The following is a 144,179-nucleotide window of genomic DNA, read 5'->3' on the forward strand; positions in this document are numbered from 1 at the left end:
AGTCACAAGGGATCTATGAGCACTGCTGTGAATCCAAAATAAGCAATGCATTACTGTTTGATACAGCTGAGCTATAAATATATTACTTCAGAAAAATCAGGCTCTCCATTACACCTGGTTACCAGAGTGGAAGCATGGCACTAAAACATCCTTAAAGAAATGTAAACAAAGTAAACAAAGTCATCCTTTATAACAGAATAAGCAACTAACCATCTTAATTGCTGCTATGTTTCACCACTGCAATAAGTTTGGTGTGATGCTGATTTGCAATCTGTCTCCAATTTGGAAAAGCTACACTGAAATTTGTAAAATTACTGTTTTGCTTCATTTCAAAAGTGATGCAAACTATTACTTTTATTTGCAAGAGAATTCTTTTTTTTTTTTTTTGCGCCAGGAAAGAAAAGATTTTTTTTTTTGCACACAAGAAGGGAAAGTGCACATAAGAAGGGAAAGTGACCCAAATTGTAAAGCAGCTTTTGCTTGAAATCACCCTTGATTTAAAGACTTAGCGGTAATTAATTACATTTATTACAATGCATGAAATCCAAAGAAATATATCTCAAATTTGAGTTATGTGTAGCAGATAATGTTTTTTTTTAATACCATTCCAACAAAATATTGGTAGTGAGTAAAGTATCCAACAGCTATTGGGCCTCATCCTATACTCATTGAAACAGGATATTTCCATTGATTATGTATTTATTTATGTAGTTGTAAAAACCAAAGGTCCCAAACCAAATTGTATGAAGCATTTTAGAGGCCCAAACAGGGACTGGGTTAATACTGTAGTTCCAAAAATATATAGCCAGTAGCGTAACTGGGGACCCCACTTAAAGTGCAAGTAAGGCCCTGGGCACAGACTATAAGGCAGTGCCAGAATCCCTCTCCCCTGCCATTCTTCCAGAGCAGGGATAGCTCTGCATAGCAGTGTATCCAGAGTGGGGGCAAGAGGCTAGTGGAATGGTGGTCGCACCATAGGAAGTCCTTGCCACAGTATGCACAGCCCTGCACCCAATAACTTCTCTGAGTAGGACAGCAAACAGGTCACAAAGAGAAACTTCCAACCTGGGAGTGACTCCTAGCATAGGTGACTGGTGCTGCCTTAGTTGCGGGGGCCCATGCCCCCCTGCAAACAGTCCCACCAACCGGGGTGGGTCCCCCACAGCTGATCCTGCTGACCAGGTGTTCTGTTGTGGGCGCTCCTGCTGATGGCTGATGGCTGTGGCTGATTGCTGAGATCACTGCAGCCACTTCCAGGAGTGGCTGTGACCACTTCTGGGAGCAAGCATCAGCCAATCACTGCAGCCATTCCCAGAAGTGGTTGCAGTGATCACAGCAATTGGCTGGCGCTTGCAGAGGAGGCACTAGTGCTCTCACCTGCCCCCCCTGCCTATTGCCTAAGCTGCAACAGCAGCTCATCAGGGGGTGCACCAGCACTCTCAGGAGGTGTACATATATGCCCATGCACCTCCTATGCATCGCCGCTGCTGCCTTCTGAGTTGATCCTTTTAGGAGCAGCAGCAGCTCCCTTCACTGTGTATAGAGCCAGGACAGCCCCTTACCTGCCACCATCTACAGTGGTTGGCATACCCCTTCCCTACCCTGAATTGGCTTCTTAAGCTTGCTAGGCCTCTTTGTACAGTGAGCAAGCTCCTGAAGAGCCTATGCTGCTATACACAAATACATAAGAATGGTGCCCAATAATGATGAAGCATGGAACATTATTTACACTTTCAATTATGGAGACAAAGATACAGAAAGGTTAACATGAGAGTTGCCCACCATCACACAGGAAATTCTTGGTAGGACCAAGAGTTGAACACAGGCTCGTTGACACCTAGTTCACAAGATCACTTCAGTATAGAAAGTGTGACAAACTAAGAGCCCTGCCTTGTAGCTATTACTGAGATGACTGGTATAATTCTACCAAGCTACTGCAGTTTTCATTATTGGAAGTGTCAAGCAGTGTGAAACTAATATGGCTGGATTTAAAGGAAATAAATTATAGATGCAGGGCTGGCTCAACCAGGTTCTGATTTCAGCTGATCTTTTTCAGGCAGTTTAAATCATCACTATGTTGGGCTACCACTAAAGTTTAGTGAGTTTGATTAAACTGGAACACTTCAGGAAAATTAGAAAATGGGTTCTGCTTTCTCTGTGATGTAATGCTCCAATTTTTAGCCCTTCCCTTGCTTAATATCTAGGTGAAAGAAAACATTCAGACCTCATTGGACATCATAACCGCTGGAGAAATATATTTTCATATCCCAGTAACAGATATAAATATATAACAAGGGAAAAACAGGATTGAAAATTCATTTCATCTACCTGATTGACTAAGAAGAAAGATTTAGATATTGCTATTAGCTAGGAAACTTGGAATCTTCCTTTGTCCTGATTCTGAGCTCAGTTACATCAGCTGTATTCTTATGTAACTCTAGTGGCTTTGCTAAAGTTACTTCTGATTCACACAGATGTAACCAAGAATGGAATCAGACCTAATTTGTCTGATGAACTAAGAAAACCTCAATGTCACTGAATTTCCAGCAGAAGTGTGCCTCGAATTAGATAGCAGCAGAACTTAGTGGTTCAAGCCCATTTACTGCATTTTTATTTTGTTTGACTAGTGCAAAAATGGCTTTTGTTCTTCTTCAATTGCTGCACTTTATTCTTTCACTGATGCCACAAAATATTGAAAATGCTATGCACAAAAATGTGCAAGTCAGAGCCTGTTCAGGTGATAATGTGAAACTGGAGTTCTTTAAGCAAGCAAACTAGGCCAAGAACAAAATGAAGTTCAACGCAAGTATTGTGCATATCTCAGTGATCCGTTGGGCTTGTCTACACTAAAGTAGATTTCCCATAATACCTGCCTTTCGGGTCCCTGAGCACATAAGAATGTAACAAGTGCCATTCTGGTTCATACCAATAGATCATGCAGTCCAGTATCCTGTCTCTGATAGTGGCAGAAGTGGATGCTATAGAGTAGTGGTCACCAACCAGTGGATCTTGATCCACCGGTAGATCTTGAAGTTTCTTGCAGTAGATCTTGGAGCTTCTTGGAGTCGATTTGAGGCTGGATTGCGGTGCTGAGTGCCCAAGTGCATGCATGCATGCATGCATCCCAGCCCAGCCCAGCAGATCAGTCTGTGGGGAGGGAAGGGACAGAGGCTAGATTGAGGCCCCCATTGTGAGGGGCAGTGCCACAGAGGCAGTAGCAGGGGTAAGTTGATTGGGGCCTCAGTTGGGTGGGACTTACCTGCTGGGGAGGTGCACCCCCAAATAATTTTTTCTCCCTCTGCCTCGATCTGCCCCCCTTCCCTCCCCATAGACTTACCTGATGGGCAGAGTGGGGGAGGAGGGGGAGAAGGTGGAGGCACATGGTAGATCTTGGGTTGCTTTTAAATGCCAAAGGTTATCTCTTACTTGAAAAGGTTGGAGACCACTGGTATAGAGGGAGAGAGCTGAACTCCTATTCAATACCCACTCTGGCATCTGCCATTAAGGATGCCAGAGGAAATATCTGCAAATGTTCTGTGGGTGCCCCTTGATTGTAATATTCTGGGACTCAGTGAACAACAATTCCGTTCACTTGGTCCACACTCTTCATGATTTTATAGTTACAAAGGAATGATTGAAATGGGGCATATAGGTAGATACCATTTGAATTAGCTTTCCTTTCAGCAAGCCTTTAAGTTGGATCAGTCTAAACTACTTCAGTCTACAGTGTGGATTCTGGTGCAAAAACACACGTGGATCAAATCGTTCTGCCCACCTACCTTTCAATGAGCTTTGATTGGAACACTGACTCTGTTGCTTGTCAGGTGAGCTTGAATTGGAGGAACAAGATAACAGTGTTTCCCCAAGCTTGAAATCAAGCCTCCAAGCTCAAAATAAAGTCTACCTAGCTGAAAAATCCAAGTGTGTTGCTCACAAATAGACTGTATACATGTTTACATGACCACATGTCCAAGCTTCAATACCCATTGAAATCAGTTGGGTTTTGTCATTGACTTCTTCTGTAGAAACAGGTTTAAGTCCATTACCAATACTTAAAATGGTGCATGTGTCCTTCCAAATACTTTGTCTATCAAAGGAAAACATCTTAGATAATGAATGGCTGCCCATGACAGGTGAATTGATATAATTATTTTAATTTTCCAGAATTTACCCTCCTCATTAGCAGTACAAAAAAAGGAAAAAGAATGTATCCTAGGGAATGACAAGGACTTTCCAGTAGCAAAGAAGAAAATAGAGAATGACTTGAAAGAACTTACCAGTGTCTGTGGCTACAAGCATTTACCATCCAAACGTGATCATATGCACCCAAAGGACAACCGTAATGTTTGCTTTTTGCTCTGAAACCAGCTCTCAGCATCACCATCGATTTATGGAAGCACTCAAATTCTGTAAGAAAATTTGTCCTTGGTTTGCAGGGAATCAGCGCAGGAATGTTGAAATGCTCAGAGTTTTGAAATATCTGCAGCATATCATTTTAGCACAGCACAATTTTAACAGTTGCTTAACAGGGCAGCTCATTTCTTCATTCTTATTGGGGCCATTAAATAAAGACCCAGTTATGACCATATACTGACGCACATAGTTAACTTCCATGTGAGTAATCCCTTCACTTGAGATGTTGGTTTATTTCAGTTCTTCACAAATTAAGTTGTTGAGTAATGGCAAGCAGCAGTAATGAGGATAGCAGTAACTGCATTTGAAACAATGGAGACAGGTAAGCAAAGCTGTGCAAGGAGGACAGTCAGCCTGCAACAGATCGGCCGCTGGTGTATTAAGTTTGAATACCTAGCAGGGAGGATAAGTGGTTTAGCTTACAAAGAGTATCAAAGTAAAATAACAAAACCAAAAATGGTGGCTTGTAAAAATGATGACATGTGAGCAATGAAATAGAACAAATCCAGCCTAGGCATTTCTATGACGACTCTCACTAATCTGAGTACTTGTCATTTTTAAGGCATTTATCCTCACAACAGCTCTGTGATGTAAGAAAGTGCTCTTATCCCAATTCCCAGATAGGGAATTGAGGCACAGAGAGACTTATTGGCTTGCCCAAGGTCATATAGGAAGTCAGTGGCAGAGCAGGAGATTAAAGCCAGATTAGGTTCTAGATTTGTACCATAATCACTAGATCATCCTTCCTGTTTAAAATACAAAAAAGACCTTTTGCATCACTTCCACTACATGGCAAAGAAGCACCCAAAAGGTAGAGAATAAGTAGAGACCTGCCCCTTTCTTTTTTTATCATGTTATGTCACCTTCAAAACAGATGCAGGATAATTATTTTTCTCTCTCCTTCATTCCTCCAACAATAATATCTTTTATGTGGTACACCTGTGTACAGCATTAATACTTGTTCTAATCCCTGCCCTACTCTGTTCATGGACCCCGTGGGTTATAGCAAGATAGAAGTAACCTACATTTCCAAGAAAGTAGGAAAGATATTCATAAAACTATTTTAGTACAAAGAAGGGAAAAAAGGTAAAAAACAGTACATTAGGATAGACCTAGATATTCTTCAGTGTACAGGTGACAAAAACACTCTTAGGACAGATCAGGGGAAGTGCTTCCAGTAGAGAGACTATTGCAGAGGACTGTTGTAAGAGGGCTACTCACCCAGCTTCCTTATCAAGGCCAGTCAGCTCTGTGTTCATGGTTTTTAGCCAGTTTATTTTACATGGAGCAACTTTGTCCCCACAATAAACAAAACAAACAAGCACACAACAAAATCAAAATCTGGTGTCTGTCTTCAGACCTTGAGAGAAGCATTCCCCCTGCTGTGCCTCTCTCTAAGCCTCTTCTCCCCCATGTACTTTCTTCTTGCAGCTTTTAACCCTCTTCCTGGGTTCACCCTCAACTGCAGCTCATGACCAGCCTTCCAGCCAGGTAGACTATTAGCTGCTAACCACCTGGGTTTCGGTTCCCTTAAAGCTGAGCACCTTCTCATGTCCAAGATGAGGCTTTGCTGGACTTGATGACCCAGAACTCTCTTCTAGTCTTGAGTGCATCTTCCCACAATCACATGATAAGGAATCCATCATTTCAGGTAGCTTTGCACAGTCATGAGCAAAGTTCATTATGAAACAATGTGCCAATAACCAGTGTTATTCCAGCTTTTATCATTAACCGTAATCATTATTACAGCTCATTAGTTAGGTAATACCTTGTTCTAACGAGTTCAGTAAAACTGACTCGGGAGCAAAGTACATCAAATATAATTTTTGTTATCAGACATCATTTTCACACTTTTTCTGCCATAGCATCTGAATCAAAATATTTTATAAAAGTTTTCCAGATGACAAAATATTGGTTGCTTTATTCTTCTTTCATGCCAGGCAGTGCTTCTATAGAATCATAGAATCATAGCAATAGGGTCAGAAGGGACCTTGTAGATCTTCAAGTCCGACCCCCTGTCTGGGCAGGAGAAAAAACTGGGCTCAAATGATTCCAGCCAGGTAGGCATCAAGCCTCCTCTTAAAGACCCCCAGGGTAAGAGCCAGCACCACTTCCCTTGGAAGTTGGTTCCAGATCCTAGCTGCCCTAACTGTGAAGTAGTGCCTTCGGATGTCTAATCTAAACCTACTCTCTAACAACTTGTGGCCGTTATTCCTTGTTGTGCCAGCGGGTGCTAGGGGAAACAAGGTCTCTCCCAAACCCTTCTGGTCCCCCCTAGTGAGTTTATAGACAGTCACCAGGTCCACCCTCAGCCTTCTCTTGTGAAGGCTGAACAGGTTCAGATCCCACAGTCTCTCATTGTAGGGTCTGCCCTGTTGTCCCCGGATCATGCAGGTGGCCCTCCTCTGGACACTCTCAGTGTTGTCCACATCCCTCCTGAAGTGGGATGCACAGAACTGGACGCAGTACTCCAGTTGTGGCCTGACCAGTGTTGCATAGAGGGGGAGGATCACCTCCTTGGCTCTACCTGAGATGTACCTGTGGATGCACGACAAGGTCCGGTTAGCCCTACCAACCACGACCTCGCATTGTCGGGCCATGTTCATCTTGGAGTCAATAATGACTCCAAGATCCCTTTCTGCCTCCGTACTCTCAAGAAGGGAGTTTCCCATCTTATAAGTGTGCTGCTGGTTACTACTGCCCAAGTGCAGCACCCTGCACTTGTCAGTATTGAAGCGCATCCCGTTTTTGTTAGCCCACCCCTGTAACCTAGCCAAGTTTTGCTGCAGTCTTTCCCTCCCAACTAGTGTGCTCACCTCACCCCAAATGTTGGTATCATCAGCGAATTTAAACAGGTTGCTTTTCACCCCGTCGTCCAAATCACTGATAAAGAAATTGAACAGTGCGGGCCCACGGACTGAGCCCTGGTGGACTCCGCTGCCCACTTCTCCCCAGGTCGAATATGACCCATTTACCACCACCCTCTGAGTACGACCCTTGAGCCAATCTGCAATCCGTCTGACTGTGTAGGCATCAATGCCACAGTAGCCCAATTTTTTAATGAGGATGGGGTGGGAGACGGTGTCAAAGGCCTTGCTGAAGTCTAGAAAGACTACATCAGCGGCAACACCTGCATCCAAGGCTTTTGTGACCCGATCATAAAAGGCAATCAGGTTGGTCTGACATGACCTGCCCCTAATGAAACTGTGCTGGTTGCCCTTAAGCATCATCCCTGAAACCAGCTCATTGCAGATGTGTTCCATGATGATTTTATTAGAGAGTTTCCCTAGGATTGAGGTAAGACTGACAGGCCTATAGTTGCCCGGGTCCTCCCACCTCCCTTTTTTAAAGATGGGGACCGTGTTGACTATTTTCCAATCATCTGGCATCTGGTCCGAGCACCATGAGCACTTGTAAATCCATGCCAAGGGCCCTGGAATAACCCCTGCTAGCTCCCTCAACACCCTGGGGTGGAGAGCATCTGGACCTGCTGATTTGAACACGTCCAGCCCCTCCAGAAGCTCTCTAACCCGATCCTCCCCAACCTGAGGTCTGGAGGCATTCCCCTCGAGTCCATCTTGTATCACAGTGGGGAAGTCCCGGTCCCTGCCCAAGAAAACAGAGGTGAAGAATTGGTTAAACAGGTCTGCTTTCTCCTCTGGTGCAACCACCATATTGCCCAGAGGATCTTGCAGGGGCCCCACATTTCCCGGTGCTTTCTTCATCCTCCCTATATATCTGAAAAAGGACTTTTTGTTATCTTTCATTTTGGATGCAAGTCCTAGCTCTATGTCCACCTTAGCTTTCCTGACAGCCCCCCTACAGGCCTGAGCAGAGGAGGTATACTCCTCTTTGGAGATAGCACCTCCCCTTCCACCAGTTGTATGCCACCGTTTTGGCAATCAGGCATTCCTGGTCACCCTTGGTGAGCCAGGGGGGCTTTCAGACACTCTTGCCCCCCTTGCTTCTTGTTGGGATGGTCACCCCTTGGGCCCTGAATATCGTCTCCTTAAGGAATGACCAGTCATCTTGGGCACTGAGTTCCCCTGCTCTCGAGATCCCCAGCGCCTCTCCCACTAATCTCCTCAACTCTTTGAAGTTGGCCCTCTTGAAGTCTAGGGCTACTGCCTTGCTGCAGGCCCTTGACACCCTGGCCAGGACCAGGTCCAACAGGGCATTTCCCCTGGTGGGACTCTGCACCTCCTGAATTAAGTGGAGGTCCTGTATCTTGGCCAGAAACCTCCTGGAACGGTCTGACCTGGCTGACTGTTCCTCCCAGCAGATGTCTGGGTAATTTAAATCTCCCATGACAACTACATCCCTTGCCTTCAGTGTTTCTGCAAGCTGGCCTGAAAATTCCCGGTCTAGCTCCTCCCCATGAGCAGCACATCTCGTACTTTCTGCTATTATGCAGTAAATCCTGTATTTTTAAAGACCATTAATTATTATGCATCTTCATAGACCTCCAGGCTAAAATTACTTCTTTTTTTACATCCTGTAACAGGAAACAAGCATAGGCAACTGCAAGCATCAGGCATATCCATAATCATGTAGCCTTTTTATGTATTTTCTGGTCAGCTCCTTGATGTGGCATCATTTTCATTCAATTCCACAGCCTTTCAGTTTCATCATTTCATGCCTTAGTAATATGTCTTGCCTAGCTTTGCTGTTTTGTTTGTTTGTTTTTGTTTTCTTCACTTTTGCATACAGTATTTCCAGCATGGAACATGACTGGATGTCAGTTTTTCATAAAACTGAAGTCAGTTTTTCATTAAAAAATGGAAAGATTTGAGCACTGGGTAGTTCCCTTTCATTTCTAGGCAACTGTTTTAATTTTAATGCAGCCCCAGAATAATTATTGTTGCCTTGTGGCTCTTTGATTACCCTATAGCGCATGGGATCAATTGGAATTCCAGTTCTTTGAGGCAGCAGTTTTCCGTATTATGCAAAGTGCTGCCTTGCCCGAACAAATTGGCAGTCTTATTAACAATCTCATTAAAGAGACACAAATGAAATAAGGTGGATCAGAGGGAGAGAGCCATCAGAGGAGGGTTAGACTGATGAGGTTTTCAACAATTTATTGAAACCTTTACTTAGCGTCTCTTGTTCTGACCTGGAAAAGTTCATTCAGAGTTTTACCTGAAAAAGGAATGAGGAGAGGGTGCTTTCAAAAGGAGCAGAGTCATTTTACCGGCAAAGTTTTAAATGGTGGTTTGTTTTTTCCTAATCTGATCAAATGCAGTTCCCTTGAAGAAAATAAGGAGAAAACTTACAAACATTTTTTCCATGGACACTTTGCACGAATCGAATGCAAATGGCCCAATGAGGATCTTACTGAGGACATAAGAAAAATAGCCATTTGCAAATATTAAACACATTTTAAAAGGCCTGATTCTGCAACTCATATGCCTATGAATCCCTTATGCCATGAGGAATTGTACTGAAGTCAGTTGTGTAATGCAGGGCAACCCCCAGAACAGGTGCCAGAGTGTGGCGTGGAAAGGCATTTTGACTGGTGCACATGTCTCGGGGTGGATGGTGGGGAGGGGACTGGGCCTGTACTACCACAATAAGGATTGAGTCACTTGGGGCTTCCCACTATCAAGCCAACATCTTACAATTCAAGGTTGTGGGTGTTTTTGGCACTCTGCCCAAAAATGTTGCTGACCCCTGGTATAGTGTATTCCATCAGTAAAGGCCTGAAGGAAAATATTAATTTTCTTGTTTTCTTTTCCCTTCAAAATTGCAGGGGGAAAAATCTATTTTTTTTACGTGAGGTTCTGTATTCAGTGCTACATGAGAAAACCCATTTGACCTTATATCCTGTGTATGAACTGTTCAAAAATGGCTCTGCCTCTTTAAGAGATAGAAGTCATGTATCCCGTTGGGAATCTTGCTGTCAAAACCAGGCTCCTGGCTTTAGGCATTGATTAATATATCTTGTAAATAAAGCCTATTATTTGGACATTCTTTTGGTCCATTTGTAATTCACAGTCTTTCGCCACACATAATGCTATCTGTGTTGAACTCTGTGTAGAGGGCATTGCAAATTGTTAATAAATCTACCCTTTAATACATTTAGTTAGGCAATAATTCAACAAAAGGCAAGTATGTTATAATGCAATTGTTGTAGCCAAGGGTTACTACAACATTTGAAACACCAGCAGACTATGATCCTTCTGAGAAAAAGAGTTCATAACAGCTATATCCTCAAAACTTTGCTTATTGATATAAAATTATTGGGACAGAACAGTTGGCACAGAAAAGCAATATTGCTCAAAGAAGGTTGCAACAAATACCAACCAATACTAATGTTGAATGTTTTAATAAACATATAAACACTGTTTAGGATGTAAAATTCCCAAATCGATTAAATTAATTAAAAGTTATGATTAATTTTTATACCGTAAAAGCAAAAAAAGTTCTGGCTGGTTTCATATAACAATAAAAATACTTTGGTCTTCATTGTAAAAAGCTAGAGGAATAAAACAGAGCATTTGCTCAATAGGAAATGCTGTAGTAAACTTTCAAAAGTTTTCTTTTAATCCTCCTATCTTTGAATGCCTATAACTATGCAAAATATCCTCCTTTGGGAATAAAACTCCCCAGCATGGATAAAAGATGTGAGAGTCGGTGTCTGTTCCCATTTCTTCTACAGATACTTTTCTCTGTAAAAGCTGGAAAGCTGCCTGCAGAAAAGGTTGGAGAAAAGTTCCCCCAGGACCAGAACTGCTTAAGTTGTCATAGATGGATCTACGCTAGTCTCGTGGGCCTGCTGGGGATTGACCCAGGGAAAAAAATGGATCCTGTCAGGAACAGGACCAAAATGCATGACTGCTACTGTAATTATTCTTGCACTCCAGCATGTAAATGGCCCTGGAGAGGGTGCTGTAGCTTAAATCTGTGCACAGCATTTTTCAGTTGTCAGGAGCTGTGTTAGTCACCAAAGAAGTCCAGAAATGAGAGAGCATAAAGAGGATTTGAAGCCAAATTTTGCCCCATCATCTTTGGACTGTGGCACAATATCTGCCAAGTTTTTGAGGGAGGTAGGGATTGAGAAAAAAACCCCATTCTTTAAGCTATATTTGCATTAGGTTACAATACAAAAATGTTCTGTGTGTTTTAAAGAGATTCTAACTATGGTTTCTAAACTGGATATATTTACCAAAACTAGATGCAGTTTGAAAGGTGAACCTCAAGTGAAGATGATGAGGTTGTAAGTAAATGATGAACTGATTTCTAACTATGATTTCTAAAATACAGACATAAAAACACGAGCTATCTATTTTTAGTACAACTGCTTTACTGCAAAAGGTTTGTAGAGGGGCCTGGCAGCTAGAGGCTGACTTCTAGGATATCCTGGGAGGGCAATTTACACCTCCTCTTCAGATAGGCCTCTAAAGGTTATTAGATGCTTTTGAGCAATTTGCAGATAAGGTTCTTTGGGTGAATCTGGTATCTTTTATTAGACCAACTTAAATAGTTGGAAAACAATTATTAAGTAAGCTTTCGGGTTCAAAAACCCTTCATCAAACTAAGGAAGTGTCAGCAGTTGGTGTGTGCTCTTCCGGGATGGAATGAAAAGTAAAAAAGCCAGAGGCCGGGCTGGTATGCATACAAGACAGATAGTCAGTGAAAATGTAGATGGAGGAGTCAGTGGGTGAGAGAAAGGCTGGGGTGGCGGGGTGTGGAGAGAGAGAAGGGGATGAATAGTGGAGAGATACCTAGGGAGTCTGTACTGCTGCAGTACAAAAGAAAACCCCCCACAAATCACACACTGCTGGTTATGACATATCACCCCTCCCTTGAACCTGTATGGAAAATTCTCAAACAGTTGCAACCCATACTAGAAAGAGACCCTATTCTTAAAAAGATCTTCCCAGAGCCACCCATCCTAGCCTTCAGACAAGCACCAAACCTCACTCACCTCATCACCAGAAGCAAACTTCCTCAGGCCCAGAACACACCAAATGGATCCAGACCATGCCAGGACAAGAAATGCAAAACCTGCCAACACATCTCCACCACCCCCACAATCACTACACCCCACAACAGAGCCATCAGCATCCCTGCATCTTATAGCTGCACCTCCAGAAGTGTAATATATCTCATCAAGTGCACTAAAAGCCCTGATGATAATACGTAGGAGAGACCAAACAACAACTGCACACCAGAATGAATGCACGCTGGAAATCTATCAAAGACAGGAATACCCAATTACCTGTGGGGGCACATTTCTCACAAGGAAACCACTCTCTCGCCAATCTCTGTCCTGATCCTCAAAGGAAACTTACAAAACACTTCCCAAAAATGAGCCTATGAACTCCACTTCATCAACCTCCTGGACACTAAAAATCATGGACTAAATATAGACATTGGATTTATGACACATTATAACCTGCCTAACATCTGACACCCCAGGTATCTCTCCACTATTCATTCCCCTTCTCTCCCCCCCCTCCCCACCCCCAGCCTGTCTCTCACCCATTGACTCCGCAATCTCCATTTTCACTGACTTCCTGTCTTGTATGCATGAAGCTCCTGGAGCCTGATCCCAGCAGACGGGTTGTATGGGGCCCCAGGGCCCAACCCTGGCTTGCAGGGTCTGCAGACTGGCCCTGCACCCCTCATCTGGCCCATGGGGCCAAAAGGTATAGTGCCACTGAAACATAAGTTTTCAATCACTGTTTGTGGACTTGCTAATTCTTTGAAGAAATAAGAGAAAAGTGGATCTCTCCATTAGTGGAAGATTATTTTTTTAAAACGGGCTATGAGGAAACAAGAATTTGGCTCCTCTTTAATAACTTTAACCTATCATGGACTCTGATAGGTTTCAGGATCAGACAACTATTTCTAGGCTACTCAAAACCCAGTGTCTCCCCTTGGTCTGGTTTTTTTTATGTGACCAATATATTTGGCACTTCATAGTTCTGTCTCTTAAATCCTATACTCTTCAAGGTCTTCATGAAAACAAAAACTATGGAGTGAAGATAACTTTTGAAAAAAATGGCACTTATATTTCTAAATTGGCCCATTTGAGAAAAATCAAATTGGAAACAAACCTGGGGTTTTTTTACATCTTCAGAATCGTGGTATTGCACATGACAAAATGAATGGGTGTATCTAAGGCTAAGAACAGACATTCAGAAAGCTTGAGGCAGAATCAATCTAAGTTATGCGGTTTTCTGTATGCAGCATAGTTCAATGGGTAACAAACAGAATGAATACACATTCACTCTTGGAGGGGGTGGCATGCAGGCTGCCTGCACTGGCCAAGGCCAATAGGTTGGGGGAGCTCCTGCATGCCTCCCAGCATGCCCCTTGGGCTCCCTGGGTTGCTGGAGACTGCCAAGCATAGTTGAACTCCCAGGCTACACCCGATTGGCTGCCAGGGATGGGTTAGCACTCCCCCCGTCCCCTGCCACATCATCTGTCAGCCACAGGCATCTGTCAGCTGCAGGCAAGCCATGCAGGAGGGGAAGGGAGGTGTCTGTGTCCTTTCATGATTCCCATCACAAAGCACCCCACAATGTACATACAGACCTGACACCGAGCCACAAGAAAATCTGTGAGTGGGCACAGCACCATGGAGCCTGGCTGGGCTGATGGGCATGGGTGAGGATGCCCCCTACCACCCCCCACCGGGCACCACACACTGCCTGTCTTCAGCTGACAGATGCCTGTGGCTGACAGATGACGCAGCAGGGGGTGAGGGGAATGCTTGCCTGTGCCTAGCAGCCCAGTTGGATACACAGCCACAAATTAGAAAGTAGCTTTACATAAATAATTACTTGCTAGCTACCTGAAAATGTTATTATTCCTTTAAAAAAACTCTAATTTTGAACTGTGGCTGAGAAGCATGTGGCGGTTATACTCCATATTACTATATCGCATATAGATGGATGCGATGGCCTGAGGGGTGCTAACTGAGATTGATTGAAACATCAGTTTGGTTTAATCCTGATGGTTGCAAGAAAGGAATATAAATGGTAAACAGAGAGGCAGTGCAGAATGAGATGGTCAATAAATAAAGCACTCGCGGAACTCTAAAATATCACATTTCACATGAACTATGAACTCACCTAATAGTATCTGTGCTAACATAACTGTGATCCATATTTTTCATGACATTTTATTAAAGTAAGTGTAACTTTTTTTTTCCAAACCCATGGTCACAACTGCTATTTTTATATGGTTCCTTGGGAAGCATTTCCTCCAGATGAAAACTATGATTTTTTTTGCATGAATGGAATTGAGATTTTTTAGTTTTAAAATGATGCATAGTAATTAGGGCATAAATTATTTAAAGGACTCATAGTTTAAGGAGACATAAAACCCAGCAGGCAATTCAATTCATGGCGAACTCCAGGGGATACTGGTGGAAACAGGTGGAAGTGAGTATTTTATAAGACTTGAGGACAAGCTCAAGGGCTCAGGAGATGGTGGTGTGTAGATACAAACTGGCATTTTTCAATCTAATGCTGGTTTAACAAGCTGCATGGGAAACACTATTGCACTGGTGAGCATGTCCCCTATGAGGCAGACTGAACCCAACACTTCTCATTTAGAGCTGCAGATGGGAGCAGGCTGCTAGCTCTGTGAATAGCTTTTTCTAGCTTTCATCCTTTTGTGCCTTGAAATACCTGCAGAGAATATAGAGAGTGAAGCCCAATATCACAAATAGTATGAAATCAAAGCAGAGCAAACAGCATTTTGATAAATAAGCCAAGCTTGCCAGCATGTTTGTTTGTTAATTGGGCAAATACTAAGACTTTGCTGCAGTGAATCTACATAAATGTGGACTGCTGAGACTGTAAATAGTGCTAAAATCTCTCTGTGGTACTTACCTTGGCTTCCTGTTTCCACAGAAGATGTTTAATACTAATTTTTCTTCATTATCCAAATGTCATCCAGTTTAAAAATGACTTCTCAAATAATGGCACACATCAACACTGAAAAAATGTACAATGCTTTTATAGGATACATATACCAATTAAACAGAATCATAGCTCTATTTTACTATCTGTATTACAGTGCAATGCATACAAAACTATGAGCCTTTCTGTCTCTTCTTCTCATTAAATGTGGGTTTTCATTAACAAACAGTAACAAATAATAAATACATTTATAACTGATAATTTGCTGGACACACTTTGCTATGATGTAGCTACAAATCTTTAATCACTTGAGTAGCCCATAGTCATACCAGCAGACACAGACGAGCTGCAAGTATGGTTAAGCATAAGGCACAATCCTCTGCACTAAGGGGCCAGATCCATGAATCTGTTCTATTGTTCTCAGAACAGCTCAGCTAACCAAAAAATGATTTTATCATTTTTGTTTCATTTTTGTTACCTGCCAAGCTAATTCTCTAACAATATGTGTATTATGCCAGTTTCCTGTGACCTCTAAGAGACCATTCAGACATTACATTGCATCTTTGCTCCTGTCTCTGAGATGTGCATCAAAAGAAGGAGTGGCATAGAAACTGCAATTCTTTTTTACTGACAGATTCCTCTGTATTGGGAGGTTCAGCCAATGGCTCATTAAGGCAAATTTAAGGTTGCTTTCACAGTGGAGCTTAAGTGGAGCTAAACAGGTAATTTAAATACTACATTCTCTCCAGAAACTGTCATTAGAGAGCTTTGAGGAGGATAGAAATTCCATTTTGTGAAAGTTTGGGAGAGTCCAGTATTCATCTTTGTTCCAATTAGGAACAAATCCCCCAGTGTTGAAAATTTCCAGGAAAAACATGTTTTTGGTCAATAGAGGGGCCATCTTTTTCAATATCTTTGAACCTTTACATCTTCATGATTTATGACACAATGCAATTTTAATATTCAGAATGAACAATTAACACATTTAATTCTCAGGGTATCAAAAAAGGGATTGTTTAATATTGTTAGAACTATTTTTATTTTTTATTTAAATTAAATATCAGTGGTATCATCATGATTTCTCAAAGGACCAGATTCTATCCTACCTATTACACACTTAAGTGGCCTTAGGTACTTAAGTGCAATTCTATGCCACCTTGCTCAAATGCTTGAAAAAAATCTATCAATGCATCTATTTTTCTAAAAATCTACATCTTACCCTTGAGATTGAGTAACAAAAAAAGAGCAAGAAGGGGGAGGATCCACCCACTTTTCATATTAACACCTTTTTACTCAAGCAGGATAGAATAGGATCACACTTAAGCACTAAAAGCACTTTTATACATGCTCCAGGGGTGGGGTGGAGGTGCTTTAATTAGAGTGGCCAAAGATCCTCTCTACTGAAAGTGCCACAGGATCCCATATATCAGTAGCCCCACACTTCAAAATGGCAGCAGGAGTGCTTGAATTAAAGCTCCTTCAATGAGCTTTAGTTCAAGCACCCCTGCCACCATTCTGGAGTTCAGGGATGCTGATACATGAGACATGGGAGGCTGCTGGAGCACGGTAATTACCACGCTCCAGCATGCTCGGTTAACCGAGTCTGCTCCAATGCACTGTAATTACAGTGTCTACAGGCACCCTACAGCTTGTCTACAGGCACCCTAAGGCTACTTGCACATCTACTATTTGGAATAGAATCTGACGTGAAGTGTTTCGATTTTGAATGAATAGTATTCACTGACAGAAAATGCTTCCATCAAAGCTTTTCCGAGAAATTCTGTTTAGTTTCTGATTTATTTGGTTTCTCTTGGCAGAGAGCACCTGTTGGTTTTTGACAGTTGACTCTGCCATTGGGACCAATCTGAAAACTGTCTTGGCCTTAACTCGCTGTAAAATAACTTGAGCAGAGAGACTCCATGAAGGTGCCAAGTATCTTAAAGATGCAGATTTTTTCTTTCATTATTGTTTCCACTTATGCTGGTGTATGAAGCTATAACTGGGCCACCTGTATATAACTCTTTGCAAAGAGTTATGTAGCCTAACCAGAAACTTCCTAATGCTTCTGCATATATGATTAAAGGGCATTCCAGAACACAACTGGAAAAAACTGTTACTTCTACATAATGACTGAATTAATGGCTACACTGAATCTTTCCATTATGTATCAGGTTCATAATATCAGTAATGGAGCTGGCAGAAGTTATTTGGTGAACACTGGGCATGTCTACGCATGCACTCGAATGCACAATAGCCTATTTTACTGCTCATTAAAGCATCATGTCAAAAACTGTGCTAATATGCTAATGCACATTAAAAATAGGCTACTGTGCACTGTCAATAAAAAAGTATGTGCTTTCACTACTGCACATTAGAGCAGCCTATACATTATACATTTATTTAGTACCTCACATTAAAGGTACTAAATTTAATGTTCAGTAGCAAAAGCACATTAATGAACATGTGGATACACCTAGTAAGTTTGCTGAAAACTGTCAGGTTGTCTTGAAAATATTCACATCCCAGTTAAGGCAATCTAATGGGAACCATGAAGCAGAGAACTGTCATGAGTTTTCTAAGGTGGGAGACTTTTTAATATTCAGTACTTGGTTTGTTTGTTGTATGATCTTACATTTTCATCTATAGAACCATGTCTGTGAGTCCTACAAATTTTAGTCAACTCACTGAAAAATAAATGATGTATCAGTGTTAGTCTCAGGGTTGCCCCAGAGTGAGTGTTAGGCTGAGGAAGACGAATGACCTGTAAAGCAGAAGATGAATAGGCCCTGATAAATGTATTCCATCCTTAGCTGACCCAGAACCATTGGAGTCGACAGTAGTGGGAGGCAGATGTGGGGAGAAGGAATGGTGGTCTTTAGTAAAACATGTTCTCCCTGGGGAAAATACAGAAGTGACTTTGTGTAGTATCCAGTTTATTCTGTCATAGTGTTATCACAGGTGTCACCATATTCTTTGTTTTTCTTAAAGCCCTGGATTCCAGATTCAGTCACTTCCATGAGAATGTCAGCTTTCATTCACAAAGCCAATATCTAGAGCCAAAACTTGAAGACATCTGGGATGTGTTGCTGCTTTCATACCAGCAGAAGCTTAATAGCAACTTGAAGGAATCCAGCATTTATTATTTTTAAAGGAGGCCACGTACAGACATTCATTTTATCCTAAGAGACTTGCTGCTCTCCCAGGAAAAACCAGAAGTATACAGATGTTAAGGATTTTTCCCTCAGAGCACAAATGGCCTGTTCAGGAGAAAAATAACCCAGGAATAGATCACTCCCATTCTTCCCAGGTTATTTTTCTCCTGGAGGGGCCATTTTTGGTCTAGGAGAAAAATCCTGAACATCTGTGCACCCATGGTTTGTCCTGGGAGAGCAGCAGCTCTCCTAGAAGAAAAGACTGTCTATATATGGCCAAAGTCTCATGACTGCTAAGACAATTCCATGATTTTTTAGGAACCAACTGATTTCTGAATGTTTGAGGTTGGCAAGAGGGGATTCCCTAGCTTTGCATCTAAGCCCCTTGTTATAGCTCCTTAAATCTAGGGCCCCATGTGCTCTGCAACTGCGTTGGATCACTGACAGGGGTGTTTCACACTTATGGCGAAAGGGACAGCATTTGCCCAAAATTAAAACTGCACAATCCAATGGAAAACACCACTACTACTGTGGGAAAGTACCTTGCAAGAAATTTTATAAGTGCTTTCTATAGTAAATCATTAAAATCAAGCTGAAGTCAGTGGGGAAGAAAGGGAGTCAGTATAGGCAGATTTTGGTGTTGTACCTATACAATACTTATGATGAATTGTATAATTTTGTAATGTAAAATAATACTGTAAGCAGTTAGGGCACTGTTCTCCTTTTATAACACAGATCAGATTTCTGCATTGCAGAAACCCACTTAAAAGCTGTGGAAACCCCTAAAGAATTGATTATTTTTTAGGCATTTGGTGGACTTGTGCTAAAGCCACTAAACCCAGATATATTTCTTTAACTAAATTTGCTCGTATGTAAGTGATACTACTTCTAGTAAGGAGTAAAATATTTTTCACTGTCCTGGAAAGCCTGGGAGCTTGTATAATAACTTATATAGCAAGTACTGTGCATATTCTGATAAACATAATACTGCCACTAATAAGTAAAAATATTTTTCCTTAAAATGTAAAGATTAAGCAGGACTGGTGTTTACTTCTCTGCTGACGTGCGATGTTCCATTTAATTAGAAAATGCTGTTAAACATGGAGATTCTTCTTTGATTAATAAACCCACTTGCTGTCTAACGGTTGATTTCTATTTAAACCTTTCAAACATTGCCAGAAAACCTATCCTATAATTTTCATAGTTGCCAAGAGGATTTGGGCATCTATTAATTTCAAAGGAACCTGTGCATTGGAATCCCCTAGGCTGGGCTTTTCAAAGCTACCTTCATATGATGCTGATGGTATTCTTTTTATTTTTCTTTGTGATAAGTCATTCTAGATGGTTCCTACTGTTAATCACATTGCTGTGCCAATGAGCAAGCATTTCTGGTTGCATGCCCATTGGGTTTTTGATGCCACTCATAAGTGCTATGACTCCAGTCTCAGTCCTGCCCCCACCCCCAACCTGGGAGGGGTGGCATACCATGGGAGGGTTTACCCCATTCCTGGCCAGGCTGGCTCCATAGTAGGAAGGATTGAGTCCCGGTGCCTGGCACAAGCCCCCTAGGCTGCCTGGATTATCACTAAGCCTAAGTACTGTCCTAGGGCACCCACATCATATAATGATAAGCTGATAAATTAATCATAAAGTGATCAAGCTCTGTCTTAAAAGCAGATATTTTCATCTTCACCTTTGTTGGAAAGATATTGTGGCATTTCATCGCTCTGGTAGTTAGACCTCTTCCATATTTGTGACTGGTTTGTGTTCATCTGATCTTGTTCTAACAGGTCAATTAGTTAAATGTCTATTAACTTGCTTATATCATTCCTTTTTATTTACCCCTTTAATGTATTTATCATATCATATTTGCAGTTGTTGGCTGGCTAGCCTTATTCAGGTATATAGCATATTTACAAGCACCACTGAATGGTTCAATTTCCCCTCAGATTTATGAAAGCTTACTTTTGTTTCAGAAATCACTAGCATCTTAATATCCAAAGATGCTCTACATGGCTCATAAACTGTCAGCATAATATGTTGGATCCTTTGGATACCTTTGCAATCTTTACTGAGTTTCTCTGATAGTTGTGTGTTAGGGTATGGGGAATGGACCCTAAAGATGAATTTTGCTTTATGTACAAATCAACTGCTGGTAACATATGGATCCCAAAGACAATTCAAGAACAACAGTTTTAGACTATCAACATGCCTTCTGTTATTTTTCAACACCTACCCGCTGACTTCTAGTTTAAAACTCACCTTCATTTTTAAGCTAGTAAGTACTGCCTCTCTTTAGTTTCCCAGGCATTTAACAACATTCATTATGACAGATTAGATCAGATTGTCAAACCAGTGGCATTTCCTTTTTTTCATTGTGGTTCTCAGTTGTTTTAAAAAAATACCTTCACTTTTGTTAGAAGACCACAACATTCCTTTTCTAGCCTTTTCTCAGGTTTTGGGCCTGTGATAAAGTACTCTCTTGATTCAAAGTGCGACCCCGTCATGTCAATAGGACCAACGCAACTATGAATAACATGTGGAAGTAGTTCCTACCTTCCTTATCTCTGCTACTATAGTTATTTTCAGTCTCTTTAGCAGCCTAAGTTTACCTTAGTGGTAAATTCCCAGGGGGGCTTGTTGGTATTTTTCAATAGTAAGTCTATTTTTCCAGCTTGTCAACCGGCACTGACATTATGCAGTTCTTTAGTAGGTGTTCTTTTGATGGATAATGCCCTGGTGACACAAGCCAGAGCAGCAATGACAGAAGCAGAAGCAGCTGAGGTGGTAGCATGGTTTTTAGTGGATGAAACAGAAGAACGTGCAGAACCTGTGAGAATGTGACCCATAGGAGAAGCTGTTGCCAAACTTCTCTCCCTTTTATGACTTTCCCCCTTTCTTTTTCATTACGTCTGACATTTTTCTGAGATGGAGTTTTGTTAACTCTAAGTAGCTTACAGCAGTGAACATGGGAAACAAGGGTCTGTTGTGCTATGGGACATGGACAAAGAAAACATGTGAAGACACTTGCAAAAAAGACACTTGGGCTGGACTTGATGATTTGGGCTAGACTCGATGATCTTCCAGGGTCCCTCCCAGCCCTAATGTCTATGAAATCTATGAAAAAATGGAGACGGTATTGGTGAGTTAAGCTTAGTCCTATGGTGTGTTTAATGCCCATCATTGCACTTAGAGGCTAATGGGAGCTAAGGATGCTTTGATCCTTGTAAGTTGCTCAGCAGGCAGAATCAAACCCTAAGTTTGCCATGAATTTCATATGCATTGTGCTTAAAGCTTAGAGCAATTTTTTTTTATTACTTTCATTGGGCAAGAGGGTTATCAGAGCCAGAATGATTCGGTCCTTGATTTCCACTCAGAAATTAAAATTAGTGCAGAAACGAGCTTCTCCATTATTCAGCAGTTTTTTCACATAAAAGACATTAAACCTCTGCTCCTTCAGTTACAGTGGTTACATTTCCAAAGTACTAGTTCTGAAAAGATTCAGGACCTGGTTACCTGACAGACCATCTGAGGTAGCAGTCACTTGAAGTCAAGGATAACGTCTGTCAGGTTTGATGGGTGACTGAGGAGCCTGATTCTGGATGCACACATTCTTTGGCAATGGGGACATGTTGTTGCATCGGGGAGTGGGATTCATAGCCCTAGGTTGGTATCCTTCTCCTTCCTCTGCCACTGCCCTTCTGTCTCAGTATCGAGTCGTTGGGGCTCGAAGTGGGGCGTGCCTTAATGGACCAGGTGGCACCATGACAGACCATCAGGGAAATACTGGTCCAGCTGAGATCAAAGTCCTCAGTGGACACAGGTTTCCACCCATATGACTCCTCAAGATGATACCATGACAGGTGATAATAACTAAGGTATTACTACTGGCAGTCCATACATTAGTATACACTGAACACATTCATGCAAGTAAAGTTATAAATTATTCTTTGTGTAGCATCTCCAGTACATTTTTAGAGGATGGCATTTATATGTGAATTACTTGCTTTTGTTTTTAATGTTCAGCTGTTTTCACTACTGTTTGCATAATGTGCTGTCCACGTTATCAGAAGAAGTGGGACAATGCAGTGAAGTTGAGGGCTGGATTTGGTCTTTAGGTATGATAAGATCTGAGATAGTTCAGCAAGATTACATTGGTTTTACATCAAAGTGAGTGAGATAAGAATCATATCTAGCCACTTTTTCAGTCTCTAATACATACTGTGCAATAACCCAGGCACAAGGAGTGCCTACAGGGAAGACATTTTCAAAGGCTCTGTAGCATTTGCACTTTACATACAGCACCTTAAAACTTAATAGACTTTTCACGGCTTGGTGTGAATTTTGTGCCTTGCTGTATTTTGTTAATTACACAAAGGAGATTGCTTTGCGACATGCTGATACCAGGCTCCAGAGCTAGCTACACCTGGTAGCAGCAATTAGTAATTACCACTTTGAAAAGCCCCAGTTAAATACATATGCAATAAAAGCAAGTTAGGTAGGTTGAGATACAGTACCACAGTTCCCCTTACATTTGAAATGTACACAATGAGGTTTAATTAAGGCAACTTCCATCATTTAAAACTATTCTAAAGTCGCCCATGTATATGGGCAGTTTTAGAATGCTTTAAATGGGGAAAATCATCATAGGTACCACTGGACTCAAAGTCTGACAGGGAGGAGACTGTTGTAGGAATTTTCTGGAGAGATATAGCCTTAAATCACCAGGGCACCAAACCAAGATGAGCAGCACTTGTCAGGAATGGATTTAGCTAGGGGAGGGGATCAGGCATTCACCCAATTCCCCCTGTTGTCAGTTCTCCTGAATTTGTGACACACCTTGATAGTGGGCAGGAGGGGTAAAAACACCTTCTCCTTCTGGGGTTAAGGCAGGGTTATGCAACGAGATATAATTCATGGCTCCTTTGCTGAGAGCCTCAGCCACTGTGCAGAGTGATTCTGTAAAAAAATCACTGCAGCAGGTTATAAATGACGTGGAGCAGGAAATGAAAAATCCCTGCCTTACCCCTATTGTGCAGAGAATGCAGACAAGGCTGCCTAATCCCTACTGGTCTCCCCTGCACAGCTTGCTGTGAGCTACACAGAACTGCAGTAGTCAGCCCAGCCAAAAAAGCCCAGCAAGCAGATAAATAAAAACACCTCCTCTCCCCAATTCTTAGTGAAGTATTTTTGTATTTAATCTCTTTTTTCCAGTCTTTCCATGGCTTCCCTAGCCACATCCTAAATGCTGTTTCAGACTCACCTACATAGACTGAGAGAGAGAGGGAGAGACTGCAGCACAGTGAAAGACTATCTGAAAATGGCTGCTTAAAGGAAAGAGAAGCTCTTTTTCCAGGTGTAGAATGTGAAGCAAAGTTTTTCCCTCAAGTTTAAAATGCATTTTATCTATTTGAGGTACTGGGATTTTCTTCCTCAATCATTTATGTGTTTGATGGTAATTAGAGAATAAAAACACCTCCTCTTCTTATACAAGTATACACTCCCATATTTGAGATACATCAGGATTAAAATTTTGAGGTTTGATGTACACAGTTTTACATATATGTCATTCCATATGTTTATCTTAAAGCGTGCACATTCCTCCTTGGCTCTTTGCATATTCATGCTTTGGCAGGCATATTTAAGGTCTGTGTATGAAAAGAAAACCCGATCTGATGGGATTAAGTACATCATTCATGTGTTGCTATTATCATTATATATTAAAACAAGCCAATATTCCTACTACTGTACAACAGGAAGGCAGTTCTGTCCTGAAGTCATTAAAATACAATAGATCATGCCTTCTAACATTTGCCTTATGAATTAGTCATGATCTAATACATGCACACAATTTCAGTCATGCAATTTTGAAAATCTGGTCCACAGTCTTTTCTAAGTTGGTTTGTTTTTAATCACAAGACAACATTTGCCTCTAAAAAGGTCCAGAACAGAAATCTGTCCTTACTTCTTATTCCTGGGTGTCCCTATGTGTTGGTTTAAAAAAATGCTTTATATTTGTACAATAGCTTATGACTATCATGTGGTGCAGGAATTACCATGGTAACTACCTGTATGCATTTTTTATTGAACAATACAATGAGAAGGCAAGTAAGAGCTATGTAAGTTGCTGGCACATAAGTTACAGTTGCCTGTGGTTTGTCTGTCTTATTCTGTATTCTGTGTTATATAACATTTTATAACATTTATTCTGTTAAATAGATATAATTCCCCATAGATACTGAATATCTATCTATCTATCTACCTACCTACCTACCTACCAACCTACTTAATTGAATGCTTACCTTTTATACATTATGTCTGAGAGAAGATGTGACATTTTAACAAACTAGTCTCTCTTCCTGTGTGTACCCTATTCAAAGGTAAAACAGGTAGACGAGTTTTGCTATTCATGAGAAAGAAAATAACTTTTTTCCCATCACAAAATTAATGTTCAGGGAGAAAGGTTTGATACATTTTGGTAGAAACTATGTGAAATGATCCAGTATGTTTCTCATAGAAAGGACCTACATATTGCCTGCGAGATAATGCCTGCAGTAGATTTTTTTTTTTTACATATAGTCTGCTTTGTCATTCATTTTACATTTTAACCAATTCATTTATTATGACTCTCTGGACTCCCTAGTATTCTTTGGCATAAACAATAAACTGTGTGTTTACTGCAATGAAATGAAGCCTTCTTCAGAACTAGTTCAAAATAATTACGCTTCTTCCTATAAGGACTATTTGGTTTAGCTTATTCCCGTTTTCTTTCCCATTATGCAGCAAAAGCATTTAAAATTTAAACACAGTTGTATTTAGTAGGAAATAGTAATAGCTATGATTTAGATACCATCATTTATCATGTTCATAATACTCCTCTTAAAAACTCCTGTATATCAGCATGAGACTCCACCCCAGGATATGCGGCAGAAGAACACTGCATGTAATCTTATTCACTGAAGATTTTTGTGATCCTTCAAGGAGCATTTACTATTAATTCATTCCATGTCAGCAAAGCCCAGAGTTTCTAAGTGGCTCATTGAAGTGCCTGGCAGCATTTTGTTCTTAGCCCTTCATTGCTTAAAGGAGAGAACAATAGTATGTTTATAGGAGAAAAATATATTTGTACCTTCTGAAGGCTGTCTCTACAAGTAGCTATGGAAATAATTTTATTTGTTGTTTTTTTTTTTAACTCATTATAAGCTAGTCCAGTGATTTAGTGCTCAATCCTGTAAGGTGCTGATACCCTTTCTCCCTGATGTAATAATAAAACATGCTCCTGCAAACCACAACAGAGGAAAAGAGAAGAAATGTTAAAGGATGCTGGAAGCAATTCAGCTGTTGTTAGTTTCAGAGCCATGTGAATTCTTGCCCTGCAGGATGTAAACTATACTGAACTGTTATGCAAGTCACAAAAGAGAAGAGTTTTCTCTAACCCTTTGAGAAGGCAGCATGGGCCAAATGATATAGCAATAAAAAGGAAACCTGGGCTCTACTCCCAATTCTGCCACTAGCCTGCTGAACTTGGACATGTCACTTCAGCTTTCCATGCCTCAGTTTCCCTATCTGTAAAATTAATGTCACTTCTCTTTGTTAATCCCCTTGAAATTTAAAGCTGTATGTAAACTAAGGGTTAGGTCTTATGATCTCATCATAACAATTAAATACTTGTTAATTCATATAAATCCTTCTCCCTTTTTTTAATTCCTCTGGTCTTAGTCCATTTTTTTCTTCCTCTGCTCCTTTTTTTTCTTTTTACCTCTGGTCTTAGTCCATTGACCACAAGATCTATGTAGGTACAGTGAAGAACTCATACCACAATGAATTACAGGCTATAACCTTAGCTTCTCAGCTAAGTGACCCACCTGGCAATTTTGTGGAAGATGTAAGTAGCCCCATTTTCCAAAAATAGTTCATAAAAATGAAAGCTGAATTCTATCTTCATGTTACATATTCCTTTGAGGAAAAACATTACTATATCCATGAGCATACACTGTGCAGGAAAGCAGATCCACCTTTTTATATTTTTAATTCACTTGTTTTGGAAGCAAGATTGTAATTCATTTCATCAGCAGCTATAAAACACAGAGATAAAGTTTAAACTGGCATAGTTTCCAGATCACTCTTAACCTATAAGAATTGCCCTAGTGTTCCATCCCATGATTCACTATGAAAGCTTGGCTCCTTTTAGAAGAAGAAAGAAATCAAAACCTTCCAACTCCCAAATGAGGACACTGACTTTAAAATAAAAAATCTCTTTCTCCCAGTCTTTCTGCCTGTCAACACTACAGGCTGTCAGATTTAAAACCCCCACAAAGCTACATTAGCTTCCTATGCACAGGCATGGGCTGACATCACAATTACCTGGGTTTGATTTTTGGGGGTGGGGGGTGGGGAGGGGTTCCAATAATGAATTAGTAATAGCATTTACATTGATGCTGCCATCTAGAAGCAGTAGCTGGTCCTACTCAAGGGAGGCAGCCTCTAATATTTACTAATATTTTAGAGTTTCATCACCCAGTATTTCATTTAAGGGAGAAGATGTTACAGTTAATCTCAATATATTCATCTGTGCCCTTATACTCAAATGGCCTTAGGTGCAGCTTTCAAAATGTGGCAAGTATGACACTGATCTGTCAATGAAAATGGCATTGTGGGAAATGTCTGAATGTCAGGTAACGCCTAGTCCGTGATAATGACAGAAGATGAAAATGGAAGCCAGATATGTTTGATACAGTCTAGAATACTGATTATACCTTGTGTGCATCAGCTAGCCATTGGCGGCAGGACAGTGCTCATATTAGTAATACTTATGATATTTTTATCTATTTAAGAGATTTTTCTTGTTTGAAAGAAAGATTCTATACAAATTATATATAAATATTCCTGGTGGAGGGGCAGTGTTAGTATTATTTGTGTTGCAAAGTTAAAGACTACAAAAGTTCCTAAGTTCAAAATTTAAAGCAGTTTATGAAATCTAAATTCTGACCCCTAGTGTTCTATCACTTGCGGCAAATGACTCAGGGTCCTCTATGACCATGTAATTAAAGGCTATATATCACAATGAATATGTACAAAGGGGAGATTAATTAAAATTTAACAGGCAACTGTAAATTTCTCAGGAAATCATAGCATTTCCTAACTTCCAACTGCTCATCTATATGGCTTAGTAATGCTCTTTTAAGTTAGTTTTTTAGATGTAACGTTCTATGATTTTAAAGGACAAACAAATACTGTTATATATAACCATGACAGCCCTCTTACTTTGTATTATCAGCAAAGTTTCAATCCTGAATCTTTAACATTACATCACAGAATGTTCAAATACAGCTTGAACCAAAAGACTCAATACTTCAGCTGGCAGCAGGAAAATGCTATCAAGAACAAGAAGAGTTTGTATATTCTGCTGGAGACATGTGCTAGATGTGGGAGGGAGACAGAGAGAGCTCAGCCTAAAGCAGTTTTCCCTTCCCAACCCAGAGTTGTGGAATTCCTACCCCACGTAGTTCTCCAGAGATGGAATGGGCCTCTAATGTCCAAAAGCACTAGGTTCAAAAGCTGACTGTAAGGAAACATATTTTGTGAATCTCCTAATAAGTCCCACCTCTCACTCACCTCCAGCTGCTCCAAGTATTATATTTACTTGGGGCATCTACATGTGTGCTTTACTGGGGAGTTGACTAATGAGCTCCACAGTAAAACGTTACTGTCTACCAGTGAAATGCTATTAGGCTGGAATAAGCTATTTAACTCTGCCATATGATAGTACTGCCCAACACAAGTATTATCCTATAGCAGAACTAATTAGTGTGCCGCAATGCACATATAGATGGTGATCAGGGCTGGTGAGGGGAAGAGAGTGCTACAGAGCAGGAGCTGTTTGCTTGCTAGCCCCACACTTAAGCACCATCAGGCCTGAGCCAGCCTCTCTGCAGCGTGTTAAACCAGGGAGCAGCTCTGGGCTGGCAAACTGACCTCCCAGGTCCCCTGGCAGCCAGGGCTGTGCTGCCCCAGCTCAGCATGCTGTGGTCCCGGGTGCACATGTAAACGCTCTGCACCTGGAAGCAATAAACACCCGTGCAAACCGCAATGGAGGTTATTCAGGTGCATTAATAGCATGCGTAGATGCACGCATTATTTAAGTTCTGTTGCTGCTCTGTGTAGCATCTACTATTGCTCTGATGGCAATGTGGGTTCACTCTTAGAATACTGAGACTGAGACACCGTTTTGGCAGCTGCCATATTTTACCTGAATAACATAAGCCACATCAGGGAAATAGTAACTTCAGCTATTTGTATTTCAGAACCCCCTTCCCCACCAACCCCAACCACCCAAAAAATGTGTAGGACAAACAAAAGACACTCATTTAGCCTCAGGACTTTCCTCCCCAAGCCCTTAATAGCAATAACACAGAGTACTGGTAGAAATTGTTAAAAATGATTAAATAGTGACTGGAAGTGTATAATCTGTGTGCGTGTATAATTTATACATAGCATATTTTATTCTTTTCTATTCTTAAAATGCACAGGTATAATAAAATAATATAAAAATAAAAACATGGATTTGTAATGGAGACATCCATATGATCCATTTTAGACCCACACGACACAATGAAGTAACCTTTCACCTTTCACCACTTCATCTGCACTTTGCCTACTAATCTCCCTCCACTGGGACCGCAGCTCATACTTCAAACCGCTGAGCAGCTGTTAGATGGGCCCCATTCTTATTATTTTTTAAAAAAAATAAAAGCCACCTGCCACCAAAAAAACTACGTTTATTTTATGAATAATGTGGGTACTGCATACAGAGCATAATCTCAGCTTGCCCACGTTTAAGTACGTGAAGGTCAGGTAAGCGGTGAGAGAGGGGGAGAGATAGCTCCAAGCCATTTTTCTCTCCCCAATCCAATGCTGGCTCCAGAAGTGTACATGTCCACAGTGTAAATTTACACTGGCCACAGCAATCTCATAAGGACTCATCTGGCCAGGATTTTGGTATAATGCCAGGGGCTCTGTCTTGCCTCCCTGTAAAGGAAATAGTCTATATCTGAGTGTTAGGGCAGGACAGAGAATCAACAGCTGCCTGTTCAGGGCAACTTTCCATATGCTTTGCTCTGCCCAGTGTCAGCTACACTCCACACGTCATCTGTAAGCATTTGTGTGTATATATAAAAAAGGCTCAGCACACTTACTCCTATCTGTTGGTGTATTGTATTAAAAGATTATTTCCATCATTCTATCTCTTCCCAGAGAATCAGCCATGCTGAATCTACCCTGGGTAGTGGTCATTGAATTATATTTGTCAATGATGTATTTGTTTATGAGCTTTACAGCCTAGACCTGAGACAACAATGAATAAAGGAGCATCTTCCAAGAGAAAAAAATGAGAAAGAGATCTTTACTTCTTCATTATCTAGTTGGCTCACAAAAAATAAGAATAATTAGTTGCAAAGAAATACATTTGTAAATGTCCTTGACTTTTCATTTTTGTGCGTCTCTTCCCATGTTTCATAAAACCACACTATACCATCACATGCCATCAGAGACCAAAGCACAGATGAGCTGAAGGAAAGGTTTTTACTTTTTATCTGTGAGGGGATTCAGGTCACAAATAATGTCTCTTGTCTCAACCAGGACAACAGATAATAATAACTAGCACTTCAGTAAACAACTTTGAAATAAGAGAGAGACATATTCAGAATAGAATTAATGAGCCTACTGTGAACTTTGCATACAAATAGTGGACCAGATGATCAAAACACCCATTTTAATCTGTAGACTGACAGTTCGGTGGTAAGCGACCCTTTCTATACTGCTAATTGTGTGTATTTCTGTATTCAATAGTTTTCTGAGTATTTGAATAAAACAATACTATTTCTTGGTTGCCTAGTATGTACATTTTCCCCCACCGCTGAAAGCCTCATTGTGTCCTTCATTCATATTTCATTGTCTGGATTTGAGCAAGAGTTTCTCGCATGCATTTAAGAATAAGTTAGTGAAATTTCTTAGGATCTAGTGGCTCCTTGTGGAGTTGCCTTTTTTAGACTCAACTCCTGTGCATGATTCAAAGTTTGATGGATAGGATCTGTGTAAGGAATTTGTCTTGACCTATATAGAGGCATGCCATGTTTTGCGTTATAGTAAATAAATAAATAAGAGTATAATAGAAAAAAAACAGGTCTCCCTCTAGTCACTTGGTACTTTTCTGCTTTTCAGTACCTAGTCTAATTAGGTTTTCATCAATGTTGTTTTAACGCATAACCAAAAACACACCTACTGGAATTGATCAATATTTAAATGGAACACCCATGGGCCAGATTCTCAGTTAGCATAAAGAGGCACAAGTCCCTTGAAGTCAATGGAGCGACACTGATTTGTATCAGCCTAGGATCCAGCACTTTCTGCAGTGCTCTTGCTTTGCTGCTACCAAGTTGCTAAATTCATCCACAATGCACTTATGCCCACTTCTGTAAATGACTCAGCTACCTCACAGGTGAAAATGAGGGCCCTCTATCACACAATAGGAAGAAAAACATCTAGCAATGTGATGTGTTAAGGGGCAAACTGTATAATCAACAGTACATTACATTAAAACAGCCACTTTCAAGTCATTCAGGACAACAGGATCAACAGTCAGCTTCAATTTGCTGTACGCAATTTTTACATTTACCTCCTCGAGTGTGGTAAATAGCACGCTATATTGCTGTACTGACATGGTCAAATACCTGTCTGTATGCTTGAAGTTAGATTCTGGGCTGATGTTAGATTAAAATGTAGCTATTAACATGCTATGGGGCTCAGTTCCTTAAGGCAAAGTACAGTTCTTGCTCAGTGAGAATTGAGGCTCTCAGGACCTTCAAGGGTTGCTCATCAGCACTTTACCCTGCTGAGATATGTGTGTATGTGTACATATATATATGTGTGTGTGTGTGTGTGAGTGAGTGTGTGTGTATGTACATACACATAAATAAAATAAAATATACAAAACTCTAGCCACCTCCTACACCTCTCTGTTTTACCCTGTATATTTGTTCACAGGGGAGATTTCCAAAGACCAGAGCCTACATTTTGCATAAGACTTTGATTGAGATCCAGGTAGTTAATACTCATCAGAATGAGTGCACTGGGTCTTCCTTCAATTTATTCACTGTGGCTATGTTAGGTTGGGACACAATCTCACACAAAGCAACTTGTGGAGGGTTTTAATTTATGTAACTAAAGAATGTGCTTATTTGTGTTACAACAGTCACAGTTGGCTTGCAAACATATCTAATTTGCAATCATACAGTTCATTGTGATATAGGATGATGTACCTTGCTGACAGAAGTGAAGTCTATGCATCTGCTTTCCTAGCATATCTGGACCACGTACATATAGGTCATGTACACTTTTACCAGTATAAGTAATTGGAAACTGGTCTATATCTGTAACAGAACAGAAGTTCAGCGCACACAGACTGGTTTAAAAATGGTCTAAGATTTGCGCCTGCTCCCTCACCCAACCAAAGGGCAAAAGTGTGTTCTGCTCACTACCAGTCTAAACTAATGCCACTTATAGAAAACCGCATAACTTAGATCAATACACCTTGGGCTTTTTGAATGTCTGTACCTAGCCACAGAATAAGATATGAGCTAAAACTTTGTTTTCTTTTCCTTTATTCACATTCCTTATCAAGCCCATTCTTGTTCCTATATATGCTAGGTTTCAAATCTTACGAGAAAAAAAAAATCTCTGTACCTAACCCATTTTTTTAGTTTTCTGCAACTTCTATAAATTGGAGGCATAATTGGGTCTTATTCACTTATTACTGCTGAGACACCCCATTTGTTTTGATGCAGATCTAAGCCCTCCATTGTCCGGCACATATGGGAGTCTGATTCATGTTATTCCCTTGGGAAAGTACAGACCTAAACCCCAGGGATTCAGCCACTGGAGAACTTTCCTTGTGACAGGATTCATTGGGTAAGGTAGACCTACCATAGCAAGTCCCAGGACCAGCTTAGAAGACTTGATCAGTGAGTAAGTAGGGTCTAGGAACTCCCAAGTGCCTAGATGGTCCCTGGGAACTGACCCCTGGACTATGGGTGCTGGTAAACATAAGTAGCATGATGGGACCTGATCCCAAATCCCAACAACTGTGCATTCTTCCATGCCACATGTGTGGCAGAATGTGCAATTTTGGGGTTCAGTATTCAGATCCTAATCACCCTTTCAACTTGTCAGACCATGTGAAAGCCATATGCTGTGCAGCCCTGCATGAGGCTGCTGGGTTCACAGGTCTGCAAAAGCTGGACAGGGGGAATCGATCAACAAGTGCAAGGCTGCACACCCAGCAGCCCCTCATAATTACTAGCACAATAAATGTAACATCCGCTAGTGGACTGAGGAAGGATAAAGATTTTATAAACTTCCATTTGCACTAATCAGCTTCTGAGCTACCCTGATTGCGCAGATACAGCACCAGATCCAGGCCAGAGAATTTCAGGTCCAATAAATACTGGACAGATGAACTGGTCTTATTTGTTTTAGATAAGAATAAAAGCCATAAAAGCAGTAGAACCAAGATCATACATATCTAAGTAGTTCTTAACCAACTTATTTCACAGGAGGTTGCTGAGTGAAGAGCCACACAGTATCTTGCTGTAGTTTTTACTTCATAGGGCACCTTTTTTATTGTATTTAAAAATGATGATGGAAGTGTTGCAGCATTGTTCACCTAACCCTGAATATGCTTCTATAAAATTCCTAATCGCATATACTTGATAGATGTTTAAAACTCTAATCGTTTTTAGTTTTGTCTCATAATATTCCTTTCCAAAGCACAGGTTTAACCAAAGCCTGATGCTAGAGTAACTAGCAAATCAGATCATCTTAATGCCAAATGCCTAACAGAAAAATCTTGTGTGATATATCCATAGGAACACTGAAAGAGACCTTCTAGGTCATTGAATCCAGTCTCTTCCTACCACAGATACCATGTCGTACAATTCTTTTCATAAGCATATTTAGCACCAAACTATAAATAGGTAAGTTTTAGCCCTTATGAGTCAACTTTTGGGGGTGTTCTAAAACCTTACTGTTTTAATAGTTGGAAATTTTCAACCTAAATTTAATGAGACCCGATTCATATCTGGGGGGTGTGGAGAGCGGGCATGTGCACATGCCAACTCTGCCTGTTATCTTAAATCCTTCTTTTTCTTCCATGGTGTTTGCTGTCTCCAACATATAGTAGAAGACCTGTCGTATTCCCTCTCAGCCTTCTTCTTGCTGAGCTAAACAAGCCAAACTTTTCTGATCTCTTACTGCATCATAGATTTCCAGTCCCCTAATCACCCTCATAGCACTTCTCTTCATCTCTTCAAATCTGAGTTTATCATTCCTGAGTAGGGGTGTAACGGGGCCCCTCATTACTAAAAGAGGGAGGGAGGCCAAGGCTAACTGGCCGTCCCCAATCCCTGGGACAATCTTATGCAGGCAAGGAGCTCTGGAAAAAAATGGCCACTCAGCCCTGGTGCAGACTGACAGGCCTGGGGCAGAAGCTGATTTATAAGCACAGGAAGGGATTCATAAGCACAAGCCCCAAGGCAGAGGAGCTGTAAGGGGGTAGAGTTCTAGGCAGAAGTCAGGCTGGGGAGCTCAGAGGAGAGACTTGGAACTACACCTGAAGTGGAGGAAACCCTGTATCCTGAACCAGGAGTTGGTAAGTAGCTTGGGCCTCTAGGCAAGGGCTTCTGCAAGGCAAGCTTAACTCCAGGAGGGGAACCTTTTAAAAGAATGGCTATTGTCAGCAACAAAATGTTATCATGAATTGGGCAAAGCCTCTGTGAACATGATAAACCCGACTGTTACTCTTCAATTACAATAGTTTAAGGAAGCCATTAAACTCATTTCTGGGAACAGGGAGCTGAAACAAAGGGACAAAAGAAAAACATTTGCAACCCTACAGAAATGTAACCACAGGAGCAAAATAATTTTTTTTTCTGAGGTGGAACAGTGTTTGTCAGAGGAGCGGGAGAACAACTAGGTAAAGGACATAATGAAGCAGAAGAAATCCATGAATACAACTAAAACAATGTGAGTGTGGCCCTTAGCACTTATCTCTCTTACTCTCTCAGCTTTTCTTTTGGGCTAAGTCCTGGCCAGAATGGGGTTTGCAATTATAAGTAGAAAAATTGTTTCCTTTTTTCAAAATAAATGGGACTGCATTAAAAAGCCACCCAACTTCAACACCATTTTCTCCCTCTAACTGCTAAAACAACCTGCTAATAGACAAGGCCTAATTTTTTCTTATTAAACAAAGGGCATAGCTACACTGTACATGACCATGTTGTCTAAAAAAGACTAAACTAACTTTGAACAAGTTTGCTCAGGTACCCAGGACAAAGTGGAATCTACCAAGGGCAAAAAGGAGCTCTGTGCAAGATAACTTACCACTCTGAGAAAGTTTTAAAAGAACTTAATTTCTGGTGAACCAGAAACCCTGAGTCCTGATCAGAACTACCTTCTAAACCAATAGAAGGGATAACAAAGTTAAAACCTTTCCCAGAAGAGCATGTTTTATGGACTTGGCCTATCAAACATCAAAAGATAGTTATTTCCACTTTTGCATTTTATTTTTCATTATAAAGGGGTATTTGAACAATGGCACAGTGCATTTTATCCAATGGGTCTCTCCAATAGCAGCTGTTTAATTGTGTAGTCTCTTATGACTATTGCTAGAACTATCAGATACAATAACAGCTAATTAGCTAATTATTCCTGTTGACTGCGTAAAAGATAATTCAATTTCTAGTTAGAAATTAGGCACAAATGTTTAACAAAGATGGTGATTAACCCCTTGAACTACTGATTCTATGCCAAAGTAGAGAATGGGTTTTCCATCTCTTGAAGACCTCAGATCAATGTTGGATGCCTTCCTTTTAGTCAAACAAAATATTGGGATTAATACAGAAGTAACTAGAAGAAATTGTCTGGCTTCTGTGAGATAGGAAGTCAGACTAGATGGCCTTAAAGATCTAAGAACAAGCAGGAGAAACCACCTTCATGATAAGCTGTAATACTGACTGGGTGTGAGGCTGTGTATCTTTTAGTAACGTACTTTATTTGCTTTATATTGAACAAGGCAATTGTTTGTACTGCAACAATAGAAAATAATACTTGCATTACAGTGATGAGATTAGTGTATGTACTGTGTATAGTTTTCTATGAAGAATATATTCATCTTCAAGTTAATTTTCAGTGTTGGTTGCTATTTATTGTCTGGTTTCACTGATGCATAGTCATGTGTTTTCTACATATTACAATTCCTGGCTTCATTTCTGCCCATCCCCTCGGCACTCTTCTAGTCTGAGAGTATAGAAGCCTTCTCTTTCCTGGTTTATCCACCTGTATGTGGGCAGATTGGTGTCAATTCTTGTGCCACACTGATTACAAACACTGTTACCTATAATGCAACACTGCTAGCTCTAATATACCCAAAGAGCTAAGAGAAGCTTCCAGTCCACATCAACCATTGGATCTGATTATATTTATAGAGTCTGGCACAGAAGTTGTACTGCCCCAGAGGCTCCTGGAAGCAAGTCCCTGTCTAAGGCATGGGGTTTACAGAAACTACTACTGAGCATCCTTTTATGGGTTGTGGCTCTAAGATGGCGCAGAACCCAGGATTAAGTGCTCCATATATATTGTTACATTGTCCCAAAGTGAATTAAATGTATTATAGGCAGGGCTGGCACCCATTTAAGACAAATAAGCTGGCTTTTATTTGTCTCTGTCTTTTGATTCCTTCTGCCTTTGCCAAATTCTAGCCTTCATGCTGAAATTTCTGGGTCAGTATCTGCCTGAGGTACAATTATCCTTTGAAAGTTTCATCTAAATTTGTCTGGCTGTTTCCAAGGATGAGAGTAGGGGGAAATATGTTGTTCTACCCACGTTGTAGAAACATTCTTCTGGCTGTCACTTGAAAGCTCTCGTACCCATAAGACCTGGAGCAAGGATTTGACAGGCAGAGGAGTCAACCTGCTACTCTTCCGTGGAGGGGGGAACAGCCAGCTACTGGTATTGGTCACTTTGTTAGCTTAAGTGGCCAATGTCCAGGGTGTGGATCTAAAGATTATAGTTGTCCTGATGACCTGTGAAAGCCAAGCCAAACTTCAAGGCTGCCCAAGTAGCTTTCATTCTTCCCCCCTTTTTAATTCTGCTTTATGATACAGTTTTAATTACATTATTATTTGCTGTTTTTTTCTGCAGGATGCCCACTTTATCCAATGCACAGGATGGACTATCTCTGTAGATGAGCAGGAAAGCATGTTCCAGGACTCTGGCTTCATTGTTGCATACACTTTACAAGGTTTGCTGAGTAAGAAAGGGGTTGGCAGGAAGAGCAAGATAGTCACACACTTCCAGCAATTGAACATCATTGTGGAGAACTGGTGTCTGATTTGGAGAAGAACCTACAGAGCACTGCAGGATGCTATGTAAGCACTCAGAAACACCAAATTGTCTCAGATTAATGGATACATTTGGCCTTACCTCTCATCTGAAAACCTGGGAAAATTGCTCCTTCATATCACAGGGTTTTGTGGAAATAAATAAGACAATGTTTGTGAAACTTAGATGCTGTAAAGCTAAGTGCCATGGAAAAGCACACAATAAAATTACAAATTCTGTCTTCACAGTATAATTTGAAGACAGTAAGCCCTGGGGCCACACATTAATCAATAAGGATAAAAAAATATATTGAATAGCCTCTCATGGGTGAATGCTGTCCAGCCTGTGCACTCAATGAGGCAGGGGTCCTGTGGTAAAAAGCATACACATACCGTGTGATCATATAATCCAAGGTTATTTCATAGTGCATGTACCAGAAGGAAAAACTAGGGTGACACAGGTAATTATAATTCTGGCATTTCTTAACTTCTAAGTGCTTGTCTTTTCAGTCTTAACATGCTGTTAACATATCTGTTTATGTATGTAATAAAATACATATTGATTGCATATTGCACCTGCTCCATTTGATGCTGCTGTGTCCTTGGAGGCAGTAGAAAGGGGAGAGAATTACATTTGAGCCCTATCCTTTTGTTTCCGTAGACCTCAATCTGTTTTTGAGTGTCTGGTAGAGAGGGAATACAAACTCTGATCTTGAGTGAGTTTATGTTCCAATTATAATATTCTCCAAGATTAACTAAATCTAATAATCCTAAGAAATGGGGCACTTATGGAAATATTAATGTAATAAGCCTTGTGTAAATTTAATTAGCTTGAGGAAAGTTTCTAGAAGTAATGAAGATGAGAAAATAAGGGAAACTGATATTTCATGTGGCTATCTTCATCTTTCACACTTCAAATACATGCTGCACTTAGATGTCTTGCTTTCTTTTTTGTCAGCTAGATGGATCATCTGAAACATGTTAATGTTGAAAACAAAATAAAAATGAATTAGTAAGAGAATCCTGCTACAAGATAATATTTTGTTGAGACTGATTTCATCTAGCTGGTAGTATGGCACCATTATTATTAAATCAAATCCTGAGAGATCAAATCCTAATGCTGCCGTGTACCATGATATTTAGAACTGCAGCAGAAGTGACAGGGCGCCTGATTTTAAACCCTCAGTGTCTGAAGTTGGTCTTTGAAATAATTGTCTCTGAAGCAAAGGGAAGAAAGAAGTTGTATTTCAGCACTATTGTGTATACAGTTAATAGGACAGGCTCTGAAGAAGCTTTCAATAGTTTCAGCTTTGCTATTATGTGCTTGGAAATGTCATATACAGATGAAGAGATAGACAGAGATGGTCAATAGAGAATTTCACATTGATGATTATGACACTAGTGTTTTGTTCTTTTATAAAATATCATTTTTAGATCCTACTATATTTCCATATGAAAACATTTGTTTTGTCATGTACTAAGGATTATGACATAATTACATTTACTCAATGTCCTCAATTCTGCAAAAAGTAGTCACTTAAAGTTCCTCATGTGTTTACAGTTGCATAAAAGGGAAAGGGATTTGTGAAATTTTGGGATTAATTTGCAAGTGACTTATTAAAGGCTTCATGCTGATTTATTTTCATACACTCAATTAATCACAAGCAGCAAGAACATGAAAAAGATAAATTAAATTTGTTTTTATTTTTATTGCCTACAAGATAAAAGAGTGCCTTAGAAATGAACTGCAAACTCGTTCTAATCAGTGCCCAAGTGTAAATCAATAATTCATCTGTATACATCTTCCTGCACTTTGCTGGCTATCGCAGATTAAATTAATGGCCATCCATGACAGATGAAAAGAATGACTCCACCATTTTTCCCCAGGAGGGCAACACGATTTCACTACCAATGACATAGTGTCTTACTGGCTCACACACTATTGATTCATGGAAGAGAAACAAAAATCTTCCTTGACATTTAGAATCATATAATATTTTTAGGCATATTTATATAAATGTTTTGTATCTGCATATGCATCTGGCTTCAAATGTATATGTATCTAGAAAGATGCAAGGGAAAAAAGATATAGTTAACAATATCATTTTATAAAAAGATGTTTGTGCCCCAGAACTTGCAAAGAACAACTGTAGTTCCAAACTGAAAAAGAAGTTGGAAACTAAGCAGATGGATAAACACAGCCACTTAAAATGACAGAGGCCACTGCAAGTGATTTTCCTGCACTGGTATAGTCTAAGTAAAGGGACAGTTGGTCATGGAAGTTTTGCAACCTCCACCAGGGGGTCGGACTAGATGATCTGTCTAGGTCCCTTCTGACTCATTGATTCTATGATTCTATGAATATAAGAATAGAGCATAAACATTTCCATTCATTGTGGTACCTAGGGAGGTGAAACCACTTCGGACTCTGTAGCTTGAGAGAAACTGAATTTAATTGTGGTGGGCATACTAATTCAAAATACACAACACTTATGCCTTCTCTTGGCCATCATGACCCAAATCTGGACAGTTTTCTTAGGAAGAAACTAACTAGAACAAAAGAAGCAGCCATGCTCTTATGAAAAGAAATGTACCTACAGAAACAAATGTGAATACTGTCATACAGAAAGAGAAAATCAGCCTCAGCATTCCTCAGCTAAAAACTTTGTTCATTGTGGACAAGCACAGCTGCCAAAAATGCAAGGCAGTCAGATCTTGGTATGAGGACTGAAGTCGATTAAGACATGGAAGAAAATCTTCCTACAAAAAAACCAAAACACACATTAAAAACCAGGCCTGAGAATTCACCAGCCTGAGAGGAAAGTGAAAACTTCTGAAATACTCATAGAGACTTGCTAAAAGAGCCACAGAAAAGGGAGACTAAGGAAATGATCAGTGAAGACTCACTCTAGAGTGACATGCTAAAAACCTTTCCTTGGTAGATGTTTGTTAATTGATTTTTGTGTTAATTGATTTTTGTAGTTACTGTTAAGAGGGTATTTTAAGCAAATGACCCACTTCAAGTATTTATGTTCTATCATAACACGGGATGGTAATATAAAGGAAGAAATTAAAAGAAGAATAGAAGTAGGGAATAGAACCTATTTTGCATTGCACAGGCTCCCATCATCCAACCTCATCCCAAGGAAAATTAAACTTCAAGTCTATAAAACCATAATAGGCCATGTATCACTGGGATCAAACCTGGGTTCTCTCACAAGCAAACAAGATACTACTGGATTATTTTGAAAGGAATATGATATGGAAAATCTTCTCACTTATTGGCCCATGAAGGGAAATATTGGATGGCAGGCCCCTGCTTTCTCCTTCACAATCTGGATAGAGGCTTCTATTCCTTCCTTGCTAAGTAAGGGCAGCCTATGTATTTGTTAACTGCTAGATAATTTTAGGCAAGATTTGCCTGATGGTGTTTGAAGATTGTGAAATTTTGGATCAGGTTTTAAGTAAAAGGGTGCAGGGTTTAGAGCAAACTTAGAACAAACTTTAATCCATCTTGCGCTAAATATTGAGAGAACCTGGGCCAAGTTGGGAGCAACTGGGAGCAAGCCCAGGGCTGGATTTCAAGAGTGTTCAACTTGGATAGGATATTTTGAGTAATTTCTAGCTAAGTCATAAGTAAAGTTGAGCTGATTTGTAGTGCTGAATGGAAACTCATTGGTTTCACAACATTTTAACCTGAAGTGAAACATAAATAGACATGGGCAAAAAGTTATGACAAGTTATTTTTCACTGAAAAAGTAATATGCATAGCACTAGAACATTTCACAAATTCATGCCAGTTTTAGCAACCTCAGAAAATAAATGCTCCTAAGTTGAATTGCTTCATTCTGGGTACATCTACATGTGCAATTTATGTGACATGATAAATTATGCATGTGCCGAGGACAGCAGCATTTTGACCTGGGGTGGAGCAGGTAACACAGGGCACAGGGGGTCAGCCCGGGGCTCTGGGTGGTGGCATCAGGTGGCAGAGGGACTGGCTGAAGCAAGAGGATGCTAAAGTGTGGAGATAGATGGCAGGCAGCCCCCACACTTTAGCACCCTCATAAGCCAGCCGTCACTGCCTACAGGTGCTTACAGTTAAGTACTCCACTGTAAGAGTACGGTCCACAACAGTACTACCTTATGGTAGAGTTAATTAATTTATTGCACCCTAATACAGGTGCATGTGCAGATGGTGACGCTTTACTGAAGAGCTAATTAGTCAACTCCGTAGTAAAGAGCATGTGTAGATGCACCCTCTGATATTTTCATACTGAAGTATGTTGTTGATCAATTTGCAAACCTTTTTCCATATAAATTTCCTTAGAATTAATTTAAAAAATGTAAATAATGTTTGACATCACAATGGAACATTGGGCACATAGATACAAGATGCTACATCACCATAGTGATGTGCTGCAGTGACGCAGTGTGGGTAGGCATCAACCGTGATGCCACAGTTATGTCACTGTAGCAAAGTGATCCATTGGTATAGTGCATTGCTACACTGACGTGGTGGCTAAAATAACCATGCACCACTGGCATGCTGCAGTACAGGCTGTTACTTCCAAAAGTAGTAAATGATGGGGTAGTAATAATGGCATTGTAGAGGCATGTGTAGATGAACACACTGTCAAACAAAACATTTCATTTGACCTTAAACAATTTATTTCACTGTGATTGCCTGAAAAAGAAGTTTTTGTTCCATGCAAATTATCATCATCATTATTGTTACTACTGTTGTTATTTTACTTTGGTTTGATCTCCTCAAAATTCTAAATACAATTCCCCTTTTTGTAGAAGCTTTGTTGTGAGTCTCTGATGACATTCAAAAGACTGTCATTGAAGTGCAATTCTGGGGTTCCAAATTAAAGCCATAATAAAGAAAAAAAGAAAAAAAACTTTGCTATAAGTCAGATTTTTTTTTAATTGTGATATATGCAATTATTTTTTAAAGATATTTCCAAGAACATTTGCAAGAGAAGGGAAACAAATGAATGCAGAAACCTGCTTATGAAACAGACAATAAGGAAAAAAGAAAAGCTATCACTTGGATCAGAGGCAAGTGCCTAAATATAAACCCTCAACAGGTTCTCTGAACAGGGCTACACTGCTGAATCAGGCCTGTGGCAAACTGTATTTTCTGCTAAGTACAATTTGTTTCCTGTCAAATAGACTTACAATACAGTCTTTAATCTTTGTCAAGAGCAAGTGAATTACTTGTGGGCAAAGTATTTTACTCCAAATTAAACAATGTGTAATTAAATTTAGTAATATGTACAGTAAACCACTGGTGCAATAAAGCTAGCCTTCTCATAATGTGTCAGCAAGGTTCTAGACTAATGCAGATGTTCTCAGACAAGCAAATAAACCAACAGATGCTTATTTGTGTTTAATATTTTGCCCTCGTTGTTGTTATTCATATAAAAGAGGATGCAGAAATAAACCTAGACACATTTTCCCATGTCAGTTATTGACTCCAAGAGGTAATCCTTATCTTCTACATTTTAATTTTCATCTCTGTGGGATATGCTCAATACCTAAAACTGTTTACTGAGTTTGACAAGTAAGGCTTATTGATTTATTGCAAGGTCACATTTTAAGCCTCTCAGCATGGTTCATATTCTATTTGGAGAAGAACAAGTTGTATAGTTTTAATTAGATATTCCTGATTGAAATATTATTAAAAATAGTAACATGATGCACCAAAATAATATTTCATTTACAGTAAGATTTCTGTCCAAATATTTTCCTTGTACTGAAAATTCAGGAGATGAATTTCAGGCTGGGTCAATTAAAATGAATTCAAAAGTTCTATGAATATTTGTACGTGAAGTTAAACTACTTTTCTATGTTTTATCAGATTTCTTTTTTAATTCTTACTGGGTGCATCTACATGTGCATTTGATGCAGCACCAGTTTACTCACGAGTAAATTATTTGCAAGTAAATATGCTGGGCATGTGTCTACATGTGCAGGAAAGTGGGAGCAGATTTGTTGCCAATCTGCTCCCACTTCCCGGGGCCCTGCAATGGGCCCTGCCACCACGCAGGGGAGCTCCAGGCTCCAGCTGCAGCTGCCAACAGCTGGCAGTCCTCTTCAAAAGCCAGCCCCATGTGCTCCTTTCTGACCAGCCACTTCCCTGAGCAGGAGCAGCCTGTTCAGCATAGGGACATCACATGGTAGTGCTGTCCTCACCATCTGTACCTCTCCGCATTATGGCAGCTCCGGCCCCTGCCCCAACAGCAATGACCAGTGCCCTGTGCTCCTGTTGGCCACCTCACTGGCAATACCAGCCTGCCATGTTGACCACTGCCTGGCTTACAGCCAGCTCACGCCTCCTGGTGTTAGAAATCAATTCCCAGCCTTGCCTCCCATTAAGACACGCACAGATTGACTAGGGGTGTGATTGCTCTGGAAGATATGAACCTTCTACCTCAACGATAACCTACTTTCATCACTAGGGTATGTGCAGTGTGTACAGCTATATAACATACTTTGAGCAGGAACTTACGTAAGGTAATAGATGCCTGCTAGAATGAAGTGCCGAGTGCGAAGTTTAGTGCTGCGTACAACACATGAAATACTGAGTGCATAGTTTTGTGGTTGGGGGAAAAATTGACTGTTCAGTTGACCCATACTGTTCAATTTCTTTATCAGCAACTTGGACGAGGGGGTGAAAAGCACCCTGTTCAAATTCCCTGATGACACCAAGATTTGGGGCAAGGTGGGCACGCTAGAAGGAAGGGATAGGATACAACTGGACCTGGACAGGTTATGGGGGGAGGGGGAATGTGAATAGGATGGGGTTCAATACTGACAAGTGCAGGGTACTACACCTGGGGAGGAAGAACTAGCAGCAGACCTACAGGCTGGGGAACTCCCTTCTTGAAAGCACAGTGGCAGAAAGAGATCTTGGAGTCATTATCAATTCTAAAATGAACATGGGCCACCAATGTGAGGAGGTGGTCAGCAAGGCTAATCTCACCTTGTCATGTATCTATAGATGCATCACGAGCAGGTCCAAGGAGGTGATCCTGCCCCTCTATCTGACGCTGGTGAGGCCACAGTTGGAGTACTACATCCAGTTCTGGGTGCTGCACTTCAGGAGGGATGAGACCAGCATCGAGAGGGTCCAGAGGAGGTACACTTGCATGATCAGGGGGCAGCAGGGCAGGCCCTACGAGTAGAGGCTAAGGAACCTGGACCTGTTCAGCCTTCACAAGAGAAGGCTGAGAGGGGATCTAGTGGCTGACTACAAACTTACCAGGGGGGACCGGAGGGGAATGGGTGAGACCCTGTTCGCCTGAGCACCTCCTGGAGTAACAAGGAATAACGGCCACAAGTTGATTGAGAGTTGCTTCAGGCCAGACATCAGGAGGCACTACTTCACAGTCAGGGCTGCCAGGATCAGGAACCAGCTTCTAAGGGAAGTGATACTCACTCCTACCTTAGGGGTGGCTTGATAATTACCTAGCTGGGGTCAGATGAGCTTAAATTTACCAGGGGTCATATAAGCCCAGTATTCATTCCTGCCCATGGCAGGGGGTCAGACTTGATGATCTGCTCAGGTCCCTTCTGACCCTACACCTATGAATCTATGACTGACAGTGATTGATGGGTGCCAGTCACCTGTGTGGATATAAAGGAGGCCAGATCTTATGGATCTCTGGCTTTGGGGGTTTGACAGGTGAAGACAGTTAAAGGAGTGCAGGCCTGAGAGGTCAATCGCTTCCCTGATCTCATGTCAGAAGCAGTGTGAGTCTTGATGGTGAGAGATGGACACAGAGTCATATGAGTCTGGAGCATGGACACAGGCTGAGCGAGGGTCCAGGGGACCGATCCAGTCTTTGAGATGAGTGGTTCAGAGTGTGTAGGATGTCTCAGGTGAGGGCCTGTGAGGACAACATGCCTCCGTGTGTGGGATGTGTGAAAGGTTGCAAGCCTGTTAGCATGTAAGAGAGAGAGAGCTCTCTATAACTGAATACATGAGGTTTTGGTGCTCCTCTCATATGTTGGCTTTTGATTGCTATTGCTGTTTATATTGTACTTTGGTTGTTATTGTTTATTGTTCTTTGGCTGTAGTACAATATAGGTGTTAGTATTTACCCCTTCATCTTGTACGTTTTGTTTAATTATTTTAAGCCTTTGGGTGGGGCCAGGCTGGAGACCAATGCCCATAGGTATAAACCTTTTAAATCCACCACATTCTGAAAAGACCCAAGGGATTATTGAGAAGGCCTAACAACCCTTCACCCCTAACTGATTTTACAATCCCTGGGTTCTTCACTGGCTCCCCCACACACAATGACTGCCTGCTTGCCCACCATGAACCATCCCAGGGCTGCTGCTGCGCATCTGCTGTCTCAACCCTGTCCACCTGGCCGGACCCCACCAGGGATGCCACCGACAGGCTCCAGGATGCCACCACAGGGGCCGTTATCACCCACCTGGGCTTCCAGCCCTGCTGTCTCTGGACCCACTGGGCCAACCAGGACTGGCCAACTACCTCCTTCAGCACTTCCTGCTCTAGCTTGCATGCACTGGGCTGTAGGGTGGAGGCAACTAGGGATCAGAGCCCAGGGACAGGTTGCCAGCACGCTGGCCTGTGGCCATTCTCCCATGGGTGCTCACACTGTGGCAAGTGCAGTGGGTGGAGTGCTTGCCCAGGGGTGATGGAGGCAGGTGCTCCTCTGATGTGGGCTGCTCCCCCTCCAGCAGGTAATGTTCAGGGTCAGCAGGTTTGGTGTGTGGTCCTGGCCCCACTACAAACTGTGGCTCCACACCCACGTGGAGCCAGGGCAAGCAGCAGGGCTGGCCTAGGTCGGGGGCTGGGTGGTGCTGGACCCAGGCCAGGGGCTGAGCATAATAACTGTGGCATAATAGCTCCAGGACTGTCTTGAAGGAAACTTGGATGGCCAACCTACCCCTTGGGCTTCTGCTACTATCTTAAGGGTGTACATATGCACATGGTGTAACTGTTTTTTTTGCTTTAATTGTATGAGCATTTAAGGCACTTTGCTTAGTTTCCAGAGTTGAATTTAAGCTTTATCCTAGACTCATGCCAAAAGTCACTCCTTCCCCACATTTGACCCAGGTGCAAATGAGTACCTGGTCATTTGGGCTGGGTCATAGTAGCCCAACACAAATCTGGCCAAATCACTTCCCAGTGTACTGTTGGGAACAAAAACTGGCTTTGTAGCCCAGTGAAAAGTTGCTGTGGTCTCAGTCCTTATTGAATGGAAAAAGGTCAAGGTTTGAAATAGCCCACATTTTACTTGCCGGTTTTCATTCTGCGAAGCAAAAATGACAGTTAAAAGGAAATGATGTTATGCATTTCAAATTAAAACAAAATATAGTTAAGACTTAAACATTATGTTGTTTGCCTTGAAGAAATCACTTCCCCCATATGATTATTTAGTTCAGGGCCAAGTATGGCAATTCCAGTGCCAAAAGAGAAGGCCGAGGGGGGATCTTGTGGCCTGTTATAAACTAGTCAGGGGGGATCAGCAGGCATTGGGGAAGTCACTGTTTCCCCGAGCACCGCCAGGAGTGACCAGGAATAACGGTCACAAGCTGGCAGAGGGTAGGTTTAGGTTAGATATCAGGAGGCACTACTTCAAGGTCAGGGCGGCTAGGGTCTGGAACCAGCTTCCAAGAGAAGCGGTGCAGGCTCCTACCCTGGGGGTGTTTAAGAGGAGGTTAGATGAACATCTTGCTGGGGTCATTTGACCCCAGTATTCTTTCCTGCCATGGCAGGGGGTCGGACTAGATGATCTGCTCAGGTCCCTTCCGACCCTACAAACTATGAAACTATGTAACATATTGCATTTATTATATATAACTAGTCCTAATTAGATGACACCTTTGTCATTTTAGCTTAGGTGTCCTTTACTTACGGAGCGTTTTCTGATTTGGGTCATTGGCTCTTGGCAAGAATATTTTTTCACTTTGCTCAGGTCTGGTTTCTTTCATTCTGCTACTATAGCTGCCCTTCCCTTTGACTCACTGATCTTCCCACCTGCTAGAGAATCTGACAGAACCAAGGAAGGGTGGAGAGAAATAAAGGAATACATGACAGAAATTAATTGCTTGAAGGAAGCTCCTTTTTTTCATATTTTTCCTTAGAATTTAAGATTTCAAGGATTCCCCCTATACTTACAATGGAAAATACAACTGGAGTTGACAATGTCTTTTTACCAGCTCAAACTTTCTAAGTCTGCTGTAGTTTGTCCATATAAATAGCACCCCCTGGATAAAGTTGCCCCATTTCACCACCTCATAATCAATTATGGGTGAGGTGAGGAGAGGCAATGTCTACAATGGAACCACAATGTGTGAAGTCTCCTGAGATATCGCAGCTCTGTTTTGGAAAGCCAATAGTTTTTGGTAGGTGGGGGAAACTTAAAATACGCCTTTCAATTTTGAAGTATTACAAAAATGAACACCCGTCTCTGAATCTTCTATGGATTGCCTATAGCTAATAAATTTTTATTGAGATACTTAATCAACATACAATATAGCATTTTTGAGAGACCTATAACTTCTTCATGGACGAGTTGAAGAAATATCCAAATTCTGATCTACTGCCTGTTAAAGCTAAGTAACATGTTTTCTTGTACACACTAATATCTCTCCCGCTTGCTCCCTCTCACTATATTCCTCAGTGCCTATAAGACTTGTGACTGAAGCAGAATTACATTCAACTTTAATACGAGTTCTGTAAGTACAGTATATTAATCTTCGGTTGCACAGCTTGACCATGAAACTCTTTTTTTCATTCATGTCACATTTACTATCTGGAACAAACTTGCTTATGTTGCTAATTGGATTAGTATATGTTCTTAGATAACTAAAACACAAAACATTCTGACCATGCTATCCCTGGCATGCACAAAAGCTTTTCTAAGAAAAGTAGCAGACAGCTTATCCCAGAAATTAAATATGCAGGCTGCAGGAGAACATGTAGTTGTGGACACATTCAAACTACTCAACTTTCAATTAATTTAGATTGTAGTAACCCTGCCAAATACACTTGTACTATGCCTGTCTCAAATACCTATCCTATTTGCTGTCCTTCATGCAGCTGATTATAAGAGTAAAAACAGCACACCTCACCATGCTGACTCCTTGACAGTAATACAGAAGTTCTGTAGTCTTTATAATGCCTCACACGATGCCTTGGGAACATATCCATTGTTTGAACTGTTGAACCTGGTTAGTAGAAACATCAAGAAGATCATGTTCTTGCATGTATTTAGAAACAGACACTGCAACTGTGCAGCCATGCTAAGCCAGGAGTTGTGTAAAGATATACCTGGTATGGAAAGAAAATCTTGCTGTGAGTCTCTCAGCTTGTTCTAAACTCACCAAGGTAACTTCCAAGTACCATTTGAACCACAAAAGAGCTTAGACCTAGCTGTCTGAATTGAGTCACTTCTGATCACGTACAGTAGGCTATCAAGGATTCAAGTGATCTTTCCAGGCCCAAAAGGGAAATGCCAATGAATCTAAATGCCTAGGAAGCTTCTGCAACCGAGTGAAAGCAATTTGGATCACTCCTTTGGGCACATCTACACATGCATTAATGTGCTTCAGTTAATGCATATTAAATCTAGTACTTCCATTGAGAGGTACTAGGAAAATGTGCATTAACCTGTATTAATGTGCATTAACTTAAGAACATGGTTTTTAAGTGACTCTTAATGCTCATTAACCTATTTTAATGCACAGTAACTAAAAAGCATGGGGCACTTTTACATGTGCTCATTCAGTGAGCTTTAGTTCAAATTCCCCCACTATTTTAAAGTACTGGGATGTTGATACATGAGAGGCAGGAGGCTGCTGGAGCCATTATTACCACACTCCAACAGAAATGTAAAGTGCTCCATTTGGGGAGAAATAATTCACAACACACTTACAGGCTTGGTGTTGGTACTCTTGCTAGCACTCCACCTGAACAAGACCTGGGTGTTGTGATAGATAACAAAATGAACATGAGCCACCAATGTGATGCTGTAGCTGGTACAGCTAATCAAGCACTGGCAGGCATCTACTGAGGCATCTTGAGCAAGGCTAAGGATGTCATCCTCCCTCTCTATTTGGCCTTGGTGAAACTGCAGCTGGACTTCTTCATCCATTTCTGGGCTCCACACTTCAGAAAGGATGTGGAGAAGCTCAAGAGAATCCAAAGGAGGGCCACAACAATGATTAAAGGCCTAGAGACCAGGTCATATGAAGAGAGGCTGAAAGACTTGGGCCTGTTCAGCCTGGAGAAGAGAAGAATCAGAGGGGACTTAGTGGCAGCCTATTGAAGATCACTTCAGGCTAGACACAAGGAAAAACGTCTTTACAACTTAAGTATATCAAGGACATACATCACAGCCTGGGGAAGCATCTGTTCACCAAGGTCCCCCAGGGGAGGACAAGAAATAATGGGCACAGACTGATTGAAGATCACTTCAGGGTAGACATAAGGAAAAACGTCTTTACAACTTAAGTACCAAGGGTTTGAAACAGGCTCCCTGCAGAGGTGGTATCACCCACCCTGGCAATCTTCAGAAAGCGTCTTGCTGGGGTCATTTGATCCCTGCAGTCTTTCTTGCCCAAGTGCAGGGGGGCTGGACCTTTAAGATCCCTTCCAGCCCCTAACAACTATGAAACTATGAAATCAAGTCTGCTCTGATGCATGGTAATCACAGAGAATTGGAGCAGGCACTGTGTAAATGTCCATGTGTCACTCTTGTCTAATGTTTTCACCGTGAGGCATGGTCTTCATTGTGCCCATCGTTAGGGCTGGACAGTTTGGCCCCAGCTCGAAACTGCTAACAACGCAAACCCTCATTTTGCCCACTATGCTTGATGTTACATATCATAGACGAGGGAGGGTTCCTATTTTACTGTGCCATTAATTGCTTGGTCAAATGATGTTCCTCAGGGCTCTGCCTCCCCTTGCACACTGTCCTAGTGCCAACCCAATGTTCTTAGTCTCAGTCAGGTTATTAAGGTCACAAATGCACCATTAATATCAAGTACTTGATGCATATCTCTATAAGCCAGAATCCTGTTAACTTCAGTTGACTGAGCTATAAGGCTACCCCTATTAAAAGTCCTATTCTCCTGGCTGGGGTTTTCCCTTCTCAATCAATTAATAGTGAGTTCACAATTTACAGGTTTCTCTGAGGGTTGTGGGAGAAACTTTTCTCCTCACCTTAAACAACTTATGATTAGATGTCTTTCTTTTCTCCACAGGACAGTGAGTGCTCCTCGCTGCTTGGCTGACTCAGAAACAGGTCCAGATCTCTCTGCTGTTGTCTCCCAGCCAAGTCTAAAAACTTCTTCGAGTCTTCACTTATAGGAACTGCAATCAATTCGCCCCATCTGCCCCTGCCAGGGCCTGCTAGTTTGGAAGCCAGGTTTTCCTCCACTGGGCTTCCGCTTCAGGGTGTCATGCCTGTAGGGGTCGGGCACATCTTTATGATGTGTTTAGGCCTGTGCCTGGACAGCCTCACCTTGGACAGCCAAGCCAGAACACTCTGATAAAGCATAGTTTCATAGTTTCATAGTTGGTAGGGTTGGAAGGGACCTGAGCAGATCATCAAAACCAACCCCCTGCCTTGGGCAGAAAAAGTACTGGGGTCAAATGATCCTGGCAAGGTGTCTATCTAGCCTACTTTTGAAGACCTCAAGGGTAGAAGTGAGCACCCCTTCCCTTGGAAGTTGGTTCCAGATCCTAGCCTCCCTGACTGTGAAGTAGTGCTTCCTGGTGTCCAGCTTGAATCTACCCTCAGTCAACTTCTGGCTGTTATTCCTACTTACTCCTGGTAGTGCTCGGGGGAACAGGGTCTCTGCCATTCCCTGCTGGTCCCCCTTGGTAAGTTTATAGTTGGCCACCAGATCCCCTCTCAGCCTTCTCTTGTGGAGGTTTCAGGTCTCATAGCCTCTCCTCGTAGGGCCTGCCCTGCTGCCCCCTGATCATGTGAGTGGCCCTCCTCTGGACCCTCTCCATGCTGTCCACTTCCCTCCTGAAGTGAGGTGCCAAGAACTGGAGACAGTACTCCAGCTGTGGCCTGACCAATAGCACATAGAGAGGCAGGATCACCTTCTTAGACCTGCTTGTGATGCATATATGGATGCATGACAAGGTGCGGTTAGCTTTCCTGACCCTGTCCTCACATTGGAGTCTCATGTTCATTTTTGAATCAATAGTGACTCCAAGATCCTTTTCTGCCTCCGTGCTGATGAGAAGAGAGCTCCCCATTCTGTAGGTATGCTGCTGGTTCTTCCTCCCTAGGTGCATCATCTTGCACTTGTCAGTATTGAAACCTATCCTAGTCTCATCCACCCACCCTTGTAACCTGTCCAGATCTAGTTGTAGCCTGTCTCTCTCTTCTAGCATTGCATGATGGCAATAATGCTGTGGTTTCGCTTACCCATGCCGCCATTTCACACACCAGTAAGCTTTCAAGTTAGGGTTCTCCCAATGCTTCTGGGATGCTTGCTGCCTTGGCAGCTTGCAGCTCGCTGCCACTCTGCACTTATGTACACGCACCTACTGTTTTTTAGCGATACTTTAATGTGCATTAAAATAGGCTAATGCACATTGAAGTGCATGTGTAGATGCGTCCAAACTTGTCACTTAAATTCTACTTAAATCCAGTTAGGCACCTAAGAGACTGATTTGGCTTTTGTTCCTAAGGCTTATCAAAAATTAAAGCTTTGCTTAGGTCTATAAGGAAAAAGAGGATAGAATACTAACTCTGTAAAAAAAAGAATACAATCATTGCTGTTATGCCAGGATTAACTAACGCTACCGAGAAATGAACTGACATTTCCGACAAGACCAGCCATCTCAGCCTGGGCTGGAGAAGGTATCTACACACAAACTATTTTGTAAATTTTGTTGTGTACCTTTTTTATGCAAGTGATGGCTTGTTTATTTTAATTTTAGTGCATTTCAGAAAGTTCATACTGCACAGTAAATTACCTGTAAATTACTTAAACTTATGAGCTGGAACTTACAGAGAAGACAATTTAGGCAATTCATTGCTGTTGACCAACAATGAGATTGATGCCTATCTCTCTTTGGTCCCTTTGAAAATTCCAGCCATAATGTGTACCTATATTTCATGAAGGAAACTCATCCCACATATTTAGGAATAATGGTTAATATTTAGGATTATGTTTAGGATAATGTTCAGGACCCCATATGTTTAGGAATAACTACAAAAAGTTAAAACTAGGAGAATTAATTGTATTACTTAAGGATGTCACAGTTCCTGCAACAGGAAAATGCTTTTAAATGCACTGAAAAGCTAGCTAGAAAGCATACTTACATACAGCAAATAGAAAATGAAGATTTTTAAGATGACACACATGAAATTGACAGCATGTGTGAAAAGAAAAGGCTTGGCTACAAACTATCATGTTCTGGAAGACAATTTTGAGCAGAATTTGCATTTCAGTAATTAAGTCATTCTTTAAACATCTACTTTATCATTTTAAATGGCTTTCCTGTGGTCTGTCATTGACTTTTGATTTATAAAGTCATAGAATAATAGAAAATTAGGTTTGGAAGGGACTTCAGGAGGTCATCTAGACTAAACCCCCACTCAAAGCAGGACCATCCCTAACTAAATCATTCCAGCCAGGGCTTTGTCAAACCAGGTCTTAAAAACCTCCAAGGATGGAGAGTCCACCACTCCTCTAGGTAACCTGTTCCAGTGCTTTACCACCCTCCTAGTGAGAGTTTTGCCTAATCCAACCTCTCTCTCTCTACACACACACACACACACACACACACACACACACACACACACGTGTGTGTGTGTGTGTGTGTGTCTGTGTATAGATAGATAGATAGATGTAGGTATAGGTACATAGATATAGATATATAGAGAGATTTTAAGGCCTGGCTTGACAAAGCTCTGGCTGGAATGATCTAGATGGGGATGGTCCTGCTTTGAGCAGGGGTTTAGACTAGATGATCTCCTGAAGTCCCCTCCAAACCTAATTTTCTATGATAGATATGTATGTATCTATATTCCATGTAGATATATAGATAGAGATAGAGATAGAGATATATAGTTGGCCTGCATTAAGGATCTATAGTTTCACCTCAGTAATGAAACAGCCTCCCTAGAATCAAAATATATTTATGATTTTGTGATAAGACTTTGATTTATGTCTTTTGGATAAGATTATCTTGATAAGCAGCCGGATTTGACCAGTTCAGAATTTCCCTTATTTAGGAGCTCACTAGGGCTTTGGAGCTGGTGTCCCTGACCACTGTGTCAACTTCTCCTTGCTTCCAATGCAGGAGAATTTTGGACTGAAGAGGGTGGAGGTGTGGCCAAAGCATGATGTGTTCCAGCTTTTGTTCATATGGTGAATAGTCCTCTAAGGACTCTTGGCAGCTGGCAAAAATTAGATCAGCCTTTAGAATCAGGCTTATAGAGGAAGCTCTTACTAGCTCTTTGACAAAAGCTCCCCTGAACTGAAGCTTGGTGCACTTGGAATCTTGAGTAATATTGATTTGCTTTAAGTTCCTAAACAGGGCCTTTGCTTTACATTGTGTAATGTCTTACCTATCTTTATGCTGTAATGTTTAATGCCTTTTGGAGAGCATTACTTTTCTCTCTGCAGCAATGGCTTTCCTGAGGTTATGTTCTCATAAGGAAGTATTCTGCATTATTTTCTCATGCCCAGTTCACGGCACGTTCCCTAGAAGTGGCTAATTTATCTCGTTATGATATACCTATCAACAATCAACTTTATAAACTTCATATACTTTTTATAGTCTTAATCCATTCACAGAGCTTGGAGGGGGGTTATTAATCCCTAGAAAGAATGTATTGATTATCCATCTTAAATATTCTCAGAAAAGGAGGGAAACACTAGTAGGGGTTCTAGCTAGATTCAAGTAATTACAAATAATTAAATAGATGTCCATAAAAGTACATGCAATTCAAGCAATTGATTTTCCCTGCTGTTCCATGGTCCATAGAATGGCAAAAATTCAGATAAAACGAGGCTAGTGATAAGCACAGTGAGTAGCTTGGAGAGACTATAAATACCTGTTTAAATTATACTTAAAAGTAGTTGTAGATGTCCTTATTATTTCTCTTAAATCCCAGACTGCAGTGCAAATTTGTCTTTAAGCAAACTAAGAGGAAAAATAAAAACAAGGCCCAAAGTACCCGCTGTTAAATAGTTAATTTGGAGTCTTGACATCTCTACATAGCTTCCACCAAAAGGAACAAGACATTTTTATCTTTTGGAAAGAGTGGTTAATGCTGTGATGTGATCTTTCAACCCGTGCAGCTTTGAACTGTGACATTTATTCTCACTTCACCATTTGTTCCCATTCTTAGCATCACACTGAGGGAGAACTTCATTCTGATTCACAGATATTCTTTTGTGACTATTATTCAGTCTTTACCTACAGGGCTTTTTTCATGTAAAAGACTTTTTGTGGAATCTATTGCATTAAATTTCATGACTACTCTTGAAAGCAGAAATTGCTTCATGATAACTTCATCTCTGCAACAGAGTGTATCTATTAACAGAAAAAGGGTTTGGACCATTGTGGACTCACACCTAAATAGTGCTTATTAAGCTAGTAAAATTGCCTACTTGAAATCATTAAAGAATGTAGTCACCAAATATCTGAGGTGAAATCCTGTCCCACTGATGTTTTGATACTGACTTTGGCAGGGGAGGCAGGTTTCTGTCCTTTCTCTTTGTTTCTTGCTCCCCACTTCAAAGCTAACAGGAGCAGTGACAACTGGAATGACAATTCATTTCCCATTCTTTTCAAACAGCGTAGGCGGATTAACGCATGGGCCAGTGGGACCTGGGTCCAGGCACCCCTTCCAATCAGGATGCCTTGCCAGCTGGCAGTACTTCAGCCTACAAGGGTCCTGCCTGGGGCTGCTGGGAGACACAGGGGCAGTGCCAGTCTCTTCTTGGTGGCAGGCCAGGGCTGGGCTCAGGCAGGCTGGGAGCACCATGCCTCTGTGGGCTGCAGACAGAAGCTGAGCGGGGGGCGGGGGGGCGTGATAGCACTGGGAGGGGTGGCTACAGGGAGGCTAAGGTGATTTTGTTGTGGTTATAGCCTCCCCCCTAAACCCCGCCTAGCACTGCCCCGTGCATATGCATGGCTATACGTGGCCAGGAACACAGCCAGGCACCCAGCTCACTGCAGGTACATTTAATGGGGGGAAAGGGCATGGGAGAGGGAAGGGGCATGGGAAAGGAGGCAGATCAAGGCCCCCACAGTGAGGGAGGGAGTGGGGCAGGGGCAGGGGCAAGGGCTGAGGGCACTGCCCAGCCAGGGTGGTGCATGAGACCCAGGGCTGGGGCAGGGAGAGGGATGGAGCTACAGGTGGCTTGTCCAGGAGGCATTGGGGGATGGGGGAGAGTCCTGAGCCCACAGCAGGCAACCTGCCTCTGCTTTTACACTACTGGGCTCCACTCCAGCCATAGTGGGGGGAGGGGGATGGGGATCAGGGGGAGAGGTGGGCATGTGCCACCCCACCCCCAGCCCAGCCGGGTCCACCCAGCCTCCTGCACAGGGCACAGAGGCCTGTCCCACCCTTGGCAGTGGCAGCACATGGAGGAGAAGTCTAACTGGAGTCTAGCTCTCATGGTGGAGAGGGGACCTCCAATTTTGTGTTTGCCTGGGGCCCCAATGAATCTAAATTCACTTGTCAAACAGCTAACAAGTCAGATGTGTCATATAAGCACAGCAAGACAGGAATAAAAGGAACAGTAAAAGGATCAAACACATATGGGCACTAATCCTGCAATTTGATTGATGTAGATGGACCTTTAAGCCTATACAGAATGCCAGTGAAATCAGTGGAAGTGCAGGTCCACTCTGTGCATCTGATTGCAGATTGGGGCTTGCAGGCTGGAAGTAGCATTGTGAAAAGGTGGTATTTAGTAATGCAACTGTCTGAGGATGACACTTAGGCTTGGGACAGACATTACACATAAACCGGTTTAAGTGATCAGAAACTGGTATAAGCCTGTAATAGAACAGATATTCAGTGCACATAAACTAGTTTCAAAATGGCTGAAACCAGTTTGAGATAAATCTGGTTGAATGTACTATCAGACTCAACTGATTTGACTCTAACTGGTTTATGCAATGTCTGCCCCAGGCCCCTTGCTGATTTAAATTAAACCAGAAACCCCTGGCATCCCAGCACGGTCTCTGGGTGAGGCTTTCTGCTCCAGCCCAGCCAGAGCAGGGACAGGCGAGGGTGGGGGTCTGGCCAGGGAGGAGTTTAATTCCCCACCTTTATCCCGCTGGCAGGGGCCTGATCCAGATCTGCCAGGCACTCCCCCCTCATTGCTGCAGCAGTGGGTACCATGGCCCCTGAGGCAAAGGAGGGCAGGGAAGAGAGTTAGTTTACCCCCACTGGCAGCCAGGTTTGCCCACCCTCACTGCCGTGCTCCCTGCCCACCCCCAGGGGCCCTGCCTGTCTGTGCCCCCTCCCTGCCACTGCAGCAAGAGGGGACAGGGTCCTTGTTGGGAGCAGCAGGCCCTGTCATAATGGGGAGGAATGCAAGCCTCTTCCAGGCAGAGGTGCTGTGCTGTGGGGCTGGAAAAGCTGCAGGAGGCTGTGCATGACAGCACCAAGGTCTGGAGCAGGCCAGAGCCCTGCAAGCCCCCCAGAGCACTGCCGCACTCCGCAGCAGCTCTTCCAGCCCCACGGGGCAGCCCCTGCCAAGAAGCCATGATGGGCAGTAGCCTTGATGGTCACTCACCGCTCACCACTCCAGCTGATGGATGGGGATGGGGCCTGGCCCTTGCTGCTCAGTCTGTACTTGGGACAAGGCCCCTCCTGGCAAGAGGGGACTTATTCAGCCACTGGCTTATTCAGCACAGGCCAGATGGCGGCTGCAGCCAGGTCAGGCAGACCCAGTTCAGGTCCCTGTCAGTGGGATAGAGAAGGAGGAATTAAACCTCTCTCTGGCCAGTTCAGCCCCATCACAGCTTCTCTGCAGCTGAGGGCGCACTCTAGCACCCCCCCAGCTCCTAGCCTGAGCAACTGCAGGCGTGTGCCCGCATTGCCTCAGTGCGGAGAGAATGTTTGTCCTGTTGCAAACCGGTTCAGCCCAGGCAGGTTAGAGTAACCTGCAAAGGTTGAATCAGTTCAGGTTCTGGCTTTTTGAATGTCTGTCCCTAGCCTTAGGGCAGAGGGAGGCATAAATGTAATCACTTAGGAGGGACAAGGGATGAATAAGGACCTCACCCCTCATGTTCCCTTCCTGCCTTCTCTCTCATTCTGTCTGTCCCATGTCTGCCTCCGGGTGGGGGGTTAGAAATAAAAAGACTCTCCCTTATTATATAATATGCCACTTTTAATTTTCACGTAAAGGGCCGCTAATCCATATCTCCTCCTGCCTTCCCATTTTAGGTGAAATTGCAGCTGGACAGCCCCTGGCTGTTTCAGCCCACAGGATTTGAAGGGAAATTGACCAGCGGGAATTAGGGGAGGCTCTGTTCCCCCAGGCACCACCTGGGTTTAGTAGAAATAACATTCACAAATTGTTAGAGAGAAGGTTCAGGCTGGACTTCAGGAGACATTACCTTACAGTTAGGGCTGCCAGGCTTTGGGGGTCTTCAAGAGGAGGCTGGACAGATATTTGGCTGGGTGATATGACCCTGGCACCCATTCCTGCCCTGGGCAGGGGGTTGGACCTGATGATCTGTTTAGGTCCCTTTCGATCCTAAGCACTATGATACTATGAAAGCTGAAAGCCTGTACCACTTCCTTCTCCTGTCACCCTTTTTTGTACTCACATGAGAAGAAGGAAGTACCAGGGGGAAAAGCAGAGCCAGGGACAGAAGGCAAAATCCTGGGGATACAGTTGAAGATAAGGAAGATGGAGGAAGAAGGAAAGGTCTCAGGAGGAGAGAAATCTTTGGAAGACAGATATTAAGAATTCAGCTGGATCCATAGCATACAAATTTAATCAGTGTTTGCAAAGTGCTTTGAACATGAAATATGCTTTGTAAGTGATATTTGTTATAAATAATAAATGACCCCCATGCCAGTGCCTTTTGCTCCATATTTGGATGAGCAGGGATTGCACTGCTATGGCAGAGTAGCTAGCAATCACATGTAGACCCTCATGATCGTTACATCACCATAGCGCACCATATGGCGATGTAGCATGTTGCTATGTCACTATAGGGCAGCATGTAGATGCACCCACTGAGTTGCTGAACTGAAGCATCTCCTTTGTTCACAGCAGTGAAAACATGTGAAGCAAATAAGAAAAGAAAAATGTAATGTGCACTTGGTAAAGGTAAGTGATGAAAATAATGCCTAGGGGTACAGATACAATGAGATTAGATTGAAAGTTAATGATTTTTCATTTCCAGAGCTGTTTTCTTTTCAGTATTGGTACAACAGTACTCGGTGTTTTTTAACTAGTTCCTCCTTCCAACCTGCAGAAGCAGGTTCAGGTAATTCCTAATGTTTCCTAGCAATAATTGTTCCACCTAATCTCTGAGCATGAAAGCCTAACACCCCTCTTAGAAAGTACCCCTCCTTACTTTGGGACTTGTTGAATTTCCCTGACTTCTGTTGGGATTGCCACTTAAAGGATGAACTGTAGCTTTACATTCCTGCCTAAGTCAGGGGTTGTGTAGAAGAAGCATGGGAGGAAACTGATTCTAACTGGTCCCAGGTTTGCTTTCACTCCAGGGGACAGTAAGCTGCAGCAGCTTTTTGTTGGTACAGGCTACATTATTGTCTGTGCCAGTTCCACTGTTTAGGTTGGCACATTGCTCCACCTACTCCAATCTCTGTTCCTACATTCTCCACCCAGGGATATGTAACAAGAACTAACAACTTGCTCCTCCCACTACACATCTGTGCACAGAGTGGCAATGTGGGTCACATGCAGGACTCCTTACCCTGTTTTTCCTTTGCATATGTAGGCAACAGGGCTCACACTGAGCTAAGGGTAAGACACCGCCAGTATAAGAATTCAGCCCTTACTGAACATGAGTTTTGTTTTTTATATTTGCCTGCAAATGGCAAAAAAACTACAATACCATCTTTTTATATAAAAGGATAAATAGAGCATTTTTATTAACACTTTTTGCAGCAACAAAAGTGACACAGTCCACATCTTTTCATTAAACAGAGCAAAAGCTATGGTCACATTTTACATCACTTTGAGGCACAAAGCAAAATATTTTCCCCTAAGGTCAAGGTCTGATTTGCCTTTAAAAAAAAGAAGAAACAATCCTCAAGTTGTATATTGCGGTAGCAGGGTCTCCAATCACTAGCACAATACAATGAACAGATCAAAAATCCAGACTGGATTGTTACATACAATGTAAATTATTTTATTTGAATTAGGAAATGGATCATTATTGTCATTTTAGAGCATTAAGAAGTGGCCTGGTGTTGCTAACCTCAGTTTGGTTTGGTTCAGTTTAATCCCAACAACCCCAAATATCTACAACAAGCTAAATGAAGGTAATATATAGACTTAAAAGTTTATGCATTTTAAAATGCATTGCACTTATTGCTTGGTACACTAATGTTGCAATTCTTGTTGAGTTATGCAAGGAATGGCAAGCACAATGCTTGATGGCTTCCTTAAACCCAACACTAGTTATTTGCCACTTTGGTTCATAGTAAGTTTTGTTACTCATATTCAGTGTCCATTATAATTCTATTTATCTGAAAGACAAATACATTTTTTTAATTAAGGGATTTGTAAAATAGTGACATTTTCTATAATTACAATATCTTTAATAAACATCTATTTATACAACTGTGGCACAATGTGTCATAAAATATGGAAACTCTCAAGGGAAGAAAGATGCTTAAATTATTCTCTTTCTTTCATTTACTTCAAAATATTTTGCAGAACAAATACATACATTGTATATAGGGCTACTTGCTCATAGTAAATTGCTCTTTGGATTTTGCACGGGGATGTATCTTTTTCCTAGGTTAAATGTTTCTCTTCTAAACAGATTTGCAACCAGTATAAAGTTGTCATTTTTTGTAAATAAAAGAATATCAATGTTTGTTTCCCGCTAAAGGTATTTTCCTGCCTGCTTGAAAAGTTAGATTTCAAGTTAGATTTCAAATTAGATACTATTTTATACTGGTTGGTAAATGTAAGGAAGAACATGACACAGAACAGAAGATTCTTCAGAAGATTCAGAAACCTCAGTAGATTCTGTAAAGAACAGAAATAAGAATTTGTGCCCAAACATTCAATATAAAACTCCTAAATAATTCCTTTATTTATCACAGAGTAGCCTGCAGCATATAATCACAATAAACATATAGTATGCCCTATTTTGTTCTTTTAGGGCCTGATTCAGTTCCCATTGATAGAAACTGGATCGATTCCCTATACGTGCCAAGGACTGAACCTTTATTTTTCAAGAAAGTCCTCGTCTTGGACCAAACACACAATTCCTACATCGTACTGAGTAAACTCGTATACTTAACACAATTATTTAAGATCTCTTTCAATACAGTGTAACAAATATATAAGTGCATTTTTTAATGATAAAGTAGTTTTGGCTTTCTAAACAGGATTCGATGTGCCCACTTGGTTGGTTAGTTGTGCTTTAATCCTTAGTTATGAGTTTTAGCTCATGTATACTGCAAGTATCTAATTGCCTCTATAGTTTTGACCAGTAAACCCTTAAAACTCTAATGTTTATAGAACGGATACACCTGAATGGAGGTGATGGCATGTCACAACTCATACAGATTGCACTTTAATGGAAACTTGTTTTTGTTTTTACAGTAAGACCTTCTTGATTGATATGTGTTTACATTTATACCACATTTTTGTGTGCAAACAATCACAATGAATTTAATCACAAACACTACAAAATATATCCAATATTTAGGTTTGTTATGAATAATCTTCTCCTTCCTTATAGCTGTATGAGTCTTGTACTTCCTGTTGTACAAATTCTTCTTTCTTCTCCCAACCATTAGGCCAGCCACCGTTGACCTGGGTCGTAGCACCATAAGACTTAGTGGTACCATAATTTACATAATTCTGTGTAATGTCCCCTGTCTCTTCATCAAGTTCATCTTCATGAATAAAACCACACTTCTCTTCACTTGTCTGTTCAGGGTCTGCCCAAGGTTGTTTCTCTCCTGAAGCAAATATACCATAGAATACAACACCTCCATAATGGACTAAAGCAGCAATAAGGAAGACATACTGCCACTCTTCCCGTGTCTGTAAAGAAGAGGATTGCTAAATTAGAACACAAGCACAATGTGGTTAGCTACAGGATCTGAATGCGGAATTGAGGTTGTAATTTTTCAAAGGATATCCAGGAGTTAAATCCCACTCCCAGGTCCCTAACTAATATAAAAGACCTGGAAAATGACTTTAGGGAAAGGTTTCTTTTGTTGTTTTTTTTCTTTCTTAATATCTGGAATTAAATTGCTCGGCCTGAGAACTGTATAGAAATCCTTATAATAGCTTACCTTGTTTTTTGTCATGGCTCCAACTATTATAGGACAAACCATCCCAGACAAGGTCCCAACTCCATTAGAAATTCCCATTAAGATGCTGGCATACCTTGGGGCAATGTCTAAATGGTTGACATTGAATCCTGCAACACAAATGTAAGCTTATGTCCATATCAGAAAATGCATTATTGCTTCAATGTTGAAATATGTACTACTGCTATAGTTTAATGGTAATATAGTGCCTAGTTTGGCCTGCTTCCATTGATAATACACAAAAGGGGATCTTGCCCTGAAATGTGTATAGGACAGAATAAGATTATAGATATGGGGATAGATTCTAGTTTTAAATTTGAAAGGAAAACATAATATAGAATTATACTAATGATGTTTTCTGTTTAAAATTTGTTTGAAAATAATAAACACAATGGGAAAGAAAACAAGAGAAACAATTAAGCTTTGGGGAAAATTTCCTAAGTGTCATTCATGTCCCTCTCATGTTGGAAATTATAAATTGCATTACTTTCTGTTACACTTCATGTCACTTCTTCAAGTTCTCCATGGGTGTGTCTACACATGCAATTAATTCAAAGGAATAAACTCCAGCATATATTGTGCTAGAGTTTATTCCTCCCAGGTGCCACATTTACATTTGTGCCCAGGATCACAGCATGGTAAGCCAAATCAGAGCAGCCCCAACTGGCAGGGGATTCAGAGGCTCAACCGGGTAGCCTGGGGCTATTCCAGTCCGGCTCAGTGTGCTGCAGAGGGGCTGACTGGGGCACAAGTATGCTCCAGTGCAGGGTTAGCTGGCAGCGTGGGCTAGCTGGCACCTTTGTGCCCCAGCCAGCCATGTCAGCATCTACACATGTATTGCTGCACACTGAATAAAACTCTGCCACACGCTAATACTTGTATTTACAAGTACTAACCTGTGGCAGATTTTATTAGTTTGCTGCAGGCTAATAGGGTAAACATCTCATGTAGACATGTCCCATAGTTTTCCATTTGATCACATGGAACAGAAGGAGGTAACTTATTTTTCATGTGAATGTATAAGATAAAAGCAGTGGAAGGAGACTATATTTAAAAGCTGTTACACTTTTTTTCTAAGATGTTTACATTTGTTGAACTACAATTCCAACAGTAATATTGTACTCTATTTTATACTGTTAGAATTCAAATAATGCTAGGAAATTTTAAATTTTTTCTATTAAGTTACAAAGCACAAAATATCCCAGAATAATCATCTTAAATAGGTGAAAATAGAAACAGAATACATAATACTAAGGAATACAGAAAAGGGGCAAGGGCAGGTTGTAGGAGTAGAACAACTGTTAAAAAAATAAAAGCAGGTTATTTCCTTTAAGGGCACAATTTTCTACAGAAGGTGCATTTTTTAAAGGTTTTGATTACACATTTCTTCTTGATTAGGTATTGTTTGTTAGGAAATATTAAAATGAAATCAGTTTGTCTAAATGAGATAACTGAATTTGATATATCTTGATGAATAAGTGTGTTTGGAGGAGATATTAGACTAGGGACAGGTTGGATGCCTGACACAACACACCTGCCTGTTGCAGACCTTTTGTCAGCTTGCAATCATATTGGCAAGAAAACAAGGAAAATCCAGGTGAAATGGGATAAATACTGTTTATGAAAGGGGAAGTGTAAGATCTGAGAAATGAGATGTTAAAAGATTTTGAATTGCACTAAGAATTTAATATGGAGGAACCACGAAGCAATTAGGCATTAGCCTAAATGAATATGCAATAGTAAAGCAAGATAAAAACCTATTTTATTGTAACACCCACACGCACTTGGGTTGTGTATGGTAAAGTGTGTGCTTTTGCTTGTTGTATATTGTGTTTTGTGTGTGTGTGTTTACGTGGGCAAAATGGCCTCTATTGTTCTGGCCCTGTGCTCTGCACACAGAAAGCTGGGGCTTGTATCTAGGCAAAAATATGTAAAATCCTCTGGCCTCAACGGCCAAAGGAAGCAGAAGATTTTCTAGGCAGATTGAGCAAGAGAGAGGCTGAAGTGTGGCACTCTATAATTGGACAAGGCCTGGGTGATGTCACACCAGGTATATAAGAACAACTCAACTAGGGGTTGAGTTAGGCTGCTAAGAGCTGCACAGCTGAATTGGGAGCCAGAAAAACTGCTCCCCATGGAGGGGGGAGCAGGTCTCCCCACTCACCCTTCACTGGACAGGCGAGTGAAAGCTATGTAAAGGGAAAACCTCGTACAGGGAGGCTTCATAGACATTTCATAGATTTCATAGACATTTGGTCTGGAATGGACCCCGGAGGATCATCGAGTCCAGCCTCTTGCCCTAGGGGCAGGAGGTCAGCAGGGATTATAGGATTCCAGCAAGATAAGCATCCAAATGCGTCTTGAAGGTGTTGAAAGTGGGTACTTGAACAGCCTCCAGTGGCAGTCTATTCCAAAACTTGGGGGCTTGAACAGTGAAGAAGTTCTTTCTTATGTCCAGCCTGAATCGGTCGCGGTGGAGTTTGTGACTGTTGTATCTTGTCATCCCTTGGGGTGTTCTGGTGAACAGATGTTCCCTCAGATCCTGATGAGCACCCCTGACAAATTTATAGGTGGCAACCAAATCACCCCTGAGCCTGTGCTTTTCCAGGCTGAAGAGTCCCATGGCTCTCAGCCTCTTATCATAAGGGCTGATCATGCATGTGGCTCTTCTCTGCATCCTCTCAAGATTCTCCACATCCTTTTTGAATTGTGGAGCCCAAAACTGGATGCAGTACTCCAGCTGCGGCCTCACCAAGGCTGAATACAATGGGAGAATGAGGTCCTGGGATTTGCTTGAGAAGCATCTATGAATGCAAGTCAGCGTTTTGGTTGCTTTAGTAGCTGCAGCATCACACTGAAGGCTCATGTTCATGTTGTGGTCAATCATGACCCACAAGTCCCTTTCAATTGTAGTACTAACCAGCGTAGCACTGCCAAGCCTACAAGCATGCTGTAGGTTTTTCCTCCCAGGGTGGAGAACCTTGCATTTTTTGGAGTTGAACACCATCAGGTTCTCGTCTGCCCATTTCCTGAGCCTGTCAAGGTCTGCCTGGATCATCCTCCTGTCCTCAGGTATGGATGCTTTACCCAAAAGTTTGGTGTCATCAGCAAACTTGGCCAGTCCGCTTCTGACACCAATGTCCACATCATTGATGAAGATGTTAAATAGTATAGGCCCTAGGACAGAGCCTTGAGGGACTCCATTGTTCACAGCGCACCAGGATGATTAGCTCCTGTTGACCACAACCCTCTGGGTCCCCAGCCAGCAGATCGTGGTGAGGTCGAGGCCTCAGTTAGCCAGTTTAGCCAAGAGGTGATCATGACAGATCAAGTCTGTCTCAGAGTTTGAGACCCCTATTTCCTCCCTTCCCCCCTTTTTTTGAGTGGAATAATACCATGGGGGTATTAATCCCTGGAGCAAGATGATCAGGAATTGAGTCCTGGCAGTTTTGGCCACGCAGACCTTGAGTGGAATAATACCATGGTCCTATGAATCCCTGAAGCAGACTGACCAGGAATGGGGTCCTGGAAGTTACTGGTCACGTGGGCCTGGCAGGCACGGCTGGTGATCTCAGACTGGTGGGGCTGTGGAGTGTCCTATACAGAGGCAACCCAAGCAGGGTGCCTGGGGTGCTCGCCACAATTCTCCCCCTCCCCTCCTGCCAGGGTCAGCCCTGGTCCCATGGGAGCAGAGGCAGAGGAGGTTTTGCAACCAGCTGGGAGTGTGGGGGGTAGGATTTTTGGCCAGCTGAGCACTTCAGCTGCTCCACTGCTACACCAGTCTGAGTTCTGGCCCTCTCTGTTTTGTAATTATATTGTCTCAGCATTGTGGTATAGCTGAGACTGGATGTCCGGGCTGTAGCTATAGGCCTGGGCCCTTTTTACTGTTTCACAGCTATTGCATTTCTGTCTAGCTGTGTGGCTGAACCCCAGCCATGTATTTGGTTGGCAGATTTGGGCCAAGGTGAAGCCTGGCATGGTTTGAGCCAGGATGAGACCTGGCACTCCTTTTATCCCTTTTTTAGTTTATGTCCCAACCAAGTGGTATGTTTTGACACTGATTATAGTTCAGGCCCAATCCAAGACAGACCTGATCTTCCCTTCAAGTTTTTTTGCAGTTTTCTGCCCAGCAGAGCTGAGATTGGGACTAGGGATTTTGGGATGCAGTACGATGATGAAAGCCACAGTTAACCCCTCAAAGTCACCATGTGGAAGTGGAGGCTGGCACTCTACCATTTCTTCAGGAGCAATAGAGCCACTTGCAATGCAGAAGGACCCACGCACTTGAACAGCTCCCTGTAGTGCAATAAACCCAAGGAACAGCTCATAGGTTTCTCTGGTTTGGGTGCCCCTCTCCAGCCCACTGTTGAAGGGCACATATAGGGGTGAAGGCCCCCAGACTTACCTTTTGGGGACCCCTAAGTCCCAGACTGTCTGGGCATGGGTGAAGCCTCCCCAAGAGGGTGCCACCTATAGATTTTGCTTTGTATGTGTTTTAAAATTATATTTAGTGTTTTCTTTTGGGTTTTTTATTTTCTGTAATAAATAAATACACTGCTTGTGAGGATGGGGTTTTGTTTATATGGGATGTCCCAGAAAATTTAGTGTTCTAAAATTTCGGGGGGGGGGGGGGGGGGCGCTGAGGTAACTGGTAAAATTTATAAGCTAACCCAATATGTGAACCTGGCCCTTTTTGCTGCTGACTGGTACCCAGTAGAAGGGTTACAATGTTATTTATAATATGCAGAAGAAACAAATTCTAAACCTAAGAAGTTATATCTAGAAGAAATGTTTTAATATTTGTATTTCAGAAAAATAATACCTCCACCTAGTTCTGGTAAATATGGGGAAAAGCTGAAATATTTTAGTAAAAATAATATAATATACAAGGAGTGGCATTCACTTTATAGCAGAGCACTAAGGTGCCTGCTACTTGAAGAGCAGGAATGGCCACCAGGTGCCGGTTGCCAGGGCAACCAGGAGGAGCTAGGGGCCCACACCTGTTGAGTCAGCTGATCGGGAGGGACAGGGCTGACTTCTATAAAGCACAGGCTGGAGGCCGAGAGAGGGGTTCTCAGCTGGCAGCCAAGGAGAAGGCGGTCTGCCTGACTAAGCAAAGGGTTAAGGCCTGAACGTGAGCAGTCCATTATGCTGGTGAAGGATGGAGCACCCGTGGAGGGCGACTCAAAGGAGGTTAGCCAAGGGGTTTAGCTTTGTGTATATATCAGGGGCTTGTGTTATTGTTTTGTTGTTGTAAGACCGGAGCAAGGCTATAAGGGGATGGAGGAGGCCTCATATGGGAACCACGTTAGAGCGTGGACCCCAGCCCCAGGGAGGGGGCAACACTGCTGAGAGACCCAGAGAAAGGGGCAGCAACCGTGAAGCCAAAAAGAGTGCAGCAGAGGGAGTGTGCCTCCCAGACTGCCCGAAAGGATAGTGCAGGGCGGGCATTGACCCAGAGTGTCCGTAAGGGCACAGCGGAGGGGGAGGTGTCATTCCCAAGCACCAAGGCAAAGGCGCAGTATTGGGACAGGGCTGACCCCAAGTACCCCAAAAGGCAGAACAAGGTCATGGAGAACCTGAGCGCCAGTGAGGCTTGGGGTGAGCAAGAAGTCCCAGAAAGAGGGCAGTGAGAAGCCCCAGAGAGAAAGGGGCAGTGACCGTTTGAGCACTGTGAGGTGCAGTGTGAGACAGGACTCCAGAGAGCCCAAGTGAGATGAGACTGAAGGGACAGAGTGTCAACAGGACGTGGAGCAAGACAGGGCTGTTGAGCACCCAAGTGCCAGGGAGACCGAGGCGGGTCCGGCACATAGCAGGAAAACCATAGCCAAGGGAACGAAGGGCAACCTCCCTACAATAAATACATAACATTGAAGACGTGGCGGGGGGCAAGATTCTGAGGGTGCTTAGAGAATGCTTGGCATGGTACAGAGGGCACCTTAGGGAAGAGCACAGCGACCCATCCTGCTACACACTTATATTTTCTCTGCAAATGATAATAAGTTACACTAAATGAAATCCTGAATGTTGTACTCAATTATATCTCTCATATGAAAACCGAATATGAACCTCTGATTTTCTTTCTTTTCTTTCTTTATTCTTTTTTCTTAGAATATGAAATAACTAAGCATTAAAAACAAAAGTATTATCTTACCAGATATGGCAAATCCACTGAAGCCCACAGCAAGCACTAAGAATGAAATAGCCACTCCTTTACTGTGAGAATATCCCACTACCAGAAGAAGAGTTGCCTCCATGCCAAAACCTTATGGGATAATAAAAGGAAAATATGCATCAGATTTGACTACCAAGTGAAATTTGCAAGGTATCATAGTTGGAACTAATTTAGAAGAGGCGGTGGCAAAGCATTAATTCTTAGGGATATAATTCAGCAATGCTTACTCCAAAAAAAGGAAACACTCTTTCAGTGTAAATTAGCTTTTTAGTTGGCATTTACATAACAATTTATTGTGACTTTCTGTCCCTTTTAGGACCTGAACCAAAGTCTTGTGCCTAACTCTTATTGATTCAATGGGCTTCTATACACATGCAGGGAGGCTGCTTCAATGTGCTGTAATTACAGCTCACTGGAGCAGACCCAATCAATTGAATCTGCTGAAGCATGGTAATTACCATGCTCCAGCGGACTTCAGTATCACATGTATCAGCATTCTCCTCACTGAAAAATGGTGGTTCCCCCTGCCGCCCAGAACACATCTATAAATGTCCTTGGAGCTGCGCTAATTAAATTGCACCCCCTTCTCCACCTCCCAAAGCATGTCTATAAATGCCCCATCAGACTTAAGGCATCTAAGCTATTTAGGCATTTTGAAAATTGGGTTGGGCATGCATCTGTTTCACTAGCCTTTTTAAAATCCATGTCCTACCCTGTGAAGAACTTTCTCAGTGAGTGTTGGAACAAAGCATGTGCAGAAAGTCCCATTCTCTGCTTGAAGGCTTCCTTCAATAGTAATGACCTGTTTTTAATAGCTGAATGTTTATCATGCAAGCTAGAGGTGAAAAGTAATTCTTCATATTTCATACAGACATGCGGTTTGTTTATATGCTGTACGTAATATCAATTCAAGGTGTTCTGAATACCTTTTAAAAAAGTAAAAAGACTTACCTCCACAGTTCATTATCTTTCTCACAGTAGTAGTTGAAAGAATTTGTCTGCTTCTTAAAAAGTCTGCAATTTGTCCCCCAATAGGCACAATAATTGTCATCACTAAATGTGGCACAGCAGATAAAATACCCACCTGAAATAATGATGAAAAATGGGAAATGTTAACACCATAATAAAATATTGATTTAACATTTCCTAAAGAATCAGGTAATCAGAAACCAATTAACTGATTTTCTGCAATTTCAAGGTAGGTACAAAAAGTAAACATCTTGTTTTACCTTATAAATAACTGAAAATTTGCAATGTACCTGATTGTAACTTGTCTCTTTATTTTTTAATAATGGACAGGAACATTTAAGGTCCATTCATGGAACTCAACTTGAAGTTCCAGGATGCGGGCCAGTAGGTAAAGGAAGTCATGGCTTTCCAAAATTAAAAAATCATTAAGAAGCACAAGGGGTCTGGACCTGCATTGCTTGCACAGTTGGAGTCGTATTGAGGCCAGTAGGCCTTTCATTGTGGAAGGAATGTAGGATTATGCACAGAATACTGCATGTTTAGAAGCCATATGGAAACTATACAATAATGACATCTTTATACTCAAATCAGTGGCATGTTTTTGTCTCCAGGCTCCACTGGGTTTGCAAAAAACTTCAAATATGTCCTCTTCTATTAAACTTGGAGCTGTTTATCTTTTTATTTGCTGTTCTAATATGCACCATAGGTTCAGACCAAATTTTGGTTCTAAAAATGCTAAGTCTCCAGAGGTAGGGAGACAGATGTATGGAATCCTGGCTCTGAACCAACATTTCACAGCTGTTCAGTTTCTCTTTATAACAGTCTACAGTCAGAACACAATTTGCACTTGGAGAAAGTTCAGGCTGAAGAATCCAGCCATGGATATTGCTGTTTAGGCCTATCTGAGTTTCAGATGACAGAACTATTTTTTATGTTCTATTTAATATAAAACAGAATAAAATATTCTGTGGCTACCTGCTTGTCACTATACTGTACTCCAAACTTCCTGCTCCAATAGCTCAGACCTCCATCACTTGTACTAATGGAACATCCTTCTTCGCTGTTAGAAAGATAGGACCTAAGGGTGCATGTAGATGAAACAGGGGCCCTAAATTGAAGCAGTAGGTTTTAAAAAACACTATTTCAATTTAGGGCCGATTAAACCCCTGTGTCGTGCACACACCCTGCTGACTTACCTGCCTTTCCGGCAGGGAGGTGAGGGCAAGCTGCCAGCGGGTGGAGTGGTCCCTGGGCTGTGGAGGGGCAGAGGGCTGGTGCTTCCCTCAGTGGCAGCGGTGCCCCTCACAGGTGGCACCCACCCACAGGCACCCAGCCCTGGGTGGGCACTGCAGCTGCAGGGGGAAGCACCAGGCCCCCATGGAGCTCAAGCAGGCAGAAGGCTTTGGGGGAAGGAGGGGGGAAAGATCAGGCTTGCTGCTTTTCTTGGGTGGAGACTGCTTTCCCAGGCTTCTGCCAGGCTGCCTACAGGGCATCCTACAGAGCTGCATGGAGCCTAGTGCTTTGCTTTGCAGCTGTAGGGGCCTCAAACTAAAACTCCTCAAAGGAGTTCAAGTTTGCAGCACCCCAAGTCATATAAGGCGCATTATGCCACCAAATTCCCTACAGCAGCTGGAATTAATGCACAATATGCCGCCAAGACATGCAAACACTAACACCACTAAAGCAGTGCAAAAAGCATTTAGCCTGCTTTACAGTGTCATGCACACATGCCTCTTGGTTTGTCTACACATGGCCTAAGACACACAATTGAGAAAATACAACTCCATCTTGCAAATCTGAGGATGACACCAAATTGAGTGGAGTTTCAGACACTCTGGAGAGCAGGGCTATGGTCCAGAATGACCTAGATAGACTGGAGACATGGCCTGCAATAAATCAAATGAGATTCAGCAAGGACAAATGCCTGCACTCAAGGACAAAATAATTTCATGCACAAGAAGAGATTGGGAAATAACTGGCTGCACTGCTGTATGGATTGTATAGATGCTGTATGTATCAAGTAAGATGTGGACAGACTGGAAAGAGTCCAGGGGAGAGCAATAAAAATAACTGGAGTCTGAGAAGCATGACATATGAAGAAGAGCTGAAAGAACTAGGGTTATTTAGTCTGGAGAAGTGAAGACTGAGAAGAGACTTGGTAACAATCTTCATATACCAGAAGGACATTTATAGAGAGGATGAAGATGGGTTTTCTCTGTGGCTACAGGAGTAGGAGCAATGGCCACAAACTGCAGCAGAAGAAATTTAGGTAGGAAATTGGGAAGAACTCTGATCATGTGAGTGATTAGGCATTGGAGCAGGCTACCTAGAGAAGTTGTGGAATCAATCTCCATCCCTGGAAGCTTGGCCAAACAGACATGTAGTCAGGAATGATACTGTCTTGAGCAGGAGACTGGGCTAAATAAACATCATGCATTCCCTTCCAGCCCTATTTTCCTGTGATCCATATTCACAGTAAGGGCATGATCCAAAGCCCATTAATGTCCACAGGAAGATTTTGAATTTCACTCATCTTTGGATCAGTCCTACATATCAAAATGAGTCACTGACCCAACAAGAAGTAGTTCATAGCTCCTTTGCCCTCTGGGAGAGTGGAAGGTGTAATTCATGCCCAGGAGATGTATCTTATAATATGCTAATTGCACCTTTTTTAAAGAGAATGCAGCTTTCTGCCTTTTATAATCCCAGCCCACTTGCAGTCTAATGCAAGGAGCTTGGTGAAGTGGTTCTAGTCCATTCCCCAGTTTCCCTAAAACCTTGGTGGCAATACAAACACATGAGGTTACATGAAAAACTGCAAATGAAACTGGCTCTTCTGCAGCCTATACGATATCATGTTGCATACACCAACCCTACATATCGGCATGAATACCTATTTGCAGTGTGCATCCCTACCCAACCCCCCCAGATTTTAATAGTATGCTAAAGTATGCTACCTGAACATTTTAGACTAATCAGAAGGGTACATACCTTTTCCAGTTTTCTTTACTTTCATACTGGTTCATAAAGGGAAATAAGTTTAGAGAAGTCTAAATATACTGGAAAAGTGCTTTTTCAAGGAAAGAGCTACATGTGACTCAATGATTACTGATGCTCAGCAATATGGAATTGCATATACCTTGCTTATTTCAAACCCAAACACCTCTTCAAAGTAAGCAGGCTGACTAATAAGCAGCAAATAAAAAGTCCAGCTCCTGCAAAAGTTTGCAACAATAATTGCATAGACGGGCATAGATGTAAAAAATTTTCTCCACGGAGTCTTGAATTTCTGCAAGACAGAAAGAAACATTGTTTAACAAATTCCTCCAGGAAGGGTGGCAGATAATGGGTGCTATCACATCTTGTCCAAAAAATATAAATGTATAGTTTGAAATAAACTTGACATACTTGAGTAGTCCTTGTAAATTTAATCGTCAGAAGGGAAAAGCATATGCACCAGTGTTTGGAGGATCAAGAATTAGTTTGGAAATGTAAGTAACTAGACAAATGTCCACAAAGTCAATAAAAAGCTCATATTCTCAATATTATAATTAATTTCCATTATTTGTGTCCAAGCACTGTTGACACAGTCACATACAGCCTAAGCAAGTATAATTGAAAACATTTATAATAAAGTAATATCAGATAACAAGCCTATCATTTCCATCATAAGCCTTGAGACTATATTTAAACCCATGATTCATTCAAAAATAGATATCTATTTAAACCCATGATTCATTCAAAAATAGATATCTATTTTTTACGGCAACTCTTTTCCCAATTCCATGACAGGGGGCTCATGCTGTCTGAAACAGGACCGATTAATGTGAGTGACTTAGCTCAATTAAGAAATCTACATTATTGAGTGAAAACTCAAACTTTTATGCCTATCAGACACATTTAGATGTTCATTTTAGAAGCCTCTCCTCTTCCCAATAAACCCTTGTCTGGGTGGGTAAATAACATCTATATTCTTCTACAGACAAATAGTCTTGGAATTGTACTGAATAACACTGAGCCAAAATTTCCCCATATATCTAAAACAATACATAAATTTAATCACTGAAGATTCCAGCAAAGAGACAGACATTCAGGCAATGAGACTTTTTCTAACTTCTCCTTTTTTAAGAGTCATAAAGCATTCTTTAGGCCCAGAAACCTACCTATCTTCAATACAAAACTACAAACCATTACTAGAATGTGATTCACTCTAATGAGATATTCAGTCGTCATGAGCAGATTGTTTTGAACCTCATATTCAAGCAGCATATGTTCTTGTTCGAAGAATGAGATAGATTCATTTAAGCATTATTTGTGGTCTTGTTTGTTTTTGAAGAAGTAAGAGGAAAATGGATTTCTCCATTAATGGAAAATTTTAAATACTGTGCCAATGAAGAAAAAACAGTTTGGCTTTTCTCTAACAACTCACAGCCTGTCTGATACCCCCTTGGGGTGTATTAGTTGCACAAAGAATAAGGGTCAAAATCAAATAGAAGTCTCCTGGTTTACTGTACTGTCCACAGATTAATTTTATCCAAATTTATATCATCATATACCATGTTCTGTTGTAATTTCATTTTAAGTGACAAAAGGTGCAATTTTGGTATTTACTTTTAGCAAACAATTATAAATTACATTATTGTGTGTATATATACATATATAAATAATGTTTACTGTTAGTTGTATTGTATTGCTAAAGTGAAAGCTGTATAATAAACTGCTACTATTAAGCTGCTTCTGAATTCTCATTCTGGTATTCTGGAGTTTCTTTATAGAAACTCTTAGCTCAAGCACCATTTTCTTCTTTTTTAAAACAAACTTTTAGCCAAGGTATTGTTGCATTTTTAAGTGAATTTAGTCTTGCAAAAAGAAAACAGATTGGTAACATTGCATCCCTGTAGAGTCCCAGAGACTTCATTGTGGCTCCACACGTTTCACCCCGTCTGTGCAGCTCTATTGAGGGATCTGGCCCTGGATTCAAGGAGATTTCCTGGGTATAGCTGAAAGTAGGATTAGATTCACAGCACCTCAAATACTGGCATGCCTGCAAAAATGGAAGTGCTGCAGTATGTGTAGTGCCTTATGCACCTATTCATTAGCGAGAGTTAAGGGTTAACTGAGACTTAATTGGTTAGAAGGGCTTCCTGAATGCCATGGGAAGTATGTCATATTGCTCATTTCAAAACCAATTAAACCAATAATATACACTAATCACTTCCAAAAATAATTTTGTATCTGGCTTCAAATTATGAAAGTACCAAGGAATTAAACAGGAAAACTCCAACTCAAATCCAAGTAAAATATATTGACTTCTTTTAGGCATTTTTTGCCCAGGGTTTAGAATCTGTTTAAAAGGTCAATCTGGAGCAATTTTTTCCTCTTATCAAGGGTGGGGTTTTCAAAAACCATCTATGTCATTAAGGAGCACAAGTCCCAATACATGTCAAACCAACATCAGAGTGTAAACAAGCTGTCCAGAAAAAATGGCAATCAGCAGTAAACTCTTTTAAACTCTCCTTATTCCACATCTGAGCAGGTGTAAAGTTTTCCACAGTGGATCAAAGCTTTTAATTATGGGGGATATGGCTATTGCTTGTCTGTGCTGAATTAAGAACTAATTGTCTGACCCAATTAAGAAACAATATAAAGAGAGATCTTTGGGAGTAAGGCATGAAGGCTGCCAGTGAAGAATGGGTTGTAAAGTTGTGAGACAGATAAAAGCCAAAGCAGTTCAACTTTTCTTTAATTAGCTGAGGTTAAGTTATTTTCTTTAGAACTTTGATTATTAAGAAGGTGAAAAATATAGTCATATAGCATGACTGGATTACTGAATATTTGGAAGGACCTCCAGTTTTGTATAGACTGCATGGAGTATTCTGAGAGGTCCACTTGTATAGGACAATTTCAGATTATGTAGGGTTTAAAATATATACTTCCTGGAAGATTAAGCATTATACTAGAATTGTTAGCTTTAAATATAAGAGTACATCTTACTATAGTACTCTGGCCATTATATTAATGGAATTTAGAGCAAATTCTGATTTGAGCTTATCTGGCATCTCATGATATATCATAATTAACAATTATTCTATCTATTCTTCCTCACCAAATGATGGAGGGATAGAATAGGCAGGACACAGAATATTACTACATGCAGTAAACCAAGAAATATTATGAAGAGCTTGAGGAATTATATTTGGCACATCTGGAGTAGATTATGAAGTATGAATGAACGAAATAGGAGAAATGCCCACTCTATAACATGTTCCTTCCTTCCCTGCAATATTAGGAAAGCTGCATAGAAGGAACACTACTTGAGAGCTGATCTATGGAAATTACCCTTGGGGTGCAGTGCCTGTAGGAATATCCATTTCACTTGCAGAATAAGCCATATTCAAATATCCTCGTTTAAAAAAATATAGAAGATCTAAGTCAATTGACGCTTGATGCTTATCTATCATAATCTTCCTGTTGCACTATAATCAAAAGACAAATGTAATCATATCTAAATTAGTCTACTTGGGCCTAGAATAATTAATCTTTATATATTTGCTCATAAGAGGCACTGCATTTTGAGTAGATACATGGGTCTGGTGCAAAAGTGACCAAAAAATGAGAAACCAGAAAAGGAAAGGTTAAGATTAATGTCATCTGCCAGCTTTCTGGAACAGCCAGCTTCCACTGCATCCAACATTGTCCTTTTTATGCCAAGAGTAATTGCACCAGAGGGTGGTAGCATCATGCCTTCTTATGCTTTGCAACAGCGTGAGCCATACACATATTCCATCAGAAGCAGCATGTTATTCCAGAAATCTGAATTGTGCAGCCCAAGTGCATGTCTGTCTTTAGTGAAGTTGACCATATTCACTATTTATCATCCCTCCTCTTAACCCAAAACCTGTGATGCCAATACATGTAAGGGTAGAAATGCAGTAACATTCTTACTTCCATTGCACCTAAGAGGTTGGCACTCTCCCCGATGCTTTCTTCTATGTATCTCCGTTCTTCTTCAGTGATTGTGGGGTGTTTTGCAGGACTCTCATATGACACCAAAAGCCAGAACATGTACCAGACCATCCCAAAGCTCCCTTTTTTTTTGAAAAGGTAAAGGAAAGAAAGGCTTGGAAAGAAAGCAGAAAACAAGTACCAAACACAGAGCACATTTAAAATGGCATTTGGGGTTGCTGTCTCATTAGCTACGCTCACAAAAAAAGCCAAGTCTGCAAACTATTGTATGTTCAAGAGATTTCCAGGATTGCATCGACAGTAAAGTTACCATTTCATTTACAGAATGCCTTCATTGTCAGAAAGGAAGAACCCCTAGGAATCCGACAGATTCAGTGTTTCGTTCTCTGCTAATTATATATGACAATTCACTCTAACCTATGCTTATGGCACAAGACAAAATGAAACAAAAACCTTCACCTGGATGATATTAAGATTACAACACTATTTTCAATGCAGGAGCACAAAAAATTCTGTGGCAGTTTATTTTGAGGGTGAAATAGGTTTAATAAATGTCTTGTCTAAGTAACTGTTCATAGGTGAATTTTTTGGTGTAATTCCATGAGAAATAAACAGTGTTAATTAATGCAGTGTGAGTATTCTGCATTACATCTGTGTTTATTAGGGTTAACTCTACTATACCATCAACAGAATCATTCATCCCAGCTAAAAGTCTTTTCTGAATAGAGATCCAATCAAACCCAGGGGACTAGACCTGGGATAGCAATATTTTTGCTTATATATACTATGTTTATGTATATTATATTGTTGCTGCTTTCCCATTTTATTTGTCCTTTCTTCTGACTTCCATTAGGGAAACTTAAGGATACCTGTTGTTTGCTTCATGGCAGTTCTCAATCGTTATAACTGGTTCAGGTTTTGTCTGATATGTAATTTCCCTCTAATTCACACTAGCTTCATGCCAGCATAATTAACTTGTTATCACCAGATTTTCTACTGGTGTAAGTCATTAAACACAGTGATTCATCAATAGGGCAATGACATTTGTACTAGCCTATCTAGCCCACATTTTTTTCTTTGTAGGTCTTTTGAATTGACATTGATATAAACACAAGGAATGGTACAACATGAACTGTCATTCAACAGACTCCCCAAGCAGTTCATGACACTGCAGTGGTCCTAAGAGTAATTAAAGTTTCTCTGTCAAATAATCTACATTCTTCTTGTTGAAGACTGTTGCTTCTTGCTTTGCCCTTCCTTTCCCTTCCTTTTTAACCACTGTTTCTATAGTTTTATATCCTTAGCTTTGTTACTCTATGCCTCCTTTATTTCCAGCATGCATTAACAAGACAGCTTTCTTAAAGGTGTAAAATAAATTCAGATAATATTGGAGGGAGGTGAACAAGAATATCATACCATACACATAAAACACAGAAGGCCACCCAGTATATTGTACAAGAATCCCAGCTAAAGGCATTGCAATGACAGCTCCTGCATAGGAACCTACAAAACAACAAAGATTTGAATGAAAATAGAAATACATTTAATACTGAAATATTTAGTTATTTCATGCAAAAAGAGGAAGAAAATAAGGGGAAAAGTGCTTACCACAGAAGGAAGTGGTTGCTAGCCTACTTCTTTCTAAAGGAGGGGCCCATTTGCTCCATATCCCATGGCAGGCAGGGTAAGTGACACCCTGTAAAGTAGGCATTCACCAGTTAATACATGCTGCTAGTCAGTGCATAGATTTATATATTTATTTCTGTTTAGAACTATCATAAAAATGATGATAGCGATGATAATACTGAGCATTTCTTGTAACAAGTTTGGCCCCAATCCCATGTTCCATAGAAAAAACTGAAAGATTTGGACAAAGCTTGAAGACTGATCCAAGTTCCACCTATTTAGTACATCATATGTGCATTAATAACTATTTAAACCTCACATGAAGTAGGTGATAAGCATAACCATTCCTTAAAGATGGGAGGAAAACAAGGCATAGAGGTCAAGTGACATGTCAGTGGCCAAGAAAGAACACAGGCATTCCTTCCTGCAGAAGAAACTCTCCCACAAGAGACATCTTCCTTACTGAAAAAGGAAGATCTTTCTCCTTCATTAAGTTGATGGATGCCTGCTTACTTGTGGTTTCTATCAGGAGAACAGTGATTCTCTTGGTAGAAAGGTAAGATTTCTACAAGTAAAACAAGAGTCAGGATTAAAACCCTACCATGAGCTCATTCTCAGACCATATTTGAGTCACCTGGAACTTCAGCTACTTTTTAAAACTTCATTTAATGCCATAATAAAAACATTTAAAAATCAAGTAATTTTCCTTGTTCCAAAATTAAAAAATGAAAACTAACCCCTATTGCAAAAGGAATTTTCTCTCCGCTTTTTGCTGTAATGAGTTCTTTAAGCACCCAAGGCAAAGGAAAACTGAACAATGTTGATTTACTTTTAAAATATAACAATATTCCAAAACTATATCCATCTTTTTATATAAAAGTGGTAAAAGGCATAACAAAATTTCAACCCAAATTATTCAGATGTTATGAACTATCTTGTTACCCCATAAAGACAGAAAATATAAAATTCACTAACTTTTTTACAAAATTATCACTTACTGCCCAATTACACACTGAAAAAAAAATCTGAATTTTGCATTTTCTATGGGAACAGCTGAATTTTATTCTTTTAATATGGAATTTGATCTTGTGAACAAAATTTTAAAATCCAAAACTTTGTAAATTGAATGTGTATATCTCAGAACTTGAATTTACCATAAATTTTGCAAAATTCTTATTCTGAGACTTATAATCAATTGCAGCTATCCTACATGCTCCTATTCAGATGCTTCTTATCCATAATTTCCTCCAAAATGGAAAAGAGAGATCTTAAAATGACAGGTCTAAAGACATTTGGATTTTTTTTTTTTAACTTTGTATCCCTCTCACTCTCTTCCCTTCACCTTTGTGTAAAGATAGCCATTGCACTGCCTGATTTGCATGTAATGTCTGCACCAATATTTGAGAGTTTTACTGCAACAAGTTATGAATGCAAAAATTGTGCATCTTTCTTTTGGGCACTGATTTTCTTAGGAGTGGTAATTTTGGAGAAGAAGCCTGAAAATATCAATGAAGCAAAAGAAAAAAATTACAATACAGTCTTAAACAGGTTCCCATTTTAGTCGGGTATGAAACTCCTATTGACATCAATGGGAACATGGTCAGGGGCTATAATAAAACCAAACTAGATTTTAAAGAAAGTGCCCATTCTGTGGTGCTGAATGAGAAATTAAGGGTGAAAATGTCCAAAATGCTTTCACACTCTACGGTTTAAGTGGGATTGAGAGGTTCATATCCCAGCTTTCCATTGACCTCTGAATAGTATGGAATTTTTCTGTGCAAAATTCCTTTTTTCCATCATATAACTGGAAGACCCACACCTGAAACCACAACCTGGTAGTTGGAGATTCAGTTCATCATTATTTTTAAGATACAGCTCCTTTGATGGAATCACTTTTGGTTACCCACTCTAAAATCTGCATTTCATGAGCATTTCTAGTCACATGTCCTTGTTGTTCCATATTTTTTCCATACCTCTACGAGGCCCTGCAAGATCCTAACAAAGATGACACACCCAAAATGCACCTTCGCTGCAGATGGTATTAGCATATTGAGGGTGGAGGTCAGCAATATAGCAGCACCAAATACCCTGTAAAGGGGAGGTGGGGGGGTGGATAGCAGAGAAAACAATGACAGTGTTGGTTAAAATTACATTTTCACAAGTGTAAACACACATACATCAACTATTCAAATAATCTGGGAGAATTCTCCTAGGTTTGTTCTGGTAGGGAAAATTACCATCTATGGCAGTAACCAGAACTGAATCTTCAGAGAAAGAAAGGGGCAGCTGTTACTATTATGAAGCCAGATGAGGCTTCATCCTGTTCTTTAGTGGTTTTGTATTGGCTAGCATAAGCCCTACAAAAGGAAATTTAATATACCTCCCAATATTTTTATCAGTAATTATGATGAATCAATTTAAGTAGAGGTTTGGTGCCTCTTTCAATACTACTCTGTTCTTGGCTTTAGTGACTAGGCCTGGAGCTTTCTGTGGCATTGTATTTCATGGACCAAGTAAATGTAGTGTGAAAAGTGTTTCCATTAATCAGGTTTTTTTTCTAATTTCTCAGCTTTTAATTTTACTGAATGCCAATTCCCTTGTTCCTATAAAAACTATAGGATTCCTCATAGCTGTATAGCAACTGCTACAGCACTGTTCAGAAAGCATTCAAATTTTAATTAGTTAAATGTCTGGAGTAAGCTATATTGATCCCAAGATAGTTCAGTTTCTATACCCACTATGTAATGCAAAAATCTAGAACCCTTGGATCAGTGATGATACCTTTTTATTAGAACAACTAAGAAATTGTAAAAGAATTATTATATTTTTCTGCAAGTTTTTGGGCTCATCATCTGGCTGTGGGAAAATTAAAGATGGTAAAAAGTCACCACAGGCAGAAAATAAAGTTCATTTTTGCACAGACAAAGCTGAAGTTGGAAGTCTGTTCCTCTGGGTCCATGCAAGGGTCTTTGTGAGTTGTTCTCAGATGTGCAGATGAGGCAGGATCCCTTCCCTGGTGGTGTTGGATGGCAGAAAGGCAGGGGAGGTGTAGAAATCTTTCTTGTTGTTCAGCAATGAAGTTTAAACCCAAAATACCCACTATGTGGCACTTATAATATAGCACAATTATCATGTTGTTGATGTTAGTCATTTAAAATTTAAATTTTATTTTGGTGTGTATCTTGGAGATGTCTCTTGGTACATTTTGGGGTTAAGATTGCCACCTAGAGTTTAAAACCATGTGAGTGTTTTTAGAAAATACTTTCTAATTGAGATGACATAAAAGTGTTATGTTATGTTATGTTATGTTATACAAAATATTTAAACCTCTATCTTATTTTAACAGGATCTAATGCAAAAAGAGACATCCAGCTGCCCTGCTACGGAAGGGTAAGAAGGGCTGTATGAAATTCAACTATTAGTCTTGGGTACTTATTTTAATTCACTGGACTTGGATCAGACCCATAACAAAGACAAGACTCCTCCAGTAGAATATGAATAGGTCTTACCTGACTCTCTTGTATTTGGGTATCCACAAAGAAATCTTTGTAACTTCGTGTCTAATGTTGCCTACCTGTCACCTTGAGTTTGCAAGTAAATTTATGTAGAGAACGTTTCCTTCAAAAATGGCTTATTTTCTACTTCCTAAGCCAAATGTTATTACAAAATACTTCTGACAGATTCTTCTCACAGTACAGAATACAGGGGAACTCATCTCAAATAGGAGGGCAATATGAGAGACAGGAAGAGTTCAAGCCCTCATGAGAGGTATAGCTCAAAGTTTTCAAGCTTTCAAATTCTGGGCTTTGGGTCATAGGAAAGAATGCCTGCTCCCTATTTGCTCTCCAATGAGAGCAAATCACATAGTATTGAACTTTTTATCATCTTGGGATCTATCTTGAAACACTGGAGCAGTGCAAAGACAATGAAGCTAGAAGCCAAGATGGGACTGATAATATAGGAAAACATTTCATGCTAAAATAAATTATGGAGACATATCATCTTTTGACATCATGATGTACCATGTAGAATTGACTGATAGAAGCCTTCAGCATTTCCCAGAAACTGAAATTTGGCTCTCATGCAAAATCTGGTAAAAAAACAGACTTCATCCTGTAGTTCTCTATGTTAAGGAAAGCTACATGTCCCTGCAAGCTGATATCAGCAACCAGGGTGGACGACTGGAGACCCTCTGGGTTAAAATCCTTGGGGAACACAGCACAGGGGACACAACAGTGGGAGTCTACTACAGACGTCCCACCCAAAGTCCTGAGCTTGACCAGGAGTTCGCCCGGGAACAGGCTGAGGCCGCATGCTACAGTACCATGGTTGTCATGGGTGACTTCAATTACCCGGACATCTTCTGGGAAGATCACTCAGCAAAATTCAAGCGGTCGCAAAGCTTCCTCTCGTGTGTGGATGACCTCTACCTAACTCAAGAAGTCTATGGAACGACAAGAGGCAAAGCACTGCTCGACCTGGTACTGGCTATAGGGGTTGACCTAATCGGTGACCTAGTGATCGATGGGAAGCTGGGTGACAGCGACCACGAGCTGATCACCTTCACCATCCACCATAAAGCTGGCAAGTCAGTCAGCAACACGGAAGTCCTTGACTTCAGAAAAGCCAACTTTGATAAGCTCAGGAGGCATGTCAGTCAGGCCCTAAGGGACCATGACCCCAGGGAGAGGGGAGTGGTTGCTCCTCAAGGGAGCAATCCTCAATGCACAAGCTAAGTCTATTCCATCTTGGTGGAAAGGCAGCAAGAGGGCACAGCAGTCCCCCTGGCTCTCCAGGGACCTAGCAGACCTCCTAAGGCTAAAAAGAAAAGCCTACAAAGGATGGAGGATGGGATTCACCTCCAAGGAGAATTATTCTTCACTGGCCCGGTCCTGCAGACAGCAAACCAGGAAAGCCAAGGCTGCAACTGAACTCCAACTAGTTTTGAGGACAATAAATCAATAATCAAGGACAATAAAAAGTCCTTTTTCAGATATGTGGGGAGGCAGAGAAAAAGCAAGGGTAACATTGGACCCCTGATGAACCAGATGGGGCAACTGACAACTGACACTCAGGAAAGAACCAACCTATTAAATAGGTACTTTGCATCGGTCTTTCATCAGTCCCATGAGATGCCCATGCCCGCTATGGGACATGGAGGTCCGGGTGAGGGAGATCCCCTGCCCTCCATCAATGCTGACCTCGTGAAGGAACATCCTGAGAAGCTGGATACCTTCAAGTCAGCTGGCCCTGACAATCTACACCCCAGGGTACTCAAGGAGCTGGCGAGCATCATAGCCCAGGCTCTGGCACAGATCTTTGAAAACTCCTGGCGCTCTGGTGTAGTGCCCGAAGACTGGAAGAAGGCCAATGTGGTGCCTATCTTCAAGAAAGGGAGGAAAGTGGATCCGGCTAACTACAGGCCCATCAGTCTGACTTCTATCCAGGGGAAGATCTTAGAAAAGTTTATTAAAGAGGCCATCCTTAATGGACTGGCTGATGCCAACATCCTAAGGGATAGCCAGCATGGGTTTGTTGTGGGTAGGTCTTGGTTGACCAATCTCATTTCCTTTTATGACCATATGACCTATCACCTGGACAAGGGAGAAGAGACTGATGTCATATATCTTGACTTCAAAAAAGCCTTTGATCTGGTATCCCATGATCACCTCTTGGTGAAACTAGCCAATTGCGGCCTTGGGTCCACCATGATCCACTGGCTGGGAAATTGGCTCCGTGGTCGGACCCAGAGGAAAGTAATTAATAGCAGTCACTCATCATGGTGTCCTGTGACCAATGGGGTCCCCCAAGGCTCTGTCCTCAGACCCAAATTGTTCAACATCTTCATTAATGATGTGGACATTGAAGTCAGGAGCGGACTGGCCAAGTTCACCGATGACAAGAAACTTTGGGGCAAAGCATCCACGCCAGAAGACAAGCGAGTGATCCAGGCTGACCGATCCAGGCTGACCTGGACAGGCTCAGGAAATGGGCTGACAAGAACCTGATGGTGTTTAACACTGAAAAATGCAAGGTTCTCCACCTTGGGAAGAAAAACCTGCAGCATCCTTATAGGCTCGGTAGTGCTACGCTGGCTAGCACTATGGAAGAAAGAGACTTGGGGGTCATCATTGACCACAAGATGAACATGAGCCTGCAATGTGATACTGCGGCCACTAAAGCGACCAAAATGCTGGCTTGCATCCATAGATGCTTCTCAAGCAAATCCCAGGACGTCATTCTCCCATTGTATTCAGCCTTGGTGAGGCTGCAGCTGGAGTACTGCTTCCAGTTTTTGGCTCCACAATTCAAAAAGGATGTGGGGAAACTTGAGAGAGTCTAGAGAAGAGCCATGTGCATGATCAGAGGTCAGGAAAACAGACCTTGTGATGACAGGCTGAGAGCCATGGGGTTCTTTGGTCTGGAAAAGTGCAGGCTCAGGGGTGATCTGATGGCCACCTATAAGTTTATCAGGGGTGACCACCAGAATCTGGGGGAACATTTGTTCATCAGAGCGCCCCAAGGGATGACGAGGTTGAATGGTCATAAACTACTGCGAGACCATTTCAAGCTGGACATAAGGAAGAATTTCTTTACTGTCTGAGCCCCCAAGGTCTGGAACAGCCTGCCATCAGAGGTGGTTCAAGCACCTACACTGAATACCTTCAAGAGCAAATTGGATGCTTATCTTGCTGGGATCCTATGACCCCAGGTGACTTCCTGCCCTTTGGGCAGGGGGCTGAACTCAATGATCTTCTGAGGTCTCTTCCAGCCCTAATGTCTATGAAATCTATGAAGCAGGAAGCAGTGATTAGTTACAGGGAGGAACTGCTTCCCAAAGATCTGTATGTTTCATATGTATCTATGTAAGGCTATACAATAGTACAAATACTTAAACAGGAACTTGAATCTACTCTACTTTGCCACATTTGACAAAGGCAAAAGGCATCTGTCCAGGAAAGTGCCTTTTGACCTTTCCAAGTTGCTTTATTTAAACAACTTTCAAACCTAGTTGCCTCTTTATTGTTCAATCCCCAGGAACCCCCTCTGCCTTTATAAAAATATCTAGATCCCAGTACAGTATAATCCTACTTTATCTTAGCAGCAACTTGTTTCAGATGGTATGTGTGTGTGTGTGTGTATTCCTTCCAGATAAAACATTTTGACCTCCCTTCTCTGTTTGCTCTTAACTTCATAATATATAGATTTTTGTGCCTCAAGAATCCCCCTAAAAGCATGTGTAGTTCATTGCCTTTCATTTTAATAAGGTGCTGTCTATATGTTCTATGATGTTATCTGCTTTTTTTTCCTTTTAATTTATTGTTAGAAATGAGAGTGTTTCAGTGTCTTAGAAACTTTCTTTATGTACTGTGTATATATATTTAAAAATGCATATTGAAAATAATTTTTCATGTTGAAGCTTCTCTAGAGCAGAAGGCTGTAGCCATCCTAGACAAGAATAATGAAAACCGAATGCAGAGTAAATTTTTAAGTGTGGTTAGAAAGGGGCTATCTGATTTGTGTTTTTTCTAATGTGTAAATAGAACCTCTGAACAAATGTCTTGTACAACAACCATGCACAATTTTTATGCCCGTGCTGTCACTGATGCAACCTATTAGATCATATTTTCAGTTAGTGTGAATCAATGCAACTCAGGTGAGGTAAGTAAAAATCACCATTTTCTTCAGCACTCATACCAGGCAAAAGAGATTATTAGAAACTGTAGCCTCTCTATAAGGAAGTTGTTTGCAAAAGCTTATCTGATGGGATTCATTTAATATCTGCTTAAATCAGTATAAATTATTGCTTCCATGAATGTAATCTATCTTTGCACTTCTGTAACTGATATCAGACTATTTCCCATGATTTAATTTTTCAGTATAAAGCTATATTTCACAGAACACCTTTTTCATACACATGTATAAGCTCTCCCCCCAAGAACAGAAAATGTGTCATTTTAAAGAATAACAAACTTATCTCTTCCAAATGGCTGGAGTTTCCTATATTCATACATCCAAATTACAGTAAATAATATGCAGTATCATATAACATGATGACCCAATGAGCACAGAATTCCACAGCACCACAGATACCAAGGCACTTTTAGTACAAAACCACTTTTATTAAAAAACAGTCTTTCCAAAACCATTCCCACTAATATCTTTCTGTTTAAAAATTACACAATTTAAGGGAAGGCAAAGTCAGAAAATATGGTTCCTGGTTTTGACAGCTCTTTCACACTCTTCTAATTTAAAATTTAAAATAGTACCATCGGCTTAATTCCTCGATATTTTTGATTAACTGGTTTCCTGAATTACCTTCAGCCTCGAACAAGTAGAAAGAACTCTCTGTCTTTACCCATGTCACTATATGCACACATATGTTAACAGGAAATTTATTTTCTACACTTTAATAGAATGTTTTTGTTTTTGTTCATCTGCCTTGTTCTGTTGTTTCATCTTCAGAGATCTCTCATTCTTCTTTGTTATCTGTGCGGTATATAGTTTTTTATTAGAGTCCTGTTTTCTGCCTGAAATATCCTCAACTAACCATATACTCCACAGTTAACATGCTGACTCTGCCTAAACCAAGTTTCATGTACAAAATAGCCATGCACATATTAAATGCTCCTCTTCTAGTAGATGCCCTCTACAGTTGAAAAATGTCAATCAGGATTTCCAACTTTTATATTCACTTGCAACCAATTTGTGAGTCCAGGAGAGCTGGTTGTATTTTAAAGAAATCTTACTGGGGTGTAGGAATGAATCATCTCTATGCACAGGAAGACTAACAAGCATGACAGAAGACCAGCTTGGCTCAGCAAGTCACTCTTCAGTGAGCTAAAAAACAAAAAGGAAGCTGACAAGAAGTGGAAACTTGAATAAAACTAGGGAGGAGTATAAGAGTATTTCCTGGCCACACAGGGATGAAATTAGGAAGACCAAAGCACAGCTGGAGTTGCAGCTAGCCAGGGACATGAAGAGTTTCTACAAGTTATGTCAGCAACAAGAGGAAGATCAGGGAAAATGTGGGGCCCTTACTAAGTGGAAGAGGCAACCTAGTGTCAGATGATGTGGAAAATATTGAAGTACTCAATGTTTTTTTCACCTCAGTCTTCACAGGCAAGGTCAGCTCCCAGAGTACTGCACATGACAGCACAGTTTGGGGAGGAGGTAAGCACGCAACAGTGGCAAAAGAACAGATTAGGGACTGTTTAGAAAAGCTGAATGCATACAAGTCCATGGAGCCGGATGCACATGAGGGTGCTAAGGGAGTGATGAAATTGCAGAGCTGCTGGCCATTATCTTTGAAAACTCATGGTGATTGGGAGAGGTCCCAGACGATTGGAAAAGGAACAAATATAGTGCCCATCTTTAAGAAAGGGAAGAAGGATCCAGGAAACTACAGATTGGTCAGCCTCATCTTAGTCCCTGGAAAAATCATATAGCAGGTCATCAAGGAATCCATTTGTAAGCACTTGGTGTATGTGGTGATAAGGAACAGTTAGCATGAATTCACCAAGGAGAAGTTATGCCTGATGGAGCTGATTGTCTGATTTCCTTCTGTGATGAGATGACTGACTCTGTAGATGCAGAGACCACAGTGGACATGATATACCTTGACTTTAGCAAGGCTTTTGATAGTCTCACACAACATTCTCACAAGCAAACTAAGGAAGTATAGGTCGAATGAATGGGCTGTCAGGTGGATAGAAATCTGGATGGATTGTTGGGCTCAAAGGATAGTAATCAACGGCTCAATATCCAGTTGGAAGCTGAGCTCAAGTGGAGAGCTCAAGGGGTCAGTCCTGTGGCCAGTTTTATTCAACATCTTCATCAGCAACATGAAAAATGGCATAGAGTGCACCCTGAGCATATTTGCAGATGACATCAACCCGGGGGGAATAGTAGCTGTGCTGGAGAGTAGGGATAGGATTCAGACATAGACAAATTGCAGGATTGAACCAAAAGAAATCTTAAGAGGTTCAATAAGGACAGCTGCAAAAACTTGCACTTATGACGGACTAATCCCATGCACTGTTACAAGCTGAGGAGCAACTCGCCAAGCAGCAGTTCTGCAGAAAAGAACCTGAGGGTTACAGTGGACAACAAACTGAATATGAGCCAACAGTGTGCCTTTGTTGCCAAGAAGTCTAATGGCTAACAACATACAGGGTCATGTTAGTAGGAGTGTTGCAAGCAGATCAAGGGAAGTGATTCTTTCCCTCTATTTGACACTGGTGAAGCCACATCTGGAGTACTGTGTTCAGTTTTGATCCCCCCATTAGAGATAGGATGGAGAAAAATTAGAGAGAGTCCAGTGGAGGGAAATGAAAATGGTGACAGGGCTGGGGCACATGACTTATGAGTAAAGGCTGTGGAACTGAGCTTTTTTGTCTGGCGAAGAGAAGACTTATGGGGGATTTAATATCAGCTTCCAACTACCTGAAGGTTTGTTCCAAAGAGGATGGAGCTGGACTGTTCTCAGTGGAGGCAGATAACAGAACAAGGAGCAACAGTCTCAAGATTCAGCAAGGGAAGTTTAGGTTGCATATTAGAAAAACTTTGTGACTAGGAGGGTAATACGGCACTAGAACAGGTTACTGAGAGGGTCTGTGGAGTCTCTATTTTTGGAAGGTTTTAAGACCTAGCTAAACAAAGCCTTGACTAGGATGACATAGTTGGGGATGGTCCTACTTTGAGCAGGGGATTGGACTAGATGACCTCCTGAAGTCCCTTCCAGCCCTAATTTTCTTTAATTTCTGTTTTGCCTGCAATCAAAACGTGTTTGCATCCTTATGGTACTTCATGACATAAGTCTCATAGTATTAGGCATGCTTTAGATGCTCTGTAGCTACAGAGCTTTCATATTATTTCTCATATGATGCTCATTTGTTAGGATTAAATTGCCTATGCTCGAGAAAGCAAGGTTGCATAAATTCCAGAAAGATTTTCCTTTTTTTTTTTTACCTAAAATTAATCAGTATTTAAAAAACTTTGTGATCCCAGTTCTTATGTCTTTAAAGTACATCTAGCTGTATGCTATATTTAATTAAAATAACGATATCCACACCAAACTGGCCACATCCAGGATTTCCCAAAACTACATTTACCATATATTGTCTATCCACATTTATTATCTGTCTTTATGATACAACTTAGAAGTCTATGTCATGGGAACCCCATTTTTGAATGGTACTGCAGAAACATGGGGTCATGACTGACCACAAGAGCCTTCAATGTGCCTTCAAACATGAGCCTTCAATGTGATGCTGCAGCTAGTAAAGCAAGCAAAACACTGGCTTGCATCCACAGATGCTTCTCAAGCAAATCCCGGGATGTCCTTCTCCCCCTGTACTTGGCCACTGCTGGAGTACTGCATCCAGTTTTGGGCTCCACAATTCAAAAAGGATGTGGAGAAGCTTGAGAGAGTGCAGGGGAGAGCCGCATGCATGATCAGAGGTCAAGAAAACAGACCTTATGATGAGAGGCTGAGGACCATGGGACTCTTCAGCCTGGAAAAGCGCAGGCTCAGGGTGACTTGATGGCAGCCTATAAGTACATTAAGGGGTGGGCATCAGGATCTGAGGGAACATCTGTTCACCAGAGCACCCCAAGGGATGACAAGGTCAAATAGTCACAAACTCTTCCATGTCCATTTCAGGTTGGACATAAGGAAGAACTTTACTGTCTGAGCCCCCAAGGTTTGGAATAGATTGCCGCCAGATGTGGTTCAAGCACCTACCTACATTGAACACCTTCAAGAGACATTTGGATGTTTATCTTGCTGGGATCCTATGATCCCTGCTGACTTCTTGCCCCTGGGTCAGGAGGCTGGACTCAATGATCTTCCGGGGTCCCTTCCAGCCCTACTGTCTATGAATCTATGAAAACAGAACAAAAAAAGAATCTTCTACTGCTGCATCACACTGCATAATACTCTTCCCAATCTCATCTTAACTCACCACTCACTTTGAAAATGAATTGTATTCACTTTGACAAGCTACTCTGGAAAAAGGTTGATGTGGGTGCATCTGGATTTTGAATTGCCTTTTCAGCCTCTGGAAGTCCTCCCAGTACTATCCCATAGTGCATTGCTTCATGCCAAAATTCATCTCTTTGTTTTGCCCTGTTATACTCTAGGGTTATGTTGACCAGATGTCACCTTCCTGTTAATGCTGGCACTCAGCCTAGTGCACATCTTTTGAAATTTCTCATTCCTAAAGTCAAATGTTATTCTCGGCACTATAACAGCCATTCCTTTGTGTCTCTATGTGGGCCTGCACAGAGACCATGGATTTCCTCAGGATTGAGGGAAAGAAAGAAGTCCAGACTTGCCATAAGAGGCAGCCATTGGAATGCAAAGATATACAAAGGTGTATTCCACAGCAAAGGAAATGAACTCTGGCTAAATTATTTTTAAAAAACCCCCAAAAAATGACACTTAGGACAGTAACAACTAGTCCCACGTGCTCCAGTGATGGACCCCTAGTACCATCAGCTAAAATGATTAACAATTTTACCCAGGTTCTCTCTTCCTTTTTTTCATTTGCTTTCCTAGGATCTGATCCAAGTATATTAAATCATAATTGTAGCAAAACAGGTCTGGAAAGACATTCAAAAGGTGATCTAGTTCAACACCCTGTTCAAGGCAAAATTATCCCTGTCCGAATCATCCCAGGCAAATGTTTGTCTAACCTGTACTTAGTTTCCAGTGAAGGATATTCTACAATCTCTAAGTAATTTGTTCCAATATTTAACCACCCTCTTGGTAAGGACATTCTTCTATTCCTCCCCCCCCGCCCCGGAGTCTTCTTTTTTTCCGGACTAAATCCCATTTCTTCCAGCCTTTCCTCATGTTATTTTTTTCTCTAAATATCTCCTCCAGACTTTAAAATTTATCCTCCTCTTTCTTGAACTGCAGTACCCCAAACTGGACACAGTACTCTAAGTGAGACCTTCCCAGTGCTGAATCGAATAGAAGAATCAATTCCTGTGCCCTGCATGCTGCTAGTTTTGCTTTTGTGCTTTTTGCAATAATAGCCCACCTGCTGAATCCTTTTCATTTTATAGTCCACTATAAACCCAGGTCTTTTTCTGCAACACAAGTTGGCCAGCCATTCTCTGTTTTGTATTTGTTCATTTGATATGTTCTGTCCAGAGCTTGATATTTTACATTTGTTCTTATTGAATATCATCCAATTTATTTCAGATATTTTTTCAATTGAACATGGCTGTTTTGAATCATAATTCTGCCCTTCAGAGTGACAATTCATGACCCCTGTCATCTCCTATCTTGGTATCATCTGAAAACTTACAAAGTATACATTTAGTCACACGTAGCTAATGGAAGTTACAGCAATGGCCCTGCTGACGCACATCTGGAAAATGAAGGCGTTGGGCCTGTATACAGTTTTTATGAAAGCTCTTCAGGGCATACCAAGTCTGGCTTAATGGGTACCCAATCCCGTATCCTGAAACGTATCTGTGTGTTCTGCTGCAGGAGTAAGAGAGGATGTTTTCCCAAGTCCTGTATAGCTTTGAGAAGGGGTATCCAACTTTGGTTCCATGGGCCAGAATGACACACCCCTAGCTATGGGGCAGTGGTTTTTTGACATAGTTATTGAACCCATGGAGTGAATGCTGCTGCTTGCCCTCCATTTCCCCAATGCCAGTTTTAGTTGCCAATGGCAAATGAAGGCCCCAAATTCAGCATTGGACAAGGGGTTGGTGGGGGGTTGAATAGCAGCCAGTTGGAGACCCCTGACCATGGGTGTCCAATAAGTTGGATGCCAGGAGATTGAGAAATTCTGGTCTCACCTCTGCTGCTATTTCAGGGAGCTTCATAATCCCTTGATACTACAACTGATATACATATAATAGTAACAGGATATTAAGGAAAAGCAGGGGCAGTTGAGAGAGGGGAAGATGCTGACCACTCTGAAGGAAGTGATTAAAATAGAAAGATGTTGCAGAGGGAGCTTATTCTTGTCTTTCTGCCAGTTGGCTCATTTTCTTTGTTGGAGGAAGTTTGGGAGGAGAAGTGTTTTTCCTTATCTGGCTTCTAACCCTTGCCTTTGTGTAGCTGTACTGCTGTAGACTGCTTTCCCATGCAGCTATAATGTATAAGAGCACAGCGGTGTGGTAGGTACTGTGTGCATCTGCTTGAGCAGAAATACCAGAACCAAAACTGGACTGACAGTTGTGAGAGTACAGATGCACCAGAAATGCTGAGTGACAGATGGTGGTATATTGGGTTAGAGATGTGGCATTGGAAAGAGAGGATTTCAGGGGTGTTCTTTGTTGTTCTGTCAATGTGACGTGTTTACTTCAAGGACTATGCATGAAACCTAGGGCCATTGAAAACCGAAGGCCATCTCCAGATATTTATAGATTATAGGTCAAACATTTCTGCTGTCATAAACTGATATCTTTCCACTGACATTCATTAATATTATTGACTGATTCCTAGTTTAAACATATCTGTTGCTCTTCAAAATAAATAGTTCAATATTCATGAAAAAACTATGCAAATACAAAAGTAGGACCACTTTTTAAAAATAAACAACAAATGAACCCAGTTTGAATAAATATCAACTTAGCATAAAAAGAACTTAAAATTTTGAAAATGTATTAGTTTGGATTTTTTCAGAGAGAACAGTTTTTAGATTGATTCGTGTTAAATGATGTAACATTATTTCAACATGAATCAGATGGTTTCATGAAAAAATCTAAAAGGCAATATTTTTATATCACAGAGGATTCAAACAAATCTACGACATTTTCCATTACGTTTCATAGCAAGTCTTTAGCCTGTGTCCATAGACTGCAACAAAAATGTTTTCATTCAGAAGTGATTCAGACTTTTTATCACTGCTACTCCACAAAACTGGCAAACAGTATCTACCTGGAAAAAAATTGTGAACCTCCATTTTGTTTAACGGAAACTATGACTGACCATGAAGGGTTTTTCCTTTCAGGGGAAAACAGAGGCCAATATTCTGCATCATTACAGTTAGTTAAAGCAAAATAATACACAGCACTTTCTTCTGATCATAAACCAGAGAAATTACAGCTTACTCACTCTGACCAAGAAATGAAACTGAATTAGGGACCATTAAATAATAATTATATTCTAAGACTTTAACTATGTTTTAATAGTTTAAAAATGCAAAGTAAAGCAGTAATTTATTCCTTATGGGTCATATCTTGGAACCAGCACGCTATTCACATTGAAAAATTTACCCTGCTTGCTTCTTTATTCTCTTAGCAATTATGGCCATACTTATAATATTTTATTTTGGTACCTCTGTTCAGAATTAGTCAGATTGTTTTTCCATTGTTTCATTATGTACAAGCATTCACATCAAGATACTTGTCTGTAACTAGACTTCCGGATCAACATTTTCTTATATGATTGGGGAACCCTCTAATACTGAATAGTTTCTGTTTTTAAAATGAATGAGCTTGCTTGATTTTTTTGTCCTCATGTTCCCAAAGGCTAAGTGAGATTTTTGCTTTTATGAGGAATTATGTATTCAAGATTTGGCTATATACACACATATAATAATTCTTCTCAGTATTTTGCTTGGTTAGGCCTAGATTTTACTGCCAAAATGAACCCTGTGAAAGGGAATAGGAAAAATGGGTAAAAACATGAGTTTTCATTTATAAATTGTTCTATTATCAAGGTCAGATGAAGGTGTTGTTTCCTGTGAAAAAAGAGAGATATTTGTATGCACATTTACTGATGTTCCAATGAGCTACCTAAGATACGTATTAGTGGTGTGCAAAGAGGGCCCTATTCGATTCGGATTCGGATTCAGATTCGGATTCAGATTCAGCCTGAATCGGGGATAGTGATTTGACTTGTTGATTCCAATCACTGTCCCTGATTCAATTCGGCCAAATCCAAATCAGAAGATTTGATGCTGATTCGGAGAATCAGCGATTCAAACATTAGAAACAGCTTTAAAAAATTTTTTCTACATACCTCAAAGTACCAGCATGGCTCATGAATGCTATGATGCTAGGGTAGATGGAGTGTCCCACAGGAGCTCGGTGGCAAACCTTGAAGTGGACCAGAAATACTTCCAGTCCACTTCTAGGTCTGTTGGGGAGCATAGCATGCTGAGGCGCCCCCACTGCACCCCTCCGGCTCAGTGATTGGCAATGGGGGGACTCCAGGTACCCCACCGACCCTGGAGGCACCAGTCACTGAGCTGGGGAGGCACAGAGGGGCCCCCTAGCATGCTCCCCAGTGGACCTGGAAGTGCTTCTGGTCTGCTTCTGGGTCTGCTGCTTCTGTGGGACTCTCTATATGTGCCCTAGCATTATAGCATTCACACGCTGCCTGCTACTTAGAGGTATGTAGAAAAAACTTTTAAAGTTGTAAAGCTGGCAAGTCAGTCAGCAACACAGAAGTCCTTGACTTCAGAAAAGCCGACTTTGACAAGCTCAAGAGGCTAGTCAGTCAGGCCCTCAGGGACCATGACCCCAGGGAGTTGGGAGTTCAAGAAGAGTGGTTGCTTCTCAAGGAAGCGATCCTCAGTGCACAAGCTAAATCTATTCCAACACGGAGGAAAGGCAGCAAGAAGGCACAGCAGCCCCCCTGGCTCTCCAGAGACCTAGCGGACCTACTGTGGCTAAAAAGGAAAGCCTACAAAGGATGGAGGACGGGATTCACCTCCAAGGAGGATTACTCTGCGCTGGTCCAGTCCTGCAGGGAGCAAACCAGGAAAGCCAAGGCTGCAACTGAACTCCAACTAGCTTCAAGCATCAAGGACAACAAAAAGTCCTTTTTCAGATATGTTGGGAGCCAGAGGAAAAGCAAGGGCAATGTTGGACCCCTGCTAAACCAGATGGGGCAACTGACAACTGACGCCCAGGAAAAAGCCAACCTATTAAATAGGTACTTTGCGTCAGTCTTTCATCAGTCACACGGGATGCCCATGCCTGCTATGGGACAGGGAAATCTGGGTGAGGGGGATCCCCTACCCTCCATCAATGCTGACCTCGTGAAGGAACACCTTGAGAAGCTGGATACCTTCAAGTCAGCTGGCCCTGACAACCTGCACCCCAGGGTACTCAAGTAGCTGGCGAGCGTCATAGCCCAGCCCCTGGCACAGATCTTTGAAAACTCCTGGCGCTCTGGTGTAGTGCCCGAAGACTGGAAGAAGGCCAATGTGGTGCCGATCTTCAAGAAAGGGAGGAGAGTGGATCCAGCTAACTACAGGCCCATTAGCCTGACTTCTATCCTGGGGAAGATCTTAGAAAAGTTTATTAAGGAGGCCATCCTTGAGGGACTGGCCCAGGCTAACATTCTAAGGGACAGCCAGCATGGGTTTGTTGCGGGTAGGTCTTGTTTGACCAATCTCATTTCCTTCTATGACCAGGTGACCTATCACCTGGACAAGGGAGAAGAGATTGATGTCATATATCTTGACTCAAAAAAGCTTTTGATCTGGTATCCCATGATCACCTCTTGGCCAAACTGCCCAGTTGTGGCTTTGGCTCCACCACGATCTGCTGGCTGGGAAATTGGCTTCGTGGTCAGACCCAGAGGGTTGTGATTGATGGCAGTCACTCATCATGGTGCCCTGTGACCAGTGGGGTCCCTCAAGGCTCTGTCCTGGGACCCATCCTGTTCAACATCTTCATTAACGATGTGGACATTGGAGTCAGGAGTGGGCTGGCCAAGTTCGCCGATGACACCAAACTTTGGGGCAAAGCATCCACGCCAGAAGATAGGCGGGTGACCTGGACAAGCTCAGCAAATGGGCAGACGAGAACCTCATGGTGTTTAACACCGAAAAATGCAAGGTTCTCCACCTTGGGAGGAAAAACCTGCAGCATCCTTATAGGCTCGGCAGTGCTACGTTGGTTAGCACTACAGAAGAAAAAGACTTGGGGGTCATCATTGACCACAAGATGAACATGAGCCTGCAATGCGATGCTGCAGCTAGTAAAGCGACCAAAATGCTGGCGTGCATCCATAGATGCTTCTCAAGCAAATCCCGGGACGTCATTCTCCCCTTGTACTCGGCCTTAGTGAGGCCGCAGCTGGAGTACTGTGTCCAGTTTTGGGCTCCACAATTCAAAAAGGATGTGGGGAAGCTTGAGAGAGTCCAGAGGAGAGCCACGTGCATGATCAGAGGTCAGGAAAACAGATCTTACGATGACAGGCTGAGCGCCATGGGACTCTTTAGCCTGGAAAAGCGCAGGCTCAGGTGTGATCTGATGGCCACCTACAAGTTTATCAGGGGTGACCACCAGGATCTGGGGGAACATCTGTTCACCAGACCGCCCCATGGGATGACGAGGTCGAACGGTCACAAACTCCTGCAAGACCGTTTCAGGCTGGACATAAGGAAGAATTTCTTTACTGTCCGAGCCCCCAAGGTCTGGAACAGTCTGCCAGCAGAGGTGGTTCAAGCGCCTACATTGAACACCTTCAAGAGTAAATTGGATGCTTATCTTGCTGGGATCCTATGACCCCAGCTGACTTTCTGCCCTTTGGGCAGGGGGCTGGACTCGATGATCTCCCGAGGTCCCTTCCAGCCCTAATGTCTATGAAATCTATGAAATCTTGTGTCTATGTCCAAATTGCCAAATCTTTCTGAATCTCTCCAAATTGATTTGGGGGGTTCCAATTCAATTCAGAGAGTTTAAAGGGTCCTATGATTCAGTTCAGATTTGGAGATTCAGCCACTGAATCGGACTGAATCTCCACCGAATCCAATCAGGGACCAAAGCTCCGCACAACCTTAGTACGTATTACTGACCTGCTCGTCTCCCTTCCTTCTAGATGATGCATATACCAAAGTGAATAATGATAATATTTGTTAAAAAGAGAATGTATTATTTTTAAAAATATATGTTAAAACCAAAGGAGTGAAGTTGGGGGCTGGAGTGGAGTCAAATCCTTAGAAATGTTTGATTTCTGTCAGGTACAATGTCCTATGATGCCCTCTCCCATGTTGGGAAAACCTGCTTTTGCAAAAAGTCATCAGTGGGTAATAAATAGTTAGCCCTACTATCTTTAACCTCTCTTCTGTGATAGGACTTATCAGATAGAAATTTAAGTCATTCCTCCATTTCTTTTTCAATGCCGGAACAAGAATAAGGGACATGGCCAATGGCAGGATTTAGGATCTCAACCTCAGTGCCATTCATTCTATTGGGTCAAACCTTGAGAAGATGTAGCACTGCCAGAATACTACCTATTGCATTTTATTAGGCATTAATGACCCATTCTGTTTCCCATGTGGCAAATATTTAACCCTCAACCCTAATTTCTACTAGTCTAAACTTACCTGTGTTGGACAAGCCAAGGGTATAGAACAATCTGGTTTAGTGGTCTGAACTTGCTCTTGCAACTTGGTATACCAGATTAGATTACATATGAAGTAAACCACCCAAAATTAATCTATTACTCTAACTAATCTATTAGGTTAAATTAGGGTTAGACTAGAATGTATGGTGGAAACCAAATACTTATTTTAATAAACCCAGCTCATTAATACTACATTGTAACTTTTGTTTTTATTTTGTGAGTCAATGGCAAAACTCCTACTGACTCAAATAGTTCAAGGTAAGGCCCTGTGTGTCTATCAAGCTTTAGTTTCCATTGTTTATTCACAGACCAGCTTTGAAATGAGAATATATATTGTTCTGAGGTATTTTTAGTAGTGTTGGATGACAGCATCAGGACAACCACTGATCCACAGAAACATGGGATTGGAAAAAACCTCCTGGGACATTGAGTCTTGTCCCCAGATATCACAAGCAGCCATACTATATCACACAATTTCTTTCTGAAACTAAAAACTGAGTCCTTAAAAGTAGTTATGTTTTCTCTCATTATTCCTACTGAAAGGCAATTCCTGAACCTCACTGTTATGATGACTGGAAACCATCTTTTAATTTTTAAACTAAATCTGTCCATGACTATCTTTATATCCATTTGTTCTTGTGACAACATCATCCTTTCAGTTTAAATAGCTATTCTTCTTTCCTGGAGCATAGTCTGAAAATGTGTTTATAGAGAGCAATCGTGCACATTTAAATTTTCCTTTCACTAGTCTAAAAAAACCCCAAATTCTTTTAATCTCCTCACATAAAATAGACTCTCCATTCCCATGCCCTTCCTTACCCTCATAGCCCTTCTGTCAATCTGATCAAGTTTCAATTTATCCAGGTAACATGCAAATCCATGGTTTCACTTTACAATTCAATACACTTGTCTAGGTGTAACTACACCCCAACACATTCTTTGTTATTGATTAGCTTTGGGAGGGGATAATTTATTCCTTACTTGTGTAATCTGTTAGATTGCTACAAAACAAGAGCATTTTATTTAAAGTACGTTATTGAAGTTCTTTGTCTCATTTTGTTATTGGGTGCATCTACACATGCACTTTAGCGTGCATTAAAGCGTCACAAAAAACTCTGCACTTTTGCTAATGCGTAAAATACGCAAATAAGCTTTTTTCTAGTACCTCACAATGATGGTACTAAATTTAATGTATCTCATCTACATGAGATGCATCTACATGAGTATTACAGTGCTATTACTAATGCCGAGTAAATTTGCTACTTACATTTGCAGGTAACAAGTTTACTCAGGGTTAGAGAGATTTACTGTGAAGCAAGCATGCACACGTGTAGATTCATGTGTGTACTACATAGTAAACTATGCTAATTCACCATTAAGCGTCTTGTGTAGATGCTCCCAGTAAGTCCCATGCACATGTAGATGGTGACACTTTACTGGGTGTGTCTACACATGTAGTTACACATGTCTAAACATAATTCACCACTGTTTAAGGCACGTTATGGTGATTTAGGTGCATGTCTACACATAGATGTGCTAATGCACATTAAGTCGCATTAAATTTAGACTCGCATAGCCAAGTCACATGAGCCCATGTGTAGCTGTGCCTAATGCACATTAACACAATGTGTATCCATTGACACATGCTCTGTTAATGCGCATTAAGCATTTACACATGGGCTAATGCAACTTACCTATGCAAGACTAAATTTGATATTTGCTTTAAGCAGGTATCAAATTTAGGCAGGATTAGCTTAAAATTTCCATTTTTGAAGGTGCATTAACAGCACACATGTGTGGACAAACCCCTTTAATGTGCCTTAAAATGGTGATTTTAGGCTAATCCCGCTTAAAAGGGCTACATGTAGACAAGCCCACTGTGCATTAGATTAGTCTAATGAACAGTAAAATCTTGTGTAGATGCATCTACTAACTTTGTCAGCCAATTGGAATTCTACTCAGGCCCTTATTGTCCATCACAGTTTCAGTATCTCAGGAAGCTACACAAGGAAATCAGTCTCAGAAGGGGGATATCAAGTAAACAAAGGGGGAAGCCACTCGTGCACCAATTGATGGTGCTGAATATCTACCTTGCCATGCCTGCTCTCTTCTAAAGAGGGCACCCTATATAGGCCTAACTCTTCTTCCTAGGCCTCTTTCAGATACTGTGTAACCCTAGAGATGCATGAAAGGAGAAGTCCTTTATAATCATAGAATAGTAGGACCGGAAGGGACCTGCAAGATCATCAAGTCCAGTCACCTGCCATGGGCAGGAGGTAGTTGGACTCAAACAAATTCAATGAGGTACTTATCCAGCCTCTTCCTTCAGCACCTCCAGGGAAGGTGACTGTACCACCTCTGCTGGGAGCATGTCCCAGATTCTAGATATGCTTATGGAAAAGAAGTTTTTCCTTATGTCCAGCCTAAATTTTTTCCTCAACTAGCTTGTGCCCATTGGACTCGTCCTTCTAAGGGGTGCCTTTCTGAAGAGTTGCTCCCCTAGATCTTGGTGTTTGCCCCTGACATACTTGTAGTGGCTATCAAGTCACCTCTCAGTCTTTTCTTACTCAGACTGAACAAACCCAGTTCCCAGAGTCTCTCTTCATAGGGCATATCCTCCAGACCCCAGATCATGTGGGTGGCCCTTCTCTGTAACCTTTTAAGCTTATCCACATCCTTCTTGAAGTATGGTGCCCAGAACTGGACACTATTCCAGCTGTGGTCTCACCAACACTGAACAGAGGGGGAGCAGCCCCTCTCTGGATCTATTGCCAATGCATCGGCTGATGTACACCGGAGTTCTATTTGCCCTGCTGGAGACCATCATCACACTGATGGCCCATGTTCATTCTCTGGTCGATTTGTCATCCCCTCAGTCCCTTTCAGATGCACTGTCATCCAGGGGACCACCACTCATCGTATAGTTATGCTGAGGGTTTTTCCTACCCAGATGAAGGACCCACCACTTGCCCCTATTGAACCTCATCTGATTGCATTGAGCCCATAGGACGAGCCTGCCAAGGTCATTCTGGATCCTTACCCTGTCCTCAGATGTGTCTGCATTTTCCCACAGCTTGGAGTCATCTGCAAATTTAAACACTGTGCTTTCCACTCCCTTGTTCAAGTCATTGATAAAGATGTTGAAGAGCATGGGCACAAGCACTGATCTCTGGGGGACACCACTCAAGACAGCTGTCCAGGATGAGGCCACCCCATCGATCCCTGGGGGACATTTCTGTCTTTCTGTATTTCTGAATACAGAAATACATTTCTGCATTTCTGAAGAGGATGAGTCCTATATTTCTGTAAACATTGTGACAAAATATTGACAGTCAGACAAACAGAAGATGTTATTTAAATCTTCCATACCCAAGAGTATGCCCCAAACTGAACTAATGCTACTTCTCATATTCAGTGCTTTGAAGATTAACTATACTTAAGCCCCCTTCAGATATGTCAAAGTGATATATTATAAGTCATGAATGTTAAAACTTGCAATGTCAAGATCAACGGTCTTCATCAGTTTTTCACTGCTGATTAAAATTTCCAAGTGACAGTGGCTGGCAGCATGGTCAATAACAATGAGAACCAGAGAAGATGGCTTGATTTGAAAGCTGGGTTCCAAAATGCCAAACTCACTAATCTATCATGGAATAAGGAATAAAAGCCATTCCTAAAAAAATAGAGAACGGTATTCGAGAAAGCTGTAACCATAAAAAAGATTATGGCTTACATAGCACAGCTAACTTAATAAGCACTCATAATACAATACAGAAAGAGCTAATGCAATCCTAGGTTGTATAAACAGGGCAGTAATGAGTATGAAGAGTATTGGCAAAACAGATAGTGGAATCCTGAGCATAGTTCTGATGTACACATTTAAAACAGGTGCTGTGCAGTGAAGGTCACAAAGAGTTAAGTTTGAGAACTGGAGAAAATGTCTTGTAGTGAGACTTTGGGGATCAGTCTGGTTAATGTATGAAAAAGATGAAGGATGAGTGTGCAACTGCATCCATAAGGGAAAATTCTGGGTAAACAAGCAGCTTTTAATCAAGTCAAAAAAGGTTTAATAAGAAAAAATGGCTAGGAACCAGACAAATCAATTTAGAAAGGCACACAAATATTTAAGAGAGAATGATAACACCATTCGAACAAGGAAAGTGTTAAATCCACCATTTTTTGATATAAGGGGACTTGTCTTTAGCCAGACAAATCATTTGGCTCAATACAAAGGGTAAGGGGATAGAAGAAGTGTGCACAGTACATAGAAGTAAGACTAAAATCTAATGGCCTCTTCAGACCTTAAAAAAACCCAATGAATCTGATCTGACTTTAGCCTAGTAAAGTAATGAAATTCTTAATTAATATTTTTCATTCCACATTTGCACCACTGTGATTGTTACAGCAGTCCCAGAATAAATGTGTGATTTCAGGTACCTGTTGTACTCTCACACCTAAGTGAAAATGTGTGGAGCTGTAATGCCCTGGCTTCTGTATCACTTTCATATATTTGTGCTTTGCAAATTCAAGAAAATGATCTTCATCTGTGACTGTTAAAATCTAATTACTTTGTTTTCTAGTAGGAAAGATGTGCCAGCATTCTTTTAAATTATGCTAACAAAATGGTACTAAAATCCTGTCTCCAAAGTCCATAGCAAATATACTGATTTCAATAGAAGAATATTTCACCATGAATTTCCACAGTGCCCAGGATAGATTTTTAGTGTTCAATCAAAGCAGGTTTACTGAAACTGGAACTGGTACAGTCCTACAAAATACAGCAGAGAATCATTATGTTCTCCACATTTTTCTAATAATTCCATGTAATCCTATAACAATGGCAAAGTTCTTATTTTTTGCTGGCATCCAGAATCTTAGCTGATGTAAATAGGTATAAATCCATCACATTTTCTGGCCCTGTTAGATTTTAGAATTTGAAATTCTCTGAATTTCTACACCATCACTATTAGTTTTGCTTCTATTAAATATTAAGTGTTTTCCTCTAAAGATATACATCAAAATATAAATAACCCCCCACATTTGTGAATTTTCAGTTTCTTTCTTCTATTTCAGTTTTTGAAGTCCTAACCAAATCATTAAGATTTTTCATAGCAAGCAATCCTTTTGAACCAGTGATATAGTTTTCATGAGTAAACTGAGACATTTTTTATAGAAATGAATCAATGTATCCTCCTTTAAAATGCTGGAAAGTATTTAAGCAAACCTACATGATTAGAATATGAGTAACATTGTTATTACTTCCTATTTCCTAAGCCAAATCAACAGACTCAATCATCATACTCCACATAAGCCAAATCTTTGTAAACTAAGGTATTCAGAATTCAAAATGTGTGCCTAGAACTTAATTCCCACACCCCTTTCACCACGTTTTTATGGAGGATAACATTGTTCTACACTTGCTCTGTATGTAGAAATAAAATACTGTATCTATTTAAACAAACAATATTCATACTGGAACTGAAGTACCTGAGGATGTTTGGTACCAGTATTGGTTATGAAGGAGCTAACTTCTGATCTTCTTGTCAGCCCCTGACTTTTACAAAAAATAACTCCTGAGGTTATGGCTGCCAGCTCTACCTTTCATGTTCACTTCAAAGTCCTGCCAATTAAATTGGGCTATGATCCCAGGCACTGGTGGAGGCCTACTCTATTTACACTCAGAGCAGCCAATGCTGAACAAAGCACCACATATGTTCTGTCACCCCACTGCATTGCAGGGCCTTTTAAGTAGCAGTCCCTGTAGGGTGGAGGCTAGGGGGCATATCGCTAGGATAGCTGGTGCTGTTGTTCCCTCTGCCATATGGCTCCAGTCCTTCCACTTCCCTGACATGAATGATGAAGTCATTTTCACACCTTAATGCTTCAGCAAGGGATTTGGGTGGGATATTCTGTTTGATAAAAGGGGGCCTCAGATGTGTGGCAAAAATTAATAATGTATCCAAGCCCTTATTAGATTAGATGGTGGAAGATCTGCTTTTACATATCAATGCTTCATGAAAGGCTTATAACAGGATTTGAACATGAGTAGCACGTGTGTGTGCGCACACACATGCACACACACACACACACACTTCTCCCTTAGCTCCCCCCGCTCCATAGACACATGAATAAAAATAGCTTGATCACACACACACACTTCTCCCTTAGCACCCCCCCGCCCTATAGACACATGAATAAAAATAGCCTGTTTCACTGTGTTTTTTCAAATGACAAGTAAAGCTGTGATGCTGAGGCTTCTGGCACTGTTCATGGAAATATACTGTGTTAATAAACTGGATCAATCTTAACGCTATCAGCACTCTGGACAAGCATCTATGAAATACAATGGGTAACCTAGGATAAGTGTTCTCCTCTTACAGCTTCTTACATTTGTCTTGATAGGCAGCTAGGTTTGTAAACCATTTTAATACTCATGAAAGAAACCCATTTTTGTTAGGCCTATGAGGTTCCATTAATTCAACACCACTGTCCATTGTTGGGTTGTCTATACATGGTTAAGCCTGAGGAGGAGTCATCCCATCCCTCTGTACCAATGTAATTCAACATTTTTAATTTTTAAAATTAAAGGTGTTGTAAAATACCTTCCAATATCAAAACAATGCAATATTTTTTTCTGGCAGTATTGACACATGGTCCAGACAACTTAAAGAATATGCTTGAATAAATTTAGCATTCTTCAGCATTTTGGATGAATTTATTAAGGGTTCCAGGAAAGAAGAAAGAAAAGCAGGACTGAAAAGGATATCTGGAAATAAAGGACAGGAGGAAGGGGCACTGCTAAGAGAGGTGAAAGTGGATTGACTAGTTCTATGCATAGCATCTGATGAAGTATACTGTTACCTACAAAAGTTTATGCCTTTCTGACGCAGTTAGTTTCTAAGGTGCCACCCTACCCTGCCTTCGTCCTGACATCAGACTAACCACAGACAACTGCCTCTCTTTAATGAAGTTAAGATAGACATTGAAGTATCTGCAGGTAGTTATCTCAGAATTTTTGGGCCTACCAAATTAATTGTCCATTTTTTTAAAGAATGTATCGACTGTAATGTTGACGGTCATTAATCTGGCTTGCCATCAAACAGATGGGATGCATTTACACAGCAAAGTAGATACATAGATAACGGTTTCTTTATATACAAAGGATGTGATGACATCTGAGAACTAATGCATCCTGAAATTTAGGACTAGATTCTGAATTATGCCATGCTACTGGGGTAGATGTACAATGCTCCCTTGATGAAGCCAGAATAAAAGAATAAAAGCCTTTGAGCATATGGGCCCATGACTACCCACACCCTAATTTCTATCTTTACAACTTTATGCATGAGTCACAACCCCACTTTCCAGGCTGTGGCTAGTGAATGGGGTTGACTGTGCCAGAAGGTATTTTCTCTCTCTCCCAAAACCCATAGTTTTCATGAAGCTAGCTAGTTTCCTTAGCTTATGAATATTGTGACTTTATACCCCAAAATAACTAATGTTACCATATACAGCTAATTATAATAAAAATAAGTAAACTAAAAAAGTTAAAGTATAGAAAAGAATCCATCATCGTACTTATACTTTTCATTGATACCTGCTTTAGTCTTTGCTTAAAATGCTCTGGAAATGAAGTAAGGGGCATAGATAGCAAATAGTAAAAAAGCAAATAGGCATGTGAGAGTTAGGACTAAGATATTGGAGAATCCATACTGGTCTCATCTTTACATGAAGTTAGGGGAGTTCCTTTTCAAGGGCTTAAAAGGAAAAAGTTTTTACAGGTGCAACAGATCTTAGGGAGCACACATAAAAAGGCACATACAATTTCATACCTTTGAAATTTCATCCAAAGTCACTGCAAGCCAGATTCTGCCATCATGTATCCAGGTATAACTGTAATTTGGGGCAGCTCAGTGCAAAACAATTCTTAAATGCACAACCACAGTCAGTAGAGTAAAAAAGATGAGAGCTCACACAACAGGGAGAGAAAATAATAATGAATATATCAGTATGTCACTAAATCTTACAGTAATCTGTTCTCACCTTGAACACTGAGTTCAGTTCTGATACGTGATCTAAAAAAGGGAAGGAGCAGAAATAAGGTCCAGAGAAAGGCAATTAGTGTGACTGGAAGCAAGGGAAGTGACCCATATGAAGAGAAAGGGATTGGTAGGATTACTTTACTAAAAAAGAGATAAATAAGAAGTTGCATGCCAGTTGCATGTAAAATAGGAAAGGTCAAACAGATTCTCTTAATTAACCAGTTGTAAGAGTTGTCAAGAAAATACCACGTGAAACTAAAGGAGAAAACTCATTTTAACTGGTAGATTTGGAGAAAAAAGCTACTTTGATATATATTTTAATTCCAAAATATTTTAATATGTGGAATTAGCGGTCACACAAACCCTGGTCATGGAGCCACTGCTGGGAACTCCCTGCTTCCTGCTGGTAGGGACTGGGGAGTTTATTCCTTGCCCAGCTCTGTGAGCATGGAGCTGGGCAGGGAACAAGCTGGGAAGCTTGTTCTTTTCCCCTCTCCCCCCACCCCAGGTCCATGAGCAAGGAGCTGGAGGCTCCCCAGCCTGTTCTCTCTCCTCCCCTCCCCCTGCTTTGCATTCGCAGAGCTGGGCAGGGAACAAGCTCCCCAGCCCCCACTCTACAATTACAATTGCAATTATGGAGCAGGGGCTGAGAGCTTTTTGCATGGGTACAGTTCTAGCTGATTGGGGCAGGGGTTGGGATTTGCCCCTCCCCTGCAGCTCTTTCCCTTGATGAGGGAGCCAGAGCCAGGAGATCCCTGCTGCCAGGGCAGGGGAACATTGTCCCAGTCCTAGCAGCAAGCAGCTGTCTCCTGGCCCGGTGCTCCCTGCCAGCCTCTGGGCTAGTACCCATGGGGAGCCTGGAGCTCCTCCCAGTAGCTACAGGGGCACATTGCAGGGCTGCAGAGAACTGGGAGCAAATATTTTACCTAATCCTCGCATGTGGAGACACCTACCCAAAACCCTTACTGTGCAGTAGCTTACTGCACAGTAAATCTAGGATGGAGTAAATGCATATGTAGATGAATGCAATGGGCACGAAATTAAATTGGGTTGGGTACAACTACACATTCATTCATGTGCTTTTGCTATAGAGCATTAAATTTAGTACCTGTAATGTGAGGTACTAACTAAATGCACATTAGGCTGCCCTAACATGCAGTAGTGAAAGCACATGGTTTTTTAGTAATGCTTGATGCTCAATAGCCTAATTGTACTGTTCATTAGCTGATTAGCATGTTTTTGCCAATAAGCAGTAAAATTGTCTTCTGCATATTAAAGGCAGATATAAATATGCTCAACAGGTCCCAATCTCCATGTGGTGGGGAGACAGCTCTCTCCACCTGGCAGAGATCAGGACCAGCCCTCATGCCCCTGCCTGCTCCTGGGGCTGGCACCCAGAGGAGCCTTGAGCTCCCCCTGACTGCTGCAGGGGCGTAGAGCAGGCAGGAGTGGCTCTGGACTGGGATATTCCTGTTAGGTGCAATTTGTTCCTGATGGGGGTGCACATGTAGATGTGCGTCCTGGAGCGCATTAATGAGCCTCAATTTTCTGTGAAGAAAATTCAGGCATGTTAATTGCACGTGTAGTTGTGCCCAGTCAGTGGAAAAATCATGATTAGAATCAAGACTTCAGGTCCTGTGCTTACCCCATTAGATAATGTTGACTCTCCATGACAAGGGTCTGATGTGCAAAACCTTTGTCATGGTGCACCACACTTCAGTGACTTGGCATAACTCAAGGAGTACAATGCAGCAAGATTCTGGCCACAACCCCTCAGTGGAGAATTCTTATGAATGGAAAATATTGCTCATATAAATCCAGCAAAGCTGGCTGCTATACGAGCCACTTTCCTCCCACTGTAGCACAAGACATAGAAGGTGAACTGGACTTGACAGAGGTCTGCTACATTATTCCAATCTTTAGCTGGTTTAAACTGCCATAAGAAATCTGCACCCGTGATGTAGTCTGTTTAACTCATGCTTGGTTTGGTTTGAATGAACTCAATTGTTTCCCACTCTTGCTGCATCCAGCAGAGCTCCATCTCAAGGGAGAATCGAACACTAAATGGACTATTCATCTATATTTAGTTATGACCATAGCATTCTATTATGTATGCTTAATCATTAGATTTACTGGTGAAATTCACTATGCCACTTTTTGGTCTATGGTATCAGTACGATGCTTAGAAAATAATCAGTATAATGGCATTGTTGTTCTATTACAAATGGAAAACAAAAATGATCATTTCATTTTGTACCAAAACAGCTCACCCCTTAGCATTCCTTTAAAACAACTAAATATCTTGTCCATGAAATTCTCATTTTTAAGTCAAGCCTGTTTTTGAAAATAGAATCCATAAGGTGTTTTGTTGTTTTTTTTGTTTCTATCCCTGCAAATGATGGATGTATTAAAAATGTCTATTGGATTGAGATTTAATTATGAGATAAACTTCAATCAAAGTTTATATTATGGAACAATTATTAACTGTGTGGCTCAGATTAGAAGACTGTCTTAATTCCTCGAAGTGCTGCCTACTCAGAGGACATTGATGGTCCAATAATGTTAACTTTTGCAAGAGCCCTTATCATATTGATATTTAAGTTTGCACCTGAAAAACACCTCAAAGAGATTTTCAGTGTTTTTATCTGATGCTGACTTCCATTGTGAATTATGACCTAATTGACTAAATAGTGCAGATATGTGCCGATGATCTGCATTATAATTTTTCTGGTTTCACTTTTTATTATCAAAAGGAAAAAATGCCCCAATTTTCTCTCAAGAAGTTTGCACTTCTTAGGGACATGCTTTTCTGTCAATTGTAGCAGTTGCTAGAAAAATCCAGAGTGAATCCAAAGCCTCAGTAATAATGAACATTGCTAGTCCTCCAGAAAAAGAGCAGGATTCTCAATCTGCTAATATTTTGTATAAGAGTTTTGCCATTACCATGAATGTGAACAAGACTGTAACTAATGTATAGTAAATCAGGATGTGCATTTTTGCCTGCCACTGCAACCTCAAAGGCCCTGAATCATGACAGTGTTTCCTCCTGCTAAAGATATTTATGGGGGTTTCTCTGCAGAGCTTATTAATTCAATTCACAGCCAGGAAAGACAGCCTTGTTTTTTAATGAAGCCAGGTGTTCCCTTTGTTCTTCCAAAGTCGACCTACCTGTACACCCTCATCCACAACAACCCCAGAGTTTGAGAATCCGGGGAATAAGACTAAGGTTAACCATGAACCCTAATTCTTATGTGACATGCTGTTGCCACTAAACCACCAGACAGCCCCTCACTATTTTGTTCTATCAGTATCTTAATGTTTAGTCTTTCCATTGATTAAACATTATCATTGAGAACTTCTGTCTGAGGAAAGGTGTGACTACAGTAAATCCCACCCTTGAGACTCTGCATTGGACAACGCTTGGGTCTTGTACTTTTCTTGAATTGTTTACATGGTGATGTCAGATCAGCACCCTCCAATTACAGAATCTCCTCTGGGAGAAAGCATTATGGTAAAAATGGAACAAGGATTCCCTTTGGTTCACTGCATGGAAAAACGCATGTCTGAAGCTTTGTTTGTTGGAAATGAGTAGGTGCTCAGGGCCCAATATTGATCTCTTAAAGGACCAATCACATCCTGTGTGTCGCTGTACACCCTCATCTCCCTTAGTCGGTGGTTGGAAATTAGTGTTCAACACAACAGAGAAGCAGACAGACAATCCCTATTTCAACTGGCTTCAAAGGAAGTCAAGGGTGCTCAGAAGATGAACAACACTCTAAGTACTTTAAAATAACCTTTAACATTTCCTACAAATCAAATTAAATTTTCATTGGAAAATCCATCTTATATAGTTCAATTGACTTCAGAACTGAAAATATCACATTTTTATATTATTTGAGACAATCACTTGACAATTCAGAAATGTTTTTGGTTAATCAGCTTCATCAATTTTTCTTTGTTACTATTGTTCCTTTTTATAAATGAATTGATCTTTGTTTTAGTGTATAAGCATAATTCAAGGGATAGGAAGACATTAGCAAGCTTAAGAACAAAGCTTACAGTTGCCATGTGAGATTAATTTTGATCCAAGCTATCATACAGAAACAAACAGATCCTATAAATTTTTTATCCAATCTTTCCCATGCCAAATCTGATCCCAGAGAATTAAATGGAAGCTATATTAATGATAAGAGCTATGGGATTGAATCTAAAATGAAGAGGCAATGTACAGCTATAGATTTAATTGTCTGTAACTAGAAAAGTAATCCAGGATCCCAGTTATAAAAACTAAAAGTTTTAACTGACTTGATAAAATTGTACTGCAGATTTAGAAAAAGAAAACCCATATGACATGGCTCAGTTTAGTGATAACTGCTTGGCAGGGAGTAGTAACCATTTTAAAACTAGGCAAGATCAAGATAAAAGTTCTTGGCGTAGCTTTAAAGGCTAATGAGCTTAATATCAGCAAAACATAAATAGTAATCTATTTAAATAGAGAATTAACAGGTTCTAGGAAGGTTTCCACAACATGAACATAAATATTTTGTCACTAGAGGGTTGTTTCTTCTATATTTTACAAACTGATGACATTTTAGAATTATGCTCAAATCTTTGTAATTAGGACTACAAATAGGGCTGCTGGACTGAGTCTTAATGTCAAATAAACAAACTCCTGCATGCTCAGCATCCCCCTGCCCTGCCAGTAACAACTAAGCTTTCAACGAACCCCGCTCTTCCTTTGGCAGTCCTGGTAGCTGGAAGTCACTCGTCCCTCCTGTTGTCTTCTCCATATGATTGCTGGCTCCCTCACTTTCTCTCGCTCATCTTCTCCTCCCTTGCCCCCTCCCCCTGCCCCCAGGATGATACCTTTCTTTTCATTTAATCCTTCCCTCCTCTTCAGTGCATGACTGAATCTATGAGATGTTCTGTGGAGAATGGTTCTATTATATTGCATAGTCTTAAGTTCGCCCCTGAAATCTATTTCCTAGTTACTACTAAATTCTGAATTGCTCCAAAAAGAGGTAAAACTAAGAGTGTCCAAGCCATTTAATAAAATCAATGTATCATCCACTAAGATGTGAATGGATTGGTGTGCTTAAACTGACATGTGTAACTACAATGATTTATACCCAGGCACATCTACACGTGAGCTTTAATGTGCAGTACCCTGTTTTACTGTGCATTTCAGCATCATGGCAAAAACTGTGCTGATACGCTAATGTGCAGTAAAGTTAAGCTACTCCTGCATTACGTGCCACTAAAAAAGCGTGCACTTTCACTACTGTGCTTTAGAGCAATCTAATGCACATTTAGTTAGTACCTGTCATTAGAAGTACTAAATTTAATGTACAGTACCAAAAGGGCATTAATGAATGTGTAGACACACCCAGTGAGAAAGAACCTGAACCTCCTGAAAGAGCTGAGCCTGGCCTTGATGCTATGAATTATGGCAAGAAGTTACTATTAATTATGATAAGAAGCTGATTCTGGCCTTGATGCTAAGAACTATGGTAATTTGCATCCTTTGAACTCCAGGGAAATTTTTATATGGGTTTACTGGAGGTTGTAAACTATTTACTGGACTTTTAAACTATTAAAGCCTAAGGACTAGTCTTAGAGTTCATATATATAAAAAGTCTCACTAGACTCTGGCCAAATTTAACCCTGCTCTAATTTATGTACCCAGCAGAAACTGGAGGGGAAAAAGAGTGCAAGTAATATACACTGATTTATAATTTAGTGCAGCACAAGTGAAAGTGATTTTATTCTGTGCTAATTTAATTCAGTGCTAGCAGACCTAGTCATGTGCCCCTTTGATTTGTTAGGAATAGCTGGAAATGAAGTAGGCATGAACCTGACCCAGAGAGGGTCAGATGGAACCATTTGTGAAGGAAAGTGTTATTCAGGGAGGCATGAGAGTATACCTTCTTGAAGAACACTTTCCATCACAAATGGCTCCATCCATTTCAATGCAGTAAATTTAGCCCTCACATTTGGAAACATGAATAATTCTGTGCTGTGGCTACCTCAATTATGGTGATATTCTGCACAAGCTGAGTATAGAACTAATATAAATTCCACTGCTTTTCCATGTTATAAGTAATCTGTGCATGTTTTGCCTGGTATCTTAATTTGATGTAACTTTTCATCAAGCTGAATTTGTCCTGGTCCAAGGCTTCTTCGGTTTGCTAAGCTAAAGAAAATTCTGAGTGGTTTCAACAAAGCAAATGGAGCTGGTCTGCATTTATAACAGTGTATTGGGAAGCAGCATTTCACTTACACACTTCAGGCTGCATACAACACTACTAAACACACAAAGGGGTATCCATGGCTGTTCCAGCTATGGATCAAAATCTGTTACCACTTACACCAGTCAATTGTTTTAAGAAAAAAGGTCCATCACCACATCCATTGCAACTGCACTAGAATAAATGAGTATAGAATGTCTCTTTGGGTCAGATCCTGCAGCTTTACTCACACCAAACTCCCAGGAAAGCCAGTTAGTAATGGCCCTAGTAAATACAGTAGAATTTGGCCCAGACAGAAAAGTAAGAGTAGTGGATGTATATGGAGGACTTCTAGATGACAATCATTATGTTTTGTTGCAAATTGCCTTTTATATTTATGATCCAGTTTTAAAAATGAAAGATATAAAAATCTCCTGTGTCAATATATGTATTATGTAAAAATATGGTGCTTTGATTTCCCTCCCCCCAACCCCAATTTTGGGGGACCAAAGCATCAGCATTGATTTAGAGCTCCACCAGATTCACATTGGAAGAAGATCTGATCATTCAGAGCTGCTCATTGATTTATTTATGGAGCTCTCTGCTCTCCAAGAGGGTGTAGTCTTAAGTATATTTTCTGCCCTAAAATATCACAGATACCACCAAGCTTTCACACTGGGAATAGTTTGTCACAGTCCAGTCCTATATCTAATGCTACACAATCCTGAGGGAAGGTGAGTTACATGTTCCTTTTTAATATCCATTTGTACTTAGTCCATTTCTGCTCTGAAGAGTGGCACTAGGACCTTTCCTACCTTTTCAAATGATGAGCCTATAGCATTAAGGATGGATATAAATGCCTTGTGTGTCTTGAATACTCAGTGGATCTAATTAACAGGTGGAATCACACCCAGGGTGCTTGAAATATTGCCAGACACCATAGAAACAAATCTTTAAGACCCTGAGCCATCTGCACTTGCTTTTCATTGTGCAAAGCTCATTGAAATGTGATTTCCCCCCATTTATTCAGACTACACTAAATTCAGTTCAGAGTCAATTAATAACTACTACTAAATGACTAGCTTTCCCCCTTTCATTAAAAAAAAAAAGTAGCCACTACCTTTAAATAAAATTTTCTTGCAACTTTGGGGGAAAAAACATCCCTCATTTGATAAAGTTAATGGTATACTTCACCCTTTTGAATTTGCCACTAAATAAAGCTAAAAAAAAAATTATTGCACCTTTAACTGAGCATGTTTTAATTTAAAAAACAAAGACAAGAAACAAACCTGAAATCCACAGGCAATGATGTAGCAAGGTCAATAAAATGGAACAATAACAGCAATGTTGGTTTTTTCCCATGGATTTTGTTGTTTCTTGTTCTTTAAAAAAAATATGCATGTGTGTGTGTGTGTATCAAATATATATATTCATATTGCATACATTTATATATTTACATTATATATTATATATATTTATATATGTATATTTTATATAATATAATATATATAAAATGTGTATGCATATATATTATATATACACATATACACTGTGCATTATAAACGTGTGTGTATACATATGTGTGTGTGTTTGTGTGTGTGTATTATATTATATATTTTATATATATTTTATATATATATATTATACACACACGCACACACATTTCTGTTTGCTCTTATAGGGGACCAGACCTATTCGGTGATGCTTCTGCCTTTTGCAGAAATGACATATGTCATGAAAGAGGTGGATCGCTGCCTTTTGTTTAATTGAACAAAATAAAATCCCGTCCTGTATCACTGGGACCTCAACGTTGCCTTGTCCCTGCTCTAAAGGATGCCTTGCAATCCGACTTGTTAACGGTCAGAGCGCGTGTTTGACTGGCAAGTCACTGCTGAAACTGTGCCAAGCAAATCTTATTTAACTAGCGGATATTTGGGAAGGGTTGTGCCTATCCGAGAAGAAGGCTGCTTTCAGACATGAACCCAACAAATCTCAGCTGCAGCAGAGATGTAAGCCACCCGCAGAAGATCTCTAACACTTCAGACACCCTGCTTTTGTCCTCCACATATGTGCCTGCCTTTGCACAGGCTGAGTATACAGCCAAGAGAGAGGCATAGCAATCCGGTGTAGCTGTTGGCTCTATAGATGATGCACGTGCATATGTATTTATATTAGCTCATCATTACCTGTTAGCTGCCAGTCTGGATGCGATATATCCCCCTGGGATTTGAGTGATGATATATCCCCAGAAAAAAGAGCCGTGGATCATGCCAACTGTCTCGGGATCCCAATTAAACTTCGCTTTCTTCCAAGGAGAGAGGGGGAGAAAGAGAAGAGGAAGGCAGTAAGCAGGCCAGATTAAAGTAGTCATTAATATTAATTGAACACTCTGCGGTCTGTGGGGAATTGCACATCAGACAGGGCAGGTTTTACCCTCTACAAGCAAGAGGCTCTAGACATGGGCGCAAGGTGCCTCCAACGTATTAACTGCTAGGTTCAAGCCGTTCACTGCAACGAATTAGTCTAGACTGTCTGCCAAAATGTGGCACTTGCACTTAAGAGGAGCGTGTGTGTGTGTGTGTGTGTGTGTGTGTGTGTGTGTGTGTGTGTGTGTGTGGCTGAGGGATCCACCCAGACGCAGCCGTGTCATTGGCGATCACTGTGCATTATAAACGTGTGATCTTGCAACGCCAATTCTCCATAGTCTCCTGCCAAGTCTGCATGATCCAGGGTGTGGGGAGCAGGACTGAAAATCACCCACGGGGAAAAAAAAATCCCAGAAGCCTGTTGCAGGTGGGCAAATCCCCTCCAAGTTCATCCGCAGTTAGGGAAGTCAGTGTATTGCAGCGTGCATGCGTTCCCGAGGTTTGCAAGATCTATCGAAAATACATAATACAGGGCTCAGTGGGAATCAGAATTAGCCTATTCCTAGAAGCTCTTCATTCCTCTGTGTTCACCCTTTACCTTTGTGTGTGTGTGTGCCTATGTCAACGTGTCATATATACTCTTTGTGCCTGTGCATTATGTGCATATACACCCGCTCTCATTAGACCATTCACTTGCTTAACACCCTTGCGCGTTATGACCCCAAATGCAGTCATCCTGCTATTTCCAGAGGTCTACAGTAAGCTGCTTCATTTCCTTACAGATCATCGTGCATCCATTTTTCAGTCTCTCATCTGCACGTATCTTAGGGCAGGACGTTGATGTTTCTGTAAAGCTGGGCACAAAGGTAAAACACCTGCACGCAGGCTAGTGCCAAGCAAACTGTTAGCAAGAGAAACAAGACGGATCGACCGTGCTCTCTCCAGGGCATTTCTGACCTCACCGTCCTCTTTTCGTTGCTATTCTAAGTACAACATGAAGCTGGACTGAGGCAATTTGGGTCGGGAATCCTCCGCCCCCAAAACAAGGGCATTAGAGTAGAAGTAAAAGGAAATCATCTTCCCTACTTTATTGGTGATTGTGGAAGTACCACGAAAGCCTACAGGGCCTCTCTTGCGCATGATTTTACTTGTTGAGGGTTGGTTTTCCCTCACCCCCGGGGTATCTAATAGTGTTGAGAGGGAGTGGGGTTTACGGGGAGTGATTCCCACCTCTTTAATAATTTTTCCTCCTCGGTGTATGGTGCTGTTGTTGACCATGTCCACGATGGCTACTCCCAAGTTACAACGGATACCAAAGGAAATGCAGAATCCCAGTCCACTCATGATGGCAATGATGTATCTTCGGGGGAGCCCAAAACAGGTGCAGTCGCAAAGAGGGGCTTTCTTCTCGGGCATGTCCAGAGGTTTCCCATCTTCCGTGAGCTCAATATTGTCTCCAGGCTTCTGTTTCTTTTCTAGGACTCTGCCCAATGCAAAGGGAAAGACAATCAAGGGACCTGAAGTCAACTCGCCCAAGCACTTTAAATAGCAGGGGTATTTGGGGTCTGATTCTTGCTCTTATTTAACTCGCAGGTGTTATTTAGCAATGACCTGTAGGATTTACAATTTGCCATTCCCCCCAACCTCGAGGAGGAGCCTTGGAGGAGGACTAGCCACCTATCCTTAAACCTAGTGCTGAAATATGTAGGCTGCGTTCAGAAGACATCACCGGTAGGTATCTACTGCGGAGGAGCCATATTGGCTGGTTCAAAGGGACTGCAAACATATTTGGGAGAGGGTTTCAGCTCTAGTGTCCTTACGACATTTTTAAAAAATCGAGGGAATGGATCCTAACGCGCATCTTGCTTGTGATTTAAAGGAGCATAAGGAGTGTTGGGAAGCTGAACAATTATTTCTATTTATACCAGCTTTGCAAAATGGCTGTCACACGTATTGGAAGAGAAGCGTGCCAGTGTTTTGAAAAAGAGCCTCTGCAGAGGACTCGACGTCCTTGCAGCACTAACAACTTCCATTGCGAAAGGAGTCTCTCCGATCACCCCAACACGCCGGGCACTGACAGCCACAAATACGGCTCACGCCGAGAATAGACAGTATATACAGACACGCACTGTGATCACCAGCAGGATTTGGTCTTTGCACTGGTTGTATAGGTGGGTTTTATACAGTGATCGCGGTGCCCCCATCGTTAACTAAAAAGCTGAAATCAAAGCGTCTAAGGTACAACATGTACAATTATAAAGGAAAATGTAATATTGACACTTATTTCGATATAACACGACAGAATTCTAGGGGCATTTTCATCTACACGGAGAGCTTATATATATATACATATATTTTAATGTACGTATGTATTTATTTATTTATTTCCCGGGGGGGAATCCGAATAAATAAATGCAATTCCTGAAAGGGCTCAAAAAGTATTGTGTTTATCACACGAAGGTGCCCAGCGATGAATTTCTTGATTCTGCTATGAAAGAGCCAGTTTTATCTGGTAGAGCGTGCATCCCCTTCAAAACAAGGCGTTGGAAAACCGCATGGAAACAGTCAATTTTGATAACACGCTACCTTGGTTCCCATCCGACCAATATTTTTGCACGTGAATAATTCCCCTTGACTGAGTAGTCTCAGGTCAGCTCATGTTAGTAACAGCTAAGGGGATCGCCAGGATCTGGCCTCAAATATTATTAGGAACCCAGCCATTCCTCGGTTATACTCCTTTTACTACTCGCACCAGTGCGGCTTGCAACACCCCATCTTTTTCAAGTGTTGCTATATGGAAAGGCACATTTCAAGTTTAAACTGGTTCATTCAGATAGGACAAAATGCTCAGAGCCCTGCCCGTGCTCTTTATCAAATTAGGTCAAGGTATTTCGGACAGAAACAAACGGATCAACACAAACTACGGCGGCTTCTGCTCGAAAATTGCGAGCAGAAAATCATCGCTTAATAGTCCGTAATGGGGGTAATCCTAGTGGGATCTGGTTTACATGCTCGGGTAGTATATTTTATAACATTTGGTTAAAAGTTAGTGAGTGACTATGGGCTCTACATGGTGTGGAGGAATGAAGTTTTTTTGTGTGTGTCAAAGAATGGACAGGTAAACTCGATCGTTGCGTTTACATTGGTTGAGTCTGTTTGAAGAAAAGTAAAGTTCCCTTCACATTTTAAAAGACTCGTCTTTAATTATTCAGTTTTTCCCCCTCCCTAAATACCCCCTTTCCCCCCCCAGGCACTTTAAAGAGACTGAATTCCTCGTGGCAAAATAACCTTGTATTTCTAGACTCCAACTCTACGTATTCCAGCTCGAAAACAGACACTTTCAATTTCTTCTTTATAATTTTAAACATTTTCCTTTGCAAAAAAAAAAAAAAAATGGCATGGGATGTTGTGCCTCCTGTAACCTTACTGTTGGAACAATATTACTCCAGTACAGTATTGTACTGTGTGGCTGTCACGAAAGAGAAACAGGTATTTAAATAACTCCATCCTTTAAAAAAAAAAATAATTCTAATAAATTTTGGGAAATTAAGTCACTTTAAAAAAATCAGAATATAAAATATATGGAACCGATTCTCATTTTATAATTTCCTTTCCTCCTAAATACTATTTTGAAGGTGTAGGAAGTCGTGAGGCTCGAGATACATTTGATGCGTCCACACTACGAGGATGGTGTGTTCAAATGCTCTGACCACCCTTTGCAGGGGTGTGTGTGTGTGTGTGTGTGTGAGAGAGAGAGAGAGAGAGAGGAAGAGAGAGAGACTGGAATCCTCTACACACCTTGAGGAGGGTAGAAATGCACACCCGCGGACACTTGCTGTTGAATTGCATCTCAAATTTCATCCGTTGCGATTGTAAATTTGCTATAAAATCCTTTGATCCTTTTTCTGCGCAGACGGATAAATAATTGAACGCATCACTCTCTATGTTTCAGCTTCAGAGGGAGAAATCGTTTGGTTATCAATTATTTATGCATGTCCATGTTTTTCTGCCTCTTACAGGCGATCCCACAAGGGAATCAATCGAAATTGGGAATGTCTTATTTTATGCCTTTATTTGTGCAATGGACCTGTCAGAAGATTAGAATGTTTTTCAAAATTAAAATGAAATGATAAATTGAGGAAACAGCTAGTATTTAAAACAGGGTCCGATATTAGGGGCAGAAATATGGGGCGGGGGAATCTCTCAGTACATATTTACAAACACCCTCCACAAATCAGATATACTGGTTATGCCCGTGCCATGCTCCGATGTTGTTGCGTTAGTTCCTAGGATCCAGAATGATATAAAGAAAATCTACAAATAGCCATTAACCTATTCACAACGAAAGGTGCTCAGATAGAGGCTATCCGACCTGATCCACCAGTGCCAAGTCATTATTCCTTGTAAGAAATTCAGCTCTATGAAAGGTCTTTCTTACCTGTAGAGGTGGCCAAGCGATTTCCCCGCAAAATTCTTCAGCCCCTCCTTGCCAGGGGTCAAAATCCTTTGTTTTACCGACTCCATTCCTGCAGCGGTTGTCACTGGATTCTGCTCTGTTTTGAATAAGGCACCGCTATAAACAGTGATGATCTCTCATATTGGTTTAATCCCTAACTTTTTTCACTCATGAAATATCTATTGGTGCGTCTTCAGATGAAGGGAGAGTGGGAGAGAGAGGGTGTGTGTGCGTATGAGAGAGAGAGAGACGGCGTGTGTGTGCGAGAGGGAGCGCGCCTTGCATGCAACCCACGGATTTCCTAACAGAGCAGAGTTGGGAGACACGATTAGAAAGTCTTTTTGGATGTGCAGGATCCAGCGGCGGAAGGTGGAGGCAGTGCCATGCTTGGTTTGGGAGGGGAAAGAACCCTGTGTGCTAGGAGAAGAAAGTCCCGGAGTTGAAAATAAATCCTGGTTTCAGGCGGAGTGTTTCCCTGCACTGTACATTTTGAGATGGGGGATTCTTTTGATTTACCTTGCAATAGAACAAGTAAAAAAAAAAAAAAAAAAGTTCCCACTGCCTAGCACACAACAGCTTGAGAGACCCTGATGGCTGAGTTGCAAGCCTTCGGATAAAAACAGCGCTAGCGTTTCATTACTGTGAGCTACTCCTCAGGCACCTGCCTACTCCAGCGCAGCTCGCCCCGAGCGGTAATGTAGAGTAGACTGGGACTTCAGGCTCCGTGGGGCGGCGATTCGGATCAACACAGCGCCCCGTCTCGCTCCGGAGCGCGTTCAGCACCACAGACAGCTCCCCGGGCTCTCAGCTCGGTCCCTGGCGCGCTCAGCACCGCGGAGAGCGCCAGCGGTTGCTCTGCCTGGCAGCCAACTTTCTAGGGGAACTGGAAGGATTCATTGCGGGGCTCTTGAAGACTGGATGCTATGGAAACCGAAGAGGAACCATGTCACCGTCTCTTTTCAGGTTTTTTTTTTCCTTTTTCTTTTTTTTTCCCCCCTTCCCAGAGAATGGTGCAGGGAAAGGGGACCCTGAGACACTGACAATTTACTTTTGGAGTCCCACCTCTGCCCCCGTGTTCTGACGCATGGCTGACCCTGTAGTGCAGGGCAAGGTCTACAGCGCATTTCAGTGGAGTTTGCTGCATGGGGGGAGCATTGTAGCTAACTTAATTGTGCCATTGTTATGAGAAAAGGACCTGATCGCTTAAGATAATCAATCAGCGCTTCTGTGGAAACAGCATCAGTAGCAAAATCCAACCGAAAAAGCCTTCCAGGCGTAGTTCGGTAGCTATTCTTTCATAGACTCCTTACTCTAAGACGATGTTTTTCTATATCAATACTGATATCACTGATATATAATCATACATTATATCTTAGGTATAGCATAGTGGCTTTTTACTTCTATTTGTGTTCTGTTCTACCTTGTTGTCTTGTACATCAATCATGCGCTTATAAAAATGCTGTAATTTACCTTTAAGACCCGGTTTGTGGTGTTTGCACCGTCTGAAGGCTCAAGGTTTGTTCTGACGGTTACCTTTTTTCTTCTTTCCAGAATTTGATAATCATTGCTCCGCTTTCATCACCTTACAATAGATGGTAGATGTCAAATGCTAAGGGTTCAAGATTACTAGGCCACTTTCAAATATGATATCCACCTCAAAAATATCTATAATACTTCTTAGTCGTAAATACATCATTATGAATTTATTTATGCCCCAAAAGAAATATATATGAAAATGTAAGAGTCTTCACTACAGTGCTTATTTTGTACCAAAAGTTAATAAACTTTGTATTTTAAAAATCAAGCTAAAATATTTACCTCCTGATTAAAATATGTAGACCTGCAACAATAGTCTTTAAAAAAATCTTTGATTAGCGAAATATTTTACTGATGTTGCCCCCTGGTGGAAGGACAAGGGAGTTTTGCAGCAGCAAAGCACTTTCACATCAGAAAAAAGCAGTTCTTTTTAACACTGAAATTGAAAATAGCAGCCAATTTAAAATAGAATTTCAAGTTTTCTTTTTCAAACGATCACAACACATTATGTAACACAATAACAAGTGCATTTAAATTATGTCAGCCTGAAACAGGCAGCTAAATAATGCTATGTATTTTCTATGCAGCATGATGGAGTACTCAATGTGACCTTCAGTGAAGATTCTATTATCTCATCTTCATTATATTATCTCTCTATTGTTTTGCTGCAAGGAACTTTAGGGGCGTTGCAGTCTATATATGCCTGTCTCTAAGTTCATAATTGAACCTGTCCTTTTTTCTCATGTTTAACTGCTCCAGTTGACCGTTGCAGATATTTAAGACAAACTCTTAGTAATAAAAACTTCTGAGTTCACAAAGGGACAGGACATAATTCAGTAATGTATTCAGAAAAGCAATACTGTTCAGGGAAAAAACCAAACAAATTTTAAAAAGCCACTTAAGAATTCAGGAAAGCTTGTTAGCTTTGCTGAATGGAGGCCTTAGATTGTAAAATGTCCAGGGCAGAAGGCTACTTGCTTGTAGACAATCTAACACAATCTAGACTCTAACTGGAATCTTTCCCATTAATGCATTATTATTTCACTGAGTACTTTTTGACTTGACAACTCTAAATATTAATACTGATGTGCACAAAATCTGAGGCCATACAAGAATAAATTAAAAGACTTGATGAGACATCTCTTTGATGGGCTCATCCTTTAAAAAAAAGAAAGGATCTTTTTCATTATGGTCCAAAATATGCACTTCAGCAATTGACCCAGGAAGAGTACAATGCTACAGTCAACAGGCTGATGTGGTGCTATGTTGGGATGCAGATATAGTATGCCCAACATGCATTAGATTTGTATTTTTCAGCCAGTGAGAACCCACTAAATTGTTTCAGCTTTAATTCAGGAACCACTTTGTGGCCTTTGTGCTAGAATATATACATAGACCAATTAGACTTGTAAACAAGACCACAGATTATTGGTATAATAATACTAATCACTATTAGTACTATTCAAATGTTTCGGACAAAACACTTTTGTGTCATACTCAAACTTCACTGTCCTAAAGTCCTGATCCAAAGTCCATTGAAATCAATGGGAGTTTTTTCCATGACCCTCCATGGCCTTCTGGATCAGGCCATTATGCAGTAAATGCTTCTTATGATTTCACTACAGAAGTTTTTACATATTGGCTAGGAGCAAATACATCTGCTTCAGATCACCTAGTAAGAGCACAAAACAGCTCAAGAAGCTATTGGAACAACAGTGGGATGATGTAGTGAGTTGCAAATCACTGCAGTTGCTTTCAGGCAAAATTCTGACTATTGTATTTGTGATTAATCCTGCACCATTTAATCAGATAAAATTTCCTCTCCACTGACTATCAAACTTGTTTATACAGCATGGGGCATTTAAGGACTCATTCTTTTCAGGCTTCAGTTTGGGGGAAAAAATAAGATTCTCTTCATATCTTTTATGAATTAGTATATCTCTAACAAATTAGTTAAAATAGAGGCTAAAAGATCACAACTATATTTTGAGAGGTCAGTTCTTCACATTAATATCTAACTAATCCTAGTGTCCTTTTTAGCACACACCTCACTTCTATCTGAATGCAGTGCCATCTATTTAGAAGTTTATTTAGTCAGCCTGATTATACATATTGACTTTAAGATTTGCCTTTGGGTCTTTGAACCCAGTAGCTGAATTAATTGAATCATAGATGAACACCACATATTGTTTTCAGAATATCTTTAAATTACATCACTACGTACCTGTAAAATAGATTAGATATTATTACTATTATTTAAATATACATTTGGATCCTGGGAGTGCTATTAGTTGCCTTCTTTTTGTTGCATCATAACTTATAAAAATGTAATTGTCCATTCTAATGAGGAATATATACTGACACATGATAGTAATGTTACACTAAAGCATATTTTATAATGCAAGAACAAATTGCTGGCCACTTCGCAAATATAAATTTGAGAGGATTTCTCCAAAAGTCATACATATATATCCTTTCGGCCTGAATGTTTTGGATGTCTGTGTCTTCTAAAAGGTTTTCCAAATTTAATCTATATCTTTTATCATATCTTTTATCTTCAAAGATGCAGCATCCTATTTGGTACAGTTTTAAATAGTCTATAAAAATTCAGCAGTAACATGCATGCCTGCAAGAGACTCCAAATCAACTTGAGGTATGATGCATGTGTGAGCAGGACTCCAAGATGAAGAATGAAATTCTGAAGTCAGTTGGTCCTTCACTTTAGTGAAGCTGGGATTTCACCTTAAGACCTGGACCATGTTTGGGACTGAGGAACTACAGACTCCTAAAATGATGCTGGACATAATCATTTCTGTCCTTCAGTTAGGAAATGTGATGGCAAAAAAAATGATGGAAGGAAGTCTTGTCTGGAAGAAACAGCAGGTTGTCTATGTTATGTGTACTTCAATATCATTTTATATTAATTGGTTGCTTTTAAATAAAAGTTGGATTCTAGATGAAAAATGGACACAATGACAACTTCACCCATCTGTGCGCCATTCTTCTGAGTCCCATCAGAGGTGTGTTTTAGGCCAGTCAAATAGAAGAACTTACAGCAGCTCTTGACTAATCTAGTTGTCCTGATCTGCTAGCCCTGGTCAGTAGTACCTAATTGTCAACTACATTAAGAGCTGTAAAGGTGAGGTAATTTTAAGCATGAAAGTGTGGTCTCTATACACTATTGGCATCTATTAAAAGGGTGTTTATACTTAGTACTGCTCTTAAACCTATTTCTAAAATATCCAGGATCCGCTACTTCCTAAATCTGAAGTGGCGTTACATATGCTTCATGGCCAAACAAACTGACCTTTTTCAAAACTAGGACCATGACTGCAAACCCACAATGCAAAGAGAGTAGTGTGGCTACTGTGGAATTACACTGAGAGGTGAAACTATAACATACATACTAAAGCTGCTTATAATTGTTTCCTGCTTTCCCCATTCCCCTTGTGTGGGTATCTTGGATTTTAGACCACTCAAGCCAGAGGTGGTATCTTCTCATTTGTCTGTATAGTAACTAGCATGTGGATTATTTATCCTGAGTTGGGTCTCTGATGACTACTATTATTAGGGTTGGAGCAATGGTCTAGAAAATATCGCTGAATAAACCTTGCTGCTAGCAGTTTTTTGTTTTTTTTTATTGGACTGGCTGTATAGTTGGGACAAATGTTAGTTGAACTTCTGGACTATTTCTAGGCAAAAAATAGTCTCTGATTATGACACAATATTGTGTTGGTGCCTGAGTTTTGTGCCATTATGATAATGTGAAACAGCCTGCAGTCCAGTTTGAAGGCACCTCTAAATATTCTGGCCTTCTGATTTCAGTGAGCATGTGTTTTGGCTGTGTTGTGATAGGGAGGAGTCTTGTACGTGCTGAATATCTGGACAAAAGGAGAGTTAATGTTGAGATTCATTTTGCATTAGGGCATGCTTATTGAAATATCATGCTGGGGCTTTGGCCTTGGAGTACAGAGACAGATAAGACACAAGAAAAGGCAGGCAGGGATTTAACAAGGATCTGGCTACACTAGGCTGGACCTTGCTGTGTTAGCTGGATTTCAGCACATGGAATTGCTGATGTGTGTGGCTTTCCTTCTGCTTTGGTAAATTCTATCTATTGTGAACAGAAGAATTTAAGCCATGTAATGGCCCAATTTTCTTTTTTCAGTATTTGCTCTTCCAAAAGAGAAAATGACTTGCTACAGTCTTTTTATCCTATAAAGCTGCCATTGGATGGTAAAAGGAAAGCCATAATACTTACAATAAAAATGATAAGGAGAATAAGAACCTTGCATCACATGCATTCCTCTTATTTATTGTAATAGTAATGTCAGTATCTGATTCTGAGGTAATCCAGAAATTAATTTGACACATCAGTATCAGGAGCACTTTATTTAATTCAGAACAATGCTCCTGCCCTCTGGTGGTGGAAGTTAATAATATAATAAGAAAGTGATGATTTTCTTGCATGTCTTATTTCAAGCTAAGGCTATAAACATGAAAAGATTTTGATTATATGTTGGTACATCTGATTCTCCATAGCTGTAAATAATTAAGCTAAAGTGAAGATTCCTTGTTTCAGTATTTCAAAAGGAGTTTATTTTTTATCATCAGCAGCTAAAATATGTAAAGGAAATAGTAGCAGCAAATCAAAAATCTAAAAATAATTGTGAACTTTTTCAAAATCTGTGAAAGTGCTAAGCCAATTAATATTTTATTAAAAGCCATCAGTTTTTCTAAATTCCTGTAGATAATTCTGACATCAAGTTTTTGTCTTAGACAAAATACGGGTGCTTAACCTATTCCAAGTTATAACAAACTGTCTGTAATTCACAAATAGAAACACAGCTACCTCTGGGGTGAAATGGTTACAACTTAAGAGTACACAGAAACATATTAAAATTGTTCATGTTGGAGGAATTCTATCAGAGAAATGTAATTGTCTCTATCAAAAATTGTTTGAGGACACTAGAGGTATTACATTACCTCTTTGAGGAACTCAACTATGAGATATTTAATGAGGACGAATTCAGATCTTTTGGAGATATTTTATCTTGTAGAAGCTTTCTTTTTCTGCCATGCCCATCACCTGTGTATCTAAGAGTTGAAGTAAATCTTTTCTAAAAGAGGTGGTTATTCTCATTTGTATTAAAAACATAAATTACTTACAGCACTCCAGAGGTTTCAAGTGAATGTAAATGTAATTTATGAGATTTTACTGCCTTTTTCCATTGCTAGTGCTGTGTAAATAGGTCTTTCTGTAAATAATAATTGGGTTCAGCCACTCTAGGAGTGCAGTGACTGCTGTGCTTTGCTGGCTTGTTTTACCTTTCTATTAATTTTTGAAAATTATTCTTGGCTTTTCTAGAAGTTCCTCCCGCCCTCCACTTTGGTTCTAAACAGCAAGGTCAAATTTATTTTGAAAGAGTTTTTTCCACCCCCCCTCCCCATATCTAATAGGCAGATTTTCATCCAACTAGATAACTGAGCTTCTGGCTGCTTATGAACAGCTGCTAAAAGTCATTCCAATGGGTCATGTCACTGCTCTAAGTAAAACATGGAGCATTGCATTATAGTGTTTTGATTAACTGTATGTTATTTATCATCAAAAAACCACATTATGGAGGGTTGTGCTCTTGACTTGCACAAGTTACAGAGATGCTTTGGTGCCTCAGTTTATCCATGTATCAAAAAGTGGGAGAAATAGCCTTTTTTGTAATCCCCCCCGCAAAAATGTCAAAGCACAGATATATAAGCAAAAATGCAATTTAAGTAGCTGAAGCAAGGTAAAATTCAGCTGTGAGGCAGAGGGACAACATAGTGCCACTAAAACCTGCTGGAGTGGAGAGGGAGGCAAACGTAGTAGAGACCTGAGTGTTTGTTGATCTGTTTATCTATGGCAAAGGTAGAACACAGATACATAGTGGGTGCGTCTACATGTGCCACTTTTAAGCAGGCTTAGCCTAAAATTGCCATTTTTAAGCTTTAAAATGGTGATTTAAAGCTATGTGAGCCGAAATTTAATACCTGCATAAAACAGGTATCAAACTTAGGCACAAGTAGCTAAGTCACATCAGTGCACATGTAGACACACTGATGTGCATTAACACAGTGTGTGTCAAAGGACACACACCTCATTCATGCACATTAGCATGCCTGCACATGTGCTAATGCGACTTAGCTATTCGTGCCGAAATTTAATGTGCCTTAACACTTATTAGCATTTCCACATGTAGACTCACACCTAAAAATTGCCTTAATGTGCCTTAATCAAATGTGCATTAAATTTAGTCATGTGTGAATACACATGTAAACATGCCAGTGAAGTGGTTCTCAACTTTCTCCACTCAAGACTCATCTCCTCAATATGGAAACCCTTCAGTCTGGCCACAATCCTACCAGAAGCTTACTTACACATCAATATGGGAGTGGCCTTGAACATTGACAGCTCCTTATATAAATTAAAAATGGAGTCAAATTAGAATCAGAACTTCATGTTTAAAAAATGTCAAACTGTGGAGAGGGGGCTCTGATTTACATGTTCAGATCCAAAGTCAGCCCAACACTATTTGCTGCAAGCAGCATTCCAAGTAGGAAGGAACCTTGCTTTTGGTACACATCTAAAATTTCACAACACCAGTCCACTGAGACAGGAAACTTGAAAGATAAGCTTACTCTAACATAACCCTGAATTTCCTGACTAAAAGATCCTTTCATTTTTCTTGTTATCACAATAAAACAAACAAAATAGATTCCATTCTTGTTGTTCTTAGGTCTTGCTAGTACTAGAAGCTCTTGCTAAAGTCATCTGTAATGTGAAAACCACAAAGATTTCTTCTCTCCTGAATTGCTAAGTATTTAAAGAGATAAGTGTAGTAGACATTTTCTTTGGAGAAATTGTCCATATTTTCAGAGGTGTATAAGACAATAACTGTTCTTATTTGTACCAAAACATGGAAATGGGGGACTGAAGCTTATAAAAGGGAATATCTGAACAATAGATTGACTGTGTTGCTATTCGTGAATATCCAGATTGTTTCTCATTTCTACCCCAGGGAAGCACTTGAACAGTACATCACTAAAGGTGGAAGGAAAACCTCTGCTTTATTTAGGACACTGTTAATGAGCATACTGACAACGGGGCTGTGTTCACGGGAACAGAGATTCAAGAGTGTCAGACACTTATTAGTTTTAGGCTGAAACACTGCACTCTCCTTTTTCCACTGCTTTTTGAAATGCGTGTGCTCCTGCTGTAACCTTATGTAATTGGAAACATTGGCTCCTTCTGTACATGAAGTTCATTTCCTAATGTCTCAGGATACAGAGTAACATCAGGCCAGTGATGCGTTCTGCTTCATTGTTTTATACCTGAATTTACACATTATATACAGGACAAGGTCCTCAGTGGCAGCTATTGGTCTTAGTAGAAGTTTTTGCTTCAACCAGAGCAGGGGACAAGCCCTTAGCTATCCAACCAGGTCAATTAGAGGGGAAAAGACTATTTTGTATGTTTCCAATTAGATGGATCTGGTCTATTACAAAGCAGCCTAAACTTTAAACAGAGCAGCAGCCAGGAGGCATAGAAAGGTAATTAAAGCACAGGACTAAGAGCAAGGCACTGGTCCTTCTCTTATTCACTCAGTAGCATGTGCAGGACTTGGTTCTGTGTCTTTTATGCCAGGGTGCATAAAAGCCATGATAGAATAGTAGTCAAAGCCTCTGTCAGCAGTCAAAGCAGCCCCTTCTGTGTCTGTCATAGCAACACTTCCATCGCTGCTCTCAACTATATGGACCAACTCCTCCTGAGAGTGACCAACTCCAGAAAAAAAAGTGCAAAGAAAATTCAGAGCAGGTCTAATGTATATTTGGCTTTCAGTCCTCTGTGAATTTGGAACTCCTTAGTTCTTGTCATTTTGGTTTAAAGGCCAGTACTTCTTTTTCAGTGGAAAAGGAAACGTACACTTCCTTTTTGTTACTTGCACAAAGCCAGTTCATAGCTGTATCAGTCACATTTATCTGTAGAATGAATTGCTTTGCAACATTAGAGATGCTAAATACCATCCATTTGCATACAATATCTGAACCTCTACAAGGTTAAGGGTGCATCACATCTAGTAAGGGGAAAGGGTGTTTACTCTTTATTGAACAAGTGGTATGGAAGACCATGTTCAGTGAGTTTATTGATTATGAAGACTGGAGTGCAACTGGGACATCAGCAACGTCAAATATAAATTTCTTGTTGTTGAGTTCTTACAGTACCAGCATTTTTATAAAGCCAGCTTGGCATACCTATACAAAATCTCAATGCATATAGCTCATTTATTTACAATAAATTAACCAACAGGATATTTCCAACATCCTTGTACTTTTTACAGAATTTTCTACGCCAGTTAACTACAGCATACAAACCTAGGTTCTGATGGTTTTTGATCTAATTATGAAGTAAGCATTTAAAAACATTCTCTAATCATAAGGATGATCCATCCTAACCACTTCCTAATAGGGAGAATACATTTGTTGGACATCTACAGAATCAACCATTGTGTCTGAATGGGTTTCCCTTCAGGCTCTGAGGAATATTATATTTGGTGTCAGCTTAACATAAGTAAGAACATGAGAAATTTGGTTTTCAGTTTGGTTTAGTACCTTAGTAGTGGTACACAGAGACAAATATGTGAAAGATTCGTATTATTGAAAACAAACACTAGGTAATAAGCACATATTATTTAGATTAACAAAGGCCTGGTAAATTCTGTGAGGAATGTAGGAAAAGATGAAGAATAATGTACATAGTTTCTGTGATACCCAGCAAGGCCTATGAAAGACCAGACTTCTTAGTTGGAGGTGGGGGAAAATGTGATAGAGCTTGCACTTGGCTTGTTTGGGATCTAATCTACCTATCATTTAGCAGTCACACCTGGCAGCATGTCTCCCTTTCTTCAGTGGTTCACTCTACCAGGTTTTTTATTAGTTTAGCACTGTTCAGTGAATGTCACTGAATTCTGGATGCAACTTCCTGAATGTAGGTCCACTCAGTGGATGCTCAAGATCATCAAAACAGATAACTACATAACCCAGTGCGAACTGAAACATTTTGTTCATTAGACACTGAAAGATGCAGTGGTCAAAGAGCACAGCCAGGAATCCAAGTGGTAGAGAAAATGGTCTTTGTCTATGATTCCCCAGTTAAGGGGATTTGCAAGTAGCAACCACATCTTTGGTCAAGTTCAATATGGTGACCTAATTTGTTTGGCCTAGCAGTTTTATGAATTCCTCTACTGCAGGCATCAATTTAGCATCAAAAGGGTCAATATGGGGTTCACCTTCCTAAAATTGTGGCTTAGAGTGTGTTAGCAGAATTCACAGGTATTCCCAGGGATTACCTGACAAAGGTCACGATATGAATGTTTCTGCTATGACCCACATTATGAAGACTAAGGCAAAGGTGAGCACTCAGAACAATATTTTATACAAGCTCACCAACTTGAAATAGGGAGCTAGCCTCTCAATCATCAAAACCATTCCTCTGGCTCTTAGCTTCTCCTCTGCTGAGTATGCATGCCCTATATGGGAGAGATCTGTACACACTAAGCACCTTGACACCATTTTGAACAATAGTTGTCGATGCTTCACAGGCTATCTGAAGCCTACCAGCCTACATAGTGTGTACCTGCTGGTTGGCATCCACCTGACTTCAGAAGAGCAGTGGCCAGTAGGATAGATGGACTGAGAGACTGAAGATGAGACACCTGCTGTATGACCATTCTACAGAACACAAATGTCTGAAGTCATGCAGGAGCTTCCTCACCAGCACCTAACCTCTTGATGCCACACCCAAGGAGACATGACTACAGATGTGGAATGAAAGGCTGAAGAAAATACCTGAGAGCAGAAGAATGGATAGTCCAGGAGTTGGGTCCTTACCACTAAAGGCTGATGAACAGTCTCAAAGCTAGTGAAGTCTCAACTGCCTACATACCAGTTGGACGCTTCAAGGACTTAATGAAGAAGTGGGACTATACCATTGTTTCAGCCACCTGTGACTGTGGCAAAGCCTCAAACTATGCAACACCACCTGCAGTGTCCACTGCTTGAAGGCACATGTGCAGTGGAAGACCTCTTGAAGTACAACAAATGTGCACAGACATGTGTAACAAAATGGGCATGTAGTGACATGAGAAGAAGCAGGTCTTCCTAAAACTGATAGAAGATTTAATTGCTTGGGTTTGAAGATCAGTACAATAGGGCTTTGCCACTCAATATGTGACAGGGGCTTTCAGTTCTTTCATCATCTCCACTTTCTTTTAGATTACTTTCTTTATATCCTTGAGGAAGGAAATGTATGATTTCCTAGGTAAAGCAGAGAATCAAGGAGCACCCCAAGTCTATGCACCTGACTGGCAGGGGAAGGCTGACCCCCATCAGTGATTGGTGTTCCAACACCCCCACCCCCAAGTCATGAGGGCTGCCCACCACCATCACTTTTAGTTTGAATCTGATCCCCCAACTATAGCCGTGTACTGGGAAAGGACAGCAGGGCCACATCCAGGCAAGGTGCAATGGTGTAGTTTCCAGTCCCATTTGATTCCTGTTCCAACCAAACTTTTAAAAAAACTGCCTTGGTGGAGCAACAGCATTTCTAGTTCATTGGTTCTTTCAAATGGCTTGTTATCATTTCTCTGATTCTTGTTAATCCCTCTCCTCTATCCTTTTTAATGGTCTTGGTGTTTCCCTATTTAAACTATCCTTTGTTGTGTAATATTTAGGTCTTTTTGCCATTCCTGGTAAAGCCTTTCTTCTATTTTATGGACCTGCAGACTGTTTCTAACTCTAACTAGAAACTTTAACTCAGGTGTGGCAATATTAACTCAAGCATAGAAATTACTTAAAATGAGATATTGGAGGCACTGTCAAGACGCTCAAGGGCCAGGTCTAAATAAACATGGCTGTGCGGTATGTGGCACCACAGGCCCATCTGTGGCACCACACACCACACATTCAGGCCTTTCCTGTGCTGCTACCTTGAAGCATCAGGGTGTTTTTTGACCCTGGGAGATCCCAAGACAAGTCTTAGCTTCCATGGCTGCCATCCTCTTCTCCCTGGTCTTTAGACTTTTATTGACTGTTGCTAAATGACTTCTTAGGTGCACCTGGAGAAATAATCAGTCCATCTAATAACCCACCATGGACTGCTACAATGTGTGATTTATATCTCCTATTACAATTACTTAGGCTGAATATTAAGATGGAGACTGAAAGCTCTTCAAGCCAGGGAAACGTAACTTATTCTCTGTTTGTAAAGTGCCGTGGAAATTTCCGCTGCTATATAAATGATTAAGAAATCACATTAATTAATTACAAGAATAAATCAAACCTGAAAGCCAATAAAGTAGTACTTTTATTGAACTCAGTGGGAGTTGGTTTATGTGAGGAGAGAAAAGACCAAGCAAGGATTTCAGGATTTGCACATCAACTGATGGGCAGCTTGCAAAACCTGTTTAGCAGCCAGATCCCGTGCCAGTGCTCAGGGGATGCCAGATCCCAAGATGCTGCTTGGGTCCCTGCTGGGATCACTGCATCTTGCTGCAAAGACCCTCATACCTCTCCCCACCCAGGCCCCTGCTTATCTTCACACCTGCTGCTGGAGTTGGGGTCCCGAACCTAAGTCCCTCCACACACACTACCTCTCCAGTCCAGCATGAGTGGGAGAAAAGAGGTTCAGACAGAGGGGATAGGAGAGCCAGAGCCTTCCCAAGGGTCCCCACTGACTTAAGTGAGATTCAGACCAGCTTTTTTTTTTTTGCCTTCACTCTTTATTGGCACGAGTTGGGAAGTTCTACATTAACTACACAACCACAAACTTAATTTTGGGGAAGCAAGTGCTTTCTAAAAATTTCTTCTGTATGTCACAGTTGTGTTTTTACTTTCAAACTTTCTTTTCCTATGCAGAGGTCCCTAACATTCAAATAGGACTGCTCCCATGGGACAGTATATCTTGGCTAAAGATTTTGCATAGAATCCATAAATCCAGACATCCTCCTTCAACTCAGTTGATGTTTTGCTTCCACAGATAGATTTTCATGGCAGGTTGCCCACTTTTTACCACTTACGACAAGAATATTAATCACCCTCCACATGTTGTGCACCGCATCATTAGTGTGTATCGTAAATCATCCAGAGACACCTTTACATCTGGTTAGCACTGCACCCAAGGGCATCAAACACTTCTCAGCCTGCACAGGCATCTCTTGCTCACTCATACATTGTACTTTGACTGTTTTTTTCAAGACCCTGTATACATCAATCACTTGTCAGTCAAAAGCTGTTCCATGCCTTTCCAGTTAATGAGCTTTATTTAACAGGTCTATCAGTCTTTCCTGCCTAGAAAGATGGTGACCAATCATACAGCCCAAAAAAGTAACGGAATATGTGTTGAGTGAAAGAAAAATAGTAGAAATCTTACTTAACACTATCTGAGTTACAGACAGGAAGAAATTTTGAGAGGCAGTAAGTTGCCCTACTGGGACTCTGCTACAAGAAGGTAGATACCATCTTAAATGCATTCGGATTTTCTTAGAGGACTCTTCCAGATAATTTTATTTCAGAACAGAATTGATAATGAAATTTCCATCCTTTGAATACCTACGAAAGACAAGGATTACGGGGCTGAAAGCATACCCTCTCTAACCCTTTTTGGTGTACTTTTGTTTGCTGGACCCTTATAAGTATGGATCCAGTATTACGGCTGTGAGACGCTTCAGTTTCTGATTCAATTCAGAGGAGATTCAGTCCGATTCAGTAACTGAATCTCTGAATCCTAATCGAATCAGGAAACCAGAAAAAATGGTCTGAATTGATTCAAAGCCTCCGAATCAATTTATTAAAGCTTTGGAGAAAATTCAGAGATATGGCAATTCAGGCCATCCTTGCTTGCTGCTGCCAGGGACCTGGACCCAGACTCTGTGCTGGTAAGTGGGGGAGGGGACCATGGGGGGACCCCCACCAGGCCCCATCGCAATGCGTGCTCCCCCAGCCCCCCTGAAAATCCCCCAACCCCTGGTCCACTCTCCCAGCCCCATCAAGGCTGCCCCGCCTGGCCCCAGCATACTGGTGCTTTAAAAAAAAGCCCCACACACACTGGCTGCTGTAACAGCTGCCAGGGCCTCTGGGGGCTCATGGCAGAGCCCCTCCATTCACCGCAGGGCAGTGGGGATCATCTCCCCCCTCCAACTTCCTCCCCCACCAGGAGCAGGGTGAGTGCAGACTTTTTTTTGCTTTTTTTTAAATACTGGGGTGCTGGGGCCAGGGGGGACAGCAATTGAGGGGGCTGGGCGAGTGGGAGGAGTTTGAGGCCTGTTTGATTTTGAGTTTCAGCCAATTCAGCAGCAACCAAATCTCTGAATCAGATTTGGCTGGATCAGCTCCAGACAGCGATTCGAATCACTGAATCAAATCACTGTCCCCCAAATGGGCTAAATCCAAATCCAAAGTGAATACTAGCTGCTTTACACAGGCCTATCCAGTATCCCTATTGCCTACCTGCCAGCAATAAGTCCTGACTGCTAGTCTGGAGCTCCCTCTAGTTATTCCACCCCAGGGCCCACTTGCCTCCAGGGAGCTGGAGGAGGCAAAAGGCCTAATATGGGCTCTCTAAAAATGGGAGAATTTCATTCCTATCTGCAGAGGGCAGGGCAGTTTAGCACCTTAGGCCACATTCCCACAAGTGGGAACATGCAGTGTACAGCATCTCAAAGCATTTTGAGGTGCTGCAAATTGTATGCGGTGCATGTTAATGTGTTTGCTGTACTACATATTTGCAGCATGGGGGCAAAATTAGATGCTGGGAAAATCCAGTATCTAAAAAAACACACCAAAAAATAGCAGCATGGCACACATGGCAGCAGCATGTGCTGCTAGAGCCATGCTTTGTCTACCAGCCAGACTCCGTGCCCCCAGATCACTGCTGCTGCAGCCCTGGGAGGCCTCCCGGACCCCAGGTGAGGCTGCTGGGCCCTACCCCACCTGGGACAATTTGCTGTATGCCAGAGTGACCATTCAGGTCCATCCCTGGGGACAAGTAACGGTGGCACATATATGTATTGGTGCTATTTGTCACTAGGGAAACACACATGAGTGCTTATGGGGAGAGGGGCATGAACTTTGATAGGCAAAAGCCTACTTTGCCAGACAGTATGAAACAACCTATCAGCAGCTGGTGTCTCTAGTTAGCTTTAAGACTTTAAAGTTCAGAAATGGTGTGTTTTCACTGAAACTAGTAGAAATACATGTGAAAATCAGAAGCTATTTGTGATTTTTTTAAATCCATTATTGTGTCCCATGTATTAAAGATTTGATTATCAGAGATTTCAGCCCTTTACACCCTCTTTTCTTAAACCATGCCTTAAATAATCCCTTGTTGTATCATAATGGGTTATGCAAAGATGCAAAGTAAATATTATACATTCAAAAACTGAAAATGATTCACAAGTAGTTGATAAGATAGCTTCTCAGCTGGGCCGGATTGTGATCTCACTTGCAAATGCTTTAACTAGTTTTCTGTGGGTGTGTTTACACGTGCACCTGACTGCACAGTTGTTACTGCGCAGTTGTTACCATGCACTCATTTACTACTTGCTTTAGCAGGTACTACATGTCTGTACACTAACTTCTGGTATTGCACAGTCCTAGCACCCCATGGGTTGTTTCCAACCCTACTGTGCGGTAGCAGTGGCATCACATCTCATGACACCGATGCTACAGTGACATAAGTCTCATGTAGACACACCCAGTATTCTCTGTGAGTGAACATGAAAGATTGTATATGGTAAGTTTTTGTAATTAAGTATCTGTTCCTGATTGCATTCAAGCACCTGGTACCTCTCAGTTTCTCATTATCCGTTCTTTTAGAACTGAAATGGCCCAAGGCAGCTTATCCAATGGATATTTAACAATATTTATGACTAGGCTTCAAAAGATATTGCAGCTTCATTACATTCCCACTGTTATGCAGGTTTTATATTAAAGGGCAAATCCGCATTGAGAACAAACAAGGTTAGTAGATTGTAGCCTGACAGGAAAAAAATTGTAGACTGCTCTTGTAGTACAAAAAAACAGAATTGAGAAGCTTTTGAAAAGCAGAAAAAAATACCTCCAGAGTGACCAAAAATAATCCAAGCAATAATCACTTTTTGAAATGATTGCTGAAAATCAAACATTTTCACCATCTTGTATGGATTTTGGCTTTGACTGAAAAGCTTTGGCAAAAGATTTTTTTCCCCCCCAAAATGAAGGATTTCTTTTTAAAATGATCTCACTAAATTTTTGATTTCAAGAGTAATAAAATATTGTAGGAAATATCATCAAGGTATTATCAACACTGAAAACAAAATTCAGTAAACTAACATTTTCATTTATCAAAAACAGGGGACTTGGTGTTCAACAACCAGTTTTGCTAATGTTTTGAACAATGCTTTATTAAAAAAATGTTATGGAAATCTTTAACAAAAAGGCAGTTTTGAACCACTCAGACCAAATAGCTTTGAGACTATAATATTTAGTGTAGAATTAATTTTTCAGCTAACTCCAATTTATTGCCTGTTTAATTGTTATGTTGTTGAATAAAATGGAATCTGGTGTCACACAAAGGGTAGACTTGGTCTTCAGTAATTTCGTTGCCTTACACAGGTCTAGAATTATTTTTTCCCTGTTAATAGTTCTAATGAATTTGAGAGCACAAACACCATATCAGGTAAGTATCTGTTGGGTAAATACAGAGAAATATGACTATATTGAAGTCCACAGAGTTTTGCTATTGACATCAGTGGGGCCCAAGTTTTGTCCATAGGTGTCAAATTTTAAGAGAGAGAAATTTATACTGGATACACAGAGCTCCTTTGCTGTTGACTCCTCCAGGTTTTGCTCTGAGAAAAAGATGAGGCTATTTTGCAAACCTGTTCATGAAAATCCCCACCAGCTAAGAAGCAGAAAAGAGGATTGATGCAAGTATTCAGACTACATACTCCCATCTCTACAAAAAATAGGGTGTCTGCCATTTCAATGGATCCAGTATCATTGGGCTTCAAAGCTCTTAAGAAGATGCAAGTATTTCTTGACAGGTGATAAGGGAAATAAAGCAAAGCAAAAATTATCAAGGCTGAGTACATGAGTTTGGTGAGTTTGTCTCTTTTCTTAAAGTGATGGAGGCCAATCTTTTTCAGTTTATTGACACTACTGCAGTAACAGTAACAAATAGCAATAAATGGCAACAAGCAGCCAGCAACTGTGCAGCTGATGGAAAGAGGAAGGCTTATGTGGGTAGAGCTAGAAAACACGTAGAGGGAGCAAATAGTTTTGTTGTTTGGGCAAATCTGTGTGCTCGCAGTATAAGCGACAGGCAGACTCACCAGGCTAGTCACTATCCAAATAGAGAGGCAAATCAGAAGTGACTGTTGTTTGTTTAAGACCTGCAAGGATTTTAGCGGATGTACTATGGCCAAATAGCGATCCATACTCAGGCACGTGACAAAGTAGATGCTGCAGTAATAGCAAACGTGGTAAATAGTCCTGGTTATTTTGCAAAGAACATCCCCAAAGATCCAATGCAGCTGATTCAGATGGTAATAGATCAGGAATGGAAGGGTTAAGATCCAGGTGATGTCAGCTAAAACCAGGTTGCAAAGGAAAACTGTGCTTCTGTTCCAGCGCTTCACCCGGAATACAAGGATCCAGATGATAGAGATGTTCAAAGTCAATCCCGCAGTCAGGATGAAGACAAAAGTTCCTGGGATTAGAGTCCTCTGGATGGTTCCCAGGGTGGTGCCGGCACTTCCACAGAAGTCTGACTCTGCTTTCTGCTCAGATACAAAGAGGGATAAACAAATGATGAGACTGCACGTGTTGTATCTAAATGAAGTCTCCTGTCAGCCAGCAAGTTCACAGTGAGATATAGGAACATACTGAGATTTTCTCTTATCCTTCTTACCAGTTTGAAAAATGATGTTAGCAGGGACAGTTCTCAGGGGCAGAACCGGCCCATTAATACATCTTGGACATATAATCAACAAGTTATTATAGGTCTGCTCCAAACTCCACTGAAACAGAGCAGAAGTCCTGACAGCCTTAGATCAGGTCTCCCCTTATAGTAACTCTGATTCTTTCATCTGCACTTGTATAACTCCTCATTTCCAAATCTATATAAGGTAGATGAGAATTTAGCAATGCAAAGTTGGAAAGGTAGATCTAGGCACATATTGTAAAGTATTTGCTAATATTAATATATATGAATTTGCACTGTGTTCATGTTCTCTTTCTATGCATTCACATGTAAAATAGTGGAAGATTAGTTGGGAGGGAACAGCTTTTAAACTAATGTCAGAGAATATCTGTGTGCACAAATGTCTAATATATAGATGCCTTTGTGCTAAATCTGGATCCTGTAAATTAGATTAATCTAACACACATTCAACCTGTCAAATGACAGAAATACATTGTGTAACCTACACAGAGAAACAAAGCTAATAAACACAGCTTGAATTTCATATAGTGAATATTCACTGTTAACTAACTGCTTGGAAAGGTCACTGATAAGTCATTCACAAGAATTATTTGGTTTACAGCTGCGAATAGCAAGTAAATTTAAGGAATTTATAAGCAGACAATTCATAATTGGAGAAAGAGGGAAAATGCATTAAAATAAAGCAGGTATCTGGGTCTATTACTCAAATGCACTGCAGAAATTGAGACAAAAATTTGCTTCACCAGCAAGTATCATTTTAATGGTCTTTTGTTTCCTTTGCTGTGGTTATCATCTTAGATCCCCAATGATTCTCTCCTTTCTTCCCAAACTTGTATTTCCATCTTCTCTCTCATCTCTGGAACAATTGGAACTGGGATCCTGGGAACAGATGTTTTATCAGTCTCTGCAATGAAGTACCGACTACGGCTGCAGGACCTGTCACTTTCTTCTGCTCAAGCTTTTCTACTTTGCATAATATTCATACAACATTGGGTTAAAGAGAGAGATTCAGGGCAAGCATGGCTTTGTGGCTGAACCATTAGGACACCTTATGGGAGGAGGAAGTGCTGGATCCCAGACTCTGCACCACTGCACATTCATATCACATATTCAGTGCAGCAGAAAGCCAGGGCTGCCCCTCACGATAAGTGATCCAATCATTAGAGAAGAATCATGGTCACATATGTGTACTTTCTCTGTTGGACTATCAAAAATTGAGGTTTCTGCAGACTTAAGGTATCTCCATGGTTAAATAATAACTGAGCAACTGAGTAGTTGTTTTGAAGACAACAATTTTGGTATTAGGCACATAACTTCTCTCATGGAGCTATCTCCTAAGGACTGCAATTAAGAGATCCAAAAGGAGTTAAAACACTATGCTTCTGAAAGAAAATTTTGCTTTGATAACAGCAAACCTCTTACATTTCTTACACTAAAAGCTACAACCTGTGGACTAATTAACTAATAAGTCCCAGAATTGTTCATTATTATGTGGACTGAACTAGCTATTATTAAAAACTGAATTAAGAAACCCGCACATAGCTACCTTAATATGACACAGTATTCCCTCTCCTCTGAAAAAGACATTTTGCAAGCACTTACCTGGCCAAGTATGCTCCTCATTTTTGCTGCATGCACTGGGCTGTTGCTCCTCTGATTTACCTATTTACCAAGGTACATGGTAAGCTCTCTGACATGACAGATGTGTGAATGATATTTCAATGACTCAGTGGTATTGTGGCTGGACAGGAGGGGGGGAAGGAGTGCCAGGCATGGGGAGGTGTCTGATTACACCAGGCAAAAAGTGAAGTAGTGATTTCTTCCTGTGCTGAAAAGTCAGTCAGGATGAATTGTCTTCACAGTTGTGAATTTTCCCTTTGCAGTTAGTATCTTCCAGTTGCCTGGTAAAAAAAAATAGAGACAACCTTCTACCTCTCCAGAACTCACCCTGAATTTAGTTTATTGTATGAACTAGTGGTAGCATGGCTCCCCCATCTTATTTTATTGGGCAAGTGAATGGCCAGACTGGGACTTTACATTTAAGTCTTCTAATTGTATTCAGGCATGTGGGGCCCTGCAGCAGGCAGTTACCTTAGTTTGCTTCAAGCCTGTCCACAGCATCACTGCCACACTCATTTCTTCGTCATGAGAGAGGGGCTTCACACCACGAGTCTTTTCTTAACAGCCTTCCTCCAACTGGAATCTGATTCATTAACAGACTGTTCAAAACAGCTTTTCATTTCTGAGGTTATTGGATGATGATGATTAGCAGGTGACCCTGGCATGCTGTCTCTGTCTCTCAAGCCACTCTGGTGGCCCCACTAGCTATAGCCCCAGCATATTACTGATGCCAGACAGGGAGCACTTTCACACAGTGAAATTGCTGAATGTTGCTTGCTTGAACACCTAGACTCAGTTGGGCATTCAGTTGTTGTGACGACCTTTAGTTTAGACATGAATTATATCAGTGTCTGGATTGTCATGATAAGTTATGTTTTATTCATGCATAAAGACACAAAAACAAAAATGCAGTTAAAAAGCAACGGTTTTCCTTTTGCTATTCCACAGAACACACACTGCACGTCAGATTGTCCTCTCATACATCAAAAGGCAGGGAGAAAGGGTCTAAAAATCTCAGGGAGAAGTCATTTACACAGGTTACTTTAAATTGACCCATTAAGGAAAGGGCGCTAGATATTTGTCCCTTAGGTTAAAAAAAAAGCAAAACAAGCAAAAAAAAAAAGCTGCTCAAATATGGAACATCCCAAGGATTCATCCCAGGGAACAAAGGCAGGGGTCTGTCTCTGATCTCAGTCAATACATTCCCTCAGCTTCAATGGAGTTATGCTCTCAAGGAATGCCTCTTACATTGGTTGCTATCCCCTTTCTTAATAGCCTCAGCACCCAGACAGTTTCTGATATTTCATGGATCTGAGTCCCCCTGAATATTGACAGTCCACTGTAGTGTCACTAAGAAGATGGGGGGCAGTGTCATGGAGGAACCTAGTTTATGCTTCTGATAGAAAAGTGGAAACCTATTCATGAAAAACATTTCATGCCTCTACAGATTTGTTGTGGATCTGGCTGATAGGATTTACCATGTTAGAGTACCGAATCCAGCATACTGTTTCCTGAATTATTCCAGAGAAAGCTAAAAAAGTTCTTGCAATACACACTGTCAATTGTACAGTGTTGAGCTGACCTCCAATGCCAGTCTCTTGTATTTAACAGCATGCAGCTTAACAATATTTACCTTCCCATGCAAAAAATATCATACCTGTCACTGGTCATATACTTATCTGGCTCTACTTAACCTCTAGCTGCAATCTTTGATTTTGACCTTCCAAACCAGTGAATGCTGCAGCCTGGTTGAAGAAATATTTCCTTGCATTTGGGTAGAGCTGTTATTATTTTGTATTTACTGCTGATTCTTCCTCACTGTTAGTTTCATTGAATATCCCCCCTTGATGGCTTTAGAGGGAGAGACAGCAAGGTTACCAACTAACCATTTGTTATTAAATGAGGGGGAAACAGCTTTGTTTACTATACAATTCATACATTGAATTTATCACAAATCTCTCAAATCCCTAAACCTACATTTGAATGCCCAAGTCAGGTCCATTAAAATCTGGATTGGTTCCAACGTTTTTGAACTTCCATAGTAATGTTATGCCCTGGTCTGTACCTGCCTGTCACTATAACATGTAGTGAGGGATAAATCCTAGTCCTATCTGAAGTCAATGACAACATTTACATTGATATCAGTATGTCAGGATTTCACCCAAAGAGTTAGCAGTATAGATGGTAATACCTGAGAACTGCTCACTGTCTGACTACAACATTACACTGTTTACTGAGACTCTGCTAATGGGATAATATCAACTGAAATGTTTATTCAAGGAAAACTGATAGCAAAACATTAAACTATGAACATGTGGCAACACAATGTAGATTTATATCTAGCTTTCCTGGAAGCGCATTCATTTTAATACATTCCTAGTTAGGTATTTTTATTCCTCTGCTATAAACTATTCTTGAAACCAGTAAAAACAGAGCCATCTAGCATTCAGGCCATGCTTCCTAAATATTAAGTTGCATAGAGAAATAGTTATGACAAATCAATGGATGGAGCTAAATGGAACAGGAAAAAACCAGATCTTGAACTTCTCTACTAAGTGGTTTTGTTGCTGAGCATAGGATAGTTTCATCTGTTGAATGTGGCATTGAAGGCACGTACTTCAGCTATGCTGAGTTGTGGGAAGAAAAACATGAATCATTTATAACAGACCCAACTGCTTTATATACTTGGTCTCAGTAGAAATTATGTTGCCTACTTCCTATTAGATTTAAGTGCCATCTTCCTCTGACAAAACACCTTTATCTTTACTGCAAAGGCGATGCCGCTGGGGAGTTGAGAAGCTTGCTCTTTTTATGGTAAGTAGACTGTGTTTAAAGGAGAGAAGTGTGACTCCTTTCTTGTCTGGAAAGATATTGGAAGATATGGGTAACTGGGGATATGAGTTGAATTTAATTCATATTTTAGACTGGAAAGTGATGGAAATTTAATTTATATCTCTATACACATACACACACATATACATATATATACACACATATGTGTGTGTGTGTGTATGTGTGTGTATATGCGCGCGCGCGTGTGTGTGTGTGTGTGTGTGTGTGTGTGTGTGTGTGTATAAAAAGAGAGAGAGAAAAAAACACATTCCTGGATTCCTGTTACTCAGTCTGATAGGTCACACTGGCCTGTAGAAAGATGTTTCAGGACAGGTAGGATTTGGTGGAAGACTGCTCTAGTTACAATATTCTAAGACAAGAATACATCATCTGCTACTTGCAGGTTACTTAAGTTTTCACCTGTATAAGATAGACCAGGACTTGAGCCACTGATTTTAGCAGGAAAGGCCAATTTGCGTTGACTTTCTAGAGAGACACAAGTGTTTGTGGGCAATGTTTGATATGTGTTCATCAGTACGATACAACTCTATATCAATTTAGGTGGAGCTGTTTTTTCTATCACTTCCAGTTTCAGTGAGTTGCATTGGATAGACACCAAATTACTACAACTGTAAATCGGAACAGAATCAGATCTGTAGACTTCATTTTGTTTTCAATGCTGCTTGCAGCAGGTTCGATTTGCAGTTCTCATTAACAATGACATGGCTGTTCTCCATCTATAATTAACTAGCCATTAGAGTAATTACCCACTATTGATTTCACAGTTTTTAAACTGTGCCCATCTAACTTAGGGATCTACGACTGGGCAGGATGTCAGTTAGACCAGTTTAAATCTGAAATGAGTTTATATTCTTCCCTGAGATGAATCTGGATTTGAATCTGTTTACCAGACTTCAGAGTTTGGTCTCATGGATTCAGGAAGCATTCCACAAAGAGCTGTTATACATAGGAACATAGGAATTATCAGATCAGTCCACTGGCCTTTCTAATCTGTTCTTCCTGTTGCCAACTATGGTTCAATTTGAAGCACAAAATGTGTTAAAAATCCATCAGAATTTAATATTAAACTGTTCCTGGTCATATTTATATTCAGTAGCTGTTCATCATCTAAGAAGGGAGCTATACATGCTGGCATTTTTTTCCTGGTACAGATTGCTCAGTTGGTGCTGAGTGTTGTAAAGCAACAGATTTGAATGTTTAGAATACGAAAGGGCAAATCAAGGTAAATTAGTAATCTCCAGGAAAAAAAAGTATTGTTTCTTAGTTAATTACAGCAACACTGCTTTGGTTTCATGACAGGTTGCCATCAGCCCTTGCTCCCTCCCGTTACTTGGACCCCAACTGTCCTTTTGTTTGAAGGTAGACTAATTGTAAAAGGGAGGAATGTCTTTGCTCTACCACACCTTAGCTGCCCTAACCACACTTTCCAGCTTCCTTAGGGGATACTTTCCTCTAAATTTATTTCCAGTTCTGGTTTATCTGAGAACTGGACATCTCAGGCTCCAACACCCATACTGGAGATCTGCTAAGTTGATAGGCTAAAATTCACCATTTCATTTCATCTTAGTTTCATAGTTGGTAGGATCAGAAGGGACCTAAGCAGATCAAGTCCGACCCCCTGCCATGGCCAGGAAAGAATGCTGGAGTCAAACGACCCTGGCTAGGTGGCTGTCTAGCCTCCTTTTGAAGACCCACAGGGTAGGGACAAGCACCACTTCCCTTGGAAGTTGGTTCCAGATCCTAGCCACCCTGACTGTGAAGTAGCGCCTCCTGGTGTGTAGCCTGAACCTACTCTCAGTCAACTTATGGCTGTTGTTCCTTGTTACCCCCAGTAGTGCTCAGGGGAACAGGGACTCTCCCATTGCCTGTTGGCCCCACTTGGCAAGTTTATAGGTGGCCACCAGATCCCCTCAGCCTTCTCTTGTGGAGACTGAACAGGTTCAGGTCCTGTAGCCTCTCCTCATAAGGCCTGCCCTGCTGTCCCCTGATCATACGAGTGGCCTCCTCTGGACCCTCTCCATGTTGTCCCCATCTCTCTTGAAGTGCGGCGCCCAGAACTGGACACAGTACTCCAACTGTGACCTGACCAGTGCTGCATAGAGGGGGAGGATCACCTCCTTGGATCTTGCCCAGTATGGATACGATACCTTACAAAAAAAAAAAAGGAACCTTTCTTTTCCAATATCAAAATAGGTGATTAACATAATATCCAGGTGCTAAAAAAATCCAGTCCTATCCAAGTCTTTGGGTAGGAGCTGCTGATCTGGGAGAGATCAGTTCTCTCACTCTGCCCCTGCTTCCTTATCAAATGTAGGTGGGGGACACTTAAAGGAACCATAATTACCCCTTTCCCTCCATTTGACCAGAACTTTGTGATTGTAGGGGCTACGATTTGAGCTGTGGCTTGGATTGATCTTTCAGTTTTTCAGGAAATCAGTTCCAGGAAGTCCTTTTTCTATTTCTCCACTTGTTTACTGGACATGACTTTTATAAACATTTTAGACAAAATAATTTGGTTGTAGCCCTCAACCATTTCAAGACGGATTCAAATCTACTCTGAATCTTGGACCATGCTTTCTTTTACACTCCCCTGTAGCACTTGCTTTCTAACAAGTTGCACTTCTATACAATTAAAGTGCAATGTGTTTTATGGATCTCACATGCTTGTTGGAAAAAATTTAAAATCAGAACATTTCATCCACCACTATAGTCAGCTAAATGCCAAGTGTCCTACTGTGTTTCACTCTGGATAATTCCTTTCCAATTTTTTGCCTAGGGAAAATTAAGTAAAATTAGGGATGGAACTTTTTGTTATCGGTGAGTTAGCTCATAAAACAAACTGCCAGGGAAGACATGGATTCTTTATATCTTGAATTCTACATTTCCAGACTAGATGCCTTTCTGGAAGATATTTTAGTTAAATGAGTTTGGACTAAAAAAGAGTAAGTGGAGGGAATGCTCAGGCCTGTGATCTTCAGGTCAGACAAGGTCTAGTTGTCCATTTAAGCAGATTGGTGGGACTGCTGCTGTGCAGGGAGTTTTGTTGCTAATTTCGATGCAACCACGATTTAATCCTACATCTGCTGGCCTTCAAGGCCAAGGTTTTTTTCTTGAGTGTTTGAATGAGCTTGATTTTTCTATTTTGTTGGAACTTTTGAAATAGGTGAATATCCTTTAATGAAGCATAGCTATTTCTTTCCTATGTACATTTATTAACTTTAAATTTTTCTCCCATTTTTTCTCTATCTGTTTCTCTCTCCCCTTCCTATCACTGTTCTTACTTTTCTTTACAATACCCACCTAACCCTTTAAAGAGAAAGTTGGACAGAGGCCATCGCATGGCAAATTGCCTTCTCTGTTTTATCTTTCTCTAAGATTCATAGCATTCATTCTTCTTCCATCAGTTTTATATTTGCTTTCAGTGATTGTTACTGTATCTGTATTAATTATTTTCCTAACATTTAAAAGAAAATAACCTTCAAAGCCTGGATGGAGTGAATCCTACATGACTCATTTTCGAATACAAATTATTTGTCTTCAGAGAGACTCTGATAACGTGTTATGTCCTGTCACTATGGATATATTAATAGTCA

At 41.0% G+C, this 144,179-nt stretch overlaps 1 protein-coding gene across 1 annotated transcript; it reads right to left on the minus strand.

Moving 5' to 3' along the window:
* Positions 1 to 58,991: 58,991 nt before the first annotated feature.
* Positions 58,992 to 118,099, minus strand: SLC17A6 (solute carrier family 17 member 6). The gene is made up of 12 exons (XM_090032847.1): positions 117,546 to 118,099; positions 114,338 to 114,590; positions 112,928 to 113,046; positions 79,110 to 79,224; positions 77,119 to 77,206; positions 76,927 to 77,013; positions 75,490 to 75,632; positions 71,684 to 71,833; positions 68,527 to 68,659; positions 67,555 to 67,665; positions 61,383 to 61,510; positions 58,992 to 61,128 (listed from the first exon to the last, which is right to left on the minus strand). Exons 1-12 carry the CDS (start codon positions 117,629 to 117,631, stop codon positions 60,793 to 60,795), a joined length of 1,749 nt encoding a protein of 582 aa, XP_089888973.1. The 5' UTR covers positions 117,632 to 118,099; the 3' UTR covers positions 58,992 to 60,792.
* Between the last annotated feature and the right edge of the window lie 26,080 nt (positions 118,100 to 144,179).

This window comes from Crocodylus siamensis, chromosome 2 (genome assembly GCF_052110815.1).
Source record: "Crocodylus siamensis isolate JL-2025a chromosome 2, ASM5211081v1, whole genome shotgun sequence".
NCBI lineage: Eukaryota > Metazoa > Chordata > Crocodylia > Crocodylidae > Crocodylus > Crocodylus siamensis.

Bases quoted from the DNA above. Each gene is read 5' to 3' on its own strand.
- SLC17A6 (XM_090032847.1), bottom strand. From the start codon at position 117,631: ATGGAGTCGGTAAAACAAAGGATTTTGACCCCTGGCAAGGAGGGGCTG. The intron at 77,014-77,118 runs GTAAGCACTTTT...GTTGTTTTGTAG, and splicing joins AGCAACCACTTCCTTCTGTG to GTTCCTATGCAGGAGCTGTC. The intron at 75,633-76,926 runs GTATGATATTCT...TCAAAAAAAAAG, and splicing joins TTCTGTGTTTTATGTGTATG to GGAGCTTTGGGATGGTCTGG.